This window comes from Notechis scutatus, chromosome 11, assembly GCF_049901735.1.
Source record: "Notechis scutatus isolate UNSWTSFEM ecotype Mainland chromosome 11, rNotScu1.2, whole genome shotgun sequence".
Classification (NCBI taxonomy): Eukaryota; Metazoa; Chordata; class Lepidosauria; order Squamata; family Elapidae; genus Notechis; species Notechis scutatus.
The window spans coordinates 8,261,731-8,405,909 of record NC_142019.1 but is presented as its reverse complement, the minus strand read 5'-3'; the positions used below and the strand labels follow the sequence as shown (position 1 = coordinate 8,405,909).

Here is a 144,179-nt window from a genome sequence, read left to right as displayed (position 1 = left end):
CTGGTTGTGGTTGTTATTGGTTAATCTTTAGTGAGATTCACAGCCTTTGGGGCTGGTTGATAGCTCAGCAGCTCAAATCCTAACCAAGGACCTAGGAACTGTTAAGGTAACATCGGAGGATATAAGCTGTTATTATTATTATTATCATCATCATCATCTTCATGCTGGACCACAAGCTGGGTCTTGGCCATCATAATCAAAGGATGAGTATCTTAAGCAGGTGTGATAGCACCGAAGAGATACTCACGGCCACAATCCTCTTCATTGCTTCCAGCTTCAAGGAATCCTTGTTGCTGTCCAGCATCTCCTTCAGATCATCATGTCTGGAAAGAAACACAGAGATGGTTGCAGGAATTAAAAACAAGGGGAGTCCCAATGTATTTGTCGCAGCATCTGATGAACTTGGTAGCCTTCAGGGGCTGAATCCTCACCTCGGTTGAGCTGGGAGCTATGTCCAACTCAGTGGAGGGAGCCAGGGAAAAGAAAGGCAGATGGTAGGGAAGGGGGAGAAGAGATTAAGTTCCCAGTTCTAAACTAAAGAAAACCTGGAAGAAGGAAGCCACCATTTTTCAATCTCCATCATTTTAAGCATGCTGGCTGGGGCAATTTAGGGAATTGAAGCCAACACAGCTTAAAGTTGGAAAGATGGAGAAACACTTCCCAAAACGGCAGCTCAATTGCTGTCCACCTTCCAAAGATTAAAGATCTTTATCACTGGGTGAAAAAGAAAGATACTCACAAAAATATGTGCCAACTAAATATATGCCAACATATTTAGGCTTAATGAAAATAACAAAGGGTATTAACTCTATGAATATTCAGTCCAAAACAGAATTCAACGCTCTTCTTCCCAACATAAAAGTCAAATCTTTCAATTGGGTTTATTCAACTGGGCATATAAGCAATTATGGGGTTTGCTCAGATTTTAGCTGAGGGTTACATGAATCCAACTAATCATGGTTTAGTCAACCAACCATGGCTGAGTTCATTCGTGAACACAACCATGGCCAGGATTCAATCATGCAGAGCCATGGCTTGATCAAAAGGCCATAATGCTGAGATACGTACAAGCCGTGATTCATAAAATATAATGGCTGGATTCATATACCTTCCTCAATCCCTACCCACCAAGATAGAGGCTTACTGCCTTGTGTGAACCCCACAATTGTTCCTTTGACCTGGGCTTGGCAGGAGACTCCAAAACATGGCAGAGACAAGATGAAGAAATACATGTAAACCTTGTCTTATGACCAGTTGCGTAATGACCATTTGCAGTTACGTTAGACCCCCCCCCCAAAAAAAAAGCTACTTATGATCTAGATTCAAATTTGGCTCATGGTCAAGTGTCCATATCCCAGCCCAAGTTTACAGTCATTTGCAGCCTTTTGCAACCACACCACCACAATTTACAATGAGTTTTTTTTGCCAGAAATTGTCTTTTACTTCCGGTTTCCCCAGCAAAAACACTCCACAGCGAACAATGGGTTCCTTTAATAATCGCAGTATCCACTTAATGACCGCTGCAAAATAGGTCATAAAATTAGGTACGGAAAAGAAAGGCAGATGGTAGGGAAGGGGGAGAAGAGATTAAGTTCCCAATTCTAAACTAAAGAAAACCTGGAAGAAGGAAGCCACCATTTTCCAATCTCCATCATTTTAAGCATGCTGGCTGGGGCAATTTAGGGAATTGAAGCCAACACAGCTTAAAGTTGGAAAGATGGAGAAACACTTCCCAAAACGGCAGCTCAATTGCTGTCCACCTTCCAAAAATTAAAGTTCTTTATCACTGGGTGAAAAAGAAAGATACTCACAAAAATATGTGCCAACTAAATATATGCCAACATATTTAGGCTTAATGAAAATAACAAAGGGTGTTAACTCGATGAATATTCAGTCCAAAACAGAATTCAACTCTCTAAAATTAGGTGCGGCCACATGTAACATGCTTAAGGATCATCACAACTCAGGACCAACATATTGGGTTTAATTATGGTCGTTAAGGCCAGGGCTACCTGTAGAAGGGATCTTATCGGTCACACCACCTGGAGTGGAATTTGATCTCAGGGGCTGGTTGAAGGAATTTGATCTTCTCAGGGACTTGTTTATACCCAAGCAATCCAATCCCACAAAGGGCTGTGAAATATTTATCACACGGTGAATTCATCCGGAGCAACACGAAAGTGAGAAGGCAGATGGAGCGAGAAAAGTAACACTAAGAAAATGGCTTGTTTCACTGTGACTGAGCTGGCTGCAGGAACCTGGCTTGATTCACAGCTCAGCAAAACTGGCGAATCCAGCCAAAGTTCAATCCAATAAGCCACACTTTAAAACCACGATGGTCACATCTTGCACCAAGCTGAAAGTAACATCCAAGCCAGTCAAGGAAAGCCTTTGCATGTCTGAATGCATTCAGCAGACATTGCCAATGAAACCACTGCCCCCTAGACCCTAATATAAGATGGTGTAAAGCAGTAGAAAGGTGGTAATTCAACAGTAAAAAGGGAGGGTTGTGTATGAAATAATACTATAGAATGGTAACTTAGAAGAGACTGTCTGTGGCCTGGAAATGCAACCTTAAAATGCAACCGGTGTGACTAAGTCCTAGCCCTTGTTTTATAAGCCACAATGGCTGAGCTCACATGGTCTGTTATGACAGAAAGAGACCATGATTAAACAAGCCATGATTGATTACAGGGGTGAACCCAACAGATGAAGGAAGTAAAATGTCTGAACTGACTCCGTCGGAGCTCCAGTAAGGAAATGCAACAATACTCTGGATCAGCGGTCTCCAAAGATGGCGACTTTAAGACTTGTGGACTTCAACTCCCGGAATTCCCCAGCCAGCCATGCTGGCTGGGGAATTCTGGGAGCTGAAGCCCACAAGTCTTAAAGTGGCTAAATTTGGAGGCTCCTAACTCTGGATTATACAGTTTAGGGAATTACGAATGTGCGATTATCAAATTATCCTGCTGTCTCTGGGGTCCCGCATTAAAATACAAACGCAGCAGGGCACATTTTGCATTTCTCGCCTTCCCTTATACGCATAAGGGGTTAAGCTGAATCAACACAATCCAAGATTCACCCAACACTCACAGCTTTGGTGTTTATAACGTCAGCCGTTATATCTCCACTCCCTGAATTATAATCAGTTTTCAAGATTTCGGCAACGCAGCCATGAGCTGCAAGCTACATTTGCCCAAAGCTGTGATTCCCACTAACTCGGGTCAACCCAGCTTAGCCTTGTGAGGCCAACATAGTCACTTACTGCATTAGGTCTTCTTCCCCAGGCTATGAGAGTTGTGTGAACCCAACCCCTCAGCTGCCTTTGCATGCCACCCAAGAGAGGTTCTACTTCACCCTTTTTTCCTTCCATTCTCACCACCCACCTGAATCTCTCCCAAAGGGTCAGTTTCACAAAACCCCCTTAGCCAGGGGTTCCCCGTTGTGAGGCTGCCTCCTGTTGCACACCCAAAAGCCTCTAAGGCGAAGGGAGAGCCCCAGCTCACTTCTCACAAGTTTAAGTCTGACACGAGAGCGAGCGGCTGGGTGGCACACCCGGGTCTACTTGGTCTTGGGAATGCAACCCAGAACTCAGAGGGCTGACCCTCCCCCGATTGGCAGGATGGGGGTGGGGTGGAAGGCAGGTTCGCTGGTCCCCTGAGCTGAGCCAAGCCCTTCCCTGCCTCTTTTCCCTCCCCCCCCCTCCACTCGCTCTACCGGAGCGGCTGCGCCACGCTGCCCTCCAAGCTGCGCTCCTGCTGCTGCTGCTGTTGCTGCTGCTGCTGCTGTTGGCCGGCGGGGGCGGCCTCCAGGTCGGGCCCCTTCAGCAGCCTCAGCTCGTCGCCTTCCAGCGTGTGGTACCAGCTCTGCGGCGCTCCATCGGGTACCAGCACGGGGCTCTTGGCCTCCTTGGTGCCCGCCGGCGGCGCCTTGACCAAGTGGACTGCGCCGACGGGCAATTGCTGCAGCAGCTTCTGCATGGCCGGGGAGGCGGCAACAGCGGCGGCGGCGGCGGCGGCTGGGCTTCCCGGAGCGGCTCTCCCCCCACTCCACCACCACTACCACCGCCCCCTCCCCAGCCAGACGCCTTGCAAACCGCTGGAGCTCGCCGGCTCCGCCGCCCAGCCACGTTAGCAGCTCCGCCGCCTCGCTGGCCGGGCGGGGCTTCGGGGGAACGCCAGCCACTCCACTCGCAGCCCTGCAGGCTGCTCCGCTGAAACCAGACGCCGCGCCAGCCGCCGACTCAGGCGGCAGCAGCAGCGGCAGCAGCAGCAGTATATGCGAAGGCATTGGGCGCAGCGCCACCTGGCGGCCCAGGGAAGAGCTGCCCGGGTCCACAGCCCCTGCTGGGGGCTGCGAAGGGTTACCACGCGCAAGGGTCCCCAAACTTGACAGCTGTAAGACTTGTGGACTTCAACTCCCAGAATTCCTGAGCTAACACGACTGGAGGAGGAATTCCGGGAGTTGAAGTCCACAAGTCTTAAAGCTGCCAAGTTTGAAGACCCCCTGGAATAGATAGAGAAAGGGAGGTAGAATAGATAGAGATAGCATAGAATGGATAGATAGAATAGAATAGAATAGGATAGAGTAGAGTAGAGTAGAGTAGAGTAGAATAGAATAGAGCAAGGCTCTTCAAACTTGGCAAGTTTAAGACTTGTGGACTTCAACTCCCAGAATTCTTGAGCTAACATGACTGGAGGAGGAATTCTGGGAGTTGAAGTCCACAAGTCTAAAAGCTGCCAAGTTTGGAGACCTTTGGGTTAGAGTTCGGCTGGGGGAGGGGGCAGATGGCAGACCGAGAGGAGCGAATTCCTGGCATGCGGGAGGGGGGACAGGCGCCCTGTGGGTCCCACAGTCGCCTTTTGGGTTCCACTGGAAATATTTCAGGTGCTCATGTGTTTTATGTCCTCCATGCACCCCCTCCCCTTGTTAAATTCTTACAACCACCCTTGTGTCTAAGGCCGGGGTCTTCAAACTTGACAGCTTTAAGACTTCTAGACTTCAGCTCCCAGAATTCCTGAGCTAAACATGACTGGAGGAGGAATTCTGGGAATTGAAATCCACAAGTCTTAAAGTTGCCAAGTTTGAAGGCCCCTGGTCTAAGGAAATTCTCAGGCATCAGATCAAGGTTGTCCCAAAGGTGCTTTTTTTCAAGAGGCAACTGTTGTTGTTGTTTTTTCCTTTTGAAGACATTTTGCTTCTCGTCCAAGAAGCTTCTTCAGCTCAGAAGCTTCTTGGACGAGAAGCGAAATGTCTTCAAAGAAAAAAAACAAGAAAAGTCCATTTGCCTCCTGAAAAGAAACTTTTGGGACAATCACGATCTGGATGACTAAGAATCTCCACAGACTTCTGGACAGATTCATCTCCAACCCAGCAAGAAAGTATAAATCCTTCCCTTCCCCACCATCCAAGTCAGAGCTGAAGAAGCTTCTTGGAAGAGAAGCAAAACGTCTTCAAAGAAAAACCAGAAAGTCCAGTTGCTTCTTGGAAAAAGCACCTTTGGGACAACCACCCTGTGAGGTAGGCTAGGAAGAGTGATCGAAAGCCACCCCCAAATTAACAAGCTGAGCTCACTGGCCATGAACCCAACAACTGACACATAGGGTGTATACACAAAACTACGTAAGAAGCTCTAAGCGGCCCAATTAAATTTAAATTGTAGATTGATTCAGTGCCAGTAAGTCATTTTTGACTGCTAGTGGCTAATTAGATAGATTCCTACTCCCAAATGCATTACTTTGTAAGGTAAAGACTGTGATGGCTGGGGATTATGGGAGTGGTAATTCCCTGGCAAGCATTTGACAGGGTCGAAAAGGGCAGAGGAGATGAAAAATATGAAGATGGAGGCTACAACTGTACAATCGAATCCCTGGGCATGATGTCGCACAATTGCAGTTCCCAGCCTGAGTCTTTTGACCCCCTTGTTCTAGATGCAACTCTTAAACATGCACTCACAGTGTAAAATCACGCATCCCTCCCCCGAAATAAACCCATTGAGTTCACTGGGACTTCTCTTGTAGGTTGGGGTCCAGAGCCAGGGAAATGGCCTGTAAAAAGAACTTTGGGATCCCTTCAGTTTAGGGAAGGAGACGGTACAAGCAGGCCTTGACGTAGGAGTATAACTGGGACCAAAATTGTTGAGCAAAGCAGATGTTTTAAGATAACAAATAATCAGAGTTGGAAGGGACCTTATAGGTCATCTAGTCCAACCCCCTGCCCAAGCAGGAGACCCTACATCATTTCTGACAAATGACATTTCTGACAAATGGCAGTCCAATCTCTTCTTGAAAGTCTCAAATGTTAAATGACTCGTGCCCGATTTTACGATATTTTTGCCATGGTTGTTAAACTAATCAGGCTGCCCTTTGACTCTGCTTGTTGGAAGCCAGCTGGGAAGGTTGCAAAGGAAATGGCGATTACATGGCCCTCCCATAACACCACAACCGTCATAACTACATGGTGGTAAATTTTAATCATGTGGCTGTGGCAGGGTGGATTTGATTTAAATCGCGATTTAAATCACTAGTAAAAAAAGGCTTGATTTAAATCAACTCGATTTAAATCATAATGTAGAGCAACTGTCATCTCTGCTGTGACATTGTGGGAATGCATGTTATCTCAGCTTGCGGAGCTTGGATTCACTGAGTTTACCCAAAATGTAAATATTGCAACATAGACAGCCTCATGCTGTGTAACTGAGCTCCCTTTCATGGCGATTAAACTAAATTATGAATGTATCTTAAATAGAAAACAATCTTTAGATAGATTTTTGTTTCATGATCATTTTATTAAAATAAATTTGATTTTTAAAAAAATCAGATTTAAATTTTAAAAAATCAGATTTCTCTATTCTTTTTTTTAAAAAATCATCAATTTTTATCCACCCTGGGCTTTGGGGATGCTGCCACGGTCATAAATGGGAGGAGCGGTTGTAAGTCATTTTTGCCAGTGCTGTTGTAACTTGAAATGGTCACTACAGGAATAGTTGGAAGTCTTGTATCTTAAAATTGTTGAAGCTGAGAAACACAGTGAAAGCCTTTCTCAATAAAGTTTCATTTTACTCTTTTTAAGAAGCCAGTTTAGAGGATATTTGTTATTTGGTAGCAACTCCAAGTAAGGTAAAGATTCCCCTCGCACACACGTGCTACTCATTCCTGGCTCTAGGGGGCAGTACTCATCTCCGTTCCAAAGCCGAAGAGCCAGCACTGTCCAAAGACGTCTCCGTGGCTGACATGACTAAACGCCAAAGGCGCACAGAACGCTGCTCCCTTCCCACCAAAGGGAAAGGGGTCCCTATTTTTCTACTTGCACTTTTTTTTTACATGCTTTCGAACTGCTAGGTTGGCAGAAGCTGGGACAAATAATGGGAGCTCACTCCGTTACGTGGTGCTAGGGATTCGAACTGCCGAATTGCTGACCTTTTTGATCGACAAGCTCAGCGTCTTAGCCACTGAGCCACCACGTCCCTGTAACTCCAAGTAGCAGACCTCCATTTATTCCCTATCAACTTCTCTTATTTTCCCCTCAGTTAATATTTCAGGGGTCCAGGCTGCACTTGAGGGAAGGGGTCATATTGGCTGAACAATGAAGCAAAGGCCTTATCCACACAACTCTATAATACAACCCATAATGTGGTTTGCTTCCCTGTGACTTGTTCCCTGAACTTAGCCAATTCTGATCAAGAAACCATAATCAAGCCAAAGGCCTGTTTTGCCTACAGGCCGGAACGTCCATTTTTCTTTTTCTACACTGCCTTTTATTGTCTTGCTTTTTAAGCTACCTCAAGCTTCCTTTAAGGCAGAACCTTCTGTTCTCATGTGTGTGTGTTTTTTTTCCCCCCCTTGCATCAAAAGAGCAATAAATTGCTTGGCTGGCTGGTTTCTAGCCTGCAGCAAAAAAATAATAATCCATATAAAAGGTTCAGCACCATGGACAGATCCGGAGTTTTGGGTGGCTTCCTGGTGCCCTGAAATGGGAAATGAGAGTTATATGGAGACAAAAATGAGGTTGGAGGAATAGTTTACAGCTAAAGAACACAAACCTACAAAGGGGCTGCCGATGTCCCCTCCCTGAAAGAGGGATCAGAAGTCACCCCAATAATTCCTTCCTTCGTACAACCAAGAGAAGGAAGCTGAGGGAAAGGGAAGACTGTTCATTCATCAAAGGAGCAAGTGAGCTGTCCAATGTACCACACAGAAGGGGCGGAAAGTATATAGTCTCGCTCCTAAGGGAGGAGTTTTTCTCAACTGGGATCCTGGATTTTAATCTGCCAGCTCCTTCCCTAAACACACACACACACACACACACACAAGCATGGATGATCAGGACCAGAAAAGTCAACATATTTGACAAATGCCCAATTGAGCAAAACTCATCTTGACACAAATGACAGAATTATTGAGTTTTTCCACTGAGCAACGCAACCAGGCGCTTATGCTGGCAATGGGCACAGCCAAGCAGACCCCCCATGCCAATGGACAATTGCAAATAATATATGCTGTATGCCTCAACATTATAACAACAACTTTCCTACTTTTAACACATCCTACCATAAAATTACAAAGGTTATATTTCTTGTAGAAGAATTCAGTATCCTTAGAAACTCCCAGCTTTCATTTAAAGTTTTTTAGTCCTTATGGGTTCAAAAAAAATCCAACCAAAACATTCCAACGCACATAGGTAATCACTAAGCAGCTCATGGGGAAAATATTGCTTCTCATGTAGGGGAACTCCAGCAAAAGGAAGAAAAACACCAGAAAGCACCTAATGAGAAAAGCTCATTTCTGCATGAAACTTTTAAGGAGCTGCTTTCAACCGGCAGGGATAATCTGATATTAATTTAGTCTCATATCCATCCATCTATCCATCCATCCATTCATCCACTTCCTTCTTTCTGGAAGAAAAATTCAAAAGCATTTTTAAGGACAGTAAAAAAAAAATTGCCTGCCTTGATCCAAATACCATCCCAATTATTAGGCTAAATTGGGTACTTGAGGGGAACCAATTGGCTTCTATATCCAGGGCCACAAAGGGCCTGCCCTCAGAGACTGTCTCTGCTGACACAGCCGTCATGCTGCCTCCATGTGCATTCTGCCATGTTTTCCCTGCGCCACCAGGCCTTAGAATCTCTTTGTGGGGTGCCAAATCACTCAGTTGTGGCATGCAGGTGAGTCCTTCCCCCCATGGGACTAGGCTAGGGCATGGTTTATTCAACAAGCCAACACAGGCGAGGTTCTTACAACATGCTAAACCATAAACCATAATTTAAATCTTGATGCGCCTTCATACATTACATGAGGTCAAAACCACACTGATTTGCACTATCTTCCCAGTCAGCTAAAAGATTAGATTTTTGGGATTATTATTTTTTTGTCAAACAGTGGAATCAAAGCGTGATTTTCTTTACTCCAGGATACTTTGAACCAAAGAGCTGGAAAAAGCAAGATTACTTTTTTTTCCAGTACTAAAACTGCTTCAAGAGATACTAGGAGAAGTTATCTGTACAGAAAGGCTGTTCTCCCATCAGTATCTGATGCTGAAATATGTCAGCTTCTACTCACAGAAATGGGTAACGACCCAATGCAAAAACTAATACGACGACTCAATTTTATAAACACGAAGCTGTGATGCAGAACCAAAATAAAAATTATGCCTCTCTAAAAGAGATCCAAATATCAGCCAAAAGTTCTTGTGGGATGACCTTAAACATTATATCCAACACAGAACTACAATTCTCCTTCACTCCCCCAAAGCACAGCCTCCCGCAACCTGGTGCCTTGCAAATGCACTAGGACTACACCACCCAGAATCCCCGCCAGCTGAGAAACAGTACGATCCAATGGCAAGATGGGAATTTTAGCCTCCAACCCAGGATTAGCCAAATATCTCATTCAGAAATGTTAGGCTGATTTTACTTATTCTTCCCAACCCACCTTTCAGGATGACTGGGGATGATATTGGGGGGAGGGGGGGGGGAGTGGAGCACCCCAGGAATTGACCCCAACCATTTGGAGGAAAGGGAAATAAAAATGCACCAAAACAACCCAGCCTTGGTGGCTCACACACAGAATGGGATGGAAATTGCAAGTTCCTGTCCATATAGAAGAGAAAAATGGACAAGGTGGAACATGAAATGAGACAAAGATAGAAAGATGATAGATAGATAGATAGATAGATAGATAGATAGATAGATAGATAGATAGATAGATAGATAGATAGATAGATAGATAGATAGATAGATAGATAGATAGATAGATAGATAGATAGATAGATAGATAGATAGATAGATAGACAGACAGACAGACAGACAGACAGACAGACAGACAGACAGACAGGTACGGATGGATGGATGGATGGATGGATAGATAGGTAGGCAGGTAGGTAGACAGACTAGATGGATGGATGGAGGGAGGGATGGACGGATAAATAGAGATATATAGATGTAGATATTGATATATATTTATATATAGTTGTTTGTATGTATGTATATATATATATATTTGTAGATTTTCACACGGGTACAGGTATGTAGGTCTAGGTGTGTTCGGGTCTTTTCCTGTGTAACTTACACGGAAAAGACCGAACACACCTAGACCTATATATATATATATATAAAGGTCTAGATTTATTAAACTTCTGGACTGCTCAGAATCGCCATCTGCCCAGGATAAAAATCAGATCAAATATATATTCATCTTTAAATAAGACACCATTCTTTGACTCAACAAGGCAGCTGCAGGTCCTACCAAACCACCTGGGAAGCAGCTTTGGGACAGGTGTTTGGCCCGATTCCTTTTCTTGACTTCCCCAGCTCATCCCAGCACTAACAAGGTCCGAGACCTGCTTGGCCTTTGGCAGACCAGCCAAGGACGTTCCAGCCAAGGAAGGGTGTAATCACAAAAGCCCCTTCCTCCCCTCCCGGGTTTTTTTTTTTTTAGCGGGGGCGGGGCGGGCGGAGGGAAGCAGCCCCTTTCCTGACCCAGGTGGAGGCTAAGGGGCGTCATTCCCAGATGGGGGTGCGGGGTGGTGGGGTTGGGGGGATCTCAGAAGCGACCCCCAAAAAAATCTGGGCCATCCTTTGCAAAGCAGGGAGCCATTCGCCGGTCGGGGAGGGGAAGAGAGGAAAGCAGACCCACTCACCCCCCCACCCGTGCTCCGAGGCAGGGAGAGGCCCTGGGTTTGCAATGCGGCGCCCCCGCCCGCCCCCCCCCCCCGGTCTCCGGAACGAGATCGGGGCTGCCTCCCTCCCTCCCTTCCCTCCCCCGGGAGAGCCGCACCTTTTGTAATCCGAAGAGAAGATCCCCCGCTGGCCGGATCGTGGCCGTACTCCGGCTCCCCCAGGCTGGACGAGCCGCCCTTCTCCTCGTTGTAGGCTTGGCCGGAGGACATGGCTGCGGGCGGAGGAGGAAGGGACGCCGGAGCCGGGCTGGGTATGGGCTGGCCTGGCTTCCACGGGGACGCGGCGCGCGCCTCCAGCAGCAGCGGCGGCGGAGGGGGGGGGCTCTTGGATGCGGCTGATGTCAGCGGCGCGGGGGAGCGGCTGCTGCAGCCGGGCTGGGAAGCGTCTCCCCGCCCCTTAAAGGAGCAGGAACCCGCTGGAACTGGGCTCCTCCGGCTGGCTGGGCCGGCTCGGACGCCCGCCCCCACCCCGTCCAACCGGTGAAGCCGGGAGCGCTGCCTCCTCTTCGGGAGCTTTGCAAAGAGGACAAGGGCTCAGCCTTGGGGCCCGTAAACCGGGTTGGAAGGCTGGTGGCCGTGTAGTTGGACGGCCCATGGTGGCTTATTCGGCAAGCCAGGATGGGCATCTTGGTGGCAGTATTACTATTTTCCTTCCCTCCCGGTGGTTAGAATGCAGTGTTGCTATTTTCCTTCCTTCCCTTCCCTTCCTTCCTTCCTTCCTTCCCTTCCCTTCCCTTCCTCCTTCCTTCCCTCCTTCCCTCCCAGTGGTTAGAATGCAGTATTGCTATTTTCCTTCCTTTTCTTCCCTTCCTTCCTTCCTTCCTTCCCCTTCCCTTTCCTTCCCTCCCTCCTTCCTTCCCTCCTTCCCTCCCAGTGGTTAGAATGCAGTATTGCTATTTTCCTTCCTTCCCTTCCCTTCCCTTCCTTCCCTCTTTCCTTCCTTCCTTCCTTCCTTCCTTCCTTCCTTCCTTCCTTCCTTCCTTCCTTCCTTCCTTCCCTTCCCTTTCCTTTCCTTTCCTTTCCTTTCCTTTCCTTTCCTTTCCTTCCCTCCCTCCTTCCTTCACTCCTTCCCTCCCAGTGGTTAGAATGCAGTATTGCTATTTTCCTTCCTTTCTTCCTTCCCTTCCTTCCCTTCCTTCCTTTCCTTCCTTCCTTCCTTCCTTCCTTCCTCTTCTTCCTTCCTTCCTTCCTTCCTTCCTTCCTTCCCTTCCCTTCCCTTTCCTTCCCTTCCCTTCCTTCCTCCTCCTTCCTCCTTCCCTCCCAGTGGTTAGAATGCAGTATTGCTATTTTCCTTCCTTCCCTTCCCTTCCCTTCCTTCCTCTTTCCTTCCTTCCTTCCTTCCTTCCTTCCTTCTTCCTTCCTTCCTTCCTTCCTTCCTTCCTTCCTTCCTTCCTTCCTTCCTTCCTTCCTTCCTTCCTTCTTCCTTCCCTTCCCTTCCTTTCCTTTCCTTTCCTTCCTCCCCTCCTTCCTTCACTCCTTCCTCCCAGTGGTTAGAATGCAGTATTGCTATTTTCCTTCCTTTTCTTCCTTCCTTCCTTCCTTCCTTCCCCTTCCCTTTCCTTCCCTCCCCTCCTTCCTCCCTCCTTCCCTCCCAGTGGTTAGAATGCAGTATTGCTATTTTCCTTCCTTCCCTTCCCTTCCCTTCCTTCCCTCTTTCCTTCCTTCCTTCCTTCCTTCCTTCCTTCCTTCCTTCCTTCCTTCCTTCCTTCCCTTCCCTTCCCTTCCCTTCCCTTCCTTTCCTTTCCTTTCCTTCCTTTCCTTTCCTTTCCTTTCCTTTCCTTCCCTCCCCTCCTTCCTTCACTCCTTCCCTCCCAGTGGTTAGAATGCAGTATTGCTATTTTCCTTCCTTTTCTTCCCTTCCCTTCCTTCCTTCCTTTCCTTCCTTCCTTCCTTCCTTCCTTCCTTCCTTCCTTCCTTCCTTCCTTCCTTCCTTCCTTCCTTCCTTCCTTCCTTCCTTCCTTCCTTCCCTTCCTTCCCTTCCTCCTTCCTTCCTCCTTCCCTCCCAGTGGTTAGAATGCAGTATTGCTATTTTCCTTCCTTCCTTCCTCCTTCCTTCCTTCCTTCCTTCCTTCCTTCCTTCCTTCCTTCCTTCTTTCCTCCCTCCCTCCCTCCCTTTTCTTCTTTCCTGCCTCCCTCCCTCCCCCCTTTCCCAGTGGTTAGAATGCAGTATTGCTATTTTCCTTCCTTTCCTTCCTTCCTTCCTTCCTTCCTTCCTTCCTTCCTTCCTTCCTTCCTTCCTTCCTTCCTTCCTTCCTTCCTTCCCTTTCCTTCCTTCCTTCCTTCCCTTTCCTTCCCTTTCTTTTCCTTTCCTAGTGTTTAGAATGCAGTATTGCAGGCTAACTCTGCCCACTGCCAGCAGTTCAATTCTGATCAGCTCAAGGTTGACTCAGCCTTCCATCCTTCTGAGGTCAGTAAAATGAGGGCCCAGATTGTTGGGGCCATAGGCTAGGCCAAGGGTCTTCAAACTTGACAGCTTTAAGATTTGTGGACTTCAACTCCCAGAATTCCTGAGTTAACATGACTGCAGGAAGAATTCTAGGAGTTGAAGTCCACAAGTCTTAAAGCTGTCAAGTTTGAAGACCCCCTGGGCTAGGCTGACTCTATAAACTGCCTAGAGAGGGCTGTGAAGCACTGTGAAGCGGTATATAAGTCTAAGTGCTATGGTTATTTCTATCTTCTGGGCATAAAGCGATGGGCTGGTGCTTTCTCCAAAATCTTTGGGGGCAACAGGTGAGAGCTGAGTTGGTCCTTGTTTTGGAGGGGAAGGTGGCATACCAGGAGTGGAAAATAATCTAAGTTTTCATGGGAAATTACCATCCTTTCTCAAACATTTGCTTTGTTTTATGGATCCTGTCAGTGGAAAGTCCCGTCATTTCACTCCAACCTCAGAAATGCAGAACTGGTTTTGCTGTTCCTCTAAATGGTCTTTCAGATACAAAGCCCCTTTCTCTCTTACTAATAGAAGGAAGTTGAACGTGGGGCTGATTTTCAGGACACCATTAAAAGTAGATTCTGGGTACATCAGGCATTCAGCTGTTGGTGTTCACTTGGGAAGTTGGCCTGCACTCTTTGCAACAACCACCGTGGCCTTTTAAAATTTGTTTTGGGGAGTCTGTTGCTAAAAATAAGTTACCTGTCATGACCCAGGGCATGGCACAAAGGCAATACGGTCAGATAATCAGTAGGAGTCCCTTTATTAGCTCCAACTTTGCCCCCAATGTCCTGGTTACCCTCTGGCTGGAGAATAACTCTCCCAGGAACAGCCTTTGGCTGCAGAGAATCAAGTCCAGAACGTGGTCAACAAAAACTATAATTATAAGTCCAATCAAAGCAAGATGAGGTAATTAGTCCAACAGAGCAGGAGCAAGAATTCCAGACATGAAGGCGTGGCAATAACTCAACATGGTTGGGAAGACAGCAGGAACACAGATAAGCAAAGTCAACACATGTTTGCTCCCAGCAGCTGCCTTAGGCAGCCTGCATTTCTTTTAAACTTTCTTCCCAGGTGTGGTTAATGAAGGGAATCAGGGCCCTTTCCTCCCCTGTAAGCCACGCAACCCACGTTGCTCTTTTTTCCATTCCTCCCTGCCTACCCTAGGATGAAGAAGGGGTGGGCCTGGATCTTCCTCTGAACTCCCTCTCCCTTGTTCTACCTTCTTCCCTGCTCTGCCCAGCCGGACTTTGCCCTTCCCCAGTTTCCTCCACAGCTAATGGAGCCCCACTCCCACTCCCTGTCAGCTGTTCATCTTCCTTGAATTCAGACTCTGACAGGGGCATGACGTTACCTTGTCCGAGGCCAACTCACCCCTGCTTTCTGACCACTTTTTCTGTGATTTTATTACTGATTTCAAGCTGCTCTTTTTGCTACTTGTTGGTGTTGTAGACACAGCCTTTAGCCTTCACAATCTGAAACACAAATAGTTCAATATCAGCATTGATTATTATACTGCACACTACAAGACATGACATGACTGAATATACTTTTGAGCTAGCGACCAAATGAAAACAATAAGGAGAGCTCCAGGCTGCGTTTTCTTGCCAAGTTGATCCCAGTGTACAACTTTCCCTCAGAAATTGGTGATTGAAGAGAATATTCGATGCAAATCCAATAGTTATGGCAATTCCCAATTAAAGCAGCAGAGGGAGCCACACACCATTACTGGTATTCCTACCAAGGCCTTCTGGCTAATCTCCCCATGCCAATAACTCAGTGATGGCTAACCTTTTCAGCTTGGTGTGTCGAAAATCGGGAAAAAGTGTAGCCTTCCTCGGGTCGTGTGTCACTTCAAGAAATATCAATAATTTGGTTTATGACGGACTGGGCTGGGGCGATCACACAGGGCTGTGAAACTCGTCTCCCTGGTCTCAGGGCTGCAGGTGCAGGATGTGGGGATCGGAAGGCCACCTTACAGGGCTGTGAACCTCATGGATCTCCTTTCCTCCCGTAGCGTTCCTGAGGTAATTAAACTGACAAACCTCAGTTTATGGCGGTTAAAACTGGTTCTCTGCTGCAAAGATCTCGCGGCAGCGGTGACACCACGCCTCCACGCAACAAGCAGGGAGCAGGGATTGGAGCAGAGCACAGGCAACCTCTAAATGTGCAGGTTTTCCCCACACCAACAGGCGTGTCAGTCAAAGTGCCTCGGCGTGTCACGAGTGACACGCGTGTCATAGGTTAGCCATCACTGCAATAAATCAATGGAATATCTACAGCCAGTAAATTTGAGCAAATCATACTTTGATGCGGTGGTGGGATTCAAATAATTTAACAACCGGTTCTCTGCACGAATGATTTCTTCCAACAACCAGTTCACCAAACTGCTCAGAAACTTCACAACCGGTTCTCCCGAAGTGGTGCGAGCTGGCTGAATCTCACCACTGCTTTGATGGTGGTCCAAGAAGAAGGAGATGGATAAGAAAGTCCATCCTGGTTTTGGACTCACTCAATCAGAGGGGAACCCCATGACTAAACATTCTTTGTATTCTATTTTTTTTATTTATTTATTTATTTATTTATTTGATTTGCCAATTGTTTACAAGATAATAAGTATAAGTGTATACATAGTTGTGAATACATGAAATGGATACATATAAGAAAAATAAAAGAAGAATAAGAGAAACAATAGGACAGGGACGGTAGGCACGTTGGTGCTTTCAACTCTTAATAGTTGCCAAAACATATCTAATTTTTTAGAAGCATTTGGTGCTAGTATAAGGTATCGTGCATCTCCAAACTGATGCTCTCTAGAATCCAGATACATTCAGAGCCACAGAATTACAAGCTAATATGACCCATAGTTGCAAGGCAACGAGATGAGGATAAACTGGTTCATATAATCAAAGTCAACACCCTGAAGGCAAGCATCCAACAAAGCATTTCTAAGACTGAAGTTTTTAGTGGAAGAGAATCACACCCATAAACAGCCCCTTCTACAACTAGTGGAATTTGAAAGAATATTTTCCAAGGTACCCTTTTTTACTCATTCTAAGCAAATAGCCTCTGGACACAATTGTGGACATGTTCCACGAGGTACTTGTTGGAAGTCTTGGAAATTTAGAAATGCAGATAAAAGACCACATGTGAAGATGTTGTGGCTGCTGTTAGAAGATTGATCCTCTAAGTTATGCTTGGCCATCTTCAACCAGGGTTGGACAGTGAGCTTAAGCAGGCCCCTGTGGCAACCACGCTTGGGAGAAATTGTCTCTTGATTATTTATTCTACGAAAAGGGCGCCTGGAGAAGAAGGAGAGAAGGAGAGAGGCGCCATTGTGTAGCCCAGTCTTTTGACTTTCCCATTGCTCTGCTTGCATTTTTTTTTTCCCCTTTGCCAGATGACTTCACTTTAAGTCTCTCTCTGCTTAATGGGGTTAATTAAATGATTTTGGAGGGGCAAAGAATGGCCTTATTCTTTAAATACTCCAATGACAATTGGATTGGCTTCGGGCAGTGATTATTGGCCTAATGACAGATGGTGGGCCAAGCTAATCCACCATCTCTCTCCCAAAATCCCCATTGGAGAGATGGATTTTTTTTTTTTTTTTTGGTCAACTGAGTGGACGCAAGACCAAGGTGCAAAAGCAGCTTTCTCTCAGGCATGTGCTGCTGCTTAACAATTTTCATGTACCGTATATCTAGGTTTTCACTGCCTCGTTCCACTTTATAATCTTTATAACGCTCTACTTTATCATGCCTTGGTAAAGCCAGACTTGGAATAATGCACTCAGTTTTGGTCGCCACGATGTAAAAAGGATGTTGAGACTCTGGAAAGAGTGCAGAGAAGAGCAACAAAGAGGATTAGGGGACTGGAGGCTAAAACATATGAAGAACAGTTGCAGGAACTGGGTTTTGTCTAGTCTGATGAAAAGTAGGACTAGGGATGACAGGATAGCAGCGTTCCAATATCTCAGGGGCTGCCCCAAAGAAGGGGGAGTCAAGCTATTCTCCAAAGCACCTTAAAGGCAGGACAAGAAGCAATGGGTGGAAACTAATCAAGGAGAGAAGCAACTTAGAACAAAGGAGGAAATTTCCTAACAGAACAATTAATCAGTGGAATAACTTGCCTCCAGAAGTTGTAAATGCTCCAACACTGGAAGTTTTTAAGAAGAGATTGAACAACCATTTGTCTGCAGTGGTGTAGGGTTTCCTGCCTAAGCAGGGGGTTGGACTAGAAGATCTCCAAGATCCCTTCCAGCTCTGTCATTCTGTTATATTCCTCTCGTTAGTCTTCCCCAATTCAATGCCTTTTAGATAGAAAAATATGGCACACTTCACTTCATCCTCCAGGGAAAGATTGAAGGCAAATGTGGTCCAGGCAGAAAAAGAACATAAAGGCTCAAAATCTAAGGGTAAAACTTAACAATACTTTTTCGTGCGGCTGTTGATAAAAAATAGGATCGCCAACATCCGATGACGGATATAGCACAAGAAGAGGAGGAGATAGGTCCTCTCATAATCCCTAGCCAGCAGGACCACAGCAGAACGCCAGCACAAGAGAAAACAATTGGTCCACTTCAGATCACCCAACCCTGTGACCTCACCAGAATAAAGCAAGCAGTGAGGATCTCTTGAGGCTTGCAACGATCTCAGGGAGTTCTACACTCTCCAAAGGGATTAGAAGCAACAGCTAATTCTTCTCTGAATTAACCCACCACACATCTTTTCACCATGGATTCGTGTTTGCATCTCCCAAGAGGAAGCCAGGGTCGAGAGGCCCCAACTGTCATTCAAGGAGGATGTACGGCCGCAGGTGGAAAGTCTGATGATGGGTGACATGCAGATATTAGCAAGGAGGAGGCTGAACTGGACGTAGCCAGGAAGGAGCTTAGCAAAAATGTTAGCAAGGGGTTGTCTACCTGGTTGCTGGGTAGGCATGGACATGACGGGTAAGCGGGGCTTAGTCGGCCTCCTGCACCATGGCAGGAGGGGCATTTTTGCCTTCCCTGGGCTCCGGAGGCTCTCTGGAAGCCGGAAATGCATTTCTGGTCCTCCCGATATTCTGGGTGGCCTGTTTTTTTTTGCCCTACCTGAGCCTCCACATGAGCCTTGCACTTACCTGCATCCAAAACGGGCCACGTAGGGACTCCTGGGAGGGACAGGGATGGACTGGGCCAGCCAGGAGTGGGAGTGGGATTTGGGGGTTCTCCAAACTGCACAGAATCTTAGCTAGCGGGCTCTCCCGAACCCTTGCAAATCCCCAGCAATCTACCCCTGGATGTAGCCTCTTGCCTCAAGGTGTCAATAGAATCAGTACAAGATCCAGTCAGGAATCTTCCCTAAAATCGGTCTGGTTGTTGTTGTTGTTGTTGTTTTGGAACCACCTTTTAAGTTTAAGGATCAGATAAACGCTTCTCAAGTTGGAAGGTTGATGGTATGCCACAGTTCAGGGGTGGGATACGGCAGGGTTTGGGATTTACGAGCTTCCCTGCATGCTGTGAGCCACGCGCCTGTAAATCGTCATCGGCATGCTGCAGAGAAGCAGCCTTTGAAACAGCCCTCTTTTCCTGCTTTTTTTAACTGCAGCTGTGCCTCGTTCAGCAGCTGAAGTTGAAAAATCAGGAAATAAAGGTCAGGTAAGAGCCCGGGTGGGCATGTAGGCAAAAACATCAGCAGACATAGAACCAGTTCTATGTCTGCTGCTCTTCAGAGCTACCGGTTCTTCAGAGATGGGCAGAACCAGTAGAAACCCACTGCCACAGTTGCATTATACAGGTGGTCGTTTTTCCTCTCAGTCAAGAGCCACGGATCTCATGGAGTTAAGCTGGAGCATTATATGGAGAAGGCCTGCTTCATCTCCGATATGCTGACACCAGTATTTAATTCAGAGCTGATCCTTGTCCTTCTCTTCCACTCTTGCTTCTTCTCCGTGTCAGCGACAGTTACGTAACCGGTTATGACAGTAACCCTCAACCTGACAGCCTAGCACATTTTGAGATTTGACAGCTGTGGCTTTTGGAAATAACCATAATGCTGTTTGCAAGCAGGTGGAGCTCAGGGTTGCGAGAGAGATTAAGCATCGGAATTCCTTGGCTTTGAATTGTCTTGGCCAAAGCTCGGAGTTTGCATTTGAAAGCATCTGATAAAGTGAGCTATGGCTCACAAAGCTTATGCCTTTAATAAAACGTGTTAATCAAAAATACATACATGGTGGGAAAAGATGATAAAACAACATATAGACTTAAAGCCTGAGATATTTTTTATTGGGGATCCTACCTGAGAATTATAGCAAAGAAAAAATATATTTAATTATACATATATTAACAGCAGCTAGAATTGTATTTGGCTCAAAATTGGAAAAATGAAAAGGTTCCGATGGAGGAGGAGGTGATTAAGAAAATATTGGAATGTGCAGAAACGAGTAGGTTAACATTGGCAATCAGAGAACAAAAAGAAATGGAATATTATATGATTTGGGATTTATTTTATAAATGGTTGGAAAATAAAGTAAGAAATTAAATGATATTGTTATAATGATATATAGTGCTGAATAGGCTGTAATATGAATATAAACTTAGTAAGAAATGTATACAAATATAAATATGTGCACAAGATACATGTACCCAGTCAACGCACTGTATAACTGAAAGATGGTTTTTTTTTTGTTTTGTTTTTATATATAAAAAAAACTTAAAATAAAATAAAATGTGTCAATCAAAAATGGTGCTATTAGACTCCTGAAGAGTTTTGATAATATATAGAGGGGAGAAAATGCCGTGAATCTGACCCCTTCCAGCCCGACCACTTCTTTCGTTAAGTAAATTGCTTGTGAATCTTTCAAGAGGAACGGATGACTGAAAAACTGTTCCTCGATCTAGAACGATAAAGTGATGAATACAACACTGAACTAATAAATAACCTCCGCTATTTGCAGGTAGGTACAAATATAATCTCTAGAACTTCTCATAGTTTGAGGGACATCTCATATACTACATGCAGCCTTATGAACCTGAGGTCTTCCCATTTTATATCGTACAGAGAGGACGTCGGCTTTTAACGTGTTGTGGAATCCAAGTCCTATGAGAAACTGTTGCAATAATGAGATATATTCCTCTCTGAGGGAGATGGGTGGTTCCGAAATGTGGAAAAGAAAGACAGAAGGGAGGAAGGAAGGAAGAAGAGAAAGAAAGGAAAGAAAGGAAAGAAAGAAAAAAAGAAAAGAAAAGGAAAGGAAAGGAAAGGAAAGGAAAGGAAAGGAAAGGAAAGGAAAGGAAAGGAGGAAAAGAAAAGAAAAGAAAAGAAAAGAAAAGAAAAAAAGAAAAGAAAAGAAAAGAAAAGAAAAGAAAAGAAAAGAAGAAAAGAAAAGAAAAGAAAAGAAAAGAAAAGAAAAGAAAAGAAAAGAAAATCCAGCTATCCAGTTTGGAGGACAAGAATATCAAGGGAAGACGTAATTACCATTTTAGAAAACCTCATTGAGAAGGTGGAATAGAAATTGCAGAGTGACCAATCCTAAAACTGTACTCCATCCAAGTTCAAACTGGTGGCCTATCTACCTCTCATTGCCTTGGGTGACTTCCAAAGCGAGGTGATCAGATGTCAGGGCTCAGTCAAACACAGCCATCAAAAGTACCGCAAAGCAAGAACTGAAAGGTAAAATCCGGGACAGGGAATTAGAGCCAAGGAAAGCGAAGATGAGTCTCCCCCAGTGAGATCCCAGCCCGGACATGACCTCTTTTATAGGTCAACCTGAGGGGACAAGCAGCCAGGGTGTCAAGGCAGGGTGATGTGTCACAGCAGGACGAACAGCCTTCATGAGAAATGTTTTAGCCTGCTGTAATGATTTATTTGCTCCGTTGACTCAGACGGAAATTTGGAATTTGCATCAGACAAGCAGAGGACAAAAAGGAGGAAGAGAAAGAAGAGGAAAAGGAAGAGGAAGAGAAAGAAGCAGAAGAAGAAGGAGAGAGAGAGAGAAAGAAGGAAAGAGAAAGAAAGGAAGGAAGGAAGAAGGAGGAGGAGGAGAGGAGGAGGAGGAGAAGCAGAAGGAGAGAGATAAAGAGAAAGAAAGAAAGAAAGGAAGGAAGGAAGGAAGGAAGGAAGGAAGGAAGGAAGGAAGGAAGGAAGGAAGGAAGGAAGGAGGAGGAGGAGGAGAGGAGGAGGAGGAGAAGAAGAAGAAGAAGAAGCAGAAGAAGCAGAAGAAGAAGAAGAAGAAGAAGAAGAAGAAGAAGAAGAAGAAGAAGAAGAAGAAGAAGAAGAAGAAGAAGAAGAAGAAGAAGAAGAAGAAGAAGAAGAAGAAGAAGAAGAAGAAGAAGAAGAAGAAGAAAGGAAAAAAGGAAAAAGGAAAAGAAGATCAGAAGGAGGTTTCTTGCTACTAAAGATTTAAAAAAAATAAGTTCTGGGATGTACAACAGTGTTAATTTTGGGGGAGGGGGGCACAGTAGCAGTGTGCATCTGGTCGTCTTCCTGTCCAGGAAGGGGCTTCCTCGAGGCAGAGAGATCAGGGCTGTAGATTAAGGACCTTAGTGCTAATGTCTGATCAAGCATCCATCAGCACCATCTGTCTCTGGCCAGGACTGATTCACTCAGAGCTGCCCTCTCAATCCTAAAGCTAATTGTTTTGGTTTTTTTTGTTTTTGTTTAACTAGCAGATTCTTTGCAGCTTGCTTGCCTACCTTCCTCCCCCCACCCCACCCCACCCCTTCGCCTGCCCAGAGTAAAAGGGATTAGCTGAGAGATTGGTTTGCACCCATCGAAATCTGCTCAAACCTACTTGCTTTAAAAAGAGGACACCTGGAGAATCAGGACCTCCAAGCACCCAAAACGGTTTTGCAACCTCGATGCTTTGCATCTTAAAATGAAAAAAAAACAAAAAAAAAAAACACGAAACCCACATTGCTTTGTGATGCTTGGATTGTCATCTTGGGATTCCGAAAAGTAGAGTGGCAGATCCGTTCACGACAACCGAAATAGTCAAATAACAGAAGGCCGTATCAGCCTTGCTGGAAATCAGAAAGTTGCTACAAAGCCTGAACAAATTGAGCTACATACTGTAGATTCTGCCTCTCCCTCCGTGCATAGGGGAAGACAGCTGACGTCCTTCTTTTTCCTTACAGTGTTGGAGCTATAAATAGCACTGCTCATATTGTCAAAATAGCAGGAAGGGGGATAGAATAGAATTTCAGAGGCAACGGCTAGCTTGGAAGAACTCAAGAGTTTTGCTGAAATTCAGTAAATCTTCACAGAAAAAACAGCCTAAATGAAGGGGTATCACGAAATAGCCCAATGGTGAATACCCAGAATGATGATTTGCTTGCAGAGGGAAAGATGACATGGAATATCCTTGAATTGGGCCATAATTGGATGAATTCTGGCCATAAGCATCTTTTTACTATATACAAAATGGGGTAAGGCAGATCGTATCTTCCAGATAATATCTCTCTCGTGTGAGGATCTGTTCTGCCACTTGCCTTCCAACTAAGATGGCATCGCACAGATATTCAGGGAAAAGCTGGTTGACGGCTCATGGGCTGTACCAATAAGATAGAAGATAAAATTCTTTATTGGTCAATTGTGATTGGACACGCCAGGAATTTGTCTTGGTGCAAATGCTCTCAGTGTACATAAAAGAAAAGATACATTCGTCAAGAGTCAAGAATCATCAGGTACAACACTTAATAATAATCATAGGGTACAATAAGTAATCAAATCATACTAGGAAACAGTCAATATAAATCGTTAGGATACAAGAAACAAAGTTAGTCATACAGTCACAAGTGGGAGGAGATGGGTGATAGAAACGATGAGAAGATTAATAGTAATAGTAATACAGACTTTGTAAATAGTTGGACAGGGAATTATTTGTTTAGCAGAGTGATGGCATTTGGGGAAAAACTGTCCTTGTGTCTAGTTATTCTGGTGTGCAGGGCTCTATAGCGTCGTTTTGAGGGAAGGAGTTGAAACAGTTTATGTCCAGAATGTGAGGGGTCTGTAGATATTTTCACAGCCTTCTTTTTGACTCGTGCAGTATACAGGTCCTCGATTGAAGGCAGGTTGGTAGTAATTGTTTTTTTCTGCAGTCCTAATTATCCCCTGGAGTCTGTGTCTGTCCTGTTGGGTTGCAGAACCAAACCAGACAGTTATAGAGATGCAGATGACAGACTCAATCGTTCCTCTGTAGAACTGGATCAGCAGCTCCTTGGGCAGTTTGAGCTTCCTGAGTTGGCGCAGAAAAAACATTATTTGTTGTGCTTTTTTGATGACCTTAGTACTAGGTAGTTCTTGACATAGAAGCATAATTGGAAACCTAAGCGATGTGGTTGTCAAGCGAGACATTGTGTGACCAGATCCAGTTTTACAACCATTTTTACCACGGTTCTTCAGGCTTCCCCAACTGGCTTCTCTTGTCGAAAGCCATCTGGGAAAGCCACAAATCACGTTGGCGTGATCGCCAGACGTTGCAACCCTCGTAAATGCAAGCCGATTGTCAAGTGCCCGAATTGTGACAAATGTGAGCACAGGGATGGTATGATGGTCATAACTTCGATGGGGCACAAGTCACTTTTTCCAAGGCTTTCATAACTTTGAACAATTGTTAGGTGAACAATCGTCAGTCAAGGACGACCTGCGGTAGCCTCAACCTACCCCTTTTTTGCCATGTCTTCTCAGCTCACGAAACCTTGGTATAGAGTGGGGAGGCAAGGAATGTGGCAGGTCCTGTACTCCAAGAAGATAGATCTGGCGGGAATCCAGAAGAAGGGACTTCTCGGTGGTGGCTCCCCTTTTCTGGAATGTCATCGCTCTGGAGATTAAACTGGCCCCCACTCTTAATACGCTTTTGGAAGGCCCTGAAGATGTGGTTCTGCCAGTGGGCCTGGGGAACCCACAGTGGGACGGAGCCCATTAAATGGCTGGTATGAATCAGTGGTGGGATTCAAAAACTTTTACCACCGGTTCGGTAGGCGTGGCTTGGTGGGTGCACTTTGCGTGCCAAACATGTACTTTGCATGCACGCATGCACCAAACACACACTTTGCATGCATGCACACGCCAAACACGCACTTTGCACAGGCGCAGAGGCGTTTGCACAGAGGCATTCTAACTCACTTCCTGCAGGCCCGCACTCTTCCGGTCGCTTCAGCAGCTGCCACGCAGCACTCTCCTGTGTCGTGCAAAGCAGCTGCGCTTCAAAAGCAGAGGATAAAGGTGAGTATGGGAGCCCAGGTGGGCAGGTGGGCCCAACAGCGGAGCGGCAGAAAGAATCAGTTTGGTCTCCGCTGCTCATTGCTGCTACCAGCTCGGCAGAACCGGGCCAAACCAGTAGAATACCACCACTAGTATGAATGTGTGTTGTCATCAGGGTGGGAAGGGGTGTGTGTGTGTGGGGGGGGTGTTTCATATTTTCTTATTATTTTTCTTCTTATTTCTTTTATATTGTGCTTTTATGCAGTAGTGGAATTCAAATTTTTTTACTACCGGTTCTGTGGGCGTGGCGGGGGAAGGTGACTGTAAAATCTCCATTCCCTCCCCACCCCACTAACCTGCTTTCCAGCTCCGTTGTCCTGTGCAGGGCAACCAAAGGAGACCCAGCCGATCAGCTGTGGGCGTGGCTTGTGGGTGTTGTGTTCTGTGGGCGTGGCTTGGTGGGCGTGGCAGGGGAAGGTTACTGCAAAACCCCCATTCCCTCCCCTCCCTACTAACCTGCTTTCCAGCTCCGTTCTCCTGTGCAGGGCAACCTAAGAAGACAGTAGTGGGATTCTGATTTTTTTACTACTGGTTCTGTGGGTCTGGCTTGTTGAGCATAGCACAGGAAGGATACTGTAAAATCTCCATTCCCTCCCTACTCCAGGGGAAGGATACTGCAAAATCCTATTCCCTCCCCACCCCTCTAACCTGCTTTCCAGCTCCGTTCTCTTGTGCAGGGCAACCAAAGAAGACTCGGCCGATCAGCTGGGACTCGGGAGGCGGAGAATAGATGGGGCAGGGCCAGTCAGAGGTGGGATTTGCCAATTCTCCAAACTACTCAGAATTTCCACTATTGGTTCTCCAGAACTGGTCAGAACCTGCTGAATACCCACCTCTGCTTTTATGTCTTGGTAAACCGCTTTGAGTTGCCATGTGTGAGTAGGCGGCAATTTAAATTTTCTAAATAAATAAATATGAGTCCCACATTCTGACTTCTGTGTTGTAATTGCTTCTGCTTCACCTTTCCCTTCATCAATAATACAGAGCCTGCTCACCAGGGCAGGTACGTTCTTCTCGCTGAAAAAATCTGCCTTATAAAATATTCAGTTGTGATCAGCAGCTGCCTTGTAGGTTGACTGGATTTCTCTCCCCCAAACCTTCACTCCTGGGACTCAAGACAGGACCCAGAGTTGAGGACAACATGGTAGAATCAGAGCAGAGGCAGATCTAACGTCTTGGGAACCCAAGCTGCCCCCATCCTGCGACCGAATAAACGAACCTTACGGAAACGAATTGTCTCTCCAAGAACACAACTTAGTGGCAGATGCGTGAAGCTGGAGGGAGTAGAAATGGTGGCCCCCGAAGTCTGTGTCAAGATGGGGGTCATCGCATTGTTCTGTCACCCTGAGCTCTCTGCCAGAAATCTTCAGAAATCTTTCTTGTTCTTTGATTATGGAGCTCACGGTCCCACCTTTGAAAAAGAACTAAAGATTAAGAGGATGACAGACAGGCAACCGCTTACACAGCGTTAATGACTAATCTTTCCTGCTACGCTACAGGAGCCTCAAAGAGGAAGGACTCACACATGAGCATAGCACACATCAAGCACACATGAAGGATCCAGGAGAATCAGGGTTGTGATGGTCTGGAGGACAGTCCGCTAAGAGTCTTAGAGCAGACTTGAGTTTTTCTAGGGAGTCTACACCGAAGGCGTTCTTCTAGCAATTTATTCCAGCCTCATCTGGGGGAAACTGGCCAGTTCACAAGGGTTTCCTGCATTTGGGCCGAAGAAGCCAGAACTCTGCACGAAGAACCCGTAAGCCCAATCCCCTTCCTTATTCCACGGATCATCAGCCACTGTTATGACTGCCTCCCCGGTGAAGTCGTTGATGAACAACAGAGTGGAGGCCAGCCAACTAGGTAAGTGATAGTGTCACGACTCTTCAGACCATGTTTTTTTTTTTTTCCCCTTTCATTTGGACCAAAAGCAGCTCGCCCAACTGCAGGAAATGTCAGGACGTTCTGCCAATCTTGCTGAGAAGTTCAGCGATATCCTTAATAGTGTGGTGACAACGTTACTTCTCATGCCTCAAATCATCTTTCTTTCTGGTATCTCAGGCAGTGATATGCAATCTGTGGATCACAGACCAAGTGTCAGCATTCCAGAAAAACAAACTCCAACTCCAACTTCCAAAGCTGACACCACGCAATATTGGTCACGGTGTCTTCTTGTTAAATTGGGTTATTGTTAATCAACTCATGTGGGAGTTTAGTTAGGAGCTGGTCAATCTATCAGACTATCACTAGGTTATTGTGGATGCTGAACCTTGTAGGGTGCATTTCTTTTTTAGTTGCTTAGAGGGTATCAGAGCACCATTGAACAACTGGGAGAATCTTCAGGCAGGTACAATTAAGTTGAGGGTGGATGGACCACCTAATTCTAAACGTGGGAAATGACTGAACCGTGAAAAGTTTTCCCTCGTCTTCTCTGGATGGATAGAAGATTGGAGTTGGTCTTCGTCTAAATTTGTCAATTATAACAAACTGAATTTGGAAAATAAATAAACAAATTATTATAAAGCAAATCAAAGTAAAAATACAGCAGGGTAAGCATAAGGTCCAGCAATGCAGAGGTGATCTATCAATTGAAGGCTCTTTATCCCCTCACATTCTCTGTTGAAAATCTGTTGACTTCGCCTCCTTTGTTGTGTGCTGCCAGTCCTTAAGCGTCCTCTTCTCTGTTCTGTGTAGAGCTTAGCCTGGTTCCTGGCAAAGCAGGAAGCCCTGTGTTGCTCTGCAAAGTATGTGGTGATACCAGCAGCGGGAAGCATTATGGCATCTATGCTTGCAATGGATGCAGCGGTTTCTTCAAACGCAGTGTCCGACGGAAGCTCGTTTATAGGTAATGGATACTATTGTTGGAATAGTAGAGGAAGGGTAAATGATCTATAATTGTGCACTCTTAACTGGGGTCAAGTTGTGAGAAGATGAGGGGGCTTCGGGACATGCGGTCTGGCAGAGAGGAAGACCGTGATCGGTTTCTTTTTCATTTTTAATTCCGAAGAACCACATGGGTCCAGAAATGGGTCTCGTTAAACCCAACCAACACCCTACATTTTGTCCTGTTCAGATTCATTTTCAGACTGGGGGGGGGGGAGAAATCTAGAATATCAAGCAACGCTCATCAACCTGCAATGCTTTGACATTTAGGGTAGAAGAAGAGAGTGAGAAAAGAAGTCCAACAGTTCTTCTCAACGGGAGCAACAGATAGAGCAGTTGGGACTTTTGTTGTAGGGCTTCCACAATCTGAGCCCTTCCAGTAGAGATGGGTCATTGTTCAATTGAAGAGCCGGTAAAGGTTGGAGGGTCCACTCTTGGTCAATTCATTTCGTTTCTAGTTTGAGAACCCCAAAAACAAATCCTTTTTAGGCTTTGGAGATTTGGGCCATACAATTCAGTGCCAAATGGACCACTAGTCCTGTGGCCTTTATTTTTTCTCCTACATCAGTTGAGCTCCTCTTTGTACTCCTCTAGTGTTGCACAGAGAAAGCATGTTCACACAAGGCAATGTGTTGAATTTGGGGATGAGGTGCAGGGACACCCTTAGTTTTGTGTTCTTGTCTCTGACCCCACTTTTGGGAGCCTGTGAGTTGGGACCTCCAGTTTTGTGATACATCTTAATCTCCTCCGCTCCTCTAGACAGGCTATTTTTTAGTTTTCAGGTGTGGATGGGACATTTCCTGCCCTAATCTCAAATCCAAGGCACCAATTTTCTTCTCAGTACTGAAATGTCAATGCTGGGTGTGTCTTTTGGCTTCAAGAGGACAAATTTCAATTTTAAAGAAGTCAGAATAGAATAGAATAGAATAGAATAGAATAGAATAGAATAGAATAGAATAGAATAGAATAGAATAGAATAGAATAGAATTCTTTATTGGTCAAGTGTGATTGGACACACAAGGAATTTGTCTTGGTGCAAATACTCTCAGTATCCATAAAAGAAAAGATACATTCATCAAAAGTCAAGAATCATCAGGTACAACACTGAATGATAGTCAGAGGGTATAATAAGCTATGAAATCATACTAGGAAACAGTCAATATAAATCATAAGGATACAAGCGACAAAGTCACAGTCATACAGTCACAAGTGGGAGGGGATGGGTGATAAGGAGTGAGGTGAAGATTTTGTAAATAGTTGGACAGTGTTGAGGGAATTATTTGTTTAGCAGAGTGATGGGGTTCAGGAAAAAACTGTCCTTGTGTCTAGTTGTTCTTGTGTGCAGGGCTCTATAGCGTCATTTTGAGGGAAGGAGTTGAAACAATTTATGCCCGGGATGTGAGGGGTCTGTAGATATTTTCACAGCCCTTTGTTGACTCGTGCAGTTGATGTAGACTAAGCGATTCTAGAAACATTTAGTTATTCTGTGACAGCAACTTTTAGGGAAATCACAGGTTTTAGCCTTTCTGTAGCTCTGGGTCTAGATTTTCTTTCAGTTTTTATTTTCCTTGGAGCAGATGTTTGTTTTCCATAGTGCAGAACACCATCGTCCCCAAAATCTAGAATCCCTGGCAGGTGCATCTAATAGAATCTTATCTTGTCCTCTTGACAGGTGCCAGGTTGGCAGTGGAATGTGCCCTGTGGACAAAGCGCACCGAAACCAGTGCCAAGCTTGTCGCTTGAAGAAATGTCTCCAGGCGGGCATGAATAAAGATGGTAAATGTGGGGGGAAACATTCACCTGGGGGAAAAGGGCCAATTCTCGGTTGAGTTGTAAACTGGATAGGATAAGTCTTTGGCAAGCTGATCTTACAGGCAAACCTTCTCCACCTGCTGCCTTGTAGATTTAGTTTATTTAGTTTACTTTATTGTTATTGCACCTCCTACAATGAAATCAAACACCATCTTCAGTGCACATCATGACCATGAGACACACATCCTTCACACTCCACACATTGAATTGAAAACCCCTGATATTGCCTTAATATTGCACCATACAGTAGAATTCAACAGAGCTACTGCCCTGGGATAGAAGCTGTTTTTCAGCCTATTTGTCCTTGTTTTTATTATCCTGTACTGTCTGCCAGATGGTAATAGTTCAAAAAAAGGATGCCCAGGATGAGATGGATCTTTGAGGATGTTTTGAACTTTCTTAAGGCAACAGGAGCTATAAAGCTCTTCCAAAGAGGGGAGAGGGCAACCAATGATCTTCTGGGCAATGACATTAACCCTCTGGAGTGCTGTCCTATCTGCCACTGTGCAATTGGCAAACCATACAGAGGTGCAGTAAGTTAAGATACTCTCTATGGTGCAGCGGTAGAAGGTCACCAGCAGTTTTTCATTCAGTTGTTGTTTTCTGAGAAGTCTCAGGTAGTATAATCTCTGCTGGGCCCTTTTGACCAGGGCTGCAATGTGAGCATCCCAGGTCAGGTCCTCTTTTAGGGTAACACCCAGAAACTTAAAACTGTCCATTTGCTCCATTCGGTCTCCATTGATAAGCAAGGGCTGTGAAGACATTAATTATATATTTATATCCCACTTTATTTTGTACATCTCAAGGCTGTGAATGTAATGCTTCCTTCTTCCTGTTTTTCCCACAATGCCAACCTTGTGAGTTGGCTTGAGCTGAGAGCGACCGGCCAAAAGTCCTCCATCTGGTTTCCATGACTAAGGAAGGGCCAGAATTTGGAGTCACTCCCAAGAACAGCAGTGGGTTCGGATTAGGAGGGCAAAGACGCAGGTTCTAGTCTCTACCCAGCCACGAGAATTCTCTGGGGCAGAGGTCTCCAATCTTGACAACTTTAAGCCTGGAGGACTTCAACTCCCAGAATTCCCCAGCCAGCAAAGCAAATTCTAGGAGTTGAAGTCCTTCAGGTTTAAAGTTGCTAAGGTTGGAGACTCCTGTTCTGGGAGACTTTGGATCTGGAATTCTGTCTCTTTTAGCCCAACAGTCAAGGTGGAATAGTGGTGAAGGATCTAGATAAGGCAATACAAAACATTGTGGGCTGTTCCCTGATACCACTCGATGACCTCGCTAGGACTCGCTGCCTTAGAAGAGCGAGGAAAGTCCTCAGGGACGACTGACACCGCGATCAGCACTTCTTCACTCTCCTACCATCGGGTTGGAGATAGGGAAACATAGCCAGTCACACCAACTGGCTGAAGAACAGTTTCTACCTGTGGGCTGTCAGACTTCTGAATGGAAAATAATTTCATGTCAACATAGTAGAATAGACTTGCGGGGCCTGCGCATTGTGCAACAAGGTCACATAGTGTAATAAGATTGGGACTGGGTTAGGGACCTCTGTTTTCACTGTGAGTTGTGTTGGGGAGGGTGTGTGTGCACGAAGGGGGACTCAGCCAATCTCATTGTACACATATTGTACTCAGACAATAAAGGTAATAATAGACTAGGAGTTGGAGACCCATCACAGATCTTGGGCCACCTGTGGTTTTTGAAGACACTAGCCTAAGGGACTGAAGCCAAAGGTGACCCAATCAGCCCAATCGCTTCTGTTAGGGCAGGGGTTGGCAACCTGTGGCTCTGGAGCCGCATGTGGCTCTTTCATCCCTCTGCTGCGGCTCCCTGTTGCCGGTCGGCTCCACAATTGATAGGGCTTTTGGTAGAGGAAAAAGGATGCCACGCTAGGAGGAGACTCTATGGCAGTAGTGGAACTGCCATAGAGTCTGGTTGGTTCCAGAAATGAACAGGTGGGGGTGGGGGGGCTTCCAGGTAGGACCTTTGTGGCTCTTTGAGTGTTTAAGGCTGCCGACCCTAGTGTTAGGTGAACATGCTCAGGAGGAGGAAGCGAAACTTCCCCTGCCCACTTGGCTGCTTATCTTGACCTTCCTCCGTTTCCAGCGGTTCAGAACGAACGCCAGCCCCGCAGCACGGCTCACGTGCACCTCGACGCCACGGACCTGCATGCGGAACAGCAGCCAGAACATGTGGCCGCCACCCAGGGAGCTCTCCCCTCACCCCACCCTTCCCTGCAGAGCCACAGGGCTCCCCCCGGTTGCTCTGTAAGTGGGGTGTTGCGGGCCCAAGCGCTGACTCCTCCCAACAACCACCGTTTCATGGCCAGCCTGATGACGGCGGAAACCTGTGCCAAGCTGGAGCCAGAGGATGGTAGGTGGCCCGTGGTTGAGACGGGGGGGGGGGGGACAAGGGGAGTGGTCTGCCTGGAGGGACTCTTAACAAGGGGAGGGGGAACCGCAGAATTCAAGATCTGCAAACAACAGCGCCCCCTGGTGGTGCAGTCCTAGCTCTCAGAGGGAAGCTTCAGTATTTAGTATTGATTTGATTTGTCAATCGCTTACAAGATACAGGTCTAAGAATGAACATAGTTTTGAATACATGAGATAGATACTTATAAGAAAAATAAAAAGAAACAATAGGACAGGGACGGTAGGCACGATTGGTGCTCTTATGCACGCATTAAGATTTAAATTAAGATTAAATTAAGATTTAGGATGAATTCGGAGAAGAGCTCAGCCCTTTCTAGACTTGTTTTTGCTTCCAGTCTTGTGTTCTTGACAAGCAAGAGAGATTGTGGGGAGCCTGGAGAAGGGATGGAAGGAAGGGCAATCAAGAGATTGAAGGAGAGTCCATCGGCAGCTTCTCTCACAAACAGAAACTCCGCTCAGGTGGGGAGAAAGCTTTGGGAAAGCCCTTCAAAGCATCCAGAGCAAGGCTCTTCAAACTCGACAAGTTTAAGACTTGGGGACTTCAACTCCCAGGATTCCTGAGCTAACCTGACTAGAGGAGGAATTCTGGGAGTTGAAGTCTATAAGTCTTCAAGCTGACAAGTCTGAAGACCCTGACTTGGACTAAGATACAGGAGGCCCAGATTCAAATCTCCATTCAACCCAGGAGGACTTGAGTGATCTCCTTCATCCAGCCCAAACAAGCTTATAAATCAAGGGTCTTCAAACTCGACAAGTTTAAGACTTGTGGACTTCAACTCCCAGGATTCCTGAGCTAACATGACTGGAGGAGGAATTCTGGGAGTTGAAGTCCACAAGTCTTAAAGCTGTCAAGTTTGAAGACCCCTGATCCAGAGGAAGGATTTCACGATAAACATGTGTGGAAAACAATTCCTCTTAGTTTCCAAGATCACAGTTTTTCTCCAAATCAGTATAAAGATAATTGAATGATGTCTTTGTAGTTGTTTCTTTGATCCTTGTTTATTTATTCAATTTGTAGAGCCACCCATCTCAAACCAGTGACTCTGGGCAGCATATAAATAATAAAATCTTGTATGACAAGAAGGCGCTGCCTTTGTCATTGCTGTAGGGACAATATCTGAATCAGGAATTCTGACTTGGGCTCAGATTTAGAACTGGCCCCAAGCAAAATATTGGTTAATTGCCACATTAGGCAATTCTTTTGTTTCATACTTTAGTGTTGAGGGTGTCTCTCAAGTTTAAATGAAGTCGGAAATTCATTTTGAGTGTCGAGCAAAAGGATCTTTGGCTTATGTCCTGTCCCTACATACCACAATATGTGGTATTTATGTGGGATAGCAAAAGGGATGCTGGCGTAGCCAATACAATGGTCACTACAGGAAACATCACATCAAGAGATAGAATAACAGAGTTGGAAGGGACCTTGGAGGTCTTCTAGTCCAACCCCTTCCTAGGCAGGAAACTCTGTACCATTTCAGACAAATGGTTATCCAACATCTTTTTAAAAACTCCGTGTTGGAGCATTCACAACTTCTGGAGGTATGTTGTTCCACGGATTAATTGTTCTGTCAGGGAATTTCTCCTTAGTTCTAAGTTGCTTCTCTCCTTGATTAGTTTCCACCCATTGCTTCTTGTCCTGCCTTCAGGTGCTTTGGAGAATAGCTTGACTCCCTCTTCTTTGGGGCAGCCCCTGAGATATGGGAACACTGCTATCCTGTCTCCCCTAGTCACGAGTGGGATTCAACCGGTGTTACTACCGGTTCGGTGATGTTTTGTGCACATGTGTAAAAAAAACCTTAAGCTGTGCCGCCTGGACAGCTGATAAGCACTGCGCATGGGTGCGCGGTGTTTGAAAAGCCTCTTTCCACGCTTTTTCAACCTCAGCTGTGCCACGCAAAGCAGTTGAGGTTGAAAAAGCAGGAAATAAAGGACAAGTAAGAGCAGGCGGGTGGGCCAAACAGCAGCAGACACAGAACCAGTTTGGTGTCTGCTGCTCTTCAGAGCTACTGGTTCTTTAAAACTGGGCAGAACCTGCCCCTGGTTCTTCTTTTCTTTAGACTAGACATACCCAGTTCCTGCAACCGTTCTTCATACGTCTTAGCCTCCAGTCCTCTAATCTTTGTTGCTCTTCTCTGCACCCTTTCCAGGGTCTTGTTTTTTTGTTTTTTTTTTACATCATGGCGATGTAAAAATACTTGGGGCTTAAATAGTGACAGTTCTGCTTCAACTTCTTCACAATAACAGTTGTTATAACAGACACAAGGACAGATTTTTTCCTGAAAGCCATCATTCTGCTAAACAAATAATTCCCTCAACACTGTTCAACTATTGACAAAGTGTACACAACTATTACTGTTAATCTTCTCATCACTCCTTATCACCCATCCCCTCCCACTTGTGATTGTAGGACTGTAACTTTGTTGCTTGTATCCTTACGATTTATATTGACTGTTTCCTAGTATGATTTGATTGTTGATTGTACCCTATGACTATCATTAAGTGTTGTACCTGATGATTCTTGATTCTTAACGAATGTACCTTTTCTTTATGGATACTGAGAGTATTTGCACCAAGACAAATTCCTTGTGTGTCCAATCACACTTGGCCAATAAAGTTTTCTACGATTTTTCTTAATCACGCCACAACTGCTTGCAAGTCCCACTAACTGCCGCAGATGATACTGAAGGGCTGTTTTCCTTCACAGCAGAGGAAAACATCGACGTGACCAGTAATGAGCCAGAACACGTGGGACAAGAAGGTCCCCAGTCCCCACACACAGCCGCTGGCCCCGAAAGTGTTTATGAGATCTCTGCCCGGCTCCTCTTCATGGCTGTGAAATGGGCAAAAAACCTTCCTGTTTTCTCAAACCTACCTTTTCGTGATCAGGTGAGCCTCCTGTGGAAATCAACAGCTTTAGCCAAGGCGACGTAGTTTTGGAGTTGAACCGGGTGAGAAAGCAAAGTCTTCAAGAAATGCTGGTTTCTGAGACGGAATTAATACAATGGTCTTTATGCTTGGAATTGTTTTATATATATATATACAGGTTGGATTTAGAGCTTATGGTGCTTAAATAGAATGGTTTGTTTAAAGCAAGGGTGCCCAAACTTGGCAACTTTAAGACTTGTGGACTTCAACTCCTAGAATTCTCCAGCCTTGTGGGAGTTGAAGTCCACAAGTCTTAAAAGTTGCCAAGTTTGGAGACCTCTGTTTTAAAGAGATTAACTGGAAACAGATCAATAGAAACCAATGCGGGGAATCTTAAAGGAATCTTGCAGGTGTGGCTGGTATATGTGATGGAACGCAGTGAGGAGGTGGATGCAAAGTAGTAGGAAGCAGATTCCCAGGAGGGAAAAGAAGAGGCAGCTCAGTGAAAGAGGGTGAAGACAGCTCCTCCTTAATAGTTCCGAGTACATCGTAGATGCAGGTATCAGAGGTTTCAGACTGGAAAGATTTTGTCTATAGGCATGAAATGGGAAAGAACTCAGCTTGAAAAGACTCACCACGTGTCAGTTTTGGGCCCGACACACGTAAGGATCAGGGGAGATAAAAGTTATGGGTTTGGTGAAAACTGCTCACAGTTGGGACTATTGTTTTATAAATGAAACGCCAACAGGAGGATTATAAAGGGAGGGGGGAAATCTGGATGTTTTGGCTGAACTACTTACAAGGTTTATTCAGGAACAGGAATGACTGCAGCAGACCTGTCCCAAAGATTTTTAAGGTCTCAACTCCATGTCCTGTCGCTTGCAGGTGATTTTGCTGGAAGAAGCTTGGAGTGAATTGTTCCTGCTTTGTGCCATCCAGTGGTCTTTGCCTCTGGAAACCTGCCCCCTCCTCTCTTTGTCAGAGCTGACCTCCACTTTCCACGCCAAGGCGGTGTCCGGAGGAACGGACATCTGTGCGCTGCAAGAAATAATCGCACGCTTCAAAACACTGGCTGTGGATCCCACTGAATTTGCCTGCATGAAGGCAATTGTCCTTTTTAAACCAGGTGAACCCCAGTGGCAGCGAGGGGGGGAGTGGAGGGAAAAGCACATCTGGGTTACAGGCAAAGTTTAAAAAAAAAATGTGAAGAGAACCAAAATACAAATCTGCAATTTTACAGTCTAGATTACACCATTTACAACTATGATTAGGCTGTTGTTTTCCTTCATTTTTATTTCGTGGCTTTGTCTAGATTACCGTACTTTTCTTGCTCTGCCTAATCTCTTATTTGAAAATTCGATCGATTCTGCATAACGCACACACACACACACAGTGTATGTGTGATCACATTTGTGCACGTGTATCTATTCAGCCAGCATTCCAAAATTTAGAAAATAGAACCTAAACTAATGAGAAACATTTTTATATAACTATCTCAGGCCTATCAAAGTAGCACTGCTTCAATTTCAATTTTTCTTTTCTTTTTCTTTTAAGAAACAAGAGGACTGAAGGATCCAGACCAGGTAGAAAATTTGCAGGATCAGTCGCAGGTGATGCTGGGACAACATATTCATATGCATTATCCTAGTCAGCCAGTCAGGTACCTAGAGATATGAGTTATTTTCTGTGCTCTCCCAATTTTTGTCTCAAAACCTATTTTGCTTTTGTGCCTTCAAGACAGTTTTTGACGCCTGGTGATTGCACGGAGTAGTAGTCCCTGCAGTTTTCTTGGCAAGATTTTTCAAAAAGGGTTTGACCTTGCCTCCTATAAGGTTGCAAAAGAGTGACTGAACCAAAAGGCACCTAGCTGGCTTTGTTTAATCATTGCATCAAAATAAAATTTAATATTATAGTCCTTACATAATCTTGTTTTCTGAGGTTCTCGCGGGTATTTGTATGTGGATCTTTGGTTATTTGGGTTTTCTCCCGCGTAAGATTGGAAGTATCTAGGCAACGTTTCGATGAAGTCTCATTCATCATCTTCAAGCTTCTGTCTTCAGCTCTGTGCTTCTCAGAGTGATGTCACTCTGAGAAGCACAGAGCTGAAGACAGAAGCCTGAAGATGATGAATGAGACTTCATCAAACGCTGCCTAGATACTTCCAATCTTACGCGAGAAAACCCGAATAACAAAGATCTATCTATATATATCTATATATCTATATATCTATATATCTATATATCTATATCTATATCTATATATCTATATATCTATATCTATATCTATATCTATATATCTATCTATCTATCTATCTATCTATCTATCTATCTATCTATCTATCTATCTATCTATCTATCTATCTATCTATCTATCTATCTATCTATCTATCTATCTATATATCTATATCTATCTATATCTATCTATATCTATATCTATCTATCTATCTATCTATCTATCTATCTATCTATCTATCTATCTATCTATCTATCTATCTATCTATCTATAATTTCAGCAAAAGAAACATGATAGACATTTTGAGAGATTATGAGCAGAGGCGTCCTTGTTCAGAGCTTCCATGGCATCCTGGTTAAATTTGGGGTACCAGGTTAACCCCTTTAGTTTTGATTTTTTGGGGTATTCTCCTTCTTTTATATAATTCTAGTATTGCACGGTTGGCGCAACAGCTATAAATGTGTTTCTATATCGCCTCCTAGGTTTGGAAAATTACTACTGCTGCTCCCTTCGCTGAAATTCATTTCTTCGGAGCGCATCGAGCTTCTCTTTTTCCGCAGAACCATTGGGAACACCCCCATGGAGAAGCTGCTGTGTGACATGTTCAAAAATTAAGAGGCAAAGTTTCGGAGGAGTGGTTGAAATGCCTAAGCGGGTTCCTCCGTTTGAAAACCTGGATCCGAAATGCAAGGAGGAGGAGAGACAAGAGAAACCTGTTCAGATGTTTTGTGGTTTGGGCTGGAACCCTTCAAGTGATCGCGGACAGTGCTGGTATTCAGAATAGAGTTGGAAGGGACCTTGGAGGACTTCTAGACCAGTGGTCACCAACCAGTGGGCCTGGTACCACTGGTGGTCTGTGAGAAAATGTTGGTGGTCCGCAGAGAAATGTCACTCCCAAAGCAATTAATCCAGGCTGCACAGGGACACAAGGCTGCGCCGCCCACATGGCCGGTGGGAACACAAGGCTTGCGTAGCTTGCATTGCAAACAACATGAGGTAGTGAGGGGAGGGGGGAAAGAGCAGAGGGGGGGGACTTGCCCCACGTGCCTGGCCCGGCCACCGGGCTGCTTCTTTCCACTTGTTTCTTCTGCTTTTGGCTGCACGCAAGGAAAGCACAAAAAGTATTTCTTTCTGTCTCCTAAACTCCACCAGAAATGAGTCTTTGGGACCCTGCAAGGCATTCTGCTCCAAGAAGCTCACAAGTCTCACAAAGACTCATTTCTGACGGAGTTTGGGGGAGAGAAAGACTTCTGCTGCTTCTGCTGCTTCCCTTGCATGAAGCCAAAAGTCTCTCTTTCTCTCCCCCTGAGAACAGAGCTGGAGACGGTAAAGAATGATCGATCGGTAGGAAAACGGGATGGGGAATTTTCCTGCAGACTTTTTTGGGGGGATTTTCCCAGGGTCTCTGGTCTGCAGGATTTAAAATTATGAGTTTGGTGGTCCCTGAGGTCCAAAAGGTTGGCGATCCCTGTTCTAGTTCAACTCATTCAACTATAAAAGGCATCCCACACCACAAAAGCTGTTTCTGATCCACCAGTGCAAGAGACAATCGTGTGGGAATGAAACTGTTGAACTGTAGCGTTGAACTACTGAACTGAATCCAAAGCTAGTCAGACTTGCTCTCCATTCAATGAAACCAATAGTATGGCTAAGTACAGATAGTCTTTGACATACAACCTTTCCTTCAGTGACCGTTTGAAAGTTACCACCACACTGAAAAAAGCAACTTATGTTCTTCACACTTTCCACTCCTGCCACATCCCCATGGTCGCATGATCAAAATTTGGATGCTTGGCAACTGACTCGTATTTATGACGGTTGCAGTGTCCTGGTCTCATGACATCCCTCTTTTGCGGCCTTATGTTGAGCAAAGTCCACGGGGAAGCCAGATTCACTGACACACCCACGAGACTCACTTAGCAACTGTGGCAAGAAAGATCGTAGAGTGGGGCAAACAGAAATTTTGGGCTCAATTGTGGTCATAAGCCGAGGGCTACCTGTACAACCAAGCTCAGTTTTCTGTCAGAAAATCACATTCCATGTTCCTGACTGAGGCACTTTGTTAGCTTGGATATGGAACACCAGAGTAGTTGAAGCCCCTTCCTCATCCTGGGAATGTTCAGCTATGCTATTTCCTACATGACGCAAGACGTAAATGGAACCGCTGATGGGAGCCTGCATCTTTTTATTTTATTCAACTGTATCCATAGGCAACCTTTCCATATCCTTTTCTGGCAATAAAAACTGGACATTTAAACATTTAGCTACAAATCAGGTGCCAATCTAGCCTGGGAGAAATGGATCTGATCCTTTTCTTAGGCTGGTGGGTATCTTAGGCTGGTGAGAGGACTTCGTTAGCTCTCTTGTATAAATGTTAATAAATGAGTAGCTTGTATGACTGCTTGGGCTTGGAACTCCTTGTTCCTTAGAACACCAAATTTTATTTGCTGGCCAAGTTTATGTTTCGGTTTCCACGTGCAGGATTGGCTGCCCTGCTCCGTTTTCAGGACGTTTGAGAGATCACACCACCTTCTTCCCACTAACCTTCTTGTGTAGCTCATGCAAAATTTCTCTTCGGCAAGAGTGGAGTTTTAATGGCCCTGGAGATTTTTTTTCTCCCACCTGGAAGAAGCACGCTGGCTTATGGGCTTTGTTGCCTATTTTCCATAGACCACAGTCAGCGGCGGTGAAAACAACCACATGAAAAGCCTTTGGCTGGATCAGAAAGTGGAACGATGCTCTCCATTACACTGTATAGAGTTGATTTCAGTGGTGGGATTCAGCCGGTTCGCACCACTTCGGGAGAACCGGTTGTTAAGTTTCTGAGCAGTTTGGTGAACTGGTTGTTGGAAGAAATCATGAGGGCAGAGAACCGGTTGTTTAAATTATTTGAATCCCACCACTGGTTGATTTAGCTTTCCAGGTCAAATCCAAGACAACCATACTAATAATATTCAGTGTTTGAGGAGGCAGTTGGTCCCTGGGAATGCATTCTTTTGAATCTGTATCCTTGATGAAAAGCAGGAAGAATGTTCATTGATAGAGTAGCACATTCTCCACTGGACTTCAGAAACTAACCAAGTTTTCTAAGCAATTATTGGTGCCTGGAAACCAGGGAAGCAGCAGAAACACGAACATAGCATTCTTCTAGGAACATAACAGTAAAATATGATCCCTTTGCTGGGTGTCTACAAACATCAACGGGTAGGAAACACATCTGCCACTATCACTTTATTTTCCATTCTTTTGTTCTTTAATAAGCTGGGAGGGGGGGTTATTTGTTCATAAAGTTGTTTTTGTACAGCCATAAAATAGTATTGTATTTATGAATTATTACACAAATTGCACTTCAAATATGACGGCCTTGTTTCAGGGGAAAATAAGTAACAAAAATAACATTAACAAGGGGGAAATAAACCTTTCAGATGCGGAAATAACAAGCGTGTGCTGGCTGTTCCAAGTTCACTGCACAGCATCCAGCTCCGTGAGCAAATTAAAGCATTTATAATTTCTTCTTTCACAGGTAAAATTTATAGAATATGACACAGGACAGTATATCCTTTTACAATACATAAGTCTGCTTTTAAAATGTACACTCAGTATACTTATAAATTACTTTTAAAAATTTCCGTTAAAAATAATTATATGCAGCCAATGTCCTTCCCAGTGGGGGGAGTACATTCACTTGAATATTGTGGGTGGGGACAGAGCTGGTCCACAAACTTTACAGGCGGTTCTGGGGTGGAGATGCTAAGACAAGACGGAGAGATCCTGGAAGACGAGAAGCAGATAGAAACCCAGGCAGGAGTTTCTTGCTGCCTGAAATTCAGAAAAAGTTCAAAGCAAAAAGTCTCTCTTGGATATCGACTGCTCCCCTCCAATGCTCCCAGGCCAATCCCAAGGACAAAGCTTTAAGCTGGGAAAAAAAGGGGGGGAAATTAGCCCCAAGGATCAGAGGCAAAGCCCAGCACATAAATCAACTTGGGTGAGGGTGGAAGAATCTTTGGGGGGGGCGGGAGGACAGGAAAAGGTCTTGGAGAAAGAGTAAGGCTTGCATGGTAAAATGTGATATATTTGGGGAGGGATTGGAGTGTGTGTGTGGGAGGGGGAGAGGGGGTGGTTTTTTTTTTTGTAAAGAAGCAGCTTTAGAATCCATTTGCTTAACAATCTCCTGCTTACCAAAATCTTGAGAGTTCCTTTTCTAGTTTATTAGAGCACCTTGGAGTTACACTATCCCCTGTGCAGAATTTGTAAGAAAAACCAACTTGCAGGTATCACAGAAATGTTTCTCAACCTCGGGAAATTAAGATGTGTGGACTTCAATTCCCACAATGCCCCAAGCCAGCTTTGGGAATTCCGAGGGTATTCTGGGAATTGAAGTCCACACATCTTAAAACTTCCTGAGGTTGAGAAGCATTGAACTAGTGGCTAAAGCTGCTGGGTGCATCACTTCAGGTTCTAAGACTCCAAGGGAAAATAAAAAAATCTTCACCAGGTTTGCAAAAGCATCTTTACTATGCTTCCAGAATGGAGATACCTGAACGAAGATGGATGCCAAGTTACACTTGCTAACAATTTCAAAAGGTTGGTGTAAAATGCCTCACGTATACAAAATCCCCCTAAACAAGTGGAACTCGTATCCTGAATATTCTCTCTGCAAAACTGTCCGCAAGGAACAGCTATTCCGCTCAGAAAACCAACAAACTCGATACCTAAAGCCTCAAGAGCAAACCGGAATCCAACATCTGGTTTGAAGGAGAAAGTTTTGCCTTTCTGAAGCAGGAAAAACACAAAAAAGATTCTTCGGTCAACAGCTGAACAAAACTGGATCAACTTAGCAAACGCCATCTTCAGTCATTGAAAGAACCGCTTGAAATCTCGAATAAGGCCTCTTTATAGTAACACGAACTGTTATAAATATGGGGATTTCTTAATGAGTGACATTGCCATTAAGTCAGGGTGCCAATTCTGGCTTATTCAACTTGGATGTTTAAAACAACATTTGAAGGGTTACAACGCTGCCTTGTCTTTATACTTACTAGGTCAAGGAAAGCTCTAGCTTTGTATGGTGCCAGATTAAAAACGAAGTCAGCTGAGAGACGCAACTGTGATTCAGCAGACTTAAAAGGCTCCAAGGTAAATTTGTAGCTTCCTTCTACTTTTAAAGAGGGGACGGTGGTTTTAAACCATTAATAGCTGCAACACTCAAGTCGGTCAAACCTCTTAGGTAGGAAATGAGAAATATATTAGGATCAGCTTATCCTTCAAATAATAAAGGTGTGCGTGGTTTCTAAAGAGCCTCAATGATCTCAGGTTTCTGCAGATGATATCACAACAACACGCTGTCCTTTTCGACAAGTGTAAAAAAGCGCTGGGTGTGTCAGCCCAGGTGGGCTTAACAGTCTGAATTTTCTGCCGTACAATCAAAACAAATCAGCGATGGGTTTAACTGAAAAACAGGGCTTCCCAAAGACCTTTAAATGGACTCTTCTGTTGTCCTCAAGGAGTGGCTCTTCTTCTATATTTGTAACATTTTTTGTAGCCATGTTATTTTGTAACATTTGTAGCCTTTTTTTTTTTCACAACATACAGGTGGAATGATCTATTGTCATACCGGTGCAAAACACGGCGACCGTTTATTGTTCCACACCGAAAAGATCCCAGAATTACTTCTAGCAACTCATGCCTGCTCCTCTTCCTCCTCCACCTCCTCCTTTTCTGGCTTAAATGTCCCACATTAATAAAGTCCCACATTGTGGAAAAAGAAAACAAACATAAAAAGTTATATTTACATTGAACTTCAGTAACCATAATACTAACAAAGAGCTTCAAGTAGTCTCTCACTTTAAAACAAAAAAATGCGCCATGGTTTAATACTGATGTGTAGCAAAGAAAGCGATGCTAAATCATTTGTTAAACTGACTGATTTCAACAGCAGCCTTCCTTATGCTTGGGTTTTGCTTGAGTGGCGTTTTCTCAGCCGGTCAAGAAACTTAAGAGCTTGCTCAGCTCCCAGCATGGAATCGGGCCAGAGACACAGTCAGAAAAGTAAACGCTTCTGTTCCCTAATACTTTCTTTTAGTCTTAAAGAGTCTGGTTTTCTGCCCCAAGGGACAGGGACCTATGTTGTGATTATGGCTACTGGAAATTCGGCACAAATATTTGGCTTCGACCTACCTGGAATCAAACTGGCATTGGTTATTCTGACCCCATCAACCCAAAAAGTTTAAACCAAGAAAACTGATTAGATAAATAACTCTTGTTCACAATGGAGGGGCACCTGATGTATCTAAGAAGTGCTTGAGTGAAAATGAGCATTTCCCACCACATCTGACAATGCCGCGGAGTGCATTTATAAACAGCCCTGAAACAAAAGGGCTCAGTCCCCTTCCTCGCTGTCGTTTCTTCTAGGAACTTCATTGCTTCTCAACCCCAGTGCAAAAACCTAACCCCCAAAGTCAAGAGCGTTGACCCTCAGGATCAAAAACGCCTCTCTTGAACTCCGGCTGCTCTCCTGATGCTCTCAGGTGGCCGGCACAGGTTCCCTGGCCTGTTAAAAAAAAAAAAAGGGGGGGGGACGCCAAACCTGGCCCACCAGCCGTCATCCCCTCCAGCTCTGCTGATTTCACTGCAAATCCCCAGCCCGACTCGTGGAGAAACGGCGAGAGTTCCAAAGTCAGCTAAGGCCACGGGTAAATTCCTCCCCCTGCCCCCCGGCTCGTTCTGGATGGAAGAGGGAGGCTCCCCGCTTCTCCACTGGCGATGCGATGCTAGGATTCCAAGCAACAAACGGGGAGGAGATGCTGACAATGGAGTGGTAGCAGCAGATGGCACTGAAGTGGAGGGAAGAGGCGACGGAGGAGATGCTTGCCACGGCAGCCGACTCATACCATGAACTCGTTATTTCCTAGCAGCACCAGTTGCTGGGGGCTCATGTAATCCCCACCCTCGGGGTGACGCTTCCGGCCTGGCCCAGCAGACCCTTCTGGGAGTTCTTTGGCTTTAGGGGAGGAGATTTTCACATTCTTCAGTTTCTGCTTGCCTTTCTCCGGATTGAATGTCCCTCGGGTGGTGAACTGTGGCCTGTCCTCCAGGACCTTGGGGTGTCCCGGCGATCGCTCCAGGGCCCCAGCGTCCCCAGTGGGAGCCGCTCGATAGAAAGGCGATTTGGAATAGATTTGGAATCGTTTCCGTGTCACGTGAGGCAGGCAGGAGGAGGAGGAGGAGGAAGAAGGCGAGAGGGAGGGAGAAGAAACCAAGGAATCCACCGAGTCCACAGATTCTGGCTGCTTGCGCAGTTGCCTTCGGGACCGAGAGGTACCGGCCGGGTCTGCCTTGCCAGGTCTTGCTGGGTTGAAGGTTAAACTCCGGCCTGGTAGGGAAGAGATACAAGGGATGTTTAAGAGCGGCAGCTGGAATGCACTGACAGAGATAATATTTCCTGGAATGAGCCCAAATAAGCTCTCCTGACTTCCATCCATGGAATCAAACATGGTGGCTTATTGATAGACTGCTTGGAGGGGGACATTTTCAGTAAGCGTTTTCAGAATATAGCTTGCCCTCTTCAGTTTCCTCACATTTGAGCAAACAAGTGTAAACTTTTAACTGCATACTATTACATCTACATTACTAAATGACAAACGTCCTGTACCAATGATGATTCCTTTAGGATACCTTCTCTGATACATTTTATTTACCTGATTTGTCCGAAATAGCTCCTTCGGAATCAAAATTCAAGTTTTCAGAACTGTCGGCAGTGCCAATCGAAGCCTCGGACTCTAATGTTTCATCATCAGAGGCTCTGGGCTCCAGTGCTAGCATCTCAAAAGTTAGCTCTTCCCTGCAGGGAGAAAACACAAAATAAATGGACAGAACTGGATGGAGAAAAAAACAGCAGAAGCTAGGAGATAAGAAATAAAGGATTATTAAGGTCGCAAGGGATCCTTGGGGCGCTCTGAGGTGGGTTGTATTCTTGAAGACGTTTCATTACCCCAACTGGGTAACATCATCAAGCTAGACTTCTAAGTTGATGTGACCTAGTTTTGGGTAATGAAATGTTTACAACAAAACAACCAACCTCAGAGAGCACCAAGGACCCGTCATTTCAACACTGAATATTCTATTGGAATTAAGTTTATGCCCACAATATTCAATCTACACGTAACTTGACTGATATGGGTCAAGTATTTCTTGAAATGTAGCAGATGGACACCCCCATCTAATTGGTCCAGCTACTTAGCCTTCATTGGTCCAGTTACTTAAGACTCACTTCTCTTTCTGCAGGCTTTCTATTTGCTCTGCCAGCACCTTCTCTTCCTGTTGCATGGCTACTTGCTGCTGTTCGGTGACCTCAATCTCCATGGCCTCCTCGCTGCTCAGGGCCTCCTCGGGAGCATCTCCCATAGAGGGCAACCGGACGCCCGCTGGGGATGTAGGGCTTGGATAGGTGCCTCGGCGTACACGCCCTTTGCCCTATGCATAAAGTAAGATTAATGAGGAATGCGGCCTTCTATCAACTTTGAAATTAGAAGAACTCATCCCCAGTATATGTATGAGACAACTAGCAAACAAATAAATTTTCTTCAGATGCCTAGCAGAGACAGATAGGACAGGAAACAAATATAAATCCAAGGGCATAGGGACTATTTTTGGAAGTCCTCAAAAATATCTTTGATCTATAAGCCAGAAGTTATTTCTATGGATTTACTTTATAATAAGAGTATTTCAGGTTGCCAGCATCAAAAAGTGGTGCAAAGAAGGAAACTGAATTAAAGTATTTAAAAAAAAACTTGTTTATAGCATCTTTTAGATTACACTCTTCTACTAGGACATTGGAAATGCTGAAATGTATGTACTGAATACTATTTAAATTAAAGAATCTCTCTAGGCAAGAAAAAAGAAAAGAAAAAAGAAAGCCATCAGTAAAATATAATCCTGCTGCTTTTATTTTCCAATGAAATTCTGTGAACAAACTAGCAGAAGTGGATCACTGTGAATATTAGGAAAATTTATTTCTCTGGACACAGAGCCAAGAAATATGCCCTTTTGGTTCATCCAGATTCTCAAAGACCAATGATTCATATATCTGTCCTGGGGTATATATTGCAATTTAAAAAAAAAAATTAAAACTTTTAGCCCCTTCATACTTTCAGGAGCATCATGTTGTTATGTAAATCAGGGGTCTCCAACCTTGGCAACTTTATGACTCATGGACTTCCAGAATTCCTCAGGCAGCGTGGAGCTCCTTCAGGCTGTCAACCTCCTCTGGGAGTTGAAGTTCACAAGTTGTAAAGTTGCCAAGGCTGAAGACTCCGGATGTAAATGACTCCAGGAATTGTTAAATCAATTTCAAGATTTTCCCTTTCTGGCTAAATAATATAGTTTTGGGATCTACCAGTATGTGGTTTTTTTTTTAAATCACAACTAAAATCATATTCAGATTTTCCTCTTAGAAACTTGAGGCTCTGGTTAGATATTAGCAAAGTTGCTTTAATGTTAAGCTTAGGCAGAGATTCTACGCTGTCTGACTCTAAAAAGGAATCTTTCTTCTATGCTTTGTTTTGAAAATTCAACCAAAGGCAGTGCCAGAGTATGATGGGTTTGTTTGCTGAAAATTGGAAAGGTTAGAAGTGGGGAGAAACATATACCGAATTCCTGTTGTGCTTCAAGGGATTGTCCGTGGTCTTAATATATGAAATTGGTCTAGGCCAGAGGAAAGAATAAAGATACAGATAAAAGAATTGGGGAAAATAAAAGAGGATTCCAGAAAAGAGCTCAACAGAACAGTTCAAGAATTCAAGAGGACAAATTCATGCCAAATTTCCATTAACTTTTCAATTTTTATTAAGACCTCATCCCCTTCTTTACTATAGTGGGGGTGGGGTGGGGGTGGGGAAACACAGCAAGCAAAGATTCTTTTCTAAAGACGTTTTCTGTGCTAAACATTGTAGAAAACCCGTGTCAAAATGGACTCTCTTCGATCTTAAACGGCTACTTGTCTTCCTCCTAATCTGTCTAGATGAAAATGACCTTATATGGATTCCCCTTTTGATGCTTTTCTGTTATTGCAAGAAGAGGACAGCACCCGAAGAGTTGGAAATAAACACACACACGCGCTCACAATACCACACACAGTTATGAAATATGGGCCATGGCCATGGAGCATGCAGAAGCACTGGGATGGAGGGCGAGTTATGGCGTCAGGTCAGTGCGTTGCAATTTGGATACATACCGGGATCGAACTGCGGGTTATGCTCATAAATCTAACGGCAATTAGTACAGGCTTCTGGATTAGAGAGGACAGGAAAAGGAAAGGAAAGGAGCAGGTTAGAGTGCACACGCCATCAGCTGACTCTGGGAGTGGCTGGGCATGGCGGTGAAAGCTGGCTCTTTGCTGCAGCTGCTAGAAAAGCGCAAAGGAGCCGCAAGCCATTCTACGCTGCAAGAGAGGTGGAGAAGAAGCAGGGGCTGCAGTTACAGGCGGGCTCCCCAAGAGAGGGTATCCAGTAGGCCCCCCACAGCCTCCGCTTGCTTTCAGCAATGCTTCCCCCCTTGGCCTCCTATCCTCAGGTCAGCCAAGCCCCAACCTCCATGGACCCTGCAAGCCGGAGAGGAGGAAAACCCAGGCTGTTTTCTGAGCAGAGTAATTGCTTTTCGGGTCAGCAGCCTAGCTTAGAAGCATGCAAATTGTTCTGCATCTGATAAAAAGTTCGTAAGCGGGAGAGGAAGCGATTTATTACAAAGGGCTCAGCGGGGGCCCCCAGAGTGCACTCTGCACATCGCACCGTCACCCCAGAGTCTCTCACTGGCACGTGCAGGTGGAAGAGAGGAGAATGGAAGCCTTTCCTTAAAGCAGTGTCAGATGAGAATACTGTGAGAGTTAGGGGAACAGGAGGGACTAATCACGGAGAAAAGCCAATTACGTACAAGCCAGAGTGGTTTGAGTTGGGAATTACAAAAAAACCTTCAAGAACCACGAGTTACCTGTACAAAGTAACCACAGAGTGATACCTGTAGCTTTGAAGAGCCAGGTATTAGTGCTTAAACCAAACTTTTGCATTAAACTAATGATGCAAAACACATTAACGCATATTAAATAATTTGAAGTGTGCAAAGAGTTAGAAAGATGGGAAGAAAAGGTTAGAGAAGGGAGAAAAGAGAGAGAAAGACAGGTATCGTTCAGTTATTATTATCTACACCCAAGTAAGTTAACTCTCACACAGGGAATGCTCAGCTCCAGAATCTGGGCTAAGTACGGTATCAGGAGAGACAAACGCAGGCGATCTTCGTCCCAGTATTTCTCTGAACAAGGACACCCGTTATCAATTAATTGAAACAGAAAATGGGGAAGATCGGATGATGGGAGCATTGCCTCTACTTCTTCGTGAACTGGGATTATTAGGTCAGCCTGTCATGCAGCCAGTCAGTCAGTCCAGCCCCTTACCATGGACCTGCGGATCAAGGACAGGCGGCTCTTTGCTTTGTTCTCTGCAAACTCCAGGCTGCTGATATCCTTCAGACGGGCCCGGTATTTGTTCATCTGTTCTATAACAATCAACTCTACGCAACTGAAAAGAGAAAAAAAATCATCGAGAGGGAAAGTTAGGGCTTGAGGACCAGAATCTAGGCAATGTCTGTGTAAAACCAAAACACAGAGACAAAGATTTTTTTTTTGCTGTGAATATTATAACTGGGAAAAAAAAAATGGACGTAACTTCTTCGTCTGGAATTTCCATTTTTGTAAAATGTTCCTCCCCCAAACTACGTGAGCGACATCGGTGCAATTGAACTGGTCATGGTAGGCAGCAAGTATTTTTTTGTATTTTTAATTACCTTATGGTTTTACTGACATCCTGAGCACTCTGCAGAGGGTCAGTGGTGTCTGGAGAACGGAGAATGCAGGGAGCAAAGACAATGGCCAGAGCATTAGCTGACATTCGATTCGTTTCTTCTTGTAGAGCAATCCTAAACAGCATCAAAATAGAATGGCAGTGAAACCTAACTACAGGTACTTGTAGCAACCCTCACTTGTTGCAAGGTGGGACAAACCCATAGAATCTAAGAAGTAACACAGAGGTCAAAAAAAGAAAAAAGAAGCAGGGTGGACATGAATAGGTGGAATGAGACAATGGCCGATGTTGGGGAGCAGCAGCAATGTCAGAGTTTTAACTGTTCCTTCTGTCCTTCCCAGCCATTCTTTTCTCTTGGACAATAGATCTCTGTGTGGCCTACTTTCTGTCCCATATATCTAAAACTAGTCCAAACCACAGTGCCAGTCTCTGGCCTAATGTTTCTCAACCTTGGAAGATGTGTAGACTTTGACTCCTAGAATTCCCCGGCCACCATTATTTATATATATATATATATATATATATATATATATATATATATATATATTATATATATATATATATATATATAATATATATATATATATATATATATATATTATCTTTTTTACTACCCAATCATATCATTAAAAGAGAACTGAGGTGACCCACATGAAAATAACACGTCAACATAACAAACCGAAAGGACTATCTGCCCTCCAATTTGATTGTGGGGTTAAAAAGGACTTTTGCTTTGATGTGTGTGCCTCGAGAAAAGCTTTTTGTCACCCCAAATAAGGTGTAGAAATCACTGGCTTTCCTGGTGGATTATAATAAGCACGATTGAAAGCCAGATGAAGATAGGCAGAGCTTAACTTTCCAAAGCTCTCTGCAAATAAGCCTGTCTTAGCACACAATTCTGAAAACAGAACTAACTGCCTTTCAAGGTCTCACCAAAAGCTGAACGTGGGGATATATCTGCAGATAAAGCTGACATTCACAAGGAAATCTCTTTATATCTTGGCAATTGATACCTGACAAGGTGAAAGATCAGACGTTCCAAGGTATTAAGATGGGTTCGGGAAAGCTGATCAATGACTGAGTAGACTCCGCGGATGGCCTCTTTCCTCTCCTGCAAACCTGCAGGAAACAAATTTCAATCATGAATGAAGGCGAATATACATACGCCAGGATAATATTGCAGGATCCAATCTGGGTCGGTCACTGAGGCCAGAGGTTTAAACTTCCGGTCCCATGTGACCGATGCAGATTGGATCCTGCAACATTTCAATCAATTCATCAGGACTGCGGCCTGCTCTGTCTCAGGAATGAGTATTTTTACAGCAAGCGAAACTTATAGAATATTATATACACATCTAAACACACATATCTTGCAAGTCCGCTACTGCTCAGGATTTAAGGAATATTCCAGAAAGGGAACCTCTGAGCGAAGAGCCAGATTCTCAAAATACTTTTTAATATTTAGTTTAGTTTATTGTCATTGCACATTGTACAACGAAATCAAACACCATCTTCAGTGTACATCATGACCATGAAAATAAACACACACACACATCCTTCACACTCCACACATTGAACTGAAAACCCCCTGACACCGCACCAACACTGCAATTTGCAGTTCAAGGGGTGTTCTTAAAGAAGAATGCACTGGGAAATCCTACTACAACTCAAGGCAGAAAATGATTTCCACATAACTGAGGGGTTTGAAATATGTAGGTGAAAAATCAGGATATAATGTCTGGAAGGCAGAGAGTATAGAAGTGGAAATATTGGTCTAATTTGGGGTCTCAATCAAGGGGATACATTGTATCGCAGTGGGATGCCTCAGTATACCATCCAAAGCAGATCCCTAGATTACTGTTTTAGGTTTCATTGTAATAAAGAATTTTCACAGGTATTTAGTGTAGAAATATTTTCTGGGATAAGGAAAAGCAAACTGAAGAGATAGTGAACTAGAGCAGAACATAACTTTCCAAGCAGAAACAGACTTGTTTTTCCTCTTAGCTCCGCTTTTAATATTCCCCAAAGTCCTACTTCATCTAGGTGTGATAACTCCTTACCCATGGCTCGCAAAAATTCTTCATAGAGTTCAAAGGTCATGAGAGGATTAGGCAAATCCCGCAGCCATTGCTTGAACACACTGGCAATGACATGAATGTTGTAGTCATCGAGATTCACTCTTTCGATATCTGGTTAGCGGAAAGAATGAAAGCAAGAAAATTAAAAGCAAAGGATAAACAGCAAAAAGATACTTCAGCATGCAATCTGACATGTTGGTGCCAAGATAAGAATTAAATCATGGCCAAGGTATGGCTCATGTTAGGAAGCTGGCTTGGCAAGCAGCAGGCCTGCATTTGGGACCTGAGCGTTGCCACAGTGCGGGGTGAGCTCCCGTCCTTTGCTCCAGCTCCTGTCCGGGACCTTAAAGTAGCCCCCAACTGAGCATACCCAGGGCAATGGTGATGTCACTGGCTAATCCTTTCAACCCGGAAGCACCTTGGTGCCTCCCACACAAGTGTGATGCGATGCGCTGCGATGGCCTAGGTTCCTTAACCAGTAGTATAACTGACTGCAAAGGACAGAGCCAAAATTTTTGAACTTAAGATGTAGGTTTATCCTAGCTTTCATATCTAAGGGAGGACTAGACGTCATAGTTTCCCAGGTCCTAGGCTATCATTTTAATTACTACACCAAACTGACTCTCAAACACAAATCAAACGTGAACCACAGCTACATATTAGCTTTAGCCTAACAGAATTAACTACAGGTACTGTCTGAGTCCTGCTTCAGCACTGCCTAAACCCTGAGCTAAATCAAACTGAATACTGTTGATCACCAAAATACTAAACTTTCTGGCCATCATCTGCCTAAAGTTTCAGCATCTCAAAAATAAACTCTGTCACTGTGTCAGGCCAAATGCCCAATCATTTTGAGGGACCTGTGTGACATAGACACTGGGGGGACGACGACGACTCTTCAATAATTCAAGCTCCCCTTCTCTAAGCCTCCTCACCTGTGTCAAGGCCCTGCCGTAATTCTTTGACCTTGTTTGTTGATCCAGATTTCCGGTAAATGCCCTCTGTATATAAAGCATGCATTTCTATGTAGCTGGTGAGCTTCTCAAACACGGTTGGCACAATCCGTTCTTCGCTGGTCAGGCGACAGAGTTCGACTCCAAACTGGCGTGAAGAAAGCTCTGGGTCATACTATAGGGACAGGGATAATGCAGTCAGTGTTACAAGCACATCAAAGCCACACTGTTAACATTCACAACAATATTCACGTGGGTCTGAAGCTGCTAAAATGCAAGGATCAGAACAGTCCTGCTTTAAGATTGCAAGCTATGCAATACAGAAAGCAACATGCTTCACCTTTCCCCAAGTCCTCGCTGACTTTGCAATACTCCTGTGCTTATAGCCTTACATGGGATTAGCACTTTAGTCATAATCTGAATTCAGAGTAGTGGAGGAGCAGGCAATGGGGCAGCAGAAAGTGTCAGAGTAGAAATATGAATTAAGAATGAGCAGCTAGATCGGTGTTTCTCAACCATGACAACTTTAAGATGTGTGGGCTTCAACTCTTAGAATTCCCCTGTACGTGTGGCATTCGGAAACGAGAGAAAACACGGTACCTTTTTGGAGCATTTTGTTGTAGTCTTCTGGCAGCATTTTCGGTGGCAAGCGTATTTGCACACTGGAATTAAGAAAAAATGTATTTGGTGTTGCCCATAATGAAATGCAGTGAAATGTTATTGCATTATAACTTTACAGGAGCTGACAAGGAGACTCTTAACTGGATTTTGCTACATAATTAGGCTGTGGAATTTAGAAGGATAACAGCTTCTCTTCTATACAGATTCGGTACTTCCTATAATACAGCTTTCCTTTGGTTTCTTGGTTATAATGATAAATTAAAACAATAGTGCAGAGGTCTCCAAACTTGGCAACTTTAACATTTGTGGATTTCCGCTCCCAGGATTCTCCAGCCAGCTATGCTGGCTGGAGAATCCTGGGAGCTGAAATCCACAAGTCTTAAAGTTGACAAGTTTGGAGACCTCTGCTACAGGGCAATACTTACTATCAGCCTTTCTCTATTTGGCAAGACATTTGAACAAAAACTAAAGGAGCTAACAATCTCCCAACGAAAGGAAATGTAAGAAAGAAAAAGAGTGCATGGGGATTAACAGTTTATACTTACATTTGCAAACAGCGGCCCTGTCCATGATCCATATCAAGGAGGAACAGAATTCACAATAGGTAGGGATGCTATATTGAGTAGCCTTAAAAATGTGGCCATTATGTTCTTCTACCTGGTAACGACAAAAAAAGCAATTTGACATTTAACAGCAGTTGAAAATAGACCTCTGAGTATTTATTGTACTGCACAAAAATATTTTGTATAACTGTTCTTTAAAAAAAACAACTGGCTGGAATGCTGGAGGAGTATTCTTGGCAATATTGACTATTTCTCAGAAGGTTCAATAATGTCATCCATTAGTTCATACATTGACTTTCTACCCCATCTTTTGTTTCAACAATGAAAGTCTCTTACAGTGATTTTCAGATAACAAAAAATGTAACACATCCTTCTTAATCAGACTTATGATTCATTCCATCCTGTTTTCTCCTGTCTCGAAAACTGTCAAGCCTTCAGGAAGTTGATCACTGAATGCCAACACTGACACACCTGGACGCTGCAAACATTTAAATATACATAATAAATGTCGATATAATTTGTTTCATATTAAAGGAGGAAGTATTTTGGCTTACTATGTCAGTTTCCTTCTTTCGTCTCTTCTTTCTTTCTGTTTTTGTCATCTAAGACAACAAGAGACAATATCAAACAGTTCAGTTTTCTTTGAAGACTTTGTTTCCATTTGCAAATTTAAATGTTTTCTTATATCTTTGTTTACAAAGCAAACCAAGGAGCTATAAAATCAGACAGACTGTTCTTATTTCATTTACTGCTTCTTTTCCTGACCAAGATATTCCTATAACATTCAATATTTCATTATATGGGAACTACTGAGTCAGAACTGAGAGAGTTAACAAGTGTTAAGTAGAATCAGAATTCCGCTGTCATGGCTTCTGGCAGAAACAGAAGTATTTATTTGGAAGAAGATATTCATCTATTTTGTGTAAGTAGCAGAATGAGCTACAACTGTCCCTTCTATGGCTTAATACTAACCACTATATCTCTGCACACTTTTCCATGCTGCTGGCTCTCTCCAACATACTTCAAGAACAGAAGCCTTAAAATATGCATGTACATGTAGACACACAATTATGGTTTGTTCTGTTTTTCTTCACTATGGGCCTTTTTGTAACAGAATGGTACATACACATTCTGGTTACTTCAGATTATTCCTTTTCAATAGTACATTATATTTTGTGATCATAAAACGTTATGCAGGATCCAGTCTGGATTGGTCCACCGGCTCCACACCAATCTGACCCACCATGATTGGATCCTGCAACATTATCCTCCATTCATCTTCACTCATGATAAAACTTTTTATACATTATTGCAAGCCAGCCTTTCAAACTCTATTTGTCAATAACAAGAAGCAAGGAAATTATGTTGTGAAGCAACATAAAAAAACTTTCTTAAGTAGTGCTAATGACCAAAGGACTACAAGGAATATAAATCTTTCCATCTTCCACCATTCAGTCAGAACTGAGGAAGCTTCTTGGATGAGAAGCAACACCTCTTCAAGGAAAAACAAAGTCCAGTTGCCTTTCCAAAAAGCATCTTTGGGACAAGGTAGCCGATTCTTCACAGGGCAACCAGGACACGGTCCTCCTGCCAAAGGGATGCAATAGGAGGTTGTGGTTGTGGTGGACTAGTTTACCTTTGCAGCAGAAAAATCCAAAGGCATATATTCTGTCATGTATTCATCCAGAAACACCTTAAATGTATTGACCCAGACCCGTACAGGGGATTCCCTCCAGTTCCGCTGCTCAAGTTTCATGGTTTTCTCTAGAATCTGCTCAAACAGCGCATAGAGATCCTTGTAGCGGATGCTCTTCCCATCGCCCATCTATTAAAACATGGGAGAAACAACTGTGAATGTCTGGACGTTCCACAAAGAGGACAGAAATGTATTTTAAAAAAAACATTCGTTTGCTAAAATAAATAAACATTAAAACCTAAAGAGAAACGTAAGCACAGTCCTGAAATCAAATAATAGAAAAGGCAGGCAACAATGGATAACCCTTTTGTCTGAAATGGTATAGGGTTTCCTGCCTAAGCAGGAGTTGGACTAGAAGACCTCTAAGGTCCCTTCCCACTCTGTTATTTTAATGGCTGACTGCCTAGAACTCAGCAACACAAGCAGGGGTCTTTGCTTCGCTGCATGACAACTTAATGGGCAGGAAAGGTGTTGTGTCACAATTCTGGGTTCAAAGTATTACCTCACAGCAGTGTTTCTCAACTTCGGCAGCTTATATGTGGACTTCAATTCCCAGAATTCCCCAGCCAGCAAGGCTGGCTGGGCAATTCTGGGAATTGAAGTCCAATCATTTTAAAATGTCTCAAGATTGAGAAACACTGCCACAGAGTAAGCATGGCTACAGAGTAAGCATCACTATATTTGGATGATGAGACCATTCTTGACACTGCATGAAGAAGCATCTTCCTGAAATGTGCACGGTTGACTTTTTTGGCCCTGAGTTTCTTCCTCCTCCTTTATTTACAAAAGAAGAAAGAAAAGAAGACAGAAAAGTTCTTTTTGTTACATGATACACTATGATAAAGATAACGAGAAGAAGCAGGAACATCTGTAATAAATCTAGTTACGCCTTCTATGAAACCCAATATATTATCATTGTAAATAATTATCTCCCCAAACATCAAAAGCGGCTTCTGTACAGTTTGGCTGCACTAGGATATAATGCACTCCATTAGTACTTAATTTTAAAACATAGTTATTTAACTTACTGCCAAAGCAGAAGAGTAGAAACTGAAGATATTTTGCCGGAATTCTTTCAAAGCTTTTTTAAATACCACGTCCACGAGAGTGTCCTTCTTACAGTCTTCACTATCCAAATCATTCATCTGGAAAAAAATGAAATTAAGGCTGTTTTTTCAAAACTTACCATGTGACAGATTCAATGATGCAGAGCGAACACACCATTTCCAGGACAGCAGTAAAATGGCTACATGAAGGCTACCCTGTTTTATTTAACGACCCAACTTTGACTGTCCTGGGTCCAGATGTAAACCAAGCTCTCCCAAAGCAGTTACAGCAGTAACTTGCTTTATTCTCCCTATCAGGCAGAACACTAAAATCCTTCCAGATGTTTCCATGAAGAATAAAAAGCAACACATTCTAGACTTATTCAGAAGCAAGGAGACTACGGGAGTATCAGCCGTGGTGGTGCAGTGGTTAGAATGCAGCACTGCAGTTCAATCCTAAGTAGCTCCAGGTTGACTCAGCCTTCCGTCCTTCCGAGGTGGGTAAAATGAGGACCCAGATTGTTGGGGGGCAAGAGGCTGACTCTGTAAACTGCTTAGAGGGCAATGCTTAAAACACTGTAAAGCAGTATATAAGTCTAAATGGTATTGCTAACTACTATTCAAGAATGAGAAGGGAAAATCTACCCTACTTATGGCTGGTATTTCATTCCATTTTAGCCTGATTTTTTTTCTGCATTTACCTTCCCTTTTCTTACATGTGCTTTGTAACATCAAAGAACCAAGAGCTTTTAACTAAGCTTTGCTACTTCAGATACAAGGGTTGCTTGATAAACAGGACAAATGTATGGCAGATAAAAGCCCATCCAGAGGCTTCCATCAAGTCCATAAATTCAGCTTACAAAGACTTCATACTAAAAGTCAGCTCGTAAAGCTGCTGATGGAATATATGTGTTACCTTTTTCAAGAGGAACTCGTCCATGCTTTTCAAGTCACTGGCACTTGTTATGATCTGAAGAGCGTCGTTCTGCCATTGTGCAGGTTCCATAGTTACGTTGCTAATTTTCAGGCTGCGTTTTCGCTTGACCTTTGGAGACGGCTCTTTGTTTTCTTTACATTCCCTTCGATAGATGCCCGACAGTTCAGGACTCCTCGGAGGACTCAGCTCTGCCAGGTGCAAAGAAATACAAGTTTTTGCTCAGAATTCCCCTGAGAAGAACAAGCAGAGCTATCTTCCTAATCAGGAAACAGGAAAATTGGAAACGCTAAAGTCGCGACGCATCATTTCTTTAGCATAATGGAGAGAAACAGCTCGTGCACACATGCCTGAGATTCCCACCTTCACTGTAGGAAAATCCTAGAAAATTTAGGATTCAAGGCAAATTAGATAATTCAAAGGAGAACTCTGCTGGTGCCTGGAACAAAGACTTCTGACGATCAGTAAGGAGCAATTCACAAGCTTTTTGGGTTTCTGATGAAGTGTAAAAGAACCAGAAGATTGTTTATGCACTGGACATGACTGTCAACACAATGGACTGACCAAGCACTAAGCCAGTGATGGCTAACCTTTTCAGCTTGGTGTGTCGAAAATCGGGAAAAAGTGTAGCCTTCCTCGGGTCGTGTGTCACTTCAAGAAATATCAATAATTTGGTTTGTGACGGACTGGGCTGGGGTGATCACACAGGGCTGTGAAACTCGTCTCCCTGGTCTCAGGGCTGCAGGTGCAGGATGTGGGGATCGGAAGGCCACCTTACAGGGCTGTGAACCTCATGGATCTCCTTTCCTCCTGTAGCGTTCCTGAGGTAATGAAACTGACAAACCTCAGTTTATGGCGGTTAAAACTGGTTCTCTGCTGCAAAGATCTCGCGGCAGCGGTGACACCACACCTCCACGCAACAAGCAGGGAGCAGGGATTGGAGCAGAGCACAGGCAGCCTCTAAATGTGCAGGTTTTCCCCACACCAACAGGCGTGTCAGTCAAAGTGCCTCGGCGTGTCACGAGTGACATGCGTGTCATAGGTTAGCCATCACTGCACTAAGCTGTTCTCTGATAAAATATTTTCTGTATTCACAATGTCTTGTGCACAAAGCAGAAGTCGAATTTTGAGATCTTTTCATATTCTCTGATTCTGTTACATCTAAAATAAGTCAAGCCAATCTTCGTACTTCTGAAACCCTGAATTACCACTTATTTTTTGTCTTTGCAATGCACAAAAGAAACACATTTAAATCTTTATCAGCTCTCTAGCTGACATTTTTATTAAACCAGTGTTTCTCAACCTTGGAAAGCTTAAGATGGGTGGACTTCAATTCCCAGAATTCCACCTATCTTAAACTTGTTAAGGTTAAGAAACACTGTATTAAAACCACCAGTTTACCTTCTTCAAGCTGTAGACCTGGAATCATGTCTCTTCCTGGTGCATCTTGGTCAGGATACAGTTCCAGCAGCTCTGACTGGGTAGCAAGTTTCTCCCTGCTTAACTTCTTCTCCCCCTGCTTTCCTTTCCCCCAAAATCTCATCTTGGCTCTTTGAGGTCTAATAAATGACAAATGGGAAGAAAGGTTTACTCAAGCCATGTTGATTATTTTATCCAGGTTTCTTTCCGCTCTTGCCTCTTAAGAAAAATAGGTAACAAATCTTGCTTACAATCAAATCTTAATTACCTGACCCATGCAGGCACTGCACTGGTTGTAAGTCTGCGGACCAGCCTCATAAAATTACTTTTTCAGGGAACTTCCGGTTTGTCGGCTTCGCGAGCGGCAGGATTTGGCGGCTGCGCGATCCCTGCCGCGCTAGTCGTTTTTGGGGCTCCGACCCAGCCGGGTGCACGGGAGCTGCCCTGCAGGGGCAGCTGAAGGTAGGGGGATCCGGAGAAGGGTTTGGGGTGCTGCAGACCCCCCCTGGCCGGCAGAACCCCTTTTCCCAGGACGCGTGCAGCGGCGGTCCGTAATGGCCGCCACAAAGAAGCTGGCAGCCGGGTAAGAATGCGCAGGAGGAAGTGGAGAAAGTGATTGAGAGGAGAAAGTTTTTCTTGGCTCCTAGGACTCTAAGACATATTTAATAAAATTCCTGAAAAGTATGACTTTCTGAATAATACCTGCCAGAAGAGGAAAAAGCGGCTGCTTGAAGGTGCTGAAAGGATAGCTTTCCCTCTTTTCCTACGGAATAAATAACTGGATATTAAGAAACCTATTTTTTAGGTGGAAATTGGTTTTAAGCGATGAGTGGGAAGAGAGAGGATTAAAAAGAAAATATTTGTATGCTAAGATTTGTTGGAGCAGATGCCTTAAGGATTTGAAGACTAGAATATATTGTAACAAGACTTTAAACAGATTTGGACTTTCTTTCTCTTTGATTGATATCACCCCAGAAGGAGAAAGTGAGAACTCTGCCTTGGTTTGGACTGATTGATAACTTTGGGACTGTTTTATCTTTTTTATTTTCTTTTGAATATTCTGGTTGTTGTAAGAAGAAAGAAGGAGAAAAGAAAAGAAAAGATTTATAATGGCTCTTTCTGTTGAGGAACTAAGAAATGGTGTGGAAGAAGCTTTCCTTTTCTTAGAAATGGCGCTTACTAATTATCAACAAAAATTACAACAGATGAAGACAGCAGAGGAACAAGAAAGAAAGGAAGGAGCCATCTTTAATGAATCTCAGAATTTGATCCAGAAAAAAGGAAGAGAGAAAGAAAAGAAAAGAAGAGAAAAGAAGAAAACTAAAGGATTTAAGGACTTAAGATCTAAAAAAACATTTAAGAAAGGGAAAAATAAAGTGCAAAACCAATATGATGATTGTAAACAAAGGGGAAAAGAAATACGACAGAGAAGGGAAGCCGGTAAGGCAGAGGCTAGAAGAAGGGGGGTAGAAAGGTTTGTTGGGAAAAGAAAGAAAGGGAAAAGGTGGAGAAAAGCTACAACGTTTTGAAATTAAATGGAAAAAAGGAATTTTTATGGATAATGGATAAAGTATAATTTTTTTTTAAAAAAAAAAGATTTTGCAAGGTACATAAGATGAGATGGTAGTATTGCAATGGTTTAAGAGTTGATAAGAGATTAAAATGTTAAAATGTTTAAAAATGATTGGTTTTAAAACTTAATAATAGGAGAGGTTTAGAATATTGTTTTAATTAAAGAGTTTAATAAAATTATGGTATTGATGTTATTATAAAATTTTTATTATAGTATTTCTTTTTAATATTTGGATTTATTCTCTAATTATGCACTTAATTATGTTGGATGTATTAGTTAGATAGAATGTACCAAGCAAAATCTGATTGGGTATTAGATATTATTTTAAAGATTAATTTGATTAACTTAGGGGGAGATAGAAAGGCATCATACTCTGATTAATGATTTCAGGAGAAACTGATTTTCTTTTTTTTCATAAGGGATGAGACAAAGGGATGATAAAAAATGGACAAAAGATACAAATATAATGATTTAAACTAAGATGATTAATTAAGGTAGAATTAAGAAGTGTGAAATATGTGGAGAAGTTAATATAGAAGGCTTAGAATGGTAAATAAAATAAGTAATGATATGTAAGATGAGCATGAATATAATTGAAGTCCATGAAGAGAGAGATACCTGGGTCCAAGTTACTTTCCAAAAAGATATTTTTTTATGTTTTGTGTGTTGTGTGTATATGTCTTTTTGGGGGAGAATTGGTAAAAACTTGTAGAAATATAGAATGAGAATAATGGTAACTAAGTCAGAAAGAAACAGATGAAATAATAATAATGATATTGAATAAGAGTAAAGAGAAGTAAAGAGAAATTGAATAAGAGGTTTTGGTATATTATATGGAAATGGTTTAAAACAGAATCATAATTTATCTGACTTGTTAAATTTACAAGGGAAAAAGGTTTAAACATGTAATGAATAATGATAATTTGTGTGTTTTAAAAATTAATAAAACTTGTTTTTAAAAAAAAATAAAATAAAAATAAAATAAAATTACTTTTTCAGCACCATCGTGACTTTGAATAGTTGCTAAATAAGGCTGTCACTAAGGGAGGACTATTTGTAATGTTTTAATCGAATTATTTTCTATTATATATCATTTGGAACTTACTGATGGTCAGCATCCATGAGATAGGTGCTTTCCCCTTATCTTCCAATCATAGTTTGTGTCTAGACCAGAGTTCCCCAACCTTTCCGGGTTGGTGGCCCAGAGCAGGAGATGATCTTGTGGGAGGGGCAAGTGCATTCCAGCAAACCTCCACTCCAACCAATAACTCCGAGACAGACATCTCTTAAAAGTTCTTTTTATTTGGATAGTAACTGGCACAACTGGGGGAATCGCGAATCTGAAAATTCCGGGCTTCCTTCGCAATAATCAAAAACTACAAATCCAACTCCTACACCCATCATCACACCACATGCCCCAATCACCATCCGTCCCAACTTAAGACTTCCCCTCACGTATGCGCACAATAGCATGACCTTGAACTACAAAAAGAACGTTATTTTGTCTAACTACATATACTCCAAGAGATTCCACCCTCCAACTTTCCCAGGCTCAAAATGTGGCAGCGTGGTAGTATCTGGTTTCAATATGGCTTCCAAAGCTGACATGCACCAGCACCTGTGACGCCCAAGGCAACACTTGTGCAAGTGGGGCACGTGTGCGTTGCATGCAGAGGCACGCCTACCGGCCGGCCACTCACACACAGCCCAGTGATGATTAGCCCGGGGCCCAGTAGTGGGCCACTGACCACAGGTTGGAGACCCCTGGTCTAGACTGAACAAAGACAGCTTGCTTTATCCTTCACTCCTTACAATTTCTCTCTTACAAGCACTATAACTGAAATAGCTTATCTACATTGTTGGATGGTATTGAAGAGTAAATAGTCTAGTGAATTTTTAAAAAAATGCTAAGAAAAAGAAGCACTGAATTATGTTTGATTCACTCTTGCTCTCCCCCCCACCCTTTCTTGTTGGAAAATTTATACCTTCTGTCCATGGCTACGATCTTCTGGGCAACTGGCAGCTTTTCAATCTCTCCTTGAGACATTGTTTTGTGAAGCTTTGCTTGGCCTTCGTTGGAGGCAGAACGCTGTAACATCTGCAATAATTTCAAACGTAACAGATGATAAAATGATTTGATATTCTAAGAAGACACAATCAAGCTATACAGTGCTTTCAATATTTAAGCTGCAATAAAAAACAAAACACTAGCTATTGCAAAGATACTTTTAATTTGATTCTCTTAATTTAATTCTCTTCTCCTTGTTTGGATTATAGCCGTAGACTAGAAGATGCAGCATAACGTTCTGTTACTATTAGTTCAGAAAATCAATACTGAGAGGAATAGCAACACACTGACATAGAATTTTAAAGCAAAAGTAATTGGCTTTTGCATAAAAGCATGCAATTACTGAAGGCAGTTAAGGAAGGTACTCCTAAGAAACCTGGCTCCTGGATTTCTGAAGAAAAAAAAAGTCTGCTTGAAGTACCTTTTGATTCTTTAAAAATAATATTCTCTTTGATGTATTCATGGAAACTGCCAGCTGGTGAATGTTGTCTCCACTTAAAATTTCTCATACATTTAATAGTTCACCTTTTTGGGGAGGGGGGGGAAGATCCTTTGATGATTATAAACAATATGGAAATTGATATACATGAGTCACTGCTGAAACATCTGAAGATGCAGTTAGGGGCAGATCACCATGGAGGAAATCTATCTATAAGGGTTGTTAAGACTCAACAGAGGCTTGATGGCACATCATCAATAATTCAAAATATACATGAGTAGTAAACTTTCAGAAAAATGACAGCTCAAAAGGAAAATAAGGAGTGTGAGAGGTCATTATTGTCCAGCGCTGAAGGATCAATTACTTCTCCATTTTTGATTACCATAAATACTTTACAGTGATAATACTGAAGATGGTGATTCACTTATGTTAGGGATAACATTGTTTTACCCTAACTGTTTTGGGTAAAGATAATAAAATGATGAATCATGGTTTGTCACATAAAGTGTATGTGACTTTAAGCTAAAGGAATGTAATTAAGGGTGCAGCTGTAAAAGTACTATATAAGCAGCAAGGCACTCTCTGGCTCTTACTGGCTGGCTTATTGAAGACTGCGTTCTTGCTGGATTGGGGAGGAGAAGAAGTGTTGGATTACTTTGAAGATATTTCTCAACGGATAGAAGATAAGTTTTGGACAGATTTATTATATGTGTACTGACACTGGCTATTCGACACGGACTTTGCAATTAGAGTATCCTCGACAAGACTTGATTGAATTTGGTATATGACTAATGGACTGTTTATAATGACTATGCTATAATTCTTAAATGGAATAAATTATAATTTTGATAGCACAAGCGTATCTGTATTTTTACTGCGTGTTAACGAGAAGGCTTATCTCACACATTTACCTGTCTTCCTGTCTGACTTCGCTGCACGTTCTGTTTAGTTTGTTTTCCTTAACACCCGTTGGGGAATCCAGGCTTAACAACTTAAATACGTTTTTCACATAAAATGTTACGCTGAATCTGCTAGACCAGGACTGTGAATTACTGTCCTCCAGATCTAATTTCATCTCAGCAGGGAATGCTGACAGGTCAAATGAAGGCAGGATCTGGCACATATCCATTGGAAAAGCAGCATTTGTTAATGCAAAAGAAACGGCTTGTAATAAAAGTCTTTTCAGAGTTTTACAACTGTTCAATTTTGAAAAATGCAATTCACCAAAAAGGGTGGGGAATCGTTGATAAATAAAAGGAACAAAGCATCCGCTACAACCTGGTTCCAGGTACCCATCTGGGAAACCACTCTTACATCTTTAGCTGCTATGCTTCGGTTTGTTCTCAATTCCAAGAAGAAAGAGTAAGCCCTTATAACTGTTTCTGTTTTTAATTTCCTGGCTCACTTGCAAAAATGGAAAAAAAGAAATATGATCCATTTCCACCCTTAACAAAAAGATGATTGTAAAAAAATTTGTCTCCAACTGCATTCAACAGACATAATGGCAGGAATAGCATAATCTCCTAATTCTTCTGCATGCTGAAGATAATTTGGGAGCTATACTTCCATAAAGATTTTTTTTTAAAGATATGCACCCTCTGTCTTTTTTCTTAAACAAGTCAACTTAAGACCTGCTTCAGTTGCATTACTGGGGACAAAAAAGCAAAATCCAGACAAGTTGTAACAGCAAGCTCTGCCAGAATGCTATGAAATTCAAAATATTTCAGGTTGCTTAAAAAAAAAACATGCTGTGTCTCTTATCTCTACAATATTCAGTCCAGTGCATGCTTAAATTGGGATAGTGGCTATCATCCTAACCTTTCCTCCAGGCCTCGTCCACGCCAACTAGTCAGCTAGCCAAAAGCAGAATAGCTGACATTTAACAATGAAAAAGAAAATCAATGCCAACGTATTGTAATGTACTCAAAGATGATGAGCAATGTGCAGAAAAAAATGGGGAAAACAGGGACTTGAAGGGCTTTTGTTCACCCACAAGTGGTGTGGAGGCGATAACGTATTTCTTCTTTTCCTCGTGACATTAATCAACTCTGTTCTAGCAAAAGAGAGCTCCTTAAATGACACACCTCTTGTGCTGAAAGCTTAGAATAAACAACCTTCATTTCATGCCCTGAAAATATGCACCAATGTGACCTGATTAAAAACAGCCTCAGCAAATATGAGCCATTAATTTTCTGAACAGTTAATGAGCTGCAGGACGATTTATCATGTCTTAACAAGACAGCTGATAGTCTTTTTCGAACAACCAGGAGAGACAGGCAAAATAAAAATACAAAACCTAACAACAAAAAACCCTTCAACAAAAGACAGGTGACAATTTTAAACACATTTGAGCAATATTACGTATTACATTTAGACATCTACAATTCACCACTCGTATGTAACAGCGGTCATGAAATTCAGCATAAACTTAAAAAGCAGAGCTTGAATGTGCATGCAGATGTAAGTAGTTGTGCTAAACCACTAGTGAAAAAGCTGGTGGGGCACCAAGAGAAGCATGGGAGGAGAAAGGATGCAGGATAAGTGAAGATCTAGGAACTATTTGCATGCAGATGACATCTGTTAAATGGTGGCAGGAGAATCAAGAGTGTTTTGAAAAAGTGACAACAGGAATGAGGTTTCTTCTGAGGAAAGAGTTCTCCAAGCAAAGAGTCAACCCAGCACCTTGACATCTCAACCATGATTCCCAGTCTGAAATTATTTAATGTTGCTGAAAACAGCGCTGTAACTTCCAAGAACACAGCCCACTCCCTCTGATTGTGCAGACTGGAGCAACGGGGCACCCTGGCTTTACAATTTCTGCCCAAAAGGACTTTATAATCTTCCCAAGGATGATGACTTAAATGGAAACGTGATCTCGCATGCTTTTCAACATCTCAATGTAAGCAACAGGACTAACAGCTGCAACGGTTGTAAGTGTGAAAATGGTTGTAAGTCATTTTTTTCACTGTCATTGTAACTTTGAACGGTCACTAAACGAACTGTTGTAAGTCGAGGACTACCCATACGCTGCCTGCTCCATCTTGACTTACTCAAAACTCAGTGGGTCGGTGGAAGGGGATGATGGGAGTATGTCTGCTAAGGGATATTTCTAAATGTTGACACTGAGAGGCATCAGCATTGAGTGACTGTGTTCTTAGAAGTTACCATCCAATAACATCCCTTACAGCAGGGGTGTCAAACTCAAGGTCTGTGGGCCAGATCCGGCCTGCAGGGGGCTTAGATCTGGCCTGTGGGGCCACCCTGGAAACAGTGAAGGACCGGCCCACGATGCCTCTGCCAGCGAAAACGGGCTCCCAATCTCCGTTTTTGGCTGGGATGGTCTCCTGCAACCCTCTGCCAGAAAAAAACGGAGCCCGTTTTTTCTGGCAGAGGGTTGCAGGAGGCCGTCCCAGCCAAAAACGGAGATTGGGAGCCCATTTTCGCTGGCAGAACACTCGGGCCGCCACAGGCACCCCTAACATGAGTGACATCAAACTGGCCATGCCCGCCTCCCCCTCCCCCCCAAGGTCAAACACAAACTTGATGTGGCCCTCAATGAAACCGAGTTTGACACTCCTGCCTTACAGGATGGGAGAAAACAGCAGTAGAAGGTGACAGTTCTGCTGACAGTTAGCCAAGAAATTCCCCCCAACTACCACTGCTTGTGGAGTATATTACCATTTCAGAGTCACTATGACAGGGCTGCCCGAGCCTGACTGCACAACCTGGCTCAAGGCGAGGTGGATGCTCAAAGGAGAGATGGAATTCAAGATTGTCATCACAATCCTCTTCCTCTGTATCCCCCTCCCAATCAGCAAAAGCACCTCTAGTCAAGAAATTCGAGCGTGTCCGTGCCATGCGGGCTTTCTTTCTATGGACTGGTCGAGCAACCTGCTTGACACCAAATGATAAAACAGATGATGTGAAATGAACGAACAAACGAACAAAACAAAAATAAAACCAAACACCACACAAGTCAAAGGATAAGGAACATGGAACCATAAGGGGTTTAAAAAAAAACATTCCAAGGGCATCGTTTGTTTAGACGACATGCTAAGTTGGACCTCAACAAACAAGGACAGCAGAAATGGGGGGGAACCACATATGGGAAAAGTAGAAATGATGCTCTAATTGCCTTTATATTGTTTCAATGATGAGCCAGTTCAGACAGAACATGGACCTGGTCCTCAGTGAAGTGTGGCTGAGTTGCACATTAAAATGCAAGGGGAGATTCACCCCGGCACAAAATCTAGGTAATCTTGATGCCAGAGAGAAAATATGCGACTAGATTCTCCCTTGTTTTCTTGTTTGAACACTCAATTATGGGAACCCCTGCCTACAATCTGAAGTGTATAGCTGAGAAACAGGCCAACAATGCAAAAAAAAAAAGAAGAAGTATTGCGGTATAGCACTCTTTAATCTTACATTTGCTTTCCAGCTGATAAGACCCTATATTCCTTCGTAAAGATCACTGCATGCTAACAGTATTGATGGTTTGGGGAGATAGCTGGGAGAAATAAGTGATTTGCTGCTGGAAAAAAAAAAAGTTTCTTACCTCTCCTCTATCTGTTTTGGGAAGTTTCAGTGGCTTTTTCTGATCTTCTTTTGGAAGGAGCGGAGGTGCTGAAGATTTATTATCCCTACAAAACAAAACGACTGTAAACTTATTTGCAGTAGACTATACATAGCCAAAAGTTATTAACATGGGAAAGCAGTGATCAACCTCCTATCCTGTAAACCCAAGGTTTGTATTGGGTTTCCCTAGAACAGCAAAGACAGTGCCTTGTAATTTTACTGCTTCTCTGGTTCAATCGTCTTCTGGGGAATGGGAGGTCAATGTTTTGAACTTAAAGGAATCAGACATTGCACACATAGCTAATATGTATTTTGCTTGATAATTCAATTGAATTCTCGTATTTATATTTTTGTTTGTAAGATTTAAAGCCAGCAAAGCGGGAATTCCTATTTTGTAAACAATTGGATGGATGGGAGAGAAATTCAAGGCCAAGAAGAAAAAAAGAAAAAACAGCCAAAACTCTGTTAACTTGAAAAGACACGAGGAAGAGACCCAGGATCTGAACCTTGGGATTGACATAAATATGAGGCATCCTTGATGGTCTCTGAGGTTGGTTGTTTTTTTGCAGACTTTTCATTACCCAAACTAGGAACATCCTAGCACTGATGATGTTACCTAGATTGGTAATGAAATGTCTGCAAGAAAACAACCAAGCTCAGAGAGTACCAAGGACCCTTCATTTCTATCCTGAGCTACAAATACTCTTATCAGTGACAAATATAGAGCAGATTTCATGTGTGTGTGTGGAGAGAGAGAGGGAGGGAGGGAGGGAGGGAGAGGAAGAGGGAAGGGAAAGATTCAGATTTACATCCATGCTTGCTATGAAGCCTTGACACTCTGAGAACCCTCCATTTCCTTTTAAGGCTGCTATTTTCAAGGAAGATCCAAGTTGCACTTTTATGGAAAAGTAACATACAAGTACCCATTACTGTACTCACGTATTGCCCAAATGAGCATCCTTTGGTGAAAAGAAAATGGAACCAACTCTAGTGTCCTTAGAAGAGCCTTCCTTGCCCTGGCTAGGAATTCGAGGCAGTCTGAACCGTTTTTCCCTGGCAGGAAGATTGCTGATACTGTTCTGAGTCTCAGTATCCCTTTGCAAATTCAGCCAATCTGTTCCAACAGATTCCAGGGTGACCGGAGTCTGACCTTCCTTTTTCTCTGGGATTTTTTCCATCGGGGCTGCCTGGCAAACAGGGGGACTTCCTCTTGGGGGGCCTGTAGGAGATCTAAGGACCACCGATGAGGTGGCTTCTGCATTTGTTGCAAGTTTTAGTTCTTCCTTGACTTGAGGATGGCCGATGACTAGAGGCGGGCCTCTGTCCGTTTTCTTGGGTGAGGTGAGAGGGGTTCCATGGCAAGAGTCCCGAATCCTACTCTGTTCATTCTCTTGTCTCTGAAGCTCTTCAAAAACTTTATGCTGCTTCTCCAAAATTTCTGTCTGCTGTCGTATTTGCTCCATCATCTCTTTTTCGTTCTGCATCTGTTTTCGTTTCCGCCGTTCTTCTTTCTCAACGTTTAACTTCTCCAACTTTTCAATAACTGTATCCGAGAGGTGCATTTCTGTAGCTGTAACAGCTGGGAATTCTCCACTGCTGGACATCTGACCATTGTCATGTAAGGCTGTGCTCTGTGTGGTCCTTTCCAGTTGAGGAATTTTTTTGGTGTCTGGGAAAAAGAAATTGCTCCCCGTTTCCATTTGTTTGTTTCTTAGATTATTGTCCCTCACTGAATGACCAACTTTCATCTTGTCCTGTGGCGGAAGATAAAATGTAGGCAAACTACTAGAAATTAATGATTCTCTTGTATGCTTGTTGGAGGCAACGTCGTAAGAGTGACAAACTGACAACCGCTCTTTAACAGCAAGGCAGTCAAGTAATTCAGAACTTGAGATTGACCTCTTTCTCTCTGTCATAGTTTTATTTATAGTAGCAGCAGCAAATTTGGAGGTCTCTTCTTCTTCTTCTTCTTCATCATCATCATCATTATCATCATCATCATCATCATCAAATTTCGGGCGATCGTGTAGTGATTCTTTGAGATATACACTGTGATCCAGAGGCGAGAGGGGGTCCCGGTTTAACTTCTCTAGACTTCCGCGAGAGCTTTTACTCTCTGGAGTTCTTCGAGGAGAGGACAGCCCTTCAGAGGCAAAGTCAGGGGACAACTGGTGCTCCTCTGATGGAGAACTTCCACTAGTGGATCGAACCTTCAGCAACTCCAAGCTAAAAATGGCTTGTTCCAGTTCCCGCATCCGCCGGCTCTCTCGCTTTGCACGAACTCCTTTTTTTTGGTTGAGATCTTCCAGGGACTTTGGCCTTTCTCTTACAAGAACTTCCTCTTCCACGCTCATTCCGCTCTGGCTGTTGGCCCTCTCATGATGTTTGTGTAACGAATTTGATGGATCTATTCTATTGTCCGTAAATGAGGCATAGTCTTCTACGGTTTTCTTTTCAAAGGAATTGTCTTCCCACTTAGAAGGGTCTGAACCCTTAATATCTGAGCTATACCCTAGTATTAATTTATCATCATTACTTGTTAGTCTATTCTTTAGTGATGCTTCACTCAATCGCTGCTCTCTTAGCGTGGTAAACCTGTTTAAAGAAGAATAGGTGGAGAAAGAGCTCAGTTAGGATGACCACAAATTTGTCAATCTTCTTCTCATTTGACCTTTTCCCATTAACTTCCCATTCTATTTCCGCTAATAAAATAGGAAGCATCAAATATGCATAAAGATACTTGGATGTTTTAGTACTCACACTGGCACGTCCCACAGTCCTCCTGATGATGGAACATGCTTATTCTCATGTATCAAGAAAAAGGTTATATCTTTTTTTTTCTGTTCTAGTGTGGTTTTCCAAAGGCAACAATTGACTCTAATTGTTTTTAAACCAGGATTTACTGCAGTGGTGACGCTTTACATATAGCTTAGTATTATCTATTAACCCAGTTCTTTCTCAGCTTAAGTACTTTCAGATGAGCAACTCCTAGGATTCTCCAACCACAGTGGCCATGATATCAAGATTGGGGGAGACTATGTGGATCACAATCCTCATTCACACACGATAGATAATGATTGTGGTGGTTGAACTAAATTCGAAAAGGCCCATTATATTGGTTAACTGGAGAAGTTGCAGTCCACACATGTTGAATGCAGATGATTATGGAAACTTGGTAACTTACAACTTCATGTCCCCTTTAGAACTGTAAATGAACCCTTAATTAGAAATGTTAAGAGAAGGCATGGGAATTTCCAGGTGCAAAGTGTATGTTTAACTGTTTGAAGCATGCTCTGCCCTCAAATCTTTATTTACAGGGGCTATGTTCATGTGCTAAGCAATAATATATCTGTGTGTGATTTGGGCTGACTACAATTTGTGAATCTAGCCATTATGATTTATGAGCCATAAGATATCGCTTGCTGTACTAAGGAAATAGCGGTTTCTTTTACATACCATAGTGAACAAACGATATACATATGAATCCAGATAAGAGGTTTACCATATTGTAAACCAAATTATTAGAGGGCACTGAACCAATAATTGTAAGTTTTGTAGCTAGGTAAAAGAGCTACTTTATGCAGCAGCATCAGAATATGATCATAAAGAATTAAACTTCTTTGTTCCATTTAAATATCTCTTTTATCATTCATTCAGTCCCAATAACTCCCAAGGTCTTCTTCCATTTGGACGCGGATGTCCCCCCCAAAACAGGGCATGCATTACCTCTGCCGTGCTTTGTAGCCTCGGTAGGCGGCTTGCAACAAAATGATTTTGCTTCTCTTGGCTCTGTAGAGAGTCCTCGTGCGGTAGCTCCGCCAGTGCGCCTGGATAGAGGTTGCTGCAGCATGCCTACATCTTAAGCAGTCCCGCCAAGAGTTCTGGAGAATGAAACCTGCAATCCGCATCTGCTGGAATCTTCGCCGGGCCATGTAACCTCGCCAGTATGCCTGAAGGACCACAGCAGCTTGCTCTAAAAAGGCTGAATGGGTCAGGGATTCTTCCTCTGTTTCAGCTTGCTTCCTTCTCTGATAATGACGCCAACAACGCTGCCCAGGGAATTTGAAGAAAGAAAAAAAAGGGGGGGGGGGGAATACTTTATTGACACAATAATGAGCTTTTATCTGAAGCCGTTAGCTGGAATAGTTCTTGTTAAGTCCTCGTTTTTAATGCTTAAGTACTAATTTCTAATATTATGACAATCCAATGAATTACAAAAAAGTCTTAATGTTTACTGGTTACTGGCATTTTAAAGTGTGTGTTTTAACGCAGACAGAAGTATATACCAATCCATACAAGAATTTTATACTGGCAGCGAGGATGAAGAAAGATGTTCAATCAAAGAATAGTTAGTAATTTTCTTGCATGTGGTATGAATACATTGAATAAAGCTCTCCACTTCTAAAGGAGGCTGGTTTAAGGTTTGGTGCCTTGTATGAATCCATAAAAAAGATAAAGTCAACAATTAGCTTAACTGTATTGTTTAAAGGCAACAGTTGTCTATGCTGAGAGTAAGGGAAACATCCCCAGGGTTTAAGAACAGCATACAGCTGGCCCCAACCTGTATGATCACAGCAGCCTGTCTCATGCTCAGGAAGTGCCTCCTGTACAGCATCGTCCGGAACCAGCTCTGCAATAAGACAATCCTTCGCAAGACCTCCTCGTGCAACAGTCCTTGTAAAAGCTGTCGTCCCTGTTCCTTCATGAACACCTGATGGACAATTGAACAATCACAAATAACGTCATTCCCTTTGTATATTAGCAACCTGGCACACACATATGCTGTCGGCCCTGGAGCCATTTTCTCCTGGCACCTTCAGGGCTGCCACAGAGGAGATGAGTCAAGCTGTGGGAATGGGAGGGTGCGTGTGTTCTGACCAAGGCTCCCTGAGACAGTAACAATCACACACTGTTCCCAAAAACCATTTTTGTCTCATTTCAACAGATGTGAATTATATGCATTCCCAGCCCGTAATGAGTCCCAAACAGTTTGTGAATAGTCCAACAGAAGTCTGCCACAGTCTTTTTTGAGATAAGGCTGATAAGCACCCACCTTTATCTCCCTGGAAATTCTGCCAACGACTAAATTGCCAATTAGCTGTACAAGGCCAAACGGAGCACGAAGTCAACACGGAGCTTCAGAGTTTAAAGTGACCAGAACGAACAAAGTTGCTTCCTGCAAAGGTTCCTGTCCCTTTGCTACTCCCTTATGTCTTATGGGAGGGGCCAATCATCTCCACGCCTTACTCCTGAGTTGCCCCTTTTGTCTTAACTGTTCTTGCCTTCTGGCAGCTCTGCGCAAGCGTGCATTGGGAACAGGCTCCCCCTGTTTTTCTTCCTTGCTGACGTCAGATTCTGGAGGCTTCAAAGTCGGCACATAACCCTCAGATGGCCCTGGCCCCGTCTCTGTGTCGGAAGCAGATCCCTCATCCCAGCCCTCCCCAGACTCCAGGACTGGCCCATGTTCCTCCCCACTGTCCAACTCTGCTGCCAGCTCCGCAGGCCGCCGGCGACCACAACACGGGGAGGTAGAGATAGCTAGGGGATTGTAGCCAAAATAAAATTCTTTCCTCTGAGAACCAAGGACTTTCCCACCAGGTGCAAGGAGCTGGGATCTGAGACCAAGTGACCCTTGGACTGTGGCTGGATTGGACCATGTGATGGACTGCATGGGCAGGGGGAACTTTTACTTTTAACTAGGGGGAAACCCGAGGGGGGTTTAGAGTCGGGTTTCCCCAGACGTGCCAATATGGCATGCCTAATAAATCTATACTTTGAGGAATATGCCTGCCTTGGGAGTTTCGATTCTGTTGGGTGTGTTACTTGGAACCCTGACACATGCCTTCCCCCCGCCCCCCCAGTAAAACATCTGCAACTGTGCATGCGTCAGAAGACCCACCCTGATCCTTCCAGACTCTTTTTACAGAGAGATTAATTTGATTCTAATCATCCCTCGGAACTAATGATAAAAAGATAGGATTTTTGAAATCCAAGCAGGACTTTTTTCCAAGGACACACGAGGAAAGAACATTCCCCCTCTCCTTTGACATTTGTCCAGAAACAGTAGTAGTTGGATCTTACCATGGTTCGTCCAACTTGGAAACTATCTGAGTTGGTCTTTGTCTTTTTGAAGAAGCCTTCAATATTCTGCTTGGATGGGACAGTGCCTCGTGGGAGAAGTACGTGGAAGTGGTCTACAAAATCCTGGCAATTTAGACACACCATCATCACATTGTTACATTTATAAACTCTTCACATGCCAAACATGAAAGGAAATCAGGTTAGCAAACTGTATATAACACTTTTCAATACACAAACGTAAAAGAAAATGTCCCTTAAATCTTGAAGAAATACAAATAGCCTGAGGCAGTTCACAAGACATACTATCACGCACACCTCTGTAAATTGGGAAGTAGGTTGGATTTTTTGGGCCATATATTTCTTAAGGTCTTATTTAAAAAAATAAAATAAACAAAACTAATTAAATCCAGCCAATTCCCCTGCTTTCAGATTATTTATACTAGAATCTTTCAGAGAATCAAGGAAGAATAATCTCACCTGGAAAAAATATTTACAGCTATATCCTGACTGTCGGATGCGTACTGTCTCAAGCATGCCTGTGTACCGCAGTTGTCTAAGCACCAAGTTATCATTGAACCTCAAGGGGAGCTGAAAAAGCAAAATACACAGCTTGAACCAACTTGCCTGCAGAACCAGCTATGCATGATAACTCATTTCTAGGTTTGTACGTTTTTAAATGGAGCCAACAGTACATTAGCAAAGTAGCAAATTGTCCCACTTTTTAAGCCTAACAATGTTGTAGAGTTTTGTCCACCTTACTACTGACAAGAAACTGGCTCGGTCTCAAAACAGAATATACAAACATCTACAAGCGTGACTTAATGCCTATCTTAGTGTGAACATCTTTGCAGATGTTAATCCTCTGCCCTGTTTAGCAACAAAAAAAGGCAACAGGAAGTTAATAGTATTGCTTATGAAATCATGAATATTGTATTATGATATGCCTAATAGTCATTGGACACAAGACTGCAACCTTTTTTGTAAAATAAAAGCAAGTTTAGAGCCCAACATTCTGTTCCATGCACAATTTGTCACAGCCAGATGACCTCACATCTATGAACTCTGCAGTCACAGTTCTAGCCAAGAGCCAAATTTGGAAGGGAAAAAAACCACGGAATATTCCACATTAATATTGCTTCCATAATATGTTTTCATCCAGCAGATAATAAGGGAATGTTTTATACCCACCAAAATTATTCAGTCTGCAAATTGATTCACTAAAGGCATGTCAAAAATTAGAATTTTAAAATCAATTTTTCTACATTACTATTTGAGCTGACTTAAAGCCCTGGTGTTCAATATCTCATTTTGATATTTGATATTTTAAGGGAATGTGTCTTATTCTTCTTTCTGTAATCTTTAGCTATGTGACAAATCACAGGTTGAATGTATTTCAGCTGCAAATCACTTGGCGTTGGGGAAAGGTTTACCTTCTCCGCATTGGAGCGAATGCATTTGACAAAATAGGGCTCTGCCTGCCCAAGAGTCTCCATCAACTTGGTAAGTGAAGCCTGCAGAACAAAACACAGCATTGGCTTTTGCAATCGTTATTTAGGCTTTGCGAGAATAGAAGCAGATACCCCAATAAAACCATCTAGCAGCTGCTGTGCTCAAACAGTGCAGAAAAGAGGGAGGATTCAATGGAGGCGCTGAAATTTGTTCATGCTTAACTACAAGCTTTTAGTTAGTATAGAGAGAGAGAGCTGGCTTGGTGCCATTATCTAGGCCAGCATGTTAAGATTCTTCTTCCTCCTCCTCCCACTGAACCAGCCCAAAATAACCTTGATTTTCTCTGAAAGTAGAGCCACACAGGACTAAATATCTAAAAGCAGGTTTTTCAAACTTAAAGTGTTCCATGACAATTGATGGGGTCCATGAAAAACAAAAGATTTTTTTTTCCTAAAGAGCTATTTAAAAAAAATCTCTAGAGGCTTTTCCTCTTGTTCAGCTGTTTTTGAGAATTTATTTTCCTAACCAACAGAATCCATAGCCTGAAAACGTCTGACTGACATGCTTATTCCCACTCCCACCCCCAGATTTACACTTTCTCGAACCAAACAACTGCAAGGAAGTAACCTGGAACTGGGCACTGATGCTTGGAGGTTTCTTCTTCTTGTGAAGATGGAGAAGAGACTTCGTGATACGATCATGCAGAGTCAGATTTGTCAGGTGCTTGAGGGATTTCACCTCCAGCAAGTGCTGAGAAAGCAGAAAAGCAGAAAAAATTTGGAAGAAACTTAAATCAAGTCAAGAAACACCCTTGAGAGGCACACAGTGCAATGTAGGGCTACAAACAAACATCCCACATCTTTGCCTTGGATGCCAAAGAAGGTTAACTAGCATAAGAATTATCATATTATTTATTATCTGTTGATAAATATGATAAATATTATCTATTGATAAATACGTTGCCATAATTTCTGCCACGGTCAACAAGTTACTTATGCATGCAGATTTATTACATCCATGTGAGAAAAAGCATTTTTGTGGATGGACTTATATAGGGATAATATCCTCTAAGCAAATAAGTTAAGTGATCTGTACGCTGCGTTTTGAATACGTATTTGTATGCAGGGCTTGTAATTTTTTACAACGCGTAGGGAAGAACTATCATGCCTGAAGTAACTCTTAACTAGATCCATTAGCTGTGCTTTCAGCCAAGTAACAGAATTCTCTCACCTTTGGTAGGCTGGGCTTGACTTTAAAGTTCTTGTTTCGCCTATGGAAGATAAGAACCAAATAAATGCAGCTTTACACTGTTAATCTATAAATATTTCATGACCAAAAGGCTTGATTTGGACATAACATCAAGCATGAGCTCGGGGTTCATGTGACTCCTTATTTTATATATATAATATATATATAATTTCTCTCTCTCTCTATAATGTAATGTAATGTAATGTAATGTAATGTAATGTAATGTAATGTAATGTCATACATACATACATACATACATACATACATACATACATGACGGCTGCAGTGTCCCGGGATCATGTGACTGGTTTTTTTTGCACCTTTTGGCAAACAATGTCAATGGGGAAGCCAGATTCACTGAACAACTTAAGAAATGCAATGATTCCCTTAAAACTGTGGCAAGAAAAGTAGGAAAACACACTTAACAAGTATCTTGCTTAGCAACACAAATTTTGGGCTCAATTGTGGTTCTACGTCGAGCACTACCCAGGGGTGGGATGGTACTGATTCTGCCCGGCTCTATAGAACCAGTAGCTCTGAAGAGCAGCAGACACCAAACTGGTTCTGTGTTTGCTGATGTTTGGCCCACCCGCCTGCTCTTACTTGTCCTTTATTTCCTGCTTTTTCAACCTCAACTGCTTTGCGTGGCACAGCTGAGGTTGAAAAAGCAGGGAAAAAGAGGCTTTTCAAACTCTGCGCACCCATGCGCAGTGCTTGTCAGCTGTCCGGGTGGCACAGTTTAAGGTTTGTTTACACGCACGGGCAACCAAAACGTAGTCACCAAACCGGTAGTAACACCGGTTGAATCCCACCCCTGGGACTACCTGTACCAAGGACCAACTTTTTTTAAAAAACCCTCCCTCGTCCTACATCTAGGGTTATCCAAGCCACCTTTGAACAAATGCAAATAGTCACTAACATGAGAATGCCGTGGGCACGCTCCAAAAGCTTGCTGCTTGTCGAATTCACAAATATCCCGTCTTTGTCAAGGAAACTGCTGGGGCTGGAGAGTCGGCATTGTCTGAGGCCCATCCTGCTATTCCACACGCCGTAGGCATCGCTGCAAGGCATGGAAGGCGTACATTTTTTTACTTTTCACAGAGAATGGGAAAGAAAAATGTCAAGTTATTGGAAAGGAGAAATGCATCGAACAGCACGGTCCTGGCATCGTAGCAGAGATGTCAATTTTTTTCGGCTGTCTGATGGATCCACTTACCGCTGGCTTTTCTCGTTAATCGTGTTAACTCCCTGCAGGTCAGAAAGGGGTGTTCTCGGCCGTTTCCGAGCAATACCTGTAGCAGCACATCAATAAAAAAAAGAATGTAATGTTCCATTTTGCGTGGAAGGAGATTCACCGGATCACATTTGAAAAGGACTGTTGCAATGTAGGCTAAAAAAAATGGAACATGCTGGGAACAGGGAGACAATAGGATTGTATTATGGTGTGAGGTGAAGTGATACATTCGACAGGCTTTTAAAAATAAAGGAAACCATTTTCTATTTGGTTGCCATTAAAAAAACAACAACTTGTCATTCTACATAGGAGCCGTATTTTAACTTGAAGGTGCATATCCCCTTTTTTCAGGGGCAAAAACCAAGGGGATGTTGTCAGTCAAGTTGCCTGGCATTAAAATCATTGGCTGTCATAATTCAGATACCAGTTTCTATGGAGATTCTCAATCGTCCAGGTGGTTGTCCCAAAGTGCTTTTTCAAAAGGCAATTGGACTTTCTTGGTTTTTGCTTGAAGGCATTTTGTTTCTGATTTCCGAGAAGTTTCTTCAGTTCTGACTGAATGGTGGAGGATGGAAGGATTTATATTCCTTGCAGTCATCTGGTCTTTAGCATTCTCACTCTTGCTTGCAGATGACTGCAAAGAATATAAATCCTTCCATTCTCTATCATTCAGTCAGAATTGTAGAAGCTTCCTGGATGAGAAATGAAATGTCTTCAAGCAAAAACGAAGAAAGTCCAGCTTCCTTTTGAAAAAGCACATTTGGGATAAGATGCAAGTTGGAACGTATTTTTAAAACGTTCTTAACCATGATCAGAATATCTGAAAATTGTTTCACTCTCCCAATTACCTACACTTGTTAACCATCTGGGAAATACAGACCATATGACTGCAATAACTTTTTGCAAAATGAAGCCTCTGATTGCTGCTAACAACAGCAATTTTTCTGGTGCTTTTTTTTTTTAAAATATGCTATGATTCATAGCTGCTGCATGGCTTTAGCAACCAGAGTTTAAAAAGGACACTTTGCTATTTTTGGTCTCTCCATTCCTGCCTGAAGCACAATCTCTATGGACATTTGCTTTATCAATAACCAATAGAAAATTGCACTTATTCCAGTCTAAAAGCTTTTGTCCTTGGCTTAAAATATTGCACTCCACACTTTAGAACAGCTAATGCTTTTTTTATAATCTGAAAGCTCATACTACCAATATGAATGTTTTTGGTAATTGTTCTTTTGACCACAAAACCACAAGCTTCTATTCTAATTTCACCTCCAATGTGAATTCACTTCGTGGTTTTAAGAAACCCTCTTTTAAACTGTGGTCCTACCTATCTAGTTCACAGGGTGAACAGCGCTTCACATTCTTTTTAAAGTAATAATTGTTATTGGGAGTTTCAAAATAGAAAGATAAAAAGCTAATACAAAATATGACAAATATAAAAAAGGTAAAAGTAAAAAATACAGAGAGAAGAAAAGGTGGAAGAGAAAAAGGAAGGATAGATAATTACATATAAATATAAAAAGAAATAAAAATTCCATAAAGGTGTTTGGAAATTCAGAGAGCTAACATAGTCACTGTAACTCTAAAGTAACTGTGTGTTTTAATGGGATCGTATAATAACTGTGGAGCACAGCTGTGTGATTTTGGGAAAAGACAAGATTGCTGTACAGATTTCTAGATAACAATTATTGTAGCAGTGTCACTAATTTACTCTTCTATAAATTACATGCTTAGAAATCCCTCCCCCCCCCCCAAAAAAACCAATTACTATTATTTTCAGGGTCTGTTGCCATAAGGGTTTCCTGACATTAAAAAGTAGATTATAGTTTTGAGAATCAGTGAATTTCATACAACTTTTTTTTTGCCCTCAAAATAGATTAGCCAAGCTAAGCTAATATGTAAAATGGGACAGGACTTACAGCTACCAACTGAAATGGATATTTTTCCCCAGCCAAATATTACTGTCTACAAAGATCTGGAGAAGAAGAACAAAACAAACACTGAGACAGATCTGTAACTGTTTTCTCACACTTTTCTTTAGTAACAATTCCAATTGAAAAGTTACAAATCTGTCTGTGATAATCAAAAATGTGTTATGTCATGGAGTCAACAAACTAAAACATTATAGCTTTAAATCTTATTGTATTCATCTAAATAAGCCAACATGGTAATATTGTAATTCCTAATTTTCTTAGGAAGTACCTCATTCCCACCCCTTAAAATTAATACTTAATTTCATTTTTCTTTTGCAGCCTTTAAACCAGCACGTATAACCTTAATGCAGAGTTTCCCAACTTTTCTGGCTGGGTGGACCAGTGGGGAAAAGGAAGAGTGGGGATAGTTCCACATGGGCGTGTGGCAAGCGCATACATGTGTGTAGCTACATTTGCACGAGCGGTGTGCACATGCGCCCACTCTCATTCAAATGGAGACTATGTATATGTGCTCACCCATTGCTCATGCAAGTGGGGACATATGTGTGCTCGCCCACTGTTTCCACAGCCTGATTGCAAACAGCTCATGGCCACTAGTGGGCTGCAGCCCAGAGTTCAGTACCTCTGATCTAATGCATGAATAATAAAGCTCATGCACACTTTAATGAAGGATGTTATTAATAGGCTGTAAGGAAATTCAAAATCAGGAGTTAAGGAAAAAATTCTCTTATCAATCTGTGTCTATTAACAGGGAGTCAGAAGGGATTAGATGGGCAAAACAAAAAGGAAGATCTTTGCAAATATTTCTGCTGGATCCACTGACCTGAAATTGGTGACATGAGATTATTCCAAAGTTATAAAAGCCTAAGCAAAGAGTAGCAACTTCTGAGATTATGTCAATCATAATTTATTACATTATGTATTTACCCACATGGAAAGCCAATTTTCTGTAAAATAAACTGTAAACCTCATCGCTTGGCAGAAAACAGATAATTTTACGTAACAGAGAAATGCAATGACTACATTAATAACTTTGTAGTATCTGAATTTGTCTGGTCGCTAGAGCCAACGACTTTAGAAAACTTGAATATTGTATCCAAATCACTAAACTTCAGTGTAAGTACAAAAACAGAGAGTCAGCCAGCCATTATTTTATGTAAAACTATAGAATTCTGGTTGCCTGATCTCCAAAAAAGATCCGGTAGAATCAGCATAAGACAACAGCTGAAAAAGTCTCCAAATTGGTACCCTCCCAGCAACTCTCTTCCCTCCAAGCCTGCAGAGCTAAAACCTTTACTGCACAGGCTGAGAACTATGCTCAAAATGATGGGGAATCGGGTGGAGGGACATCAGACTTGGGAAGACCAAGACTAAGGCATTCCTTCCTTCTGGACCAGGAAAAAAAAACAACAACTGATTAATGGGGTGACATTGCTATTTTTTTCCAAGATTTGAACAGCGTGAAAAGTGATACAGTTTTCCATCTTGAATCCTAAAATTCAAAGCTTCATTAGGAATAGACCTGGAGGATAAACAAGTACCTTTTCAAATTAAATACTGCACAACTTGCTAGATTTTATTATTATACCATAAGGCAATAGCTACCAATGCTGATGCTTGGTTTACTTTCATGAATAGTTTGATCAATAGCTATTCAACATAATGATAATTGGGTCTTTACATTTTATTTTCTTTGATACAAAAAAAACCATAATTAGGCTGTTGGCTTCCAGCTCTCTGTGTTGGATTAGATACTTTTTATAGGGACTAACAGACCAATTCTTATGCAGTTTTATTTAGACTTGGTTTTGAATTAGAAACACAGCCAGAAAAGGTTATATAAACCCCTAAAATCACTCTCCCAAATCACATCATCTGTTCAGCAAAGAAATCCTCTTACGTCAAGACTTACCATCTACATCATCTTCACACAGGGCACCCATCTTTGTGGGAGATGGCACTCCAGGATATATTCAAGATATACATGAGATATATGTGCAGTTTCTTTATTCATATAAACAGCGATATGTTATTTGCTACAAACCTTTATACTCAAAGAAGGGAAGGGAACCAATAACTTGCTTTCTGGAACAATTTATTGAATTGTTGATCAATAAAAAAATATATCTCCATTTGTTCCTACACAAAGAGTCAGGCACACTTTGGATATAAAATCTAGTCGCCCCTTTCTGAAGAGCAGCGATGAGGCATATGGTCATTCAAATGAAGTTATCTCGCCATGGCGTACGCAAAGCTGTTTAATGAGCAAGTTAGCATCATGGTACCCTTGGACAGGGTCTCAATGTAGCTGTTACACTGAAACACCATGCGCTATTCTTTATGGCAGAGGGGGTTATGTTTCATGCTGCTGGATCCCTTCTCCTCCCACAACAGGAATCCAGCCATCATTAGTAACAAAGGCAAGGGGGGGCCTGGTTTTCATGCAGGACTAGTTCATTATGTAACAAACAGAAGTGAGGAGAAGGAAATGGAGACCAAGGGCATCTTTGCCATTCTCTAGAATGAAAGGAGTTCTCTGACAGCTTACCGGTTTCACGTAAGCTGCACTAAAGCCGTTAAATCCTAGGTAAATGTTATTGTATAAAAAGGGAGAAAAAAAGGGAATGAAAAATATGGTCAGATTCTGCTAAAAGTTTCTGTCTCTCTCTCTCCCTATATATATATATATAAATATATAAAGATTTAATGCTTTTCAGCAAATTCTTCCTTTAGCATCTCCTTCATTTCTTCTAAAGGCCACTGCTACAGAAGAATTTTGAGGCAATCTCCGGAAACTCTGGGAAATCATCAATAATTACTTTGACCAAATGATTCAAATGCTGCAGAGGGGTTTGCGATCAAGGTACGGTCCAGGGCACTGACAGTTAATCTCTAACGCTCACTTTGCCTAGAAAATCCTTGACTCTAAAACTACCTTCCAAATGCTCTCTGGTTTATGATCTCAGGTCGGTCTGAGCATGGCTGCCCACCCTGGCTAACACAGCTGGCTCCTGGTTTCCATTTCCTGCTGCGTGTGAGTGTCATGTCAGAGAGATGGTGGAATATGGCGCCTTACTGTACTTCTCCTCCTTGCATCTCTGTAGAATCTCTAAGCTCCTCTGGTGAACTGGGTGATGGAGAAAGCTAAAACTATCCACATTTTTCAAAACAGCATCATCATGCCCTTCGGGAAGCAAAACAAAAACATGGAGAAAAGAGAAAGATTACATAAGCAGAAAACCAAGGAAGATTCAAGAACAAGCGCGGACAATGCCTGACTGACACAGAGTGTTTCAAACCTCCTGTTCACTGTTTCAAGCAGTTCTGGTGAATGGACAAGGTGTGTTATTTATTGAAGAAATGTATAATAAACCCTAGATAAGGGGTCTCCAACCTTGACAACTTTAAGACTTTTGGACTTTTAACTCCCAGAATTCTCCAGCCAGCATAGCTGGCTGGAGAATTCTGGGAGTTGAAGTCCACAGGCCTTAAATTGGCCAAGGTTGGACACCCCTGCCCTAGAGTCTTTCAAGTATAATTTAAGTACAGAAAAGGTAGCTGGGATGGCTTAACCTGGCCTACGCAGTTTTCATAAGCTAGAAACAACACTGAAAGCGCTGCAGATTGTAACATGCGTTTTATTAAAACTTAATATCCCTACTGTTTTAATCAAATATGTGTCTATCAAGTATACTGATGCTTAATAGGGGTTGATTAGCTCAGATATAAATGCATCCATTTCTGGTGATCAAAACCAATTATACATTTCCACAGTGCTCCTTAACGCATGGAACTTTTAGCCACAAAGCCACCAATTCCAATTCCAGGTTAGTCTGCTCATTCTTGACTTGCAACAATCATATTCAATGAGCTTATCATTCTATACTGGAAAGGTCAAATTTTGCAACGGAGACATAAAATGTTAAGACCAATTTAAGCTGGGTGCCTTATCTGCAAGAAATCCTTTCAGGCAGGACTCAAGAGGAGAGCCAATGCAGTCTGGGAAAAGTAGACCAAATGGTAGCCAGGGAAACGCAAGACTGAAATTCCTCCAGTACAGCTAATATAAGACTGGCTTTTCAATTTGAATTATATAATTCTCATGTATCTAAGGAGCAAAGCAGAAAGGATTCCAAGAGTGCAGGTGCTGTGCCTGTTATAAGCTTTGAAGGTGTTTATCTTGGCTATCTTGAACTCTACAAAGCTAGATAGGGATTCCCTTGAGTCCACCTTGACAATGTTTTTGGAATTGGTTTGCCATTGCTACCTTCTTCTAGGTGGGGGGGGGGAGAGAGAGAGAGAGAGGGAGAGGGAGAGAGAGAGAGAGACTAGCACTAGCCCAAAGTCATCCAGCTGGTTTTGTGCCTAAGGCAGAACTAGCACTCAAGAGATCTCTGGTTTCTAGCTGTGTATTTTTAATCACTACACCAAACTGGCTCTTTCTGGCATAATTATTGTAAATTTGTTCTGTATGTTTGAGAGATTATGTGATTCAAGTTATCCCTCTTTAATTAATACCATTTGGAAATGGCAACTGATGGCACAAATTCCAGCAGTTTTCTTTTTCTTGGTTAAATCACTGGCCAGATTCACACATCACTTTAAGTGACAAACTATAATGGGTAGAATACATAACCCAATAAAGCCAGAAACAGCCATTTATAGTGTAGCGTGGACATAAATTCAGCTGTTGTGTCTTTGTAATGGAATAGATCTGTACTGGCAGAAACACTGGAGCAGCACAAAAACAGCCCAGAAGAGAAAGACAAACCAAATACCAAAGACAATAGTTGGTAGCATGATACTGACAAAACACTAAAGACAAAAGATTTAAAAAAAGAAGATGATTCTATATCAGAGACATCCCAGGAGTGCTAATCATGTCCAAACCTGTGATTTTTAAAAAATATTATAATTATAAATCTTGAAAGTTGGTGATTATGGAATTAATCATCAGATATTCATCTTGGAATTTGACTCTCTTATCAGAATCAGAAATTATCATTAGATTTTCATGGATTGTTTCTTACTGAAAGTTTAAATAGAAAAGAATGTGGAAAAAATTACCTTTGGCTATCAAGGCACAACCTGCCAATATAATATATAATATTATTTACAGACTCAGTGGATTAAGCACATTTCTGACAATAACATATGACTGATTCTATATTCTCAGATTTTACCACAAATGCACATGTAGAAAAAGGCCACTATAAGAACACAAGTACTTCAGAAGCAGCATTGCAAATGAATATTAATATTTCAACCCAAATCTGTTTTCACAACCGCACACTGAACAGCAACAAGAATAACACGAAAACCAGACATGGGCATGAGATACTTCCCATCTGTTGTCTGAATCAGCTTAGGTAGATTTTAGAGGAGAATTCAAAAAAGCCTTGAGGCAATCTTTTAACCTTCAGACAATGTATATCATTTAACAGCATCTAAAACCAGATATGCATTTTCTGAAGGAGGAGGAAGAGGGGAAACATACAGTAAAAACAGCATATAGACTGTTCATATTGGAAGGCCAGAGGCCAGAATTAAAATCAAGTTATTTCAACTGTGCTTAGACCCCTTAGACAGGGGTGTCAAACTCCGGGCGTCACATTGTCGTCACGTGACGTATCACGACTTTCCCCCCTCTTCGTTAAATTGGGGATGGGCAGGGCCAGCGTGTGATGCATCCGGGCCGCGGGCCGCGAGTTTCACGCGCTGCCTTAGACAACCTTGATGTCAGAGTAGCCACTGCTATAAACAGATTCAATTTTACTTATTCACATAACTTCTATCAGTAACCAGACTTGGACTGTTAAATACAGGTAGTTTTCGACTAATAGATACCAGCTGCCAAGTGCTCGAATTTTGATCACGGGATCACAGGGGTGCTGGAATGTTCCTGAGAAAACCAGTCATAAGTCACTTTTTTCAGAGCCAGTGTAACTTTAAACAGTCACTAAACAAATGGTTGTAAGACAAGGACTGCCTGTAGTTTCTTTAAATACTAGATGGGACTGAGATACTATTATCTCACCGATGTTAAGATTTCTGTACACGGGCAATGATATATATAAGTATAAAACAATGCCTCAGTACACTGTATACAAAACCATCTATTTCAAGAACTGCTAGTTCCAGGGAGGGGGTAAAGCCCTGCAGAAGGACCATTTTTAATGGGGAAAGTGCATGCACAACGTTAAGAATTTCTTTACATTTTGATACACGTTTCTAAAATATCCACTTACAATCCAATTCCAAATATATGGATTCTAGAAGGAAGAGAACTTTCAAAGAAAAAGTAGCAGGCAAGAAAAGCATTAAAAAAAAAAAAAGAATTCTTTGCCTCTTCTGTATTGAAAACTACCTCCTTTCTAAAATTATTTATCTTTCCTAAAGCCACTTTCATCAATATATATTTTTATATTAGATTTTATATATAAAGATAAAAAAGAAGTTTTTAGCATAAGAAAACCACAGGAGAGGAGCATAACTGCTAAGTTCTTCTGTGATCAAGACAATAATTAGAGTGACAATTCACATTTTAAAGAGCACATCGGGTATGTTTCCCTCATGAAACATAGTATCTATTCATTGGAACTCTGAATCTAAACAGATCTATTTCCCTGAATTGCGTCGTTAGATAAAATCAGAACAAACTTTATTGTGACCAGTGCCCAGTGCCAAAAACAAAAATAAAACATAAGAGAGAAAGGAAAGAAAGTCTACCATAAAACTTATATCCTTTTTTGCTACTTTACACCCCTTAGTTTGGTGCATGTGATGATAAGAACATATGAAATAGAGGAAGTCAATAACTTTGTGGCATACGATATTTAGCAAGGAATTTTCCTTGCTAAACCTGCAGATGGATTGATTGATTCTGTATGGGTTCAAAGCAAAACCTTGCAACTTATGCTGAAATATCTATCCATTAGCAACAGATGAAGGCAGCACCCTATGAACTCATGTCAAAAATAAGAATTTTCAATTAATTGGCTGGGGAATCATTAGTACCTTCTATTAATGGAGAGACCGAGATGGGAGACCTGGGCCAACTCTTGAAAGTTCCCAGAATCAGGTTTTGTTTTCTCATATGACATTTTTCTTACCAAAATTCTTGTTAAGAGAAAACAGCTACAAAACACGAATGCCATTATTGTAAGGAAGAAACACAGTGTTACTACCCTGTTTCTCCAACAATACGGCCTCCCCCAATAGGAAGTCCCAGCATGTTTTATAGGCATGAAATCAAATTAAGCCCCTCCCCCCAAATTAAGGCCTATATTAAAACATGCAAAATGGGGGGAATGGTGGGGGCTTGCCGTTAGGAAGTACTTTTGTTGCACACCCGGATATGGTGCTGCCTGCGTTGACCCCGATACGGTGCCCCACCAACGCCGAGGTCAACATCCAAGCCGTCGCCACCCGCCCGAAGATGCAAGGGGGGAAATTAAGTCACCCCCGAAAAGACGGCCTAGCCATTTTTTCGGGGCTCAAAAAAAAAATAAGACCCGGCCTTATTATATGAGAAACACGGTACTTGGATCCACACCAAGAAATTTGGGTCAGTTTCACTTTCCCAACAAATCCTCACTACAAAACGGCTACATTTCCTGTACATATTTAGAGAGAGAAAGTGCACATGGATGTTTATCCAGATGTGAAAGCAGAGCCCTTGTTCTTGATTTTTGAGCCCACAGGCCCCTCTGCCACAAAGCTTTTCTGAAACAATGGTTTCTTAAACATGACTGGCAAACAACACATGCTTGCAAGAACTGTAACTTATTAAAAAGAGCACTAGATGTCCATGCAAGAACTTATTTACTCTGTTTCTAAACTATCAGCTGCTAGACTTTACTACATACTTTTATAAGAACACTCACAAAATTTGTATCCTATGAAGTTTATGGAAATGCCAAAGATTTATTTGAAACATTCTCTTTTGTATAAATGTTTACATATTCCAACTGTATAACGCAAAGGGATTTCTGTGCATCCTGTGTGATCCTCTCCAAATGCCAATTTTTAAAACAAATACATTTGTTTCAAAGTAGATTTCAGCTTTGAAAAAAAAATATTGCTTACCAATTTGCCTACATAGGAGAAAATACTATTTGAACCTTAAGGAAACCATCCTAAATTATTGACAAAATTTCTCAACTTTCTCCCACCCCATTCATCTAATCAAAATATTTGTCTATTTGGGGCTACAAATTGGCTTTTTAAAGAGTACAGGTAGTTATTCCAGAAAGCTTGAGAAAGAATGTAGAAAGGATGTTCACAGTAGCCAGAAAACTTTCTAGGAAACAGTAAACAAACAATTGATACAAACAAAACAAACAATTAGCTCTTCTAATAGTAATAAATAAACAACAAATTCAAGCCAACTAACACCCTAGTGGATTAAATCTAACACATCACTATTCAAGAGCTTAAAACATCCTCTGCACATTGTACTGCCAACAAAAGCAAAAATGACACTCAAAAATCACCCTAAATATTTACATGTTTTTCCTTTTTCTTATGCCAAAATCTTTGGAATCTTTTTAACATATGATTTTAAAGATTCTTTTGGCTATTTCTTCTTAAAGAGGCAGACTGGAAAACAGAAGCTGTTAAAAAAAAAAGTAGCATCTGCAAAGGATCCAAGAAGGATAGCCACTTTTGAGGCCAGAGTACAATATTTATGTATTAAATTTATACACCGCCCATCTTGCTTGACACGTACCGGTTTTCTTCTCAATGTACTTCTGCCCCGCAGCTCTAAAGGCAACCACAGCTCTGAAGAACGCTCTGAGGACAGCCCAGCGAAACACTGAAACAGGATCAATCCCTATCATTCCACAGATAAAGGCACTCTTGCTGCTCCTGAGGAGAGCAACAATGTCAGGTCGCATATGATCTGTATTTTTCTCCCGGAAGTCCTGATGAGAAAGAAGAGAAGCAGAGCTTAGCATGGCCTTTCCTTAACTATTTTAAATAGTATTTTCAGAACTTTTTCTTTTTAACTTCTCAGTCTATCGTACAATCTTGGAATGTCCCACAAATCTCCCATCGGAATTGTTCAAATACTAAGCTGGCCTGATCTTGCCTGATTTTTTTTTAAACAATCTTAGAATGGGAAGAGGTAATTCAGGTCACTGAATTAAATTGTCTATTTTGTCCTGAAATCTGCTTTAAAGCTTCCCAACCTCTCCATCCTCTGCTTGAACATACACAATGAAGAGTGGCCTTGAACCTCATGTATATTTAATAAATAAATAACAAAAATGAAAGAGACCATCACTTTTCTTAAACGGTGACTCTTGAGAGCTAAACTCACTCAAGATCAGTAGTATTCTCTCGGTATATGTCACTATCAAGCTCCTGTGGCTTCAACCAACTCTTATAATTGTTTATTGAGGATAATTAGCTCGGTAATCAAATACAAGCTTTGCAGGAAAAAGGTTCAGATTCTGGCATCTCCAGATTGGATGAAGGATGTGTGCTTTTGCTACTGCAGATAGGTTTAACTAAGACTCTAGATTTTCTAGCTATTATCTTCCCATGCTCACATTCTAATATGAAGCAGTCTCGTTCAAGCCAATAAAATAAGAACAAGTAATCAAATATAATGTTAAATAGGGAATAAAGTAGGACAGTGTTTCTCAACCTTGGTCACTTTAAGATCTGTTGTATTTCAACTCCCAGAATTCCCCAGCCAGGCTGGAGAACTCTGGGAGTTGAAGTCCTCATTTCTTAAAATGATCAAGGTTGAGAAATACTGAAGTAAGAGAAAGACAACAAGTAATATTGAATAAAGTGTATTTTATACATTTCATAAGGCCAGGCACATAGAAACTCAGAACAAATACAAATTGAAAACTTTTAATAATTAAAAACAATGTTTCTATCATCCAACTAGCATTTTTCTAACCAGTATGGAAATCTCTAGGCATTATCGTGATTTTTGGTATTAACCAAGGGAATTAATATATATTTTAAAATTAATTGTTAGCAGAGATGAAGTTACAGACCTTCACACCATATTTAACTTTCCCGGCATAGTGTTTTATGATAAAAGCAGGTTCCATTACAGCAGGAAATTCTATGTAGAGATTCCCTTCATGCTGACGCTTAAACTTGTCTAGCAACGTCTGATTGGTTGCTTGTGGGAAACTAAAATAAAAAAGGAACATTAATGTTTTTTGCTGATACATAATCAAAATCATAACTATCATAATAAGGAGCGTATTATTCTGAAAGTTCAAATTTTAGATACTCTATTCTGGTTTTAAATTAATTAGTATTTTGGAAAAATGTGATTTACAACACTATACTAAATATTATTTTTATGGAGAGTAACATGTCTTCATGAATTAAACTAGGTTTATTGCCAAATCTAACAAGAGAATATATTTTTTTCCATGAAAAAACAAGAAAATGTTTCTAACATATCACTTCAGACACTGCACAGTGGTCTTTGTAGACATTTGTATAAACTGAATACAATTTTATTGCTACTTGTTTAATTACTGAATTTATGTGGTTTTATAGGATTTTAAAAAAATCTCCAGCACAAACATAGCAAGGCCATCCTTGGATGCTGTGTACTTTGAGTCAGTATAGGAAATGCCATTTCTGTTTCACCTTGGCAACTATATGTAATTGAAAAAAATCCAGTTCAATATTATAACGTAATTCTAAAAGCAAACTGGTACCCAGAGGCGAAACAATTAACGTTAAAACTTCTTGTTGCAGCTCTGAACTGTCCTATACAGATAAGCAAATGGTCCTGCTCTCACCCCATACAGTTAGTCTGATCATATGAATCTGCCTGCCTTACCATACAGATACCTTTCAAACCTGTGAAGGTTTCTTATTTTATTTTCTCCTTTTATACTGTTATTCACTTCCAACATCTGGTAACTACAAAGCTGGGAAGGAGGAGACTCACTTGCTTTCTTCATCCAGTAGATGGAGCAACCCTGTGGGCTTTTTACTGATGAGGTTTATACAGCCAGAGTTGTCAATATAGTCTATGTTATGCCAGCTGATGCCTTCCAGTCTGTATTCCTCCTGGTGTTTGGGGAAAAAACAAATTAAGTCTAAAATCCAAGCAACCCTTTTGAACCCCTAGGTCACATAAAATTTGGATCTGGTATCGGAAGCTCTCCCCATGTATTCATGTACCTTCCTATGTACCCTTTCATTGTCTGACCCATATTTCTATATAACTGCAGATTATAGGTTAATTGCTGCTATTAGTTTACTAACATTGTAATTTAGTCAATAGACTAAATTGTCCATGTGTCCAGCTTGGCAGCTTTAAGACTGGTGAACTTCAACTGCTGGCTGAGGAATTCTGGGAGTTGAAGTCTATGAGGCTTAAAGTTGGTGAGGTTGGATACCCCGGCATTAATCCATCTCTCATTGGCTAGCTCATCATGTGAAAAAGCTTGCCAGCGGGAAGCTCTTGGCTGCTCCAAATGTAACCATATGGTCTTTGGATTTCAAGTTGCCCATCTATATACTATGCAGGGAAAAATCGGGCCATGTGCTGTTAAAACTGAACAGGACTATATTTGTAGGCCATACAACGATATTACCGTGGCATGTGCTATTGACTTTGAAGCCAAGCAGAAGATCTGGAAAATACTTTCTTGGCCCGATTATAGGAATTTCTGGGAGGAGAGGCACAATAATAATCTATTCCTATTTCAAGGTAGGCAGGAAATAGGAATCTTGGAATGTAACTTAATGTAGTTGGGCTATTATAATAAGATCCTGAAAGCCTATCACAGTCCTTCTTACTTCAAGCTTATATCTAACACAATCAAGATAGGTCCGTTTTACAACTTTTTCTCACAGTTTCTTTTTTTCTCAGGACTCAAAGTTCCTTTCTGCATTGGCTTGGCACTCCTCCTCTTTCTCTGAGTCAACCCGACATTCCCTCATATAATGGGAGACATTTAATTATGTGGGCATCTTTTGGAAAAGTAACTTGCCCAAGAATGCAAGGCCCCACAATTCCCTCAGTGGTCTTGCTGACTGTTTCATTTTCCAAAGGGCTGAAGAAACAAAAGATATAGGATCTCCTAGGTCTGATCCTAACTGAGAAGAAGAGCTATTGAAAAAGGATAAAAGCACTAGGAATGTTGAGATCAAATGAGTGTATCATCTTGAGGTTCAAGTTGTTACAGTAAAAGGAAGGGGAATATAGTTAAGTTACATTACTGGAACAATCATTAAAAACAAATTAAAATAGTTTTTTTCCAGGCTTACTTGCTCCAGTTTAAAGATATGTTGGTTAAAATAGTGTTGTAAACGTTCATTTGCAAAATTAATGCAAAATTGTTCAAAGCTATTACTTTCATAATCTTCAAAACCAAAAATATCAAGTACTCCAATGGACAAAGTCTGCAAGACAAAAAAAAAACAAAAAACAGATATACTGCATTTAATACTTGAACTTCCTGGGTCATCTAGCAATAAGGTTGCTATGGCATTTGCAACCATTAAGTCAGTGCCTCCGTTGGTTGGAAAAGGTCAAAGACTCCAACCCAAACCTTCCGTCAATCACACAGTAGCCCTATGCCATTCTTTGAACCACACCACTCTAGACAATGTACTTTAACTTATCTTGAAAGAAAGTGCAGTCCTGAATAAAATATATCACTAATTACCCGACCTCTCCCTCCCCCCATACTCTTTCTGGCAGTACGCCTTTTAACCTACTTCTCAGAGAAACTGCAATTACCAAGAAGCATACTTTACTAGATAGATGGTTAATAACTAATAGATGGAGGCCTTACTAATCACAGGAGCTATTTTCACCCAGAGTAAAATTTAAATAAAATGATAAATACCACAGACATTTTCCAAGAGAAGCTAATTTAGGACTCGTACTGAGCACATAAATCACACACTGCTATAATGTTCAAAAGGTTTTAACATTTATTATTTAATTCCCAAATAATCACATTTCCAGGTTTTAAGGCTGAGCTCTTTGCTATTTCTATATGATTTAAGGAAAAGGTGTTTTGGAACGAAACAAAATTCTTTAGATTTATTTTCTGAGTAATTAGTTAGCATGGAGAGCAGCTGCCTATAAAGTCGCCAGGAGTCAGGCACGATTAATTAATTAAAACAGCAACAAATTAATTTAGAATGTTTTTGCACACGTCCATACATTCGGCTGTAGAAACAGATAAGTTTTTTTAAAAAGTGGACTTCTCTGACTTATAAAGGTGCAAGCACATACTGGCACAAAAGAATATACATGAATTAGACAACATTAAAAGGTAACAGTTCTTATAATCTGCATGTAAACTTTTAATATAAAAAAAGTAGATACAATGTGTTGGTGAACCTATGGCACGCGTGCCAGAAGTGGCATGCAGAGCCACTTCTGCAGGCACATGAGAGGTTGTCCAGAAGAGCCCCACTGCGCATGCACGCTGCCGCCCGACAGCTAATTGTTGGGTATCTGGCGCACATGTGTGGGGGATCACACGCGTGCGCAGAGACACATGGCGTATGTGGGGGGGGGTTGTACACGCATACGCAGAGGGTATGTGGGGGGAAGCACGCATTGCCTTCTGGGTGCTGGCACACGAGCGCAATTTTCGGCACGGGAGCCAAAAAAGGTTAGCCACCACTGCAATAGAGTATACTGGGAATTTTGTGTCGTAGATTTTATTAAAGCTTTTAAAAAGAGAAAAGCAACTGGGTGGGAGGAGGTGAAAAAAACTAAATGTTTTGCTATGCAATAAAAGCGTCTATAACAAGAAAATTAAACCAGCGTATGCTACATAGAATTTACTCCGCGAAGCAGCAGGGTTTCTGTGACTTGTAAGTTTATCAGCATTATATATGCAAGTTTTATATTAAGCCTGAACAATGACCTGTCCTAAACTTGAGCTGAACATTATAGTTATCTGCTCGGGGAGCATTAAGTGCCTAACCCCAACTGGCTTGGTATAAGGCAGAAAAACCCTGCATTAAACATTGAATGGTGAAAGAACACTGTGAGCTTACGGTCTTATGACATCTGAGAATAATTACTGTAATCTTTCAAATAAAACTGGAGAAAATGGAGGAATTAATCCTATGTCAAGAATACACTGCAATAATTCAAACCATACTCAGCAAACAGTAATCACTGAGGCACAAAGTAATCTACATTATTTAGCCCAGGAAGATACTGGGCTGGATTGGTGGCTTTATATCAGAATAGACTTCCCTATGTAAGACAGTATTTTCCTTCTCTCAAGGACATCAATGCATCTAATGCAATAAAAGTTGTGTATGTACACAAAAGCCGGTGCGTGAATTTCTTCTAGAAAGTAGCATTATCAGATAGATGCCCCAAGTGGACAGCGAGGAGAGATGTCATCCAGCTTTCTATCGCATGGGGTATTCATGAAAACAAAGCCTAATAAGGATCGTCTATGACAGGGGTGGGGAACGGTGGCTCTTTTATAACTTGTGGACTTCAACTCCCAGAATTCCTGAGTCAGAGTGGAAGTCCACAAGTCATAAAGGGTTCCCCTTTATCATCGTTCTCTGTCCCTGTTCTATGGAGACGTTTTGCTTCCTGTATGAACCGTTAGCTCTATTTCTGTGAGATTTTGCCCTAGGGTGGATGGCAATTCAATTGTTAAGTGAGTAATTTTTAACTTGTAAGCTGCTTCTTTTTAAGAAGAAGCAACTTACATATTATAAACAATTTGCAACTTAGTCTCTGGTTTACTTTCAACATTTACTTTCAGCTGTCAGATCATTTAACCTCTGCAAAAGGTAAGTGGGCTTACATGTGATTGTGTTTTATATTTTAAGGGGAAATGCTCAAAATCAGGGACCTTTGGTTCTCTAAACATGCTGCTTCTTCGAGATAGTATGCTCAACCAGCCTCAAACCTAAGTCAGTTGAGTCAATAGACAGAACGTTCTTGAAAAAGACATACCTTGGTGCTTTCTTCTAAGTCCTTGGTATTCAAAAGTGCATGATTAATTCTAAAAACGATCCAATCAAACAGGGCGCTGTACAATGATTTGGCCATGGAATTCCGTACTGTTACTGCCTAGGAAATCAAAAGAAATTGTTGGAAATCAAGCCAAATTCTAATTATATTGTTTTAACCTCTATTCCTGGCTCTCCTGGATTATTGTCGATATGCATTTACACAGATAATTTTACTTCTCCAAAATTTTCAAGGCGGCAGTGGATGCTGAGTTCTGCACTTCAGCCTCGCTGTTCTATGACCATGTATATATATGTATTGCTGCAAGCTCATACAGTTTCACTTTAGGCTTGAATGATATTTTAAAATTATGTCCACACAGTATCTCTGAAGTGGAACAAATAAATGTATTCAGGTAGGGTGGTAGGTGGGTATTATTAGCAAAATTTAGCTTCGGTGTTACAGAGGAAAAGGTAGAATCTCTGCCTTCTCTGCCCTCATTGTTTCCTGTTTTCTGGAGGGAAGAGCTCAAGTATCTCTCATTTTAACAATAGCAGATTTCAGAACTGAGTTCTCATTGTGATTAAAGACAATATGATGGTTGCCTCTGATGGATGTGGCCTAAGCTGTGGTAGAGAATACAGCCTTTAAACCTTCAGTCTCTCTAAACCAATGATTCCAAGAACCTAAAAATACACCAATGTGATCAATTCAGAGTTTTTGCACCAATAGAGTGCAAAATGCCAAATGTCCTTCGTGAAGGCCCAGTTCATCTGAGTGTGTACTCCAACGGTCAGTGGGCCAACAGAAGCTACGAAAGGGCGGCAAAAGTAGCTTCTTGAACAGCAATAAGCTAAGCAAATCACACAGAAAGTCTTTACCACTACAAGCACTGTAAAAACCCACACCTAGATTCCCTGCATCTGCTTTGCTATAAACATCCTTCCACTTAAAAAAACAACCACAAATGTGTCAAAAATCACTTAGTAGCTATCTTAACTATTGCCTGCATGTCCTTTGAGGAGCCAGGCTCACGTTTTGAATTCTTGAAGCTAGAACAACCTGTTCTCCATCAATCATGCTTAAACCCACACAACTATATTGACAGGCAAGAAAATAAAAACAGGAACAGGACCTTTGCAAATCTAGGGAATAATTTTCTATAATTTGGCTCTGCCACTTATTGGAATGTGGTGCTTTCCATCATTTTATTTTCCTGTAGCTGTCAGAAATGTCTCATGCTTTCCTGAAGCTTGCAGAAAATATGTAGGCAACTAAAACCAACCTTAACTTAACAGAGTGGTCTAGCTATACTGTTGAATGAGCACTTAAAAATATAAATGGATTTTTTCTTTCAAAAAAAGGAACAGATGGCTGCCATATTATCTTCTCTTCCTTCCAATTTCTTCTTCTCAGACAATTCTTCTGTTTCCTACACTGATGTCATTTCTTACATGTGCTGCTAACAGAGTGGCCAAGACCACTACATGCAAAAACCACTCCAGAGTGACTCAGACAAGAATCGTGACCATTTTTCAACCTCAAATATGTCTTTATACAGTTCTGTATATTAATATAGCCATTTGCAAAACCATTTGTTTCTGGGCAGACAGGAACATCTTTTAATCTTAGAAGACAGAGTCTGCATAGTTTTTTATGTTTTTGCTGATTCAATTCTCCCCCTCGAGTCTTATTTCAAGGAGAGCATTATATCATAGTGTCTTTTGTAACAACCGGATCTCTGGATCTTAATTCCAGAAGTTCATCTTTGGTCGAGAACAGCCCATCTATGCAACTGTTCATGAAGTCCCATCTGTTAGGAAAAGTACATATTCTTATTTAGCACATTTACTGGTTTGATAAATTCTGGAATGACTGCATGTTGCAGAACATTAAGTCAACTGAACGAATGTAACTCATACAGTGCAGCCACAGGTAGAATGTGCCTCCCTAAATATTTTTGAAAAGCAAAATCTTTCACTTTTGGGCCTATTGGCTGGGGCTGAGAAGAGATGCACACCATTTATCCCTGAGCTAGGAGACAGAAAAAGCCAGGAAATATTTTATAAATTCTACAGCAATAACTTATGTCATCACAAAGGCAGTTTAGGGAGGCTATTCTCTATTGTACCAACCAATCAATATGAGAAAAATGTTTTCCTGGAAGCTTGCCATGGAACATCTCAGGATAAGAGCTGTTAACCGGTGTAGATCTGGATGCATGACTTATCCAATATTGAGTTAAAATTCATACACAAAATTTGAACTAACTGAAAGACCTGCAATATTGTTAGGTTCCCTGATAGTGTTATTTATTTACTAAAGGATCTATGCCACTCAATTTCCATAAGCTCTGAGCAATTTAAAAAAACTCAGCATAAGCATCGTACACCAAGGACAAGAAATCCATGACCTGCCAGATGTTGCTGAACTACAATTCCAGCAATATCGAGCAAAACATGTGGTTCACAACCATGAAAAAAGACACAAGCAGGAGGAGTGATCAAAGCAGGGGAAATAAAGCATTGCTTTGTTGTTTGCTTCTAGTTCAACCGTTAACTCCATCCGGTTCAATCAAAGGTTTATTTGCCTACATCTTTCAGCTCACAAAAATTAAATGTTGTTTGTATTAACAGTATCAAATTATGTGCCAGAATGTCACATGATGATTTAATTAACATGACTGTGCTGTTTTATTTCTGAGGATGAGATGTTATTAAAAGAGGTTGACTTTATGCGATGACTGTCATGACTCATCAATATACTAGAGGAAAATTAGCACATTGAATTTAAGGCACGTTCAATTGAAGACCATTCCTGAACACTGCCAAATGAATGGCTTAATCATATGATTTAAATACTCAGGTTTAATGAGGTCAAGGGCTTGGCTATCTAAATGGGCTGTTTATCAATCTTTCCCTGCAAGAATATGCAGGCATTTCTAAAAAAACATGATTTCATGTAATTTTCCATGTTTCAGATGACTGCTAACACGTACCTCTGCCAGTTTGTATGGTAATACAAGCTTTTCTCCAACAGTCACTGTTTTTCTTGTAATCAGCGCTTCAAGCAACATTTCTTCTTTCACCTAAAAAAAGCCACAATTTTAGAATCATGGTGGAGTTCAAGCTTTGAAAGTAAAATAAGTAACCTTTCTATAAGGAATTTGAGGTACCTACCACAGATCCAAAGAAGGCCTTTACAAAAAACAATGTTTTTTAATCAATGGTGCTACGGACCTCCATGAATTTTAAAAATGGCCTATCATCTTAAGTGAGACCAGAGGAAGAAACAGTATGGTGTGCTTTCTACACGCTCTTGCATAAAACCATGTCTAACAATCTCCTCTTCTTGGGAGGGACTGATGGCGCCAGAGAGCTAACTTGTGGAGAGCAGAAAAAATGGTAGCGCCACAAACAAGACAACAGCAGTTCTAGAACAACACCGGGGCTACACTGGAGGGGTCAGCAATGCTAAGTGGACCTATTGGCACCCACCAGACAGACCCATTAGAGCATCTTTCCTTCCTCAAAAGGCAAAGACACAAAGTTTTGGGTTGGTGGGACAGCCCAAAACAGAAAAAGCAGCGGTCTCTTGCTGTGAAACTACTGGCACATACAAAAAAATACACCTAAGATCTGTGGCAGAAAATATTGAGCAGACTGTATATTTTGGAGAGGTTAAAACTCCCTTGTGAGTTATGATTCACTGAAAGGATTTCATTCCAGTTGGACACAAATTCACATTCCTCTAACACAGTATCTGTAAAAAGGCAGCATTTATTCAACATTGCTTTCCTATAACACTCTCTGGCTAGTAAAATAAAATGCAAAATAGCGTCTCAAGGAATCTTTGGCCTGCCTCTCATTATTGTAGTTTTGTTCCAATTTCAAGCTGGCTCAGATGAGAAGATTTTGTGAACCTCTGACCTTGAGCTTTTTTTCAAAAAGGCAACTATGAACACACAGTACTTTAAATGATTGCATATTTTACAGCGAAGAGTTTTTTAGCTAGCTCAAACCACAAATAGCTTAATAAGCCATCTGTAGTAAAGGACTTTAGTGACAAAGAAGATGCTATAAAGTAAGTTCAAGATCAACTGATTAACTGGCTTCTGATGCCAGATGATGGGGAAAATATTCCTGTCTTTAAACAAATAACACTGAAATAGATGGCCATCACATGAGATATATTTTGCAAATTTCTGTTTATTTAAAATTGTTCCAATAATATCAGTGAAAAGTCCTACTAAGTAACCAAGGATAAATTGGAGATATTATTTTATGGAGGACCATTTAACCTCACTTATCTTACTCCAGAGACTAATACATTACCAATATGGAATCCAATAACTTTCACATTTATCATTACATTTTATGTGGAAATAGAAGAATATGTAGAAGAAGAAGAAAAAAAGTGGGAGGCTTATGTCCAAATGTGAGATCTTACCTCAAGTAACTCTGAGACAATAGTCAAGACTTCTGGATTGCAGATATCTATGGAATCATCTCGGTAGGTTTTCTTCTTGTAACAGATGTTACCCAAGTGTAATATTGCTGACAGAAGGGAAAATATCCTAAGAGTGCAAAAAAAAAAAAAAAAAACCAATAAAAGAAAGAAACTTAATTAAGTTCAACAAAGTGTTCTTACATATTAATCAAGTTGGTGTTTTTGTATCTTCCACTTAAGCCACGTTGTGGTATATGTATGTTTCCCTAAAACACATATAAATCAATTCTCATACATTGGATAAATACATATGTAAGGCAGATTTTCCTGCTTTTCCATGATTTGTTATATGGGAATAATTAGAAAATGCCATCCGTGATTAATAGGGTAAAAATGGGTAATATTTTTACTAACAGACACAATGTTGGGCACAATAACTGTTAAAAGGTCAATTCACAATCACCTTCTAAAGAGAAGTAACTTACTGCCTGCGTGTTTTGGGAAGAAAGCCCACCATCTCCATAGCTAGCTGCAAACGTTCAAAATCATGCTTTAAGTCTTCACCTTCAACAGAGAAGCAATCCTATCGAGTCCAACACAAGGAATAATTATTAGGGGGGAAAATAGGCATCCGAAAGTTATAAAAATATTAACAATACAATATAAAGTTCAATCTGTACAATGCTGGATGGTGAACAGATTTAGAATCAGAATAACAGTCAAACTGAGCTGAAGTCCATTCTCCACACCACGCTTCACAATGTCATGTAACATGAGAAACAAATTTAGTTATAAATAAGTAGTGGAGGAATTGCCAGATGAATGAAAGATTCCTAAGATAACTTTAAGAAAACCACATGCTTGGACATGACCACTTCTGAAAGGAGGAGTAGGTCTAAAAGAAGAAAAACCCAGGCTTTTCCTAGGTGCCTTCCATCTTTATAAGAATTACTGCATTCAATTTATCTACATGGAACAGTAAACACAATTGTTAAAAACCAAGGGAGAAGACGATTTCTAGATATCCTTTGCCATTCAACTGTCTTGTGAATTATACAAAAAAATTTTTTCCCTTGGGACTTATCAATCACTGCAAAGCTTCAACCTATAGAGTTACAGGCTGCATTTTTAATTATTCAAGAGTACACATTATATTACATAACATCCAATTCAACAGAGTGGGCTTGAACACCAACAGTTATTTGAAGAATCTGTAAAATGTTTTTTAAAACAAAGCTGAACTATTTCAGAGTCCATGCAACACTCAACCTCCACCCTAGCACTGCATTCCGTTTTCAAAAATAAAATAACATGTACGTATCAGGGAGAATTTCTGTTTCTATTATTTATACCTTTCTACTCAGGATTAATATATGAAGCTAATTGGGGCATGAGGTAAGAGAGCTTCATTCTATTCTCTGCTGTTTCTCACGACAGCATTTTTAACTCTGCATGTTTAATTCATGTGGTGATGTTGCTGTATGAACACTGGGACAGATTTTTTTTTTGGTCTGTGCAGTTTGGTAAGACTATTGCAGAAGACTTCAAAAGACTGAGCTTTTATTTAGAAAGAGGATCTAAGCATAGGAAATCCTATTTTATCTGGCAAGGATGTAAATCAAATTGATACTTGAGGAGAAGAGGAACAAAGAGATCACCGAGAGCAAAAAGAAACCATGAAGAAAATACAAAGCAAAGTTGGCAGTTAAGTCCTAAATCAATAGATAAAAGAGAAAAGATGAGAGCTACAGTCTAGAACACAAGACTCTAGATCTTGTATTAAAATACAAGAACTTTGTATTTTAATAGAAAAACTCAAAATAGGTCAAGAATAAAGAGAGCATTTACTACTACTGTGCTGATTAATACTTTAAGGGTAGCCAGGCATTTTAATTTCAAGGAATCCCAAGTTTGACAGACCAGAAAAAAGTTTTATAAAGCTTGAACAATATAAGACAGATCTGTTCCAATATCCCTTTGCTTAACTGAGCAATATTCACTATAAGGCAGGCTAGCAGAAAAAATGATTTCACATCTACAGTTTCCAGTAATAAATCCAACTCAATTACAGAGAGTTGAGCTAATTGAAATCTTTGCACTGAACCATTTGATTCTGCTGATTTAAAAACAAGTATTTTACTGCGCCATCTAATACTTGTAGTTTAAAAACAATAAAATGGAAATGGAAAAAATATTCTCAATAAAAATGAAATAAAACATTATTTCATTACATCTTATTTGTAAACAAGTTAGAATTGTTGACATGCAATTAGAATCATGCTTTTGGAAATAAAATGGGAATTATAAAAATATTAAAAGGTCAGAGCAGTTAATTCAAATGGAATTAAAATGATTATTCTCCAGTTACTTAATCATTTTTTCCTTTCACTTTACAAACTACACTTTGGTTACAACTTGGAGAGGCCTCTAGTTGTTTCCAAGGCTGTTATTACTATTGGTTTTTTTTTTAATATTGATTTATAATTCTTATGTTGACTATGCAAAGTTACTATCATGAGATGGACAGTCATACACATTGATTTAATACATACAAAAAATAAAATATAGTCCTGAACCTAAGGTGAAATCAATTTTACTGAACAAGGGAACTCTATTCTACTGATGGATCTGTAGCTGCATGCACCTAATAATTAAGGTTTTCTAAGCCACAATTAACTGAGGATAGTGCCAAAGTGGCCTGGTTTACTCATAAGTATCCGACATAATGGATGGATTTACACATCCTGCTAAACCAAGAATAAACAAAACAAAACTTGCGTGAACCAGGCCACTGAAATCAGATAGGATTCAAGAACATGGGTTTTAAAATCAATGCATTTCTCTCTAGAGCAGAGCTGTCAAACTCGTGGCCTACAGCCTGGATGAGTCATGAACTGGCCATGCCTGGTTTAGCAAAGGGGGGAAAAGTCATCATATGTCATGTGACGATGCTGTGATGATGTGAGTTTGACACCCCTGCTCTAGAGAATATATTGTATCAAATATTATCCTGCAAAAATTATTCTGGGCAAAGTTTATTTGTCTGCCCATTTTTAAAAAGGTAACTACACAAAAATGACCCCCGAAAACTACTTAAGAGAAAACTACTTAACAGTTGAGGCCATCAACTGTTAATAAAAAGTAACTGATTCTGCATTTGCTTTGCATCTTGGAGCAAAGCCGGAAAGCAAGGAAAAAAGGCCTGTCACCAGCAACCCAGAATGGATGGATGGATGGATGGACTCGTACTGACCGGCTCAGAGTCATAGTAACAGTCATCCCAGCTGTGTTTAGGGGGTTTCTTTGTCATCTGAAAGCAAGGCAAATTGGGTAAGTAGCATTCCAAATCCCACACAACAATCTCTTTCTGCTTGTCTTCTGTGTCTGTAAGCATTAAATGTCAAGCAAATTTCCCACTGCAGAAATGTGTCACAACATTCCTCCGTATTACTGTACTGTTCACCTTGCTTTGAGAAAGTGTACTCCACACGGTTTTATCATGTTACTGAAAAGCCTTTTCATTTTATAATTAAACTGGAGGATATTGTAGAATGCATTGGCATTTCTGCATCATTTAAGAATGTTCCATCTTATAGATTTTGTTCACTGCCCAAACAATTACGTAAAGTAGATCAACTATCTTTCAACCTTTTTAATGTAGTGCTGGTGAAGAGGCAGACAAGTCTCTGATTGGGATAATGTACAAATACTGCAACATAAGTAACTGAATAAATTACTCCAAGACCAAGCAGAGCCTTCTATGCACTCTACAAAATTATCAGCACTGGTCTGATTACTTTCCAATATTAAAACCATCTGCAATATTTAATGATTTTACAATCTGAATTAAGATTAAGATTCCCATCTTGTTAAAAAGTAGTTTTATAAGCTTTTCAGTAAAAGTTCTCAAATATTTCTTATTGTGACCAAATAGAAGTTATTTGGATAAAACTGAAACCTAAAATTACAATTCACTTTGTAACACTAATGCTATAAAGCAGGGGTGTCCAACCTTGGCAACTTTAAGACTTGTGGACTTCAACTCCCAGAGTTCCTCAGCCAGCAAAGCTGGCTGAGGAACTCTGGGAGTTGAAGTCCACAAGTCTTAAAGTTGCCAAGGTTTGGACACCCCTGCTATAAAGGTTAGGATATTGTTTGATTGCCAGATTCTCTGGCTACCCATCCCGGGAATCTTTTAAAATAGGAAATCAAAGCAAAACTTTAAGGTTTTACTTTTTTAAGATTTCAAATATACCTGTATCACTCCTTCAGTGATAATTCAATCATTATTAAGCTATATAGGGCTCTATTTATGATTTCCCCACTCGTTTCCTACTGAAACAATGAAATGTAGAGAGGAATCATTAGCAGTGATCTCACATTATCTTATACTGAAAAACCTGCTGTGTTTTGTACCATTTGACTAGTGGAAGGAAAGTAATTTAGGATTCAATCTTAAAAGAATTCAATTACGTTACGTAATTCTAATGGGATAACATTTTACCACCTTAACTATTCTTCCATCTCGGTTTTATTGCATTCAAAACCCCTGGGTACTCAAGAAAACAAATTATATAAATGTTATGAAATGTTAGTACAAGATGCAGTATCCCCATAATTTCAATTATTTACAGGCAGTTGGGATTAATGGACATTTATAAAAATATTAAAATTTCATGCTACCAAATAAAAGAATTAGGAAAACATGCAAGTTGTTTAAGATGTGCAAACGTGAAAATAAAATAATAAATATCTATGAGTTGTTAATATTAAAATTGCTTGGAAAATTATATATTCTTTTGAAAATCTATGATCCAAAATCTCTGATTTCATAATAGTTCTCTATCGTAGTGATCAGTTGCTTATGTCATGAAATTTCTGAGCATATGACATGAACAATAGTTTTAAAATAGCATTGCGAGCGTAGCCCATTGCTCTAAAGTAAAAACACATGTACCCTCCACAAAGCAGCTTCCATATTCCCACCTGATTAAGGTAGTGATATTCATCAGGCTGTTTAAGGTGAAAAGCAGATTTCTCTTCTTCGCTTGCTCCTGCCAGCAGGTAATAAAATACATGGTAGTTCCTGATAACAAATGTATTACGGTAAAAAAATGAGTAACTAGGATAGACAACAGTGGGAAATATACAAATTACTGGTGTATCACGAAGGAACTGGAAAAAAAGGTGATGAATCAACAGCATGGGATATTACTGGAACTGATCGCTGCAAATATAAAATCTATATCTATTATCTTGTCCTTGCTTTTTCTAAATCCAAGGTGATTATCTATACAGGTAGTCCTCGATTTGCAACAATTCGTTTAGTGACTGCTTGAAGTTACAACAGCACTGAAAAAATTAATTTATCATTTAACAGCTGCAGTGATTCACTTAACAATTGTGCCAAGAAAGGTTGTAAAATCGGTCAAAATTCACTTAAGAAATGTCTCACTTAGCAACAGAAATTTTGGGCTCAATTGTGGTCACAAGTTGAGGACTACCCATATACAAAAACAGAGCAGTAACAATAAACTACCTAAATATGAAAAAGTGCTCCAAGATTATTTCCTGAAAGGTGTATATACAGATGTGTAAGCAGCATCTTACTTTTTTCTGACTTGTAAGTTTTATATAATTATTCATAAATCTGATCCCTTTTTTGGAGGCTGGTGTGCCATTTTTCAGTTTTCAATATGGTGGAAGATATACCCTGAAAGTAATAAACCCCACAACCTTCCATCTTGTACAAATTGCAGGAGGGGGCCTGGGGAGGAAATAACCCACTGTACTTTTTCCTGTCTCCATGTAATAAGCAAGTACAATCTAAACTGGAGTGCAGTGTTAATAAACTACTGCAACACATGTTTTCCTCCAACTTCCTTGCACATTGAAGGGCGTGCAATCCATTATGAAGAACAATGTAATTTCTGAGCAAGAAACACAAATGTTTATGTGAGCCACTGCTCTTAGCCTGCAATCCTTGCTTAGAAAATTCTGGAGTTCTAGGAGCCCAGGAATGTCATAGGAAGGACCCTTTATTACTAGCTACTATTTTCCAAGAAGATAAAAACAGGATTGTAACAACAGGCCCTCAAAGCAGCGACATGGATTAGTCAGTAATAAGTATGCCATTCCATATTTTGGATGAGAACCATTGCTTCCAAAATGTGAAAAACAGCCACTCACAGTTTATAACCCAGTGAAATAATTAAACTCTGAAATTCTAATAGTTGTTTTGATTTATCTTCCTTTATTTGTTCCAAGAGCTTATATGTGTAATTTCATTCATCACTTACCTTTCATTATGTTCCTGATAGACTAGTCTGGACTTTTCTAGTAGATACTTTTCAACGTAAGCTCTATAAGAAAAAGGAATGGCAAAGCATTGTATGGGAAGAACGTTGTATTGGCGGGGAGGCCCTAATTCATACAAGGGATGAAACAATCCTGTACACAAGGGTAGCTGAATCCATCTCCTTCACTTTCTCTTTTGGTAGCATTTCCCCAAAGAAATGTAAATACCCTGAATATTGCAAAATGTGGGGCTTCCTTTGAATTGGGCTGCAAAAAATGGTGACCTGATAAGTCACTACATCAGAGGTCTCCAACCTTGGCAACTTTAAGACTTGTGGACTTCAACTCCCAGAATTTTGGGAGTTGAAGTCCACAAGTCTTAAAGTTGCCAAGTTTGGGGACCCCTGCACTACATCATGGTGATGTCGTCTGCCCATATCAGTATTAGAGCAATGCATCCATCCTAGAGCTATTCTAATTCTTTAGCTTTCAGATTAGATTCTTAATTTAGCGTCTAATCTTAAACTGTTCAGATACATTTTCTAAAGGGTACCCCTGCATTAGAAGGATGGGATATGATTTTTGATATACTCAGATGTGAGTGATAAAACTGAATTATATATCTCCTTTACCCCAACTTGGCTGTTACAACCTATAACACTATCCATTAAATGGATACCATCAAATGTATTTAACAGATAAAAAGAAAACGAAAAGCAATTTGCTGAAGCACTGTAAAAGCAGAAGTGTCATGAATGCCCAAAACATCCTTCAGTAACAAAGATAAATTTTTTTAACAGGTTTTTATTTATCTATGTGTTGCAACATCATAGCAATATTCATTAATATTTTGCATTAAATAAAAGATCAGATGGATATAACTTCCTCAGAGCCAAAATCAAGGTACTACTGCTATTCTTGGCACCTCAGATGAACAACTATGCCAAAAATGTGATAGAAAAATACCACATTTATGTCACATTTATTAATTCTAAATGTGAATGCAGAAAAAAACACAAGGTGTAGCAACGAAAACAGGATTTTTATATCCTGCTTGCTCTTAGAACTCCAGGAAGATAACAGACATAAAAACTGGAAGTATGACAGTGCACTGCTCAGGTAAACTACTAGTTTTGTTTCCTTGTTTTTGACAAGGAAAAGCAATAGATTTAAAGAAATTGAAGCAGAGAACAAAGGTGAAAATGTCTGGCTTTATTTCTCATCTTTATTCAGAAGAATAGAGTTTTTACCAAGCCATTGGAAGATTCAGAATAGCTCCAGAAGATTGTCAGACAACCACCTATTTTTGTGCTGGTCCTTCATATAACTGAGTGTAATGTTTTCTTCTATTTCCCATTTTGAAAATGGGAATTACAGTAATAAATTCCCATTTTAAGGCTAATTAATAAAGCCTTAGTGGAATCAATCTAGAATAGCTTAATTTCTGATCTGAAGGCATAGTACCTTAAGTTAGAGGTCCTTCATTTGCTTTTATAACATTGTAAGGGTCTTGAAAAAAACATTTGTTTCAGATTCAAACAGCTATGAATGATCTACTAATTCTAGAGAAAAATATCTAAGTGGAGAGTGGAGTTGCTCAGTAATTTATTATATCAATTAATTAAAAATACATATTTCAGAATCTTTTCCATCTCCCCTGTGATTGACTGAAAAGTTGTAATGAAAAGAATGCAGGAAGTTACTTTCCTTAACAAGAGATACCTATATCAAGCCCATTATTTATCCTACATGACATGCCCACATCTCTCCCAGACAAGCAGCTACAGCTCAGATTTACACAGGATGTTTTACATTCTAATCATGCATATAAAACTACTAACAGCTGCAAACCATTCATGCCTAAAGCTCTTTAGTCACTGCTCATTGCCACTTACCCACGCACAGTGCCAGTCTCCTGATAATTTACTTGAATAAATTTGCCAAAGCGACTTGAGTTGTTGTTGTGTGCTGTCTTGGCATTCCCAAAGGCCTGTCAAAATAAGAAAAGTAAGTGTCAAAAACCCACCAGAACAATTCACTGCAGAGGAAACACACAGACGAGGATCTGCCATTTCCTACGTGCCACTGGCCTGCATCATCCTACCAGAAGCTGAGTTCAAATCAAGGCCACTGCAACTGGCTAAGGCCAGCAGAGCTGAATGAAAGTGACACTGTTTCATAGAGGCTAGAGAATAATCTGACACACAGAAAAATGAAGCCGAGATCTCCACTCTAAAGCTATGCCTCAATTCCTTTGAGATACAGGTAATCTTTGAGTTATGACCACAATTGAGTTGTTAAGTGAATTTTGCCCCATTTTACGACCTTTCTTACCGCAGCTGTTAAATGAATCACTGCAGTCAGAAAATTAGTAACATGGTTGTTAAGTTCCCCACTGGCTTTGCTTGTAAGAAGGTCGCAATGGGGATTGCATGACCCAGGGACACTGAAACTGTTATAACTATGAGTCAGTTGCCAAGCCTCCAAATTTTGAACACATGACCATGGGGATGCAGCATTGGTCGTAAGTGTGGAAAACAGTTATAAGTCACTTACGTGACTTCAGTGCCACTGTAATTTTGAACAGTCACTAAACGAACTGTTGTAAGTCGAGGACTACCTGTACAAACCAGATCTAATGTGGGCTACTGTTGTGTGTTATTCCCAGGGTGACCTGGGATAAATCCGTGACTGTTATGGTGGCCCTGAAACCACAAACTGTGGCTGGCCCATCCTCAGAAAAGACAAAACTGAAGTCCTCAAACACAGAAAGTCTGAACAGATTGTCCCAAAGGTGCTTCTTCAGGAGGCAACTGGGCTTTTCTTGTTTTTTTTTCCCTTTGAAGACGTTTCTCTTCTCATCCAAGAAGCTTCTTCAGCTCTGACTCAGCTCTGAAGAAACTTCTTGGATGAGAAGCGAAACGTCTTCAAAGAAAAGAAGAAAAGCCCAGTTGCCTCCTGAAAAAGCACCTTTGGGACAACCTTGACCTGGATGACTGAGAATCTCCATAGACTTCTGGACAGATTCATATCCAACCCAGCAGCTCGGGTAGTGCAACACGAGGAAAATAAACTTTATTCACAATCAAGGCCTCATACCCAGTTACCTAAGGGATAGGGCCTCTGGCAATTTGCAAGGCCTCCCTGAAACAGCGATGCTTTGATGACGAATCATGCTCAAATTCAATACTAAACTGAATTTGGTATTCAATAAATACACAATTTAATTGGTTAAAATAATATGCTTATTAATAGAAAGTATATGTTATCTTCTCTTTCATTTCCCTATAAACATCTGCTTGGGAAAAAAAAATAGCAAGTAGCAACAAGTTTGTCTTCAAAAATATGTGTGATAAGCTTGGAACATAACATAAAATAGACTCTAGAGCATAAACACAGCTGTAGTCAACATTCCCTGCATTATATCACTTACATGGTTTGGATGTATACACTTCTTGGAATTTTACATATTGTTGATATTAATTTTATCATAACAGGCAGGCATCTGAGGGAATGCTATATGTATTAATTCTTATAATTTAGACATTGAGAAAAAAAAATCACCATACCTTAACTTTAAGATACCTCAAACACTAGCTCTCTGTAGTTTCTTGAACAGAAAGATTACGTTCTGTTTCTGCAAAACCAGACCCTAATAACGTCCCTGACTGTTAATCATGCTGAACCTACTTCAAAGGAATCTGGAAAAATCTAAGAATTTTTGTGCTAAATTATCTTTGCCAGTAGGCAAGTTTGGAGAAAGCAGAATTATACAGATACTATTCAGTATCTCTTTTTACCAGGAAAGAAACATTTAGAATACTGTTTAGCAGAGTTGCAGCTCATCAGGCAATGTATTTCTACTGTTGTATCAACTTTGCTGTGAGAATCAGGTCAATGCTGGCTAAGAAAATTACATGCACTATAAGATCGCTCGCTGTTCCTATGTAATGCATGCATTCAGGTTTTCTACAAGTATGAGAAAAAATATAGCTTGAGTTGTAAGACTCAATAACTAATAGGAGATAGTTTTAAGATATGATTCTTATTTGCAAAGACTAAAACCTCAAAAAAAATTAGTCAAGATGCACATTATATTTCTTACTGTTGGTATTCTTCTTGCTTTTACACAATAAAACAATGTGTCTGATTATCTGTTTAAATTTAAAATTGATTAACTAAACTGAATGGCTGCTTGCTCCTTTTGTACTAATTTTCTCTTACCATTTCATTATGTTTAAATATTGCTGTTCACATACTATCTTGGTGTTCTTTAAAGTAAAAAAAAAACACTATATGTTATGATGCCAAAGAAGAGATTTCAGCTATTGGCATGAGTAATTCCTGGGCTGTTAGAATAAGGAAGTTTCAGTATGAGTTAATAGGTGGTTATTAGTCCAATTATATAAGAATGGCAGATTCACAGAAACCTGCTTAGGAAAAAAAAGCAAATAGCAAAATAAATATTAAGCAGAATAGAAACAATTTTCATTGCTTAGATTAGAGGACACCTAGATAGGTGATAGCTGAATTCTTGAAATTGAAGTATATGTGTCTTAAAATCAGCAAGTTGGGAAACCCTAAATTAGCTTTAAACCCTAAATTAGCTCTTTTCGTACTACCTCAGGGGCGCCATCTTCTCCACATCCTTACTAGGTCCCCAAAATGTAGGACAAAGTATGTTTTCTGTTCTGTGATTGCTCAGATCAGAGGAACATGGATTTAACCGGTAGCATGCTTCCAATATGGGGATTTTTTTAATTGAAGGAACTTCTCATGTCAACTTTCACCAGTATGCACAGTCCATACATACCTATTTTTCAATTTATATTTTTATTTATTTAGGTTTTTTTAACCTTTGAGTCAGTGTTAATTCCTAGTAACTGCCTACACTACTATATATAGGTTTTTTTTGGCAAGATTTCAGAAGAAGTAGTTTGCTATTTCCTGCTTCCTGGGGCTGGGAGAGAATGAATGGCCCAAGATTACCCAGTTGGCTTTGTGCCTAAGGCAGGACTAGAATTTACCTTCTCCCAGTTTCAGCCTGATGCCTTAAACCACATTTGAAAAATATTTTTTTCAAATACATTTGCTAATTTTGTTTCAGAAGGAAAGGTAGCATATATAGGCAATGTACATCTTTTATTTTTCTACTTACCATAGAGTTATTATCTATTTTTACTTTTATATATTTCTGCTAACTTAATTTTAGATACTTTTATTCCTCAAAACTATCACAAACACACAACTATAAATTGTGTTAAATTGCATTAACGAAATATGAAGAACTGTAACTAATTGAATCCAAATATGAAATTGTGCCCCACTGGCTACTGCAGAGTAGTTAGAAGTAGTTAAAGATGAAATATACTCTTTTATTCACAGAATGAATCCTTTGTCTCTGTCACTAATATGTGCAACCTCAAGTAATTTCACGTGCTGATCCTAAGGATTCAAGCTGAGATGGAGTGAATCCTCTAAAAAGAGTGGGGTATTGTCTTCGGCAGATTGCAAGTAGCAGTTGTCACAGTGAATGCACAATGTTTCATGCCAGTATTAATGTTTCTTATTCACAGACATTTGGTTTAATCAGTCTGAATACACAAGGATATTGGAGAAAGTCCACTTTGTCTCCGTAAATAGCTAGAATTGACAGAAACAGATGCTGCCTATCAGACACCACATTTTTACCCCTATTTTGAAGGCTCCAAGAATCCCCCAAAGCCCCAGACAAATGGAAAAGGCATGAAATATTGAATCAAGTGAACACAGTATGAGAAGAGCTGTGTAGGTGTGCGGTGACAAAAAAAAATGGAGCTATTCTGGTAGCCGTAGCTCATAATAGGAATGCATGTCTTTTATGTAATAAAATGTTATTAGTCAGAAAAAGTGCTACCAGAATCCTTCTGAATCAAATCAAGGGATCATGCAGCATGCAAATGTAAGCAAGGATGAGAGCCATGAAACAGGACTGTATAAGGAAGAAACCTAGACAGACAGAGGAAGTATGGCAAGATGGAAGATGATGGATCTGGTTAGAAAACAGCTAATACAAACAGGAACTTGTTGATGGGGGAAGGGAGAGAATTGGAATGGAGGTAGAAAAAAGGGAAATTCACTCTCATTTATGCTGGCTGAGCGGGGAAGGGAATAACTAAATGCAGATGTTGGAGTCAAAAAGATTTTTTTAAGACCAATGCACCTTTAGAGGGCCAAACATATCTAAGATCCAAATCTGCTTCTAGTAATTCCTTGATGAATATCACTGTTATAGCTAACATGCCTCCTAACATGTTGAAACAATAATCAATGGACGTATGTTCCCTATAAGGGCAGCTGAGATACTTTCCTCTTAAGAACTATAGAAATTGGGTTTGGAAAGCAAATTAGTCCTTGGTTGGATGCAGTGTGTGTATGTGTGTGTGTGTATACATACATACATACATACATACATACATACATACATACATACATACAATAGTATTGAGGCAGTTCAACAATAAATACTGGCTTCCCAGAGGTGCTCTATAAAGCAGACATGAAAATAATGTAATTATTAACTTTACTGGAATAAAATTCATATGTGGGAACAATGCTGAGGCCAAAAACTATCCTTCAAGCTGATTCTAAGCATCTTGTAAGAAGCTGTAAAGATGTTTCTTGGGATGTAAAGTAATAATAAAAATGTGTAGTACTAGGCAAAGGCACTCAGTGTTGAGATTCAGGATAAGTTAGCATCAAGGAGAACATCTATGGTTTTGCCCTCACTTGCATCTGGCAAAACTGGAAAAGTAAGCAACCTTGGGTGACTTCAAACTGACAAATGGGAAGGAGCTTTCCAATGTATGATGAAATCTGCATGAAAGCAATCAGCGTTTTCCTCTTGACAATGCTACTAAGGTTTTTAATCGTGCAGGTAACATCAAGAAAACAACTAAGCAATAACCCAGGCATCAGCATTGCCCAACTTCTCAAAACTTGAGTACAGGTAATCCACAACTTACAACTGTTTGTTTAGTGACCATTCAAAGTTACAACAGCACAGGAAAAAAAGTGACCTATGACCGTTTTTCATGCTTATGACTGTTGCAAGCACCCCTGTCATCACGTGATCAAAATTCAGGCACTTGCAGCCAACTTATATTTATGACGGTTGCAATGTCCCTGGGTCATGTGATCACTTTTTGCAACCTTCTGACAAGCACAGACAACGGGGAAGCCAGATTCATTTAACAACCATGTTACTAACTTAACAACTGCAGTGATTCACCTCACATCTGTGGCAAGGAAGGTCATAAAATAGGGCAAAACACACTTAGCTGTCTTGCTTAGCACCACAAATGTGGGGCTCAATTGTGGTCATAAGTCGGAATATTTGAACCTTTGCCTAATCATCTTTTGCTTTACAGTTCTGGGATAGCTTGAAGTACTTGATGTCATGCAAAAGAAACACAAATAATCTCTGCCTTAAACGCAATATTCTTATCCACCGCACTCTTAATTCTCCAACAAATATAAATCTGCTTGATGAGGAACTAATGGTCCTGTTCCTTTAAAAGTATTATTAGGCAATTATATCAGTATCTTCATCTAGTGTTCTATCAAGAAAAGTTCTCTCAAAAAAGTTTTGGAGAAACACATTTTCAATACTCAAAGCTCTCTACTTACTTAATTTAGCAACCAAGCTATCCATCTACCTCTGTGATGCGCACAGTTCTTTTGTGTTTACTAAAAATAAAGGTCAACTATAATTAGTGGCAACTTAGAAGATAGGAAGCGTAAAATAATTATTCTCCACTTTAGATAAAACCATTTTCTGTGTGTGGTAAAATATCACAGTCCTTGCAATAGTTATGATCAGTTAAATAAGCAGTGGTGTGTAAGGAAGTGAGATATTTAAGAAAAACATTATTTGAAATGGCAAATTCAGTCAATTGAATACTCTGGGTGAACCTGAAATATGAAGCAGGTTAGGAGAACTTTTAAAGATCGGTATTTTTGACCATGATTCTGGATTTCTTTCCAAAAGGACCACAATTTTTAACTGTAATAGGAAAATAACTGCCATTTGGGAATATTACATATTTGTTTATTTGTCAATTAAAAGATTTCACAAAGTTTCTAAATCTTAAATCCATTCTCTTTGAAATTTGGCAAAATTGGTCATTCCTTTCTGGATAAGTTCTGTGTGGTATCCATGTGGTATCCTACCCAATTTTGGCCATTAGAAATGAGGTTAGGAACAATGAAAGCCAGAGTGCTCTTGTTAGTTTTCCTTGGAAGAAAGCCTCAGAGGTTAATGAATATAGGATCTCAGCAATTTGTCCCATATCAAGCTTTTACTCCAATCATGTTTAATGCTAAAATCAGCAATTTTAGCAGATGACTTCAATATACTGTATATGCAGTGCCTTTGTCCTTGTGGTAGAAACTGAGTTGGCAGAAGATGCTATTTTTATAAAGAAATACAATCTACTTATATTACTAGGAATATATTAAACTGAGATGGAGAACACATTGGTACATATCTCATGAGTGACCAATCGCTGAAGTTTCTTATATAACGATCAGTTGGGAAGGTGAGTAAACCCTAACACAATTCTAGATATCCTCTTATAGTGCATTCATCTATTAAGTCACTTTTTAAGCTTTTAACAATGGATAATTGGCTACATTTAGTAGAGATAAAATTAGCATAATTTTTACTGTTTGCTCATTGCAGAACAGGGGACTCATATATGCCACTTTCTTCTGGTAGATGGGTGGATAAATCAGTTTGTATCATATAAATGTATTAAATGTGTATGAAGTGATGGCTTTCTATTTTATGTCAAATTACTATGCTAAAACAATTTTAGATTTGTGCCCTAGTTTTTCGCCAGAGTTGTTCACGATTTACATAAGATGGAGTAGATCACATTTAAAAGGCACTTCAAAGAAATGGGGGAAAAATCCACACATGAAGACTATTTACTTCCTTTGAAAAGTTCTCTGCTGATCCAAAAACACTAATAACAAACTAAAAGCCCATTTATAGCAGTTCTAGTTCCTCATTCTTGAGATTTAAAAATCAAGATCAATAAAAAATGGAGCATAATACCTAATTATTTCAAACAATATTTGGCTTTCTCGCTTAAAAAGACTCAAGACAAATCCTCTAATTTTAAATGTTTCTTTCTACAATAATATTATACTTTGGGGTGACAAACGTACAATACAATCTGTACATTTTTTTTAAGAAAAGATTTTAAGAGGAGGATGACGGTGGATCCTGCTCTGAGTTCTTTGGTGCATTCTTTTCTTTCTTTTTTTTTTTAAAGCACATTCCAATCTAATGTCTTCCATATGTATTTTCACCACCAGAATCCTTACAATAGGAAGGAAAGCTTTGCATAGCTTTATCGATTGTTCCAAGACCAAAATAACAATTTGATTATTAGAAAACTCAATTAGTTTAGCACATGTCAGGGAGAAGAAAAGCTTTATCATAAATTACAGGTAGTCCTCGACTTATGACCACAATTGAGCCCCAAATTTCTGTCGCTAAGTGAGACATTTGTTAAGTGAGTTTTGCCCCATTTTACAACCTTTCTTGCCACAGCTGTTAAGTGAATCACTGCAGTTGATAAATTAGTGACCTGGTTCTCAAGTGACTCTGGCTTCCCCGTGGATGTCGCTTGCCAGAAGGTTGCACATGACCTTGGGACACCACAACGGTCATAAGTATGAACCAGTTGCCAAGCTTCTGAGATTTGATCACATGATCGGGGGAGGCTGCAAAGGATCGTAACTGGGAAAAACGATGCCACTTTTGTCATTGCCATTGTAACTTTGAACGGTCACTAAAGTTCGAGGACTACCTATACAGAATGATTTTAAGATTACCTCCAGCACTGGTCCAGCTCCAAGAATGATTTGTTCTACCCCACTGGCGAATCCCTTTTGGCTAAGAGCGGTGAGGTGATGAATCAAGAAATTTGTGCTCTGGGTTTTGCCAGACCCACTTTCTCCAGAAATGACTATACACTGGTTCTTCCGCCGCAGTAGCATGGCATGATACGCGACGTCAGCCACTGCGTAGATGTGGGGCTCCAGCTTACCCAGCTGATGATTATCGTACATCTTGACATATTTAGGGTTATAAATGGGAAGGAATTTGAACGGGTTAATGACTATTAAAATGCTTCCAACGTAGGTGTAGATTTTTTCTTGCTTAAAGCGATTTCTAAGGTTTTCCAAGAGTGTCCTCTCGTTCAGATCTGGCAATGCACATAAATCATCATAATCCTTGTACTGTGGTTGGGGAAGGAAGCCACGTTCCATCATCCTGCGCCGTTCTTCGGTGACCTGCAACCAGGACTGGAGACTGGCGTAATGGATCGATCCATCCAGGTTCTTTTCTCTTAGAAGAAAACGATAGTCCTCTCCACTCAAGCGGTTCTCTAGGGCCATCCGTGGCCAGAGCATCATGCGTTGGACAGGGCAGTCGGTGGGGTTGAGGATCCATTCCTCCCCACCAAATTCCTTCACTTCGGCCAAGACATAGCATTTTGTTTTGTCCAGCTGCAGTTTGTTAATCAGAGAGTCTATCACCTCAGCAGCGGTAGATGTTTTTCGTGCAATAATGGGACAATAAATGGTCCCTTCGGCAATGTTCCCAGGGTAGATGTGCAGTGTGTGCTCTGTGTCTTCAAAGCGTCTTCTTCCTCCGGTATCATTTCCACTCATATTGGACTTCTTCCCATCAGTAACTGCAATCCATCTTTAATAAGGTTAGATAAGAGCTCATGGCGACAGTGCTAAAATAAAAAAAAGAACATATTTTAAGGACACTGAGTATTTATAGAACAGACCCAGATTTCAATTATAAAATCCTCTTCTAGAACCAGACATTTTTAAACAGTAGGGAGAGAAGTAGAAAGCATATGGAAAGTACATGTTCTGTCGCTAGGTGGGAGAAATTGGAAAGAGGTAACCATTTTAATGAGATGTGGTGTGATTAACTTACTTTTTTATTTTACCCTCAATAATTAATATGTTGATCTTCTGTAGTCTGCTAGGGACCAAATTAATAGTCAGTAGCATCTAAATAAATGCTGCATAGGCCAAAAACATTGTGCCAACAGAGAATATATTTCTTTCAAATATTGATTTGGTGATGGAAGAAATGCAAATTTTTTCTAGTTTATTTATAAATTATTCTAAGGGAATTACATTCATTGTGAATTATCTACAGTATTCATATAAATCTAATTTATTCTACTATGCAATAATGGTGTTTGTATGCTTACAAGTGTAAATAGGTCTTCAATCCACTGAGTGAAAGGAATCATTTATTTATCTTTCTAAAGACAGCATGTTAGGGCTGTCCCCTAATGCCCCATCATAGAACACATATTACAACACAAAGGAACACGATGCAGAGAATCATGAAGACAGGAAACTTGCCGTATTTTAGCCAGCCCTATCAAAGTTTGCCCTCACACCCTGGAAACACATTATACACAAAGAGAGAAGGAAATTCAATCAGACTGAACTGGTGCCAGCTTGCCCTGCAGTTCTGCTCATGTGGCATGTGATCTTACACTGGCAGAACCTATCGATCAAAATGTATATAGTCATAAAAAAACTATTTGCAAGCTACTGTCTTTAGGCTTCACCCTGTAAGAACATTTAAGGCAGTAATCATGCCACGACCAGTAATGGGACAGTGATTATTTTACCGAATATTGTGTATTGTGTAATATTATCAGTGGTCCCCACCTTTCTGGGACCAGGGACCAGTTTCAGAAGAAAAACTGTCTTTCATGGACCAGGGGAGGGGGTGGGATGGTTTCACATACAAACTCACAACCTGAATACAACCTGCTCAGATGAAGCTTTGCTGCTGCTTCCACAGCCTGGTTTCTAACAGGCCATGGACTGGTATTGGCCCATGATACAGGGGTTGGAGACCCCTGTATTAGATGATTAGCTTAGTCAAAGGTATTTGTATGGGGTTTATAGTCAGGCAGGAAAGTAGGACCAGTCCCCATCACAAAGGTTGTAAGGGGCCAGAGCTTGAATCATAAAAAAATTCAGCACAGATCAGAGATAAATAATGTAATTTTGAATACAATAAAAGCCTGTATTTTATTCGGTACCTCCAATAATATACTAACAACTGTAAAGCAATGCATGAAGTAGAGAAGGACTTAAGATCTTGTTTGTTCAGGTAATGCAAAAGAACACGAATGCTATTGATAAACTCTCATTGAACACTGCCGTGATTCTCCCTTTGCAGCAACCCTTCCTCCCCACCCCCCTTCATGAAGCAGCACATGAGCTAATTAAACAGACTTTCTACCAAAAGGAATCCGTCTCAGGGACAACCTGGGAGGACCATTCAGATTGCAGTGGATACTTTTCAGTTCAGTTATTAAATTCTATGGGGAAAAAAACTATTGTCTGTTACATCCTTAACATTTTCAGTCCTCTACCCCAGTAAACTGACATAGGGAATCACATCACAATCAATATTGAGCCTGAATAAAATAGAATAAAAATAATAGTAACATTCAACTCTAGTCAGACATGTAAACATGCAGATAGGTTTAGGTTATTTCTGAATTTCCTCTGCCAGTAACCATGAAATACAGATCTTAGAAAGTCAATTAGCGCCCAAATATTTAGTATGAATTCATCAGCAATTCAACTACTGGACAGTAAGCTTTCAAGTATCAAATATGTAGGCATTTATGCATGAACCTAAATTCATCTGTGGACTCACTAAAGTGGCTAATAACTCAAAGCATTTTCTAGAGCAGGGGTCTCTATGGCAGGCTGAGGAATTCTGGGAGTTGGTCTACAAGTCTTAAAGTTGCCAAGGTTGGAGACCCCTGCTCTAGAGCAATGTGACTCTGTAAAGCAAAACCAAGCTAGAAACAATTAGCTAGAGAGGCAAATTTGCAAGATGCCAAACAGGAAGTTTTTAGTGGTAGCCCTACAGGAATAGCAATCCTCTGCTTCCCACACCACTAATAAATGCATACACAACACAAATGCTTAAATAGTTATGCATAGCATTACATTTATGCTCAGGTATCAAATGACTATTTCACTTTTAACTGAATTAGGTATTTCAAGGCAACACAATATATTACAATAACATACTAAACTGAATCAATTTAACATAGTCCATTTGGAAGTAATTTTTCAGGTGCTCACATTGAGATATATCTCATAAAGTAACATACTACCAGTCTTTTTCAGCTGATAGTAAGGAACTGAATTTGGAATTTATCTGATTTATACTCGACTTCTCTGCTCTCAAAGTCTCCAGGTCAGTGCCTGATTCTTCCCATTAGGTGAATTCAATTGTTGTCATATTCAATCCCTGAATGCCAAAGGAATTAAAGTATCTCCAGAAGAAATATACTGTAAAGAAGCTGAATGGTTTTAATTTTAACTGTATTTCCATCTAAATACAGTTAAAGCCAAGATCCTCACAAATCTCCATCCTTGCACTGATTAAATGCCTAAAAATGCCACATCAGTGTTCTAAAATAAATCGAATGTGAATTGGGGAAACTTCTAACAACAATATACATCTGTAACATTTCCCTTTGTAACAAAATAGTAAAAAGCAGTCACAAAAACATAACAAAAACATATAGGCAATGTAATATCTGTTCTGAGTAAGCTGGTAACAGAGGGAAAGGTCTTAGTTTAAAAAGTCAGCAAGGCTATCTTAACAATAAAGAGTTTGACAGTCTCAATTAGCATGCTGATAAGATTTCAAAACACTTTACCAAAGGATCTATATAAAATTAAGATTGGGAGAAGAGGTCATTTTATAGATTGGCAGTGGTCAGAGAACTGAAGAAGTAAATGAAAATATATGCAGTTCATGATTGAAAGGAAAAAACAAACCATGGGTGCCTCTAAAGTACCTATATCAGAACTGCTTCTTTGAAATGACCTAAAGTTAGCAGTGGGGTGACTAAATTCAACAGTATCATTATTTAAATAGTTAAAAACAAAAAGGTGCTTTTACATACCAAATATTCCAAAATAATCTAATGGATAACTTCATTATAACCTTGGTCTCAACAACTGGCCATAACTATTTAAACCAGCAGCCCATCTGGAATGTCTAATGAAATATATTGTACAATGCAGTACAATGCAAAAAATTATACTGATAATAGCAGTCAGTAATAAGGAGGATTTGACTAGAAAATCTGCATTGTCCTGTTGCGACCAAACCTCTTTCTATGGAGGAAGGGAAACAAGCCACTGCTATTTTCAGACATATCCTTACATTTTTCATAATTCTATTTTTATTGCTGCCTCCCGAAATGCCATTCCAAACTTATCTAAAAGAAGATTTTTGCTGGCTGAGAGATCACACCTACCACAGGAAGAGGTAAGGGCAGGAGCTGATATCCCGATTGTGCAAACTATCACGACCATGTCATAAACCAGATAGGATGGAATTTGCTACTTCTTTTCCCAGTAATTTTGCCATTTTTTTTCAAGGTGCATTGACAATGGCCATAATCCTTTATAATCACTGTTTGAAATGCAGGAACACATCAGTGCCAAAGCAAGCTCTGAGGCAATCTATTAAATCCTTTTCAGATTTCCCCAAATGGCTCAGATACAACTTGCCCTTTTTGGGAGGAAGGACAGAGGTGAAAAATATCCGTAACACTGAAAGGAGTTGCATTATGAAAGGATTTGAAACCTCAACTGCAATTAAGGCAACCTACAATAGTTTGAGCAACAGCATGCAAAAGTCCTGAAGAACACACTGTCAAGATTACTGCCATTATCTCAATTCCAATAGAAATCTCTGATCTATTCCATACACTTTCCTCAATTTTAAAGAGCCTCCATTTCCTTCCTACCCCAAAATGGTGGATGAGGGAAACTGCTTACATTAGAATTATATCAACTGAAACTAAGTCACATGTCCTGCATTACTGGCAAGTCTGGATTTATTCCACTTCCTGAAATAAGCACACTATTAAAAAAAAAAGGAAACTACAACTTCTCCTATATAATTAGCATTTTTCTGTCTTCTTCAGACATGTCCTTTAAGAAGCACCTATCAACTGGGAATTATTTCCAAGGTTACAAAAGGTAACAAGCAACTGTTTTGCTCACGAATTTCTTGCACAATTGCTCATGCAACTAGTTGCTGCAGAATTTCTTTACTTATTTAACTTAAACTATCTCCACTAATTATATAATTTAAATAATGATAGGTGAAGCACTGAAATAATACATTCAGATTTGCAGTGTGTTTCTTATGTATCTCTACTCATCCTTGCTTAAAAGTTATGAGTCCTTCTATGAGGAAGATGGGCAGTTTCTAACAATAATTTCAAGGTATTTGGCAGACAAGAAGTAACCAAACTCCACATTATTTAAATAAAGCAGACTGACTATGTAGCAAAAGATTACTTGCAATTCTATTGTTTGTTTGGATCTTAGCTTTACTGTTTATTAAAGCAGCATTTGTATTTTTTCCGCCCATGAAAATGGAAACGTTGGTGTCTAAGTGTGATAATATGAGTTTGGATTGCTCTAAAAGAAATGTATCATCATTGGAGACTCGCACCTAAGGTCTAATGACTGGGGGTTGGTGAGAATTTAGAAGGAAATAATCCATTAAGAACTAAATGCATAATATAACAGCACATTCAATCCATGATGATTTGAATGTGTACAATGGACACATTGAATTTACCATGAAGTGCCTTTTTGGCTACCAGGAAAGGGTTAATCCACTTTTTCTAATCAAGCAGATGTAAAGTTGCTTTCTGTCCTATGTCCCTTTCATTTCAGCCTTTCATACTGACTTTACTTGAGAGTGGTTTAAATCCTTCATCATATGTTCCAGAAACCATCCATTTGTGTGTGTAACTCTGAAAGTCAGATGCTTCCTGTCATATGCTTGCTATGCTATCTAGCAAAGCAAAGTGCTTCTAAATTCAGGCATTTCCTCTCCCCCCCATGTTATTTCATTCAAATATTGTGCTGTCACTGCTTTTCTGGTTACATTTACAGAGGAACATATTGAATAAGAGTACTTTGTGCACCAATGCACATTAATTACAAAATGGGAAATACAACAGTACACTTTTTGTAACTTGTGCTGCAGATCGCTCTAGGGTTGACTTAGCACAGGGGCAATGCTTTTCTAACACAGCTTATAACCTCATCTCTTGAAAGAGTCAGTACTTGAGAACTATCATTCAGAGGAAAGGAATGTTTAAATTAAAGAAAATGAAATATATCCCAAATGAAAACACTAATAACTAGAACTGTTAGATGAACATAATTAAGGCTCTTCATTAGTGACCTTCTGAATATACATAATCAAATTAAATCAATGGAATTATACAAATGACAGTCCCATCTGAGATAATGTTACTTTAGAGACTGTTTCCCAAAATACAAAATACACACTCAAATTATTTATAATCAGTTATACAATCTAAAACAACTCAATATGCTCTAGATTGAATTTATCTTTAAGAACATTGTGGTCATATTTGTACTCTGCTAGTTATTATTCACAAGCTTAACCCTTGCTAATTATACTTCTGTAACATACGAAAGCATGATATTGTAGAATAGCTGAATATTACCATGCCAACAAAAATGGTGGTTCAATCTTTAAAAAAAATCCTGCACAAAATTAGCTCTGTTTTTCCTTGAGACAAAGCAAGTGTATTACGTAAATGCCACCATGGTAAAAGATCAGATGCTAAAAAATATAGCCTGCTGTTTTTTTTTTTAATTACACGTACTCCATTTTGCTGGCTGAATTAGAAACTTCAGGCAAGCAGCATTTGACACAGCAGGCAACTGCCAGAGGGGAAAGCACTGAACAAGCCATCCATTGAATGGGCAGCCTGTTCTGTCACAGTCCACTAGTAATGGGTCAGTCATAGGGCAGATGCTACCTCTCAGCCTCAATTGGACGCTTGACTACTTGGATATTTGTCAGTGTCACTTGTGAACTCTGAAGGTGTTCTGATAAGATTGGCAGCCAAAAACTACGGTAAGGTAGAAAGCTTATTTTCATGCTACAGCTATAATAACTATGTGCGCTCAGGTAATTAAACCAAAAAGATGCCCATCAATAGCCACACTGAATGAAGCAACACACAAACACACAAGTCGCCACTAAGGTACCCTAATCTCAAATCAACTTCACCTTGAGGCCATCTGCTGAGGCCTTTAGTGTTCCCATCATACATGGAGGAGGTGAAAGACTCCAACATTTTTCCATCGTAGGAGATAAGGTGAAGATGCCAGCTTTTTTTCTTTCTCAAGAAAGAAATGATCTCACTTCTGTCCAAGCTTGATAAAGGAAACAGAAGGGAGCAGCTGCTGTTGCTCCCTTTCTTCATGCTTCATATTTTAGCATGGATGTGTGAAATTTGTTTTTCTCCAAAGCCCAATGCAGAGGCAAGGCAGAAGAGTTGGTAGTAAGGACAACAAGAGGTAAATATAATCTTCTGGGAAGACAAAACTGCAACCTGGAGTCAGCAGGAAAGCTTAATCTGCATCCTGCAGCAGAGTCCAGTTTATAGAATCTGACTTATATACAGAAGAACCATAATCGTCCCTTAATATTATGGAAAAAGCCTTCTGCAGTGAGATAATCAGCTTGTACATTTCTATCTTTGGGGAGGGGGAGGGAGGAAAAAAAGGAATAACAGCACAAATGGTGGAAAAAAGCTTGCCAGACATAGAAACATAGCAGGACCATATGGCTATGAAGAAAAATCTGAGCTGCAGACAGTGTGGGCGTTGTTGCTCAGAAGAGTTTGGTAACATAAAGTGGAAGTTTTCCCATAAGATAACAGTGAACATTAAGGAAATAGGTGCAAACAACAATTCCCAGTTATCCTGAGAGATACTCAAGAGCAGCACCACAGCAGCAAGGCCAAACAATAATGGCAAATGAGCCCTATCGCAAAAGAAAAAAGCAATCAGTATAATTTCTACTTTGCACATTTTTAAAAAATAGTCAAATTTTGTTTTGTCAAAATTTTAATGGAAAATAAATAGGCCTAACAGCTGAAATCCTGGGCTGAGAGTGTGTGACTGGCCCAAAGTCACCCAGTAGGGTTAAAATATTTTGAAATTTATTGCTTAGAGCTATGGTGGCTTAGAGCAGGGCTCTCCAAACTTGGCGACTTTAGGACTTGTGGACTTTGACTCCCAGAATTCTCCAGCCAGAATTCTCATAGCTGGCTGGAGAATTCTGGGAGTTGTCTTCAAGTTGCCAAGTTTGGAGACCCCTGGTTTAGATAGACACAGATCAAATGGATCAAATGGAGCAACAACTTATTCATCCATTCTATAAATAATTTCTCTTATAATACCAATCAACCAATAAAAATCAACCAATACAAAGTAATTAAGTTTCACAAGTCAATTATAAGCTCTGAACTATCATATAAGAAGACAAGAACAACAACTGTAGCAATGCTAACAAATAGAAACACAACGTATCGTCCATTCTTTGAGTTTTCGACATTTGGTGAACTTGGCTAACAATTCTTAAAACAGAGTAAAAGATATTTGGAATTTTACAAAAATAAATCTAATTTTACTGCTCACAAAAAAGTTGTGAGATAAAAGAGAATAGAAAATGAGAGGCCCACATTTACATAAAAAATTGAACATAAACCTGCAAAACTGAATGGTTAATAATTTTAAACAAACATGTCATCCTAAAAATAATATGCTAAAGACTCTTTCCATAACAAGACAGCACAGTTTTAGTTACTTACCAATGCACTAGTGATTACCCTCTAATTTTACATGCAATCTCTAACCTACAATTGGAGAATTTGTTAATTCCTTTTGCCCAGCAACAATAACAACAAGAAAATTAGCTTGAAGGGGTAAATTGTTTTATTTAGTGATATAGTTAGCAAGATTCAGGTTCAAAATGTCTTCCCATCAGGGAGTCCAGCTTCTGTAATTATGAAAAAATAATTTCCACAAAATAGTCATCTTCAAAGCGATTCAATTTAAATATGAGAATTTTAAAAAACGCAAAAAACATACAAAGCCCTGTTGTTTAGACATACTTTGGAAAAATCTACCTAACACAAACCTATTATAGTTGAACCACAGTTACTTGCACTTTTGTTTGTCTTGCTCCTGATGCATTTACCAGAAGCTAGCAGAAAAAAATAGATTTTTAAAAATGCATTACACTACAATTTGCAAAAACGGATGTAATCTATTCTGGAGTAAGAACTCAAAGTAAGTCTAAGATCAGTTACCAACAAAATATATGCATTTCTGAAATGCTACCCAGCTCAGTGCAGGCAAGCTTAAATGTCACATCTGTGGGATTGGCATCCAGAACAGCATTTGATCACATCTCAAAAAAAAAAAAAAAAAGCTGAATATTTTTAATAGTGAGATATGCCAATTAGAAAAGATAAAGACAACACAGGCAGTTCTAGTAATACCCTCCAAGGAGGGGAGAGGCAAACTGGTATGAACAAAAGACATGACCAGTAGCATTAATTAAAGGGTTCATGGAAATTTGATCATATTAGTTTCTCAACAATAATATAATTCACATTGCAACCCCACACATATTCTACTTCCTTAGTGATTTTTAGCAACAGTTTTTCTAAAGAGCTTCTGGAAAACAGGAGATGGAGAAAAGAAGAAGCAGCGTTGCTGGGTTACTGAGGGCTTAGAAAGTGTCTAGCATGCAATAACAGAGGCAGCAATGTGAATTCCTCCAATCAGCATGTTTATTCGCAATTCTGCCTTCTGCTTTCTGCCAAATAACTCTGAAAGGTCCTTAGTTCTGACTTATAGTTTTCTGGATGCTTTAAAAGAATTAACTTTGGATGCCATTTTTAAAATTTCCAAAATAAAGTCTATCAGATTCCGAAATTTGTTTATACCCACCTGTTAATTGGGGATGAATTGGGAAAAAATTCTTATAACAGTTTTATAAACTTCCTAATCTTGCTTTAAGCATGATGAGGCCAGTTATATGTGTTTTAGTTGAATCCATTTGATTTAGAACTCAAACAGGGCCATTAAAAAAAACCTCTGATCTCAAATTTTCCAAGACATTTGCACTTTCACAAGAGCATATAAATGGCTCTTTCTGCATGTGACAGGACATTAACGATGTCTCTGAAACAATGATGAGGACAAACAACTTTCTTCCCAAGAAGGATCACTGCACATCTCAGTAACTTTAATGATTGGCCCTTCAAGTTTCAATTCCTAGATACCAAAGAGAAAATGAACTATAATTAGGATTTCCAATAACATTTTATGGGGGGGATAGGGAACATCTTCCCATAAATTAAACAGAGAATATTGTTTCAGGAGTGATCTCAACTATAGATTAGGGGGTTATCATAGATCCAAAGAGCTATCCATGCTAACCACTGGAAAAACCCACATGATGTGGGAAGGAAGTAGGACAGTGGGTACCCACAAAGATTCCATGACAAACCCACTGGGGCAAAGCAGAAAAAATGGGAAGCAGCTATATTGATGACCATGTTAACCAAACTACTGAAAGCTTTCCCTTAACTTGCTTTGTAAATGGAACAAGAGAAGGGAGTAAATTTTAAAACAAAAAACTACAGCCAAGAGCTCATTTCAGCTCCTCCCAATGTCTAGAAACCTTCTCAAGCAATCAGTCATCTGAAAAAGTACTTATGGTCTTTAAAAGCAAACAGTAAAGGCTGTTCCACATCTTTATTTTCCTAGCCATTATTTTTTTTAAAGAAGTCATTTCTATACTTATCTTATTCTTACCTCAAACTTCCGAAGATTAATAAGAACACTTTGCTCTAACTTAATGAGATATGAAAATACTCAGTTATCTTCAATAAAGTTAAATTTGCCACATTTTTCTTCCCCATTATTTTCCATGACACACATAAAAGCACACTTTAATAAACCACATGTAATCTTTGTACAGAACACAACCGACAAGGTCCCTGAGTGAAGGGATGACATTCATTCAAGAAAGACAGGACAAGGTAAAAAGAGAGCTTAAGGAGTAACTAAGAAGATATGCTGGAGCTGCCTCCATGAAAACAAGCACACTTAAAATGACTTTGAAAGAAACCTATCAAGTGAGATCATGAGGCACTTCTGACATAAAAAATAATATTGGGAGTGGAGGGAAGACAACAGTTGCTTTTCTGAAAAGCATCAGTTGCAGTTTCATTTCAAAACCCTTCACTTATGCAAATGGTAAGCATTCATGTAAATGTTACCCATTGACAATAAATTGAACTATCTATCATTACTCAGCTAAATCCATTCCAAGCCATAAACTAACAGAAACATTGCTGGATAATCTAACTGACCCTGTCTTCTTATTCTGGTATCTATAATTAGGCCTAATTCATCCCGTAAGCGCACCACCAGAAACATGCCCTTTCAGAGCCACACCCAAACAACTACTGCCAATTTCAGATTTTTTTTCTATATTAAAAAAAACACAGAAGATTTGATTGCTTGGCAAAGGCTGAAGAAACTAATAAACACATTATTTCCTAGAACTGGAACACATGGCACGTAACAAGGTTGAAGATGCATTTATTCTATATTAAAAGTAGTCCTTGACTTAAGGTGACAATTCAGCCCAGCAAATTTCTATTGTTAATTGTTAAGTGAATTTTGCCTCATTTTACAACTTTTCTTGTCTCAACTGTTAAGTGAATCACTGCAGTTGATAAGTCAGTAACCCGGTTGTTAAGGTGAATCTGGCTTCCCCATTGATCTTGGAACACTGTAATCATCATCAATATGAACCATTGCTAAGAGTCTGAATTTTGATGATACAATCATGGGGATGCTGGAAAGGTTGTGTGAAAAATGGTCATGTCACTTTTTTTTAATGCTGTTGTAACTTTGAATGGTCACTAAGTTATAAATCAAGGATTACCTGTAGTCTTCCACTTCACTATAATACAGTAACTATGAGTTAGCTAAGATGCCCACATTGGTAGAATGATACTTAAAAAGAACTATTTAAAACAATGTAAAAAATGAAAACGTATTATTTATTGCTGGATATGTGGAAAACATCACTCAGTTATATCCCCTGGTGCTTTTTAGGCCAAGACCCACATTTGGGGCTTTGGGGTTGGGTGTCAGAGATTGATTAGGATAAACAATTGAGCTGGGTTACTTGGTCAGGTAAGCCAGGGCACAGAAATGAGTTCAGTCATACCTAATTTTGGTATGTAGGAAGTTAGCACCCACTCCTCTCCAAGAAAAATGAAATATCCTAGGAAATATTTAAAAAGGTAGAATATTTCCCCTAAAAGGGAAGTAGAAACTCAGAGAGGCAGAAGCTCACCCTCAAACACCTTTGTTAATGGGTGGGCCATTAAGGCCTGGGCCAGGATATTCTACATAACAAAGGTCTCTATCCATCTCACCACCTGGCCTGGGAAGATTGCATCAGCCAGCACTCAGGTGAAGCCACTTGGTCCAGCTAAGACCCCTGCCCCTGGGAGTTGGACAGCCAATGGGATGCATTTCTTACACAGGAACAGGAAACACTAAGGAATATAACTAAGGGTCTCTCAGCATCTTGGCCCTTTTTTTCCTTCACCCAACATCTTGAAGCATGTGATCGTCCTTTTCACTTTGGAGCTCCAAGCCATGTGGCCCTGTCCACCATTAAACCATCTTTCCAAACGACCTCCATGTTTCCAGTGTCTTTTTCCTCACTTGGAACTGAACCCAGAAGGATATTTCTTCCAACAGGTATAACTAAAATCAAATTATTTTAACCTGATTATTTCCTGCCGATAAAATTCTCCTTGTTATCACATCAACTTGTGGCAAGTGTTTGAGAGGTTGAAGCCAAGCTCAAGGAACTTAAGGTCAACATGATTCTGTAGCTTTGATTGTGCACTTTTGTGCTAAGCCATGGTTTGTTTTAACACAGTTCATTGAAAATACCTTTCCTCATACAAATTGTAACACACAATTTTACAAACACAATAGCTGGGCTGACATAACATGCAAACAAAATTATTATGTAACAAAGTGTAAATCAAGAAAGCAATTATATAAAACTCTTGGTTTCTTCTAAAACTTTGCTGGGCAAAGAGTGTCTTTCTAGAATTTTAATAGTCAGCTCCTCGTATTTTCTCCAAATACAGGTCATGCACAGCTTGCCAGATAAAGTTCTTTTTCTCAGCTCATTCAGATGGCAAAATTAATGTTAACAAGTTTAAATTATAAAAATAGATGTTCATTGAAAGCTGGAAAGGAATATTGTTGGCAGGAGCAATTTACTTAAAATGGACTAATCTTTCTTTAAAAATTTTTTTTTTTTTTAAAAAAAAGGCCAGGCAGCTATTTAGCTCCACATTTCTTCACTGTATCTAGGTTGCATTTTGGTTAGCCAAAATCTATTCATATCCCATTTGTATTTTATTTAGTCCATGAACTGATGCAGGGGAACTTTTAGGGCAGCTTAGTTCCTCACCCAAATTGATTATTACAGTTTGAATTTGATAATTCTATAACTCATTGTATACTGTACTTATGTAAAAATTAAAAAAAACCATCCCTGTAAAAAAATAGTTGCACCACGCTCTTCCTTCAGATGGGAATTGGCAATAGGGCACTCAAATGCAAAATAAGTTAGCTGACGAAAATAACAAAACAAATACTGCAGCTCAAGTGATGCTGCATATTATAGTAGAAGTTTTCCAACAGTAATGGGACTGCATTCTTCCATGATTATGTAATCTACTACTTCACACAAGTTCTATGGCACACATCCAATAAATACAAACGGCTGTGATACTAAAAAGGACAGTTTAAAATCTACCATATTTTGAATCATACTCCTTAGGGCCTGTAACCACAACTGAGGTTATCTTGGGCACTGTTAATTAACTATGCAGTTAGAAACTTCAGATCAACACTGGACATTTCCCCCCACTCCAGCAAGCTGTCTTCCTATAATTTATGCAGTGTTTAACTGTTTGTGATCAGCAAGGATCACAATCTCTTTCCAAGTAATATTTTCTTTCTGCAGCTCTGCATCTGAACACAATTTCTGGTTTAAATAAAGGCAAAAAAGCACACTGAATTAAACTGTTCATTCTTACGATTTCTCAAATAAAGCTGTAAAGGTCCATGAGTGAAAGCTGCCAGGAAACCAGTATCCTGGCTTACATATATTCTCTGAAAAATCAATTGAGATGACCAATCGCATGGAACCTTTTTTTCCAACTTAATTCTCCATGGGAACATTGCCAAGAATACTTGGTAATGTGGAAAACAGCACATCAAAACAAAAAGCTGCAGAAACTGAAAGGGATACCTATCCCTTTCAGTTTCTGCAGCTTTTTGTTTTGATGTGACATTAGGTTCAGGACATTAGATTCAGTGTCTGCATACGACAGTAGCACAGAACTATACATAAAAATAGGTGAGGAGCTCACTCAGGAAACAGAACAGTGATTACTGGTACAGGCTGGTTGGGAAGCAGCATTAGCTGAAGGAGCAGGCAAAGAAAAGAAACAAACAAAAAGATCCACTTAGGAAACCTTTAACTCAAGATTCTGATCCAGTCAGTGGATAGAAACATGGGTGGCTGCTCTGATCATTATCTTCACTGGAACCTGGATGAAGCAGGTATGTCCTTTCAGGTCTCATGAGACCTCTGGGCAAGGTTGAGTGCCATTGACTATGATGTCCTTCTGGTTTGTCAGTTGGAGCCTTCGGTTATTGGGGTGGGGAGATAAACTACTTTTACAAACAAAACCTGAACAACTTGAGAGAAGCAGCTAAAAAAGACTTCAGGATGCAGTTTGAATTCAGATGTATCACTTGATATTGCCAAAGCACTGATCTTTTCACAGGAATCTTTGTTGACCATGATGTAGATCAACATTGTAGATAAAAGCTAATTTAGCAGTGCTGTAATATAAAATTGTGACTCTAATAGTTGGTGAAAGCCACTGAATGCAGCTATGTTGCATTTGAAACTCTTTCCATTGTATTCCTAGGGAAACAGCTATGAGTCCTACTTGTAACTAGTCTCCACCAACACAAGGGGAAGTGCTGCAACATTCATGGAAGCACACTGACCACATGTGTTAGGACAACGTCACTTGGGGTCATAAGCCTCATGAAGGCAATCCCAGAGCATGAATTTTAGCAACTTCCCATTTCTGAATCTGCTGAGAAGTCCGACATTCATCATCCCATGATGAAAACAGCAAGTTCAACTTCCAATTAGTTCTCATCACATTTTAACTAAACAGCAGCTAACTAATGGACAAAAGTGATTGCAGCTAAGTGGCATAATACTGTTAAAAATAAACAAAAATTAAACCAAGAAAACACAAAGTTTCAAAGTCAATTTTTTTTATCAATGGAATTTAAAAAAAAATTGCTGGCTCATCTATGGAGTGTTTACAAAGTAAAGGCTTTTTCTTCCTTCTATTTTCTCTAAGAGCTACTAAAAACTGAAATTCTGCTTAGCACATTCTTATAATACACACTATATTCTTAAAAAAAAAAAAGATTGTAAATATATGTAATTATAAACCCTCATTCCATTCCAGTTCAGTTCTATCATTAATAATCATTAAAATCTTAACATCTTTAACACTTCTTTTCAATTAAATATCATACTTCCTTAAAAACACATATAATCTCCATAATTAATTTTTCCCTTATTTCTCTTCACATTTTATAAATCATTAAATATACCTTTTGTTACATTTATTTATTGACAAGCATTCCACTGAATTACAATAGCTATTTTATCAGACATTTTCCAAATTCTGTATCTTTAATGAATCAACGCCTTTTTATTTCTGATGTTGAGAAAATTTTTAATAAACATATTTTGCCTGATAAACATCTGTGCATAATAAATAGAAATTTAGAGAAAATATGCGCTTAATATCTAAAATATTAATAAACATGCACTGCTAAATCAATCAATCAAACAGAATTATTACTTTTTGAAGCACCTTCATGTACCACAGGTAACTGCATCAGGCTGACTTCAAAAAAGCTAATTAGGTTGAAAGTACCTGGATGAGAGGCCAAGGGGAAATCCCAAAACTATAGGTTAATCTGAAAATAATTAAAAAACTATAGCAGCAAGACCAAAAAGTTTCCATAGTGTTGCCAAGAAACCTACATTATCATTGTATGTAATCACTAGAAGTCAAACTCAAATTGAGGCTGTCTTTTCCTTTTACCACAGCAATTTCAAAAGAGAGCTTTAATAGAGCATTATGTCTTTTGACTATGTTTCCTTAAGAGAACTGATGATTTTTAAGTGTTAGCAGCGTCTAACACATTAATTTGTTGTATCTCTTGTATACTCACAAAATCTTCCAAATGTTCTATTGTTTCATTAATTTTCTTCATGTAAATTTTTGATGCCAAGACTCCAAAAATGTGTCTTATAAAAATTTAGTCTGATTACATAAATTAGTGAAATGGTATACTAAAATCTCTCTACATTAATACAGTATCTGATTTCAGAATATCTTTTAAAAGATTCTATGAAATGCATTCCAAAGTAAATGAAATAAAATGACTATTAGTATATGAGAAGCAGAAGATGGTTTTAAAGAGGTTGGCACCATTTTTGTGAAAAAAAATAATGAACATGTATTCATTATAGTGAGTTTGACATTACAGTAACCATTAATGCATATTTGCTTACTTTATTCAAATGGCTGAATTCATGTACATTTAAAATAAAAAACTAACACCCTGTCTGGATCCAATAAACACAGAGCCACATACTAGTCAAACATATTTTGCACAAATCTGCACAAACACCTAGTAAGAAAAATATAAGGTTTTATTCATATAACCCTGCACCATATGCTCAATTCACCTTTGTTGGAATCCCAAGTTTTTCAAAATACTGCATTCATCCTCCTCCACAGAATGGAAAAAAGGAAGAATGTCTTCCTAATACAACCCACACTGCTGTGCTCTTTGTCACTTCATTTGCATTATGATAAAACTGAACAGCCAAACTCTAAGGCTCCTTTAAAAAAAAAGGCAGATTCAAGGAAAATAATTCATTAGGTGCAAGAAAAGTAGAGCATAGAGACTGCAAGCATCAAAAGGCAGGACTAGGGGGAAAAAGAGAAACTGGCTGCACGTGAAGTTAGAGGCTGCCAATCATTTTTGTTAAGACTGCTAAAGATACATGTTTAAATTCTACAGTACTGGAAAACCCAGTTTTAAAATACATTTTAAATAAATATTCCATGTGACACATGGAAGAAGCAAGAAGATTATACTCCTTTTCCCATCCCGAAGATTAAGGCAAAGGCTGATGGATTTAGAGACTGGATTCATAAAAAGCCACTGCAATTTCTGCAATTGGCTACTGTCAGAGGAGTGCCCCCCAAGTATGCTTTCCTACAGCTCTCACCCTTCTCAGCCAGCAGGACCCACAACCTCAGCCATTAACAATCACAGCCACAGGAGTTTTAATCCACAGCAACAGCTGAGAACAGATGCGCCGTCCATGCGGTGTCACACCATGTCTTTAAAAGCACCCTTGAAGAAAAACACCACAGCAAGCAGAATATTTTTTTTTATTACAGTTAATGCAGGCGTGCAACCACATTTCGCAGACCGGAGAGCCTTTACCAGTTGGACTGGACTGCAGCATTACTGCCATACTGAAGGCCTGAGCCCCGACAGATCCTAACCGCTGTCCCAAATCCGGCTCCCAAATCAAAATGGGAAGAGAGAGAGAGAGAGAAAAGCAGCTTCCTTTGGTGGCTTATCTAGTAAATACAGCAGCCCAGATAAACAAATATTGCCATTAGAAAGTTTTTTTACACAGGAAGAGCCTGTAAGGATGCTGAGCGAATCCATTGCTTGATTCTCTCTCTGGTGTGGGTTCCCCCCCTTTTTTTTCTTAGAATACCTCTGAACCTCCTTAGGAGAAGAAAGCGGGGCAGGGGCAAAAAAAACCTTATCTCTCTCCTCTAGCACAGCTTGGGGTTTGTTTTTCTTCTTCTTCCATGGAGGTGTGTGTGTGTGGGGGGGGTGGGGGTGGATCACAATGCAGCTGCTGCAGCCCAGATTTCGACCTTGCACACCACCACGCAATACAACAGCACAACCATCCTTTCTCTCCCCCCCTTCTCTCTAACCTCCCCCCCCTTTTTTGCTTTTTTTTTGAGGGGGGGGATCGGGGTCTGACAAGAAACCCTCCAAAAATGGACGATCTCATGTAACATTTGCAGGGGGGAGGAGGAAGGGGGGCAGGAAAGTGGAAGCTCCGTGACCTTGCAAGGCAGGCAGGCAGAAGAACGGGGTGCAGGGAAGGGGGGGTTTGGGGAATCTCTTCCAGAAGGGATATGGGGGGCTGGGCTCCCCTAGAAGAGGATCCGGCAGGCTCGGATTTCGGGAGCCGCCTCGAATGAATGAAGCCTCCCTGCGGCCGAGAGGAGCCGGCGGGTCCCCTCCCCTTATTGGTGTATATGTGGGGGGTGTCCGTGGGGTATATTTTTTCCAGCCCCCCCACCCGCCCTTCTTCATCCGCGCGCATCCCTCCCGTCCGGATCTCGGCGGCGGCGGCGGCCCCATTTCCTCTCTCCATCCCGGAGGAAAGCCGCGGCGGAGAGGCGTCGCTGGGGCCGCCCGTGGGGACCCGCAGGTGCGGAGGGGTGGCGGAGGAGAGCGGCCGCCTGCTCGCTCTTACGGGCGCCTCATCCCCGGGCTGAGGGGGAAGCCGGCGGAGGGCCGGGCAGCGGGCGAGGCTCACCTGCGGGATCACCGCATCGCTCCGCCGCAGCTTTCTCTCTGTGTCTTTTCGTCCCTTGGCTCCGGGCCGGTGAGGGGCAGCACCGCCACCGCGACGGCCACCCGCCTCCTCCACCCGCTTTGGTGGGGAGGAAACGCCGCCTCGCCTCGCCTCACAGCCACCTCAGCCGCCGCCTCTCGCTCCCTCGCGCGCGCACGCGCACGAGCAGCGGCCGGACCCCGCCCCTCCCTCTCTTCCCCCCTCCAGCACCAGCCTCGAGCTGACGTGACGCGCGCGCTCGCGCAACCAGCGGCCGCGAGAGGCGGAGGTCTCCTCCGGGCGCCGCGCCCCAAGCCAAGCCCCGCCCACGCCGCCTCCTCCTTTTAAAAAAAAACCCTTCCCCTCCCACCTCCTAGGGGGCGGAACGAGGAGGAGGAGGAGAAACAGGCCGGCCACTTTCGAAAGGTAGGAGCCGCGCGCTCACCGCCCATGCCCGGCGATTCCCGTCGAAGCTTTACGCGAGTAGCGTAGCGCTGGATGGGAGGGGTGGAGGCCAAGGGAGGAAAGCGGCGCCTTTTTTTTTTTTTTTTTTTACGACGGCGACGTTGCTTGGCGGCCGCGCCGGGCAACCCCCGCAACGAGGAGCGCGAGGCCCGGTGTCAGGTAAGGCGCCTCGTGAGGGGAGATCGCCTCTGAGGGGGAATCGGGCGCGGAGGCCCCGGTTGAAATGAGGGGAAAAGGCCGCCTGAGGGGGACCCTGAGCGTTGAGGCCGGTTCGGCTGCTGGACAACGCTCCCGCGGGGCCGGACCCGCCTCCCCGGCTCTCCCAACGGCGCCTGGATGGTTGAAATCCTCCCGCCTTTTCTCCGTGAGGGAAACCGTCCCTGCCCCGCCATTCATTCGCCCTCATCCCGTGTTAGAGATTGTCCTCGATTTAACGACCCACTATCGACCTTCCCCCCCGTTGTTAAGCGAGACATTTATTAAGAGAATTTTGCCTCACTTTCTCGACCCGGTTGGTAAGTGGGAGCCTTCTAGATGCAGATAGTCCTCGACTTAAGGCCGCAATTGAGCCCAAAATTTATGTTGTTAAGTGAGACATTTGTCAAGGTAGTTTGGCTTCATAGGGCGACCTTTCTGGCCTCAGGTGTTCAGTGAATCACTGCAGTTGCTAAGTGAGTAACCCGGTTGTTAGGTGAATCTGACTTGGGGGGGGGGGAAGGTCGCAAAAGGGGATCTTGTGACCCCGGGGAGGACACACACACACACACACACACACAGCAACGGTCATAAGTATGAAGCCGTTGCCAACCCTCTGAATTTTGATCAGGTGACCGTGAAGATGCTGCAGTGCCGTTGTCAACTTGGAACGGTCACTAAGCGAACTCGTCGTAAGTCGAGGACTACCTAGGAAGCGAAGTAAAACGTAGTTAGATTGTCTTGCCTGCAGGGAAATTCCAACTATAGGAACTAATAGTTGTCGCAGCTTTTCTTTTATTTTTAAATTTATTTTTTAATTTTAATTATGAGAGTACAACACAATTCATCCAGCTTCCCTTTGTTATACATATATACATTTTACTTCATCTTGTAATCTCCTTATTTAATATATTAATTACTAATTAATCTAATCATAACTACTAATATTTCTACCTTGTCTTCTGCTATAAAACCATTGGTAAAATTTATTCCATGTTTTATAATATTTAGATTCTCCTTTGTCTTTTAATTCTAGAATTAACCTATCTGATTCTGCACATGCCATAATTTTCCTTATTATTTCTGTTTCTGGAGGTATGATTTCATTTTTCCAGGATTGTGCATATATTATTCTAGCCGCCGTCAATACATGTACTATTAGATACATTATTTCCTTCTTAAGTTTTTCTGATATTATACCTAGGAGAAAAAAAATTACGGTTTAAATGGAATACACTCTCCCACCGTTTGTTCTGTCCAGGTTTGGATCAGTCTCCAATATTTTTTGCAGCATTGCAAGTCCACCACATGTGAAAAAATGTGCCTGATACATCTTTACACTTCATAAAGATGTATCATATAATCTATAGATACATATAGATATATATAGACTATATATCATATAGTCGCAGCTTTTCTTAATCTCCCTGGTGAGATGGCAGCACCTAGCTAACCTAGGCTGATCTTGGAAACAAGGTTTATCTCAGTTAATTCTTGGATGAATCGCCACTAGGAAATGTAGGCTAAAAAGCAACTTGTAAAGCAGCGGTATAAACTAATGTCATATCTTTGCCCCCCCCCGCCCCAAAAAAAAGCTACATGGATGTGGCCATGAGGTCATCAGAGGTTGAGCACAAGATTTTACTCTACAATTTTCAAGGCTATTTTGCTGGGGGGGGGGGGTTTCTACCACTGGAAAGTTGCTTGGCCTATAAAAAGGTTCCTGTATGCCTATCCCTTCATAATTGCAGGTTCTATTTTTTCCCCTTTGTATACTATACTTAAAAGTGCTTTGTTGTAGCTTCCAAGAAAATGAGTTGGTATCTGAAAAAGATTTCCTTTAGATATAGAATTTATTTGGTGAGTCACCGCCGAAAAGTTTCAAGTAACAGCTAATGGATAGAATGAGCAAACGCAGCCAGGAAATGAACAATTTCTTGCTGTGGGACGATGCTGAAAACCACCATGTTGCTCTTACTGACGGAGGCTAAGCAAAGAGAAGGATGCAGCATCCATTATGTAGCTTTTAATCTGTGCAAGTCCGGATTGTTGACTCAGGTAAATCATAGATGCTCCTATTCCATCTTAATATTCCTGTAATGGGGATCAGCATTACGGGTCTTAAATCCACAAGATATTTGCCTCAGAAAAATGGAAAGATCTGGTTGCATTTTTTTTAAAAAGGCGAACACCAGTTCATTACAGCAGGAGGTCTCCAGACTTGGCAACTTTTAACTTGTGGACTTCAACTCCCAGAATTCCTCAACCTGCAGGGTTGAAATCCACAAACCTTAAAGTTGCCAAGTTTGGAGACCTCTGCATTACAGAAGATCTAATATAGAGATCATCAATCTTAATTCTCATTGTTTTCAAAAGGCAGTTGTTTAGTTATTGCCTTTGAAGATCTTAATGATTACTAATACATACAAGTCATCAGTGAATTTCCTTTGTGTTTTAATTGTGTGCAGGAAAACTTCCCATCCCTTCCTAATGAGTAAATATGCACATGCAGCTTCTTTCCTGTTGTAATGAATGGGTGTTCTCCAGTTTTCTCTGAGTCATGCCCAAGGGACAGCGCTTGCTGTCAGTTGTCCGCTTTCAAAAGGCTGAATCAGACCCTAGTGATATACAGAAGTATTTACAAAAGCAGAACATCAAATAACTTCAAGGCTGCAGTCAGTTTTTTAGTTTCTTGAGAAAGTTTTAGTGGCACCGACCTTTAGATAAACAAGAATCCAATCAGGCTGAAAAATATGCAGTTTTGTCCCTGGATTCAAGAGAGGGGCTAAAGGAAGAGTCAGTTTATTTTCCTAACTGCGTGAGGTAGAAAAACATTTTAAAATCAGAGCAACATCTAATCAATTGCCATGCTCCCATTTGGCAAACCAAACATTGTCTAGTATGTTGTCTAGTTTTCACATTTAACCTTTTTCATTCTGTAGCTCGGATGCAGAAGCACTTCACACTTCTCATGTGTAAATTTCTTTTCTCCTCTCTGTTCACGTTAGGCTTTGGGCTTTCTCCAGCAGTCGTAGCCCTGCTTGCACAGAATGGACCCTGTTGTCCTGAGTTACATGGACAGTTTGCTGAGACAATCAGACATTTCTTTATTAGATCCTCCCTGCTGGCTTAACGACCACATCATTGGGTTTGCCTTTGAGTATTTTGCCAACGACCAGTTCCGAGACTTCTCTGACCAGGCCTGCTTCGTGGGCCCGGAAGTGGCTCAGTTCATCAAATGCACCACCAACCAGGAGGAACTGGCCATGTTCCTTGAGCCCCTGGACTTGCTGCACAAGAAAATTGTGTTCCTGGCTATCAATGACAACTCCAACCAGGCAGCTGGTGGCACCCATTGGAGCTTGCTAGTGTATTTCCAAGACAAGAACGGCTTTGCTCACTATGACTCCCACAGCAGGTGTAACTCAGCACATGCCAAACAGGTTGCAAGGAATTTGCAGTCCTTTCTTGGCAAGAGGGGCAAAGTTGCTTTTGTAGAAGAGAAAGCTCCAGCGCAGCAGAACAGCTACGACTGTGGGATGTATGTGATCTGCAACGCAGAGGCCCTGTGCCAAGAATTCTTCCAAGGGCAGCAGGAACCGGTGCTTCAGCTCTTGACTCCTTCGTACATCACAGGCAAGAGAGAAGAATGGAAAAAACTCATTGCTAGACTCTCCAAGAAGTGACTTGTGACTTTCCAGCGATTGGTCTTTTTTTAAAAAAAAGCTTGTTCTCTGTGCCTGAGAGAAGAACTTGTGCACAAGACGTCTTTCTCCCTACAGAAAGAATGTACTTATCTTTGCACTTCTTCTGCACTGCATTATTCTGCAGTGCTAAGCTCTGGGAAATAGCGACGATGCCATCTTCCCTACAGTTGGAGCAGCTGCCGCTTAGCCTAACTTCTGTATCCTCCCAAATCCCTGCGATGCTCAAGTTCTTTGTAGGCGTGTGTGTGTGTGTGTGTGTGATCCAGTTTCAGTGATGTCAGTGGCAGAGACATGGCCTCTGTGCAATTAGGGCAGCTTTCAGTGTCTCTCCTTTGGAAGCGTCTCTGAATGTCTGGGAATGGAGATCAGATTTTTATATAGCGGCAAAATTACTGTTACTGCTTGTATCCAAAGCTTCAGTCTTAGAGCTGTCCCTTATTTCTGCTTTTCTGAAAAGGAAGTGGAGGAAAGCTATTTGTTGTGTGAAGTGTTTTGCCTGCCTCCAGTAACTATACGCTTTACTGTAGTATGAGGAAGCCAAATTATTGTACAGTACGGTAGCCTCAAAGGCAGGAGACAGCTCCTCTTTATTCCTAGCTCCATCTCCACCTCCTGTTTATTTCACACAGTAAGGATTTTTTTTTAAGGTGCTGTACTTTTGAATGAATGGTATGATGAAACTATTAGAGGGAAAGGAATTTTCCCTTCAGTATCTAGACTGGGGCCAGGGGTGGGGGAAGATATATATAATACAGAAACTGAAATTTCTGCAGAAATCACTTTGAGCACTTTGACCTAGAGTGCCTTAATAGCGCACTGAATCGATTTCCCTAAATTGTATTCTGCTGGAGTGAAGTCCAGTAAGGCTTAGTTTTGTTACCTAACATTGCATCCTTGTATTTCTGCATATATACTTGTAATGGCAGGAGGATTCAAATGTTTTGTGCAACGAAGAGCTGGAGTTGACTCACATTCCTTGAGAATTGCAGGTGCAGACAACTGGCTGGTGTGCCAGTAGTTCTGCTGCAGAAATTCAGTGTTAGGAGAAAAATTGTAATAGCCAACAAAGCATCGGATTAGCACTCACTTATTTCTCAACTCTCCTTTTTAATTGCTGAATAATATGTGGGATTTGGAGGGAAGTTAAAATCATGACTGAGATTCTTCCATGGTTTGTGTGTTGGAAATTTGCTTCCTTCTGCTGAACATTTGGCTGGGCTGAAAAAAGTAACCTATCTTGTTTGGTAACATGCCAAGCCAGGTGACATAGCTTTAAAGCCTATATTATCTGAGTTTCTCCCCCCCACCTCCATTAAATCTTGTTCTATTGATTCCTGATTATTGATTGACTCAACAATGATCCTTTTTTTAAATGCTGCAAGAAGGAGCATACTCAACAGGATTTAAGTAACAAGTTCAGTTGTTTTACCATGTGTTGAAATTGTTGGGAAGAAGCACTTAGTAATTTCTCTTATTTGCATAATCACATTATGTTTGGGAAAATATTCAGTCAAAAATTAAAAAGAAAACCTGAAAAGCGATGCTCGGTGGCAGTAGCCTTGTTTTGTTTCCATACAATTGTTGAACTGTGGAATCCATACCCAGCTGGGAGAGAGGGAAACAGCCACTTAGTTCTGGAGATATTTTCTGAAAGACGAGGAAGCTTCTGCAGACCCTAATGGATTGTTAGAGTACAGTTATAGCTCATTAAAAATCAAGGATGCCTTCGGAGGCTTTTTTGAGGCAGCTCCTTCTTCATTCAGTCATGGAATTCTAGGACAGCATCAGAAGCACCTTGAAGCCCTCCCGCAGGATCCACGGCTGCTTCCCTTTTGCCCCCCAATGACCCTAAAAAGGGAAGTCTTTCATAGGGAGCTCTTTGGTAGCAATCTACTGTTAAAACCCAGGACCTTCCATTTGGGTATTTTTAGCAGCAACCTTCACCTTAAAGGTAACTCGTCATAATTACTAGATTGTCAACTTCCTTATGGTGCAGCAGCATGAAAATTCAGAAGTTATGCCATGGTGATAAGAAAAAAAGAAAAGAAAGGATCTTGGCACTCCTACGTCTGTAAACAGAATTCAGAATAAAAGCGCGTGGGATTAAGGAAAGTAACTGAGGCCCTATGCGGATTCATTTATTTCAGTTTCTGCACCAACTATTGAGCGCCTTCACATCCACTGAGGACAGGAATAGCAGAGACACACTAGAAATGATCTGTGAGGTCAATTTGGATCATTTTTTGCATCGCTGGAAGTGTTTTTGGCTCTTAGCTGGGTTGAGGGAAATGTACTCCGAAATGTCTATGGGAATTCTCAGTCATCCAGGTCATGGTTATCCCAAAGATGCTTTTTCAAAAGGCAACTGGAGTTTCTTCAGTCAGAACTGAAGAAGCTTCTCAGATAAGAAGCAAAATGTCTTCAAGGAAAAACAAAAAAGTCCAGTTGGTACTTTTCTAAATGCTCTTTTGCACCATTTGCATCAAAAGGCGTCTCCAACATTTCTGGGCCTATTTGTCTAGAACAGCGACCCCCAGCCTTTTGGGCACCAGGGACCAGTTTCATGGAGAGAGGTTTTTCCACAGATCAGAGCGGGGCGTGGTTTCACGTGCTACCTGACTACCACGGTCGGGGATTGGGGACCCCTGATCTAGAAGTCATTTAGTTCTAAGTAAGTGCCATAGGATTTCCCTGCAGATTGTCCCGAGTGCAGTTGTGGTCCTATTTCTGGAAAGGCTTAGTACGGGAGCCCAAATGCAGCAGCTTTCTTTAGGTGCAGAGAAAAGCAAACAACATTGGATGCCAAGGGCGTCACCAGGTAGAGAAAGACAAACACTCTGTAAGATGCCATTCAAAGAATTCTAACACTTTCCACCCATTTCCCCCCCCCCCTTTACATTGATTTTCCTAAATGACCAACTGTTCTCCCCGTTTCGGCAGGTGGAGCAATAGGGATTCTCCCCAAAAACATGAAGGCCTGTGGCCTTTATAGGACAGAAGAGACCAAGAGGCTGTGAGTTGTATTTGAAGGCAAGACTCAGAGGAGCCACATAAAGGGTAGGATAGCAATAGCACTTAGACTTATATACCGCTTCACAGTGCTTTACAGCCCCCTCTAAGTGGTATACCGAGTCAGCTGCTTGCTACCAACAATCTCGATCCTCATTTTACTGACTTTGGAAGGATGGAAGGCTGAATCAACCTTGAACCGTTTAGGATTGAACTCCTGGCTATGGGCAGAGTCAGCCTGCAATGCTGCATTTTGACCATTGCACCACCCGGGCTCTTGTGTTGGTGTTTGTGTGCAAAACTGAACTAGTCAAGTGACGGCTCCAGCACCCCTTAAGCTCCGTCACATGCATACAAACACGCAAAGCTATTGACCTTAAAAAGAAAAAGTCAGTGCATGACTCCAGTCCTCCCATTATCATTGCTGTGTGTGCCTGTCATTCATTACTAGGTTACTTAACGGCTTCTGGAAGTCAGCATCCAATGCAACAGGGAGGATGATGAAGAGTTGGAAGACTTAATTTGTTAAGCAGTTCGGCTTACCTTGGGTCAGTCCCTCCCTCAGCGCAGCCCACCTGATAAAAGAGTTATTGTTTTTGGGAAAATGGGAGTATTAGGTTTGCCACCTTGGGTTATCTATCTATAAAGAAGCCAGGATAAACAATAACCCCTTTGCAAATAAGTTTCTGTGGGAAAAGGGAATGACAGCAAATTCAGCTGTAATTGTAGCCTGGAATGAATCACCTTGCTAGTAAGAACTTCTCCGGGTGTTTTCTTAAGACAAAGCAAACACTGCTCAGAAGGATGATGAGAACCTGAAGGAAAAATGGACGATCATCCGCAGTAAGGCAGGAGTGGCAATCGGCAGTCCCAGTATAGAAATATGGTCCCAGTTCCCTGCACCACCATCAAAACCAGAAGCAAGACTTGCCTTAGGGATCTAGAACGCACAGTCGTAAAAGGAACAAGTTATTCCATAACAAGAATTAGATTGTCTCCGTATGCTGATGCCTTTCGTTCCACCGCTTAGAATATTTAAGAGTCGGCTGGGGGGGCGAACTTGATTTAGGAGCTCACTGGCTCTCTCCTAGCTCTGCAGTTGTATGCAAAGTTGATAGACAAAACCTCTACTGACACGAGGAGCGTGGCAGCCCTTCAAGGATCAGTGGTTGAACATTCCCTTCATTAGTTCTATATTCTAAAAATGAAACGGGGACTTAAGCCATGTGCTTCAAAATCAGATTTCAACTTTATGGTTCTCTACAAACATTTTCCAAGATTTGGGGAGCCCAAATCTATTGGGACAATCCTGTTTCTGAAGCTTTTCCAATCGTGCATCTGTACAGATATCCTTCTGTTGGATACGTCTTATGTCCGTCTGGTGGATCTGAAGAGATTTTGCATACAAGAAGCTGCAAAATTGCCTTCACAACCTTTAGCCTGCTCCAATTTTTCTGAATGAATAGCTAAACCCCAATATGTAAACATTATAATCCTTGCATCGCACTTTGATAGCCTGGAATGTTCGAAGCATACTTGCGTTGCAAGAAAAGCCAGTTGGAAGCCAAACACCTACTCCGAGAAGGGTGCAACTTTAGAAAGAATCTCAAACTTTACCTTGAGAATTCAGAAAAGGAAACAGAGGGAACTTTTTAACATTTTGGTAACATTTCAAATGTGTTCTTTGTCCTTCAGAAAGATTTGAAGATTGCACACGACCTCACATTCATCCTGGAAAATGGAACTGGCCCTAACAAACTTCATAACTGAAAAGAAAGTTGAAATCCAGACTCTACATAGTCCCGGGGCAGCTTTTTTCTACAAATACATTAGATTACTGTTGATTTTAATGTGCTTATCCCTACAAAGATCAGAATTGTGCAGACTACAATATTCCCTGTGCTACTCCAAGGAATCAAAAGTTGGACTCTGAAGAAGCAAGTCAAGAAGAGTATTGATTGTGGCCAGCTCTTGTAGAAGTAGACAGGTGTGTTGCAAGCTCCCTAGACACTTCCACACCTTGCCAAAAACACAAATGAAATATACAGTATAATGTCTCCTTTTGTTGAATAAATTCTGAACTTTTCTCCCAACAGATAGCAGAAGGAAAAGTTGCAACAATAGCAACCAATTTAGACTAGTGCCTGGGTCTGCAAATCAAAGGAAATATACCCGTATGGGAAAGCAGTGCACAATCTGCAGGAAGACTTAACAGAATGAAACAAAAAGAAAATAGCTGGTTTGTGATTTATTTCTAGGCACTTGAAGCTGCCAACCATATTCTGGAATGGATGATCTGAGTTGTGCAGCATCTAATCACAATCTCAGCTGCTTGCAGGGAGACCAAAATCCCTGTTTTAAAAGGACGGGGTCTTGTCAAATACTTCAGGCTGCAGAAGAAATAAAAAGCTTGTTTTAGGGTAAACCAGGATGTCCAATTGCAAGGATGGGCTTTCTGCAAAGGACGTTTGGGGCCCTCTGGCGTGCACAAGTGGGAACTGCGCCCTTTTTATTCCCAAGGATAGACAAAAACTCCCCCTTTCTTTCATGTATTCTGTACTAATTTTTAGGCTGCTAATTCCCCATCCTACCCTTCTTTTAAGAAACCTCACAGGAGGACGGGTGAAGACATAAGAGAAGGAGAAAAAAACCCAGACTATTTTAAAGAATAATGGAAAAGCGTTCTAATCAGACAAGGTCCAAAAAATGACTTCTGAATCATTCTTGAAGCATGAGTCATGCCTTATTTTAAAACAATTAAGTACCGTATGCCACTTAATTGAGGGCTAGATAAAGGAACAACCCTTAAAGATCTTGACCGATGGCCAAAAAAAAAAAAAGAGAGGATCTGCTTAATTGATTTTGGAGGAAGCTAGAATGGGAAGCAGAAAACCTTAGAAAAAGGCAGCGAGGGAATGTCAAAAGAGAATTATGGTAGTTTCCCAAATCCACCTGATTAAGCCATGCTGCCTGAGGAATTCTGGGAGTTGAAGTCCACAGGTATTAAAAGTTGCCAAGGTTGAACCGACCCCTCGACGACCTAAGACAAAAGAGGATTATGGGTAGTATCGACCTACGATGCTTTTAGCACACAACACATGGAGGCACACTTAATTTCTTTCCAAATTGAAATACCATGAAAAGACCTTCCCATTCTGAGCTCAATGGGTTGCATGTATTAATCCATGCCAAATGCAGCTAACTGTACACAGCGAGGACTCTTAACCTATCATCCAGGGCAACAGATGTCCCCTAATCAGTCTGTCAGAAATTGTGGGGATGTTCGGACAAGAGGCGAGCCAGAGAAAATCTCCAGTCATTTAGCCAATGGGATAGCAAGAAGAAGAGGAAAAAAAGCTATTAAGGCTGGCTCACAAGTCCCCTAGCAAAAGCTAAGCCAATTAAATCTCCCTTAATAGGACAGGGAACATCAGAATGGCGCTTTT

At 41.0% G+C, this 144,179-nt stretch overlaps 4 protein-coding genes across 29 annotated transcripts in view; 2 read left to right on the top strand and 2 right to left on the bottom strand.

Annotated features, from left to right (window-relative positions):
* AP3B2 (adaptor related protein complex 3 subunit beta 2) overlaps window positions 1–11,487 on the bottom strand; it is a 47,682-nt gene extending 36,195 nt beyond the window's left edge. For 3 of the 11 annotated variants that reach the window (XM_087972911.1, XM_087972912.1, XM_087972915.1), the window contains exons 1-2: window positions 3,718–4,124; window positions 248–323 (exon numbers count right to left, since the gene is read on the bottom strand). In XM_087972911.1, coding sequence (XP_087829037.1) covers window positions 248–323; window positions 3,718–3,980 — 339 coding nt within the window. In that variant the 5' untranslated portion in view covers window positions 3,981–4,124. Of the gene's footprint in view, window positions 1–247; window positions 324–3,717; window positions 4,231–11,276 lie in introns of those variants that run through there. The other 8 variants (XM_087972921.1, XM_087972920.1, XM_087972919.1 and 5 more) reach the window with 7 other exon arrangements.
* Window positions 11,488–25,604: 14,117 nt separating this feature from the next.
* Window positions 25,605–37,770, top strand: NR2E3 (nuclear receptor subfamily 2 group E member 3). The gene is made up of 8 exons (XM_026684083.2): window positions 25,605–26,712; window positions 27,544–27,694; window positions 29,405–29,508; window positions 31,654–31,920; window positions 34,684–34,865; window positions 35,730–35,970; window positions 36,399–36,504; window positions 37,559–37,770. The coding sequence occupies exons 1-8, from the start codon at window positions 26,655–26,657 to the stop codon at window positions 37,689–37,691; spliced, it is 1,242 nt and encodes a 413-aa protein (XP_026539868.2). The 5' UTR covers window positions 25,605–26,654; the 3' UTR covers window positions 37,692–37,770.
* Window positions 37,771–40,294: 2,524 nt separating this feature from the next.
* Window positions 40,295–133,532, bottom strand: MYO9A (myosin IXA). Of its 12 annotated transcripts, none has more exons than XM_087972868.1 (45): window positions 133,340–133,532; window positions 114,418–115,331; window positions 106,428–106,522; window positions 104,535–104,597; window positions 103,222–103,321; window positions 101,489–101,545; window positions 98,721–98,818; window positions 98,236–98,362; window positions 96,785–96,874; window positions 93,790–93,906; window positions 91,107–91,241; window positions 89,779–89,900; window positions 88,859–89,000; window positions 87,571–87,766; window positions 83,907–83,927; window positions 81,916–82,023; window positions 76,885–76,960; window positions 76,588–76,728; window positions 75,651–75,690; window positions 75,048–75,170; window positions 74,402–74,482; window positions 73,449–73,559; window positions 72,972–73,094; window positions 71,452–71,601; window positions 70,617–70,939; window positions 67,830–69,485; window positions 66,871–66,955; window positions 65,994–66,209; window positions 61,794–61,906; window positions 58,218–58,375; window positions 56,799–57,007; window positions 55,865–55,981; window positions 54,777–54,965; window positions 53,695–53,742; window positions 53,123–53,234; window positions 52,557–52,618; window positions 51,939–52,131; window positions 50,986–51,114; window positions 49,939–50,044; window positions 48,909–49,040; window positions 48,520–48,643; window positions 47,308–47,361; window positions 45,346–45,548; window positions 44,774–44,916; window positions 40,295–44,448 (listed from the first exon to the last, which is right to left on the bottom strand). In XM_087972868.1, the coding sequence occupies exons 2-45, from the start codon at window positions 115,258–115,260 to the stop codon at window positions 43,961–43,963; spliced, it is 8,019 nt and encodes a 2,672-aa protein (XP_087828994.1). In that variant the 5' UTR covers window positions 115,261–115,331; window positions 133,340–133,532; the 3' UTR covers window positions 40,295–43,960. The 12 variants fall into 12 exon arrangements, with proteins under 12 accessions (XP_087828994.1, XP_087828995.1, XP_087828997.1 ...); XM_087972869.1 differs by having other exon boundaries at window positions 65,994–66,206; XM_087972871.1 differs by lacking the exon at window positions 47,308–47,361.
* Window positions 133,533–133,597: 65 nt separating this feature from the next.
* Window positions 133,598–139,265, top strand: SENP8 (SUMO peptidase family member, NEDD8 specific). 5 transcript variants are annotated; one of them, XM_087972906.1, is made up of 2 exons: window positions 133,598–133,783; window positions 137,026–139,265. In XM_087972906.1, the coding sequence occupies exon 2, from the start codon at window positions 137,068–137,070 to the stop codon at window positions 137,701–137,703; it is 636 nt and encodes a 211-aa protein (XP_087829032.1). In that variant the 5' UTR covers window positions 133,598–133,783; window positions 137,026–137,067; the 3' UTR covers window positions 137,704–139,265. The 5 variants fall into 5 exon arrangements, with proteins under 5 accessions (XP_087829032.1, XP_026539865.1, XP_087829035.1 ...); XM_026684080.2 differs by having other exon boundaries at window positions 133,598–133,981; XM_087972909.1 differs by lacking the exon at window positions 133,598–133,783 and adding an exon at window positions 134,060–134,233.
* The last annotated feature ends 4,914 nt before the right edge of the window (window positions 139,266–144,179 follow it).

Coding starts and splice junctions, on each gene's coding strand:
- MYO9A (XM_087972868.1), bottom strand. CDS start 115,260: ATGAGTGGAAATGATACCGGAGGAAGAAGACGCTTTGAAGACACAGAG. Junction 104,598..106,427: donor GAGACTGGCACTGTGCGTGG/GTAAGTGGCAAT, acceptor TTTTTCTTATAG/AGCTTACGTTGAAAAGTATC. Junction 91,242..93,789: donor ACTTAGAAGAAAGCACCAAG/GTATGTCTTTTT, acceptor TTTGTCTTGCAG/ACTTTGTCCATTGGAGTACT.
- SENP8 (XM_087972906.1), top strand. CDS start 137,068: ATGGACCCTGTTGTCCTGAGTTACATGGACAGTTTGCTGAGACAATCA.
- NR2E3 (XM_026684083.2), top strand. CDS start 26,655: ATGACTGCCTCCCCGGTGAAGTCGTTGATGAACAACAGAGTGGAGGCC. Junction 27,695..29,404: donor CGACGGAAGCTCGTTTATAG/GTAATGGATACT, acceptor TCCTCTTGACAG/GTGCCAGGTTGGCAGTGGAA. Junction 36,505..37,558: donor TATCCTAGTCAGCCAGTCAG/GTACCTAGAGAT, acceptor ATCGCCTCCTAG/GTTTGGAAAATTACTACTGC.